The sequence below is a fragment of the Dromaius novaehollandiae genome, chromosome 20, assembly GCF_036370855.1.
Source record: "Dromaius novaehollandiae isolate bDroNov1 chromosome 20, bDroNov1.hap1, whole genome shotgun sequence".
Lineage (NCBI taxonomy): Eukaryota > Metazoa > Chordata > Aves > Casuariiformes > Dromaiidae > Dromaius > Dromaius novaehollandiae.
Window position 1 is genome coordinate 6,184,510 of NC_088117.1, and position 144,179 is coordinate 6,328,688.

Consider the following 144,179-nt stretch of genomic DNA (forward strand, 5'->3'; position numbering starts at 1 on the left):
CTTCAGAATTAAGAATATTTCTTAGTCCAGGAAGTTTAACTAGAGTATTTCCACGAGCACTGCCTGTGTCCTGAGGCTGCAGTCCATTTCAAAGGGATTGATTGGGGAAAACAGGTTTATACCCTTTGCACATCACCCAAATTCTATGCCTTACCCAAATCTCAACAGCTATCTGCTTAAATTCCACCCTTTAGCTGTTAGGCGCTACTGTGGAAATAACCTAAAGCACACAACAAAAATCTGCAGACCTAGGGAAGTTGAGCAATAAATCCAGATTCTTAGGAGGCATAAATCAGCAACATTAAAATAATTTTAATGGAGTCACACTAGTTTCATCTTGCTGCAAATATAACCTGTATGCTTGGGACAGGCCAGGTAGAAGGGGAAACTGATTTCTATCAGTCAAAAAACTAGCTTCAGAATAAGTCCTCTGTTCTGGGTCCATAAATTTGCAAGAATGTCTTGGAGGTTTTGTTCACTTTTTGCCAGGAGACTGACTTATTAAACATTTTGGGAGAAAAGTGTCAGTTATGATATGTTCTTTTTGGTTCCAGCATTGAGAGGAAAGATATCTTCCCTTTTCCAACCACTCATTCAGAAAAGCCATGTTGTTAGATCTCAGTCAGCTACAAACATTCTTGGAATTGATTTTTCTCAGGCTTTTTCCCCCTCTTTCCACACCCCCTGCAGTTTTTCATGATCACTTTTGGGGAATGCAAACAAATATCAGCATCTTCAGATGGTTTGTGGAACAGATCCTTTGCATTTGCTGATGGATATCTGGGATCAATACTTTGATCCAAACCCATCTTGATGTTTCTTCCATTAAAATGATATCTCTTTGAAAGGATATTTAAAGGTATTAAAGGTATTCCCTTTGTCTATGGCCTATCAGCTCTTCCATCTGCCTGTCTTGAAATCGGCATGTCGGTATTTTTAGACACTTCACTGAAAACTTTGCAGTGTGCTTTCAAGCTGAGAAATGATATCCTATACTGCCAGGGCTCCGTTCTTAAACAAGACATTCATGACTTTTTGTCAGGCTTTAAGATTGGTACTGCAACGAAACCCTCCCATTTGGGTTTATTTTTAACTTTTCCCTTCATGTAATCTCCAAAATCACTTTAGAAAAATACTGTATCAAAAGCTGATATTAAATTCTCAAGTGCCTGGCAAATGATTTAAAGCAACTGCTCACACTGGGGTAAACCCCAGAGATTTCTTTTGTAAAGTTCCACCTACGTAATCTCTCACAGGTAGATTTTCAGAGTTTACCATTTACTTTAGTCTGGAGACATTGGTCTGCTTTTTTGGCTCGTCTACTTTCTGTCCACCAGTTCTTTTAGACAGGAACATTATTGTTTCCCTACTGTTTAATCTCTCTTTCTCTTGTTTAACAGTTTCCTTTGGTGTCATCCCATATACAAGCAAGGCATGACCAACCCATCTGTTCTACAGCTGGCCACTGGGGTACACAAGATCATGCACACCTCATAGTGAAGAAAAGCAATGCCAGGAAAGGCAGGTTGCGTGAGTCTCGCATTGGTGCAGAACGATACCTGTAGCCCCAGAACAGTAGGCTGATATGATCCTTGGCTGCTGTAAAGTGCTAAAACATCAGTGGATTTGCCTGCTGAGATCTGAGTTCATCTCCTTTAATTAGGTATTATAATATACTGACTTTGAGAACAGCTCTGGAAGATGCTGCCCCCATGACCTGTGTCCTTCTCCCTCTTTTTCTCTCCTGCAAGTGTTGCTCCTCTCCAGAGGACCTCTCTGTCACTGGAAGTGTCAGAGGCCTGGGCTCCGGCAGTAATTCAGACGAGTGTCCTGTCCAGCCCGCAGCAAGCAGACTTTTTTATAACACATGGGATAAAGAAGGGTAAAGAAAGTGCAATGTGCAGCCACATGAAGGAGCTGCAAATTGAACATTTGGACATTTTTACAGGTAAGGACAAACACCAGGTCTGTAAGCCTCACAAACCAAAATTGCCAACACAGAGTTTTGCTCAAAGACAAACACTGTTGGAGAGTTTGGGAGGTAGTCACATCTCCACATGTAACAGAAATGCTGTGTAATATTTTCTAAAGCACTTATGTGATAGGCATAGCTAATAGCTGGATGTACACAGGGAAGTTTTACCAGTTATCTCAGTGGAGTTATACTGGGCTGAAAAGTAACAGCCCCTGCAACATTCTGACTTGAACAAGTTTTTTATTCCCTCATGCTAGCAGCATGAAAAGCTACAACGATCTCTTTCCCTCCTGCGCAAGTCCTTTCCTGACTTACACACTAACCTCCATGTCATTGCTTTAAGTTACCATTTATAATCTCCCGTTCAAGACTTCTCAGTCCTCATCAGCTCAGAACATGACTTGGATCACATTCCTCAGGAAAGAGGGAGGAGACGGAACATCTTTTCAGTTTATTCTTTGCTTTTTTTTAAGGAGAGGTTGTTTGTTTTTTCAATTTGTCTTAAACTCCTTTTCTAGTGACAAAACTCACATAAAAACAAAGGTCAACTTCCACCACAGTAAGTACCTCCCTACAGGTGTTTACACTGCTAGAAATATTCTATGTATAAAAACACTGAAAAAATCATTCCGTAGCAGGAAATTCTCATTTACTTCTAATGCCGAGTCCCCCCCCAAAAGTCTAAATTTTGAGAGCATAAAACTGAATGGATGTACAGCAATACTTGTTCCTTTTGAATCATCCTGACACGAACATCAAGAAATCCCACAGACAATTTCAAACAAAACCTTTCCTTTTCGCACTGCGTATTCTCTGGGAAATAATATCCCTTGTTTTGCCCTGCTCTGCAGAGTTACAGCAAAGCGCGCCTATGCAGAAGTGCATCTCCCTCTCGTGTGCTGTTACCCTGACAATCTCAGTTTTTCTTTCCTACTGTACAGTCTTTTCCCAGCACACCTCTGCTTTTTCACCATATCTTATTTAGTCCTTTTTTTTTCTTTTCCTTCAGAACTTTTTTGTTCTCTAAAGGAAAATTAAATATCTGTGCAAAGACGCAAACCTGTTAACGCTTCCTCTTACACAGAGACACACAGTGTAGGCACTTTCTCACTCCTCTTCCTCAATCCTTCCTCTCCCTTCTCCCCGGTCTTCCCTCCACTCGCCATTTCAAACTCCCAGACATCCCTGTGGCCCATTACAGTAATGTTATGTTCAACTAACGCTCCAGTCCCTCTTCAAGCCCGTTGCTGTTACATAAGCCTGGGTACCGGGTGCGTGAGCCCTTCCTGAGCACATAATGGACGCCGCATTTGCCTACACTTGCTCTACTCCCAGTATCTAAATCATTGCTTTGTAAAGCCCTTTGGGATACTGCGAACATGAAAGGCACTATATAAAACCCGAATCCTATTCTATTCTAGAACAGCACTTTTAAGTCCTTTCATCACAGAACGAGGCAAGCATTGAATTGTGCCCAGAAATAGCAATTTAAAGTTTTCATGAAAGAGCAGAACAGTATAGGCTTGGTATATTTTAACATAATCTGAGAACACTAAGTGCACTAAAAGCACAGCACTTCTTTGTGGGTGGGGAAGTGGAGAGGAGGGGGAGAAATGTAAGTGCTTGTTTTTCTTTGGGATTTTGTTTATTACATGATCTGACAGAGATCTATCAGGATGACAAAGAAGTGGGGTGGAGAAAAACACCCTCACAAAGGTCTCTGATTGTTTGAGCTGGGGAAAATAACAGCTTGTTTCAGTTCTTTGAGCGCGGAGAGTTATTTGGGATGTGATCTGAAGCTGGCAATGCAGCTGGAGAACAAAAGGAGAAAGCTCTAGGTTTTAATAGTGTAGATCAAAACTATAAGGTTATGAGTTAAACACAATTGCTAGAGGGAAAGCTGCAAAGAACTGGGTGTCTGCAGATGGCATGGATTTAGGCCAGAGCCTTGGGAACCCAGGGCAGGCAGTAGAAGATGGTGCTGAAACAAAAGAGGGAGCATCAGATGATTTAGGATTTAGCCCCCAAACAGTGCGTCTGACATTGCAGAGGCATCCATGAAAAACAAGGAAAGAGGATTTTGAGTGTTTGGGACTATGAGTCCCTTCTGTATCTCCTCACAGGGCATCTGTGGTGGATGCTCCATATGGAAAACAGAACATATTCCAACACGGGTGTGCAGCATCACACTGAGAGCTCACACTGCAACACTGTCTCCTGGCCCCTCAATTCCCTGTGGGCACTGTTTCCCACCATTCTGCAGGGATGGTACGTGTTTCTCCTTACTGAATATCATACGTGACTGTGTATTTTCTTAAATGGACCTAATTGTCAGGCAATCCTGATTACTGCCTGCAAGTACCTGGAAGCATCGTCATTTACCACTTTATCAAATTTTGTGGCCTTGATACATTTACAGCTGTAGTGGTTGCAGCAGTGGTTGTATATTGTATATTAATTTGGAATTCTTTGCTAGTAGTATTGAATACTACTGACCGTAGATACAATTATCTATGGAAATTCCCCTGGGAAAAAAATGCTTATGATAAAGCTCCAGTAATTACTACTTTCTGAGCTCTCCAAGTTAGTCACTTCTTAATCTATTTAGCGCATTTCCTATTAGGTTAGCTTTAACTTTTTAAATCAAAATATTGCATGATGCTAAGTCAAAGGCTTTACCAAAGTCAAGTCCATCAATGCGATTATCAGTCAAACTTGGAATCTCCTCTAATAATTAAATCAGGTTGATTTGACAAAACCTATTTTCCATAAAATCATGTTGACAATCATTAATTCTATTCCTATTCCTTAATTCTTTATTAATTGGTTCCTGTATTAGCTCTTCCATTATTTTCACTGTATTTATGTCAGGATACATTATCAATCCAGGGAAATTAGTTATCCCATATAGCATTTTGAAAGCCAATTTGACACTGTTATCGGGGCATCCTGTTACCTGGAACTCTCTTACTATTTATGACTGTTATTAGTATTTGCGGGATAGATTTCTTCTCAACCATGTCTTGATTTAGAGTATCCAGACTGGTCTGTAATAGTTGTTGTTAAATAACTTTGGCAGTGACTGGTAAACTTAAATGATCCCCTCACCTTCCTTCACATCAGTAGTTTTCTGTTACAAATTTGGGGTCACAATAAAACTTCTTGGTTATTTGTTTATGTAAATCTTGCAGTTGATTTATTCCCATGCTGTTCACATCTTCATGCCTTTTAACCACAGTCTTCTCATCTTTCCCCTCCTTTTTCTTTCCACTCTTCCTTGAAAGATTGTCTTCTTCAGTTATTACCGATTTTCTTCAGAACTGCCTTCTCTTAATCCTGTGTACCAGCAGCCTTGCCATGGCAGGGGCCCCACTGCACTGTTTTTCATCCTGTAGAACAACAGCAGTTGTATGCATTTACAGGACTGCACTTTGAGTGCTTCTAGTTTATCAGGGAGAGGTCGTGCCTTCACAGTCAGATGTGATAGTCATCCATAGAGCTCCTTCAAAAAGTCTGCCTTTTGCTTGCATTTTGACCTCTCTTGTTTTCCAGATCTGTGTTAAGGTGGACATGGATATTCTTCTTGCACTTGATTTCCTCCACACACTCTCTTCACGTTAGCTTTCTTGATTTATTTCTGAACCTAGACATATAAAACTCTGAAACCCATTCAGATGCTCTCCCTCCTGCCAAATCACTTTTTTTTTCTTTCCTGTTATGGACATTACTTTTGTCTTAGAGATAAAAGTGAAGGGGTAATAGATCTTCTCTACTATAGCATACAACCTATTGGTAAAATTCTGTAATTCCGGTAGTGAGAACTATATCATCTTCATACTTCAAATTACAAATCAAGCTGAAGCTTACTTCAGTCATCCTCTAAAATCTTTCCTCAGAGCCATCTCTTTACTCTGCAGTATATAAACTGTTATTGAATGGAATTGCCTTTTCTCCATAGTTATTAACAGTTTGTCATCTCTGCTTTATCACCAGCTGTAGCATGTTGTAATAGGCTGATAGGCTGATACCATTGTTAGGTCTTCCTTTATCCCCAAAACATACTTAAAAATCTATCTTTATTTTCTTCAGTTCTGCCAAAGATGGATTTTCCCCTGATGTTTTTTGGCAGTATTAAAACATATTCCGTTTAAATGGGCCCATAGGAAGTTAATTTTGGATGTGGATTCCTTCTCTCATAGAATAGCAATAATAATAAAAATACGGGGAAAAAAAGCACTTAAATATTTTTCTTTCCCTTGTCACTCCAGGACTGTTCTCTGTATAATACTATTCAATACTATTATCTTGGCTAACTTTAAATGTCACTGGCCCTGGAGTTTCAACCATTTCTCTCATAGATATATCCAGAGACTAACAGATTTTCCTTTTTGATTTTTTTTCTTAATCCTGACCTTCTATATTTACTCTAGAAAAGTTTCACCACATCTACTCTGTTGTAATTGAGGGCAAATTTTGGCCTTTTGACATCAAAGGAATTATAGCAGAGATGAATCTATCCAACTTAGATCATAAAATCTTTCCTTGTAAATCAATCCATCCAGTCCCTTAATCATCTCCGAAGATGTTCGTTGAATTCCCTCCAAGTTGTCAATACGTTGTTGATGCTGAGATACTCAGAACTGACTGAATGTTTGTCTCATTGAGCCTAGAGGGAAAAAAATGACCTCTCTAGACAAAAATTTATATGTATCCTAAATAACCCTCTTCTCCTGTTATTTGCTGCCATATTAACCTGATGTGCTAATGCTTGATTTATTCTTATCCTTCAGTCTTTCTGTATAATTCACTTCCTGAATAGCTGCAGTTCAGGTGGGGTTTGTTTGTTCATTTTGTTGTGTAACTGAGATGTGTTCTGGCTGTTTTTATTCCAGGTTAACCAGCTGTTTACTATTTTTGCGCTTGGGCATTTTGCTGATCTTTTGCCTTAGACAAATCACTTTCCCTTTTTGGTTTAACCTCTAAAATGAGGCTAACAATGTGGCCAGCCAGCACTTTCCAATTATGGCTACAAGCCTCATAATCTGTTCTGTTTTGAAAAGACATTTTGGCCTTCCCATGAGAAGCTTTACGCTGGTAGTTACTTCTCACTGGTCTCAGAGCCTAATTCAAAGTACATTTAAATATATAATGACACTTCCATTGATCTGATCTTTCAGTGCCTTTGGCCTGTGTATCTCTCTCCTCATGGGCATATGAGACACAGGGCCAAATCCTTTAGGTGTAAATCAGCACACTTCTGTTAACACTTGCAGAGGAACTGTCTGGCACAATGACTGATTAGCTGCAAGCTTAGTTTGAAGGATGAGACGTTTCCGTCATTTTTCTTTTATCATTTTAACATTCCCAGGATTTTTCCCTGTCTTCCATCCTACTGAGAGCCTCTCTTGGCTGTGTCCAGGCTCAGACTGCCTCTCCTAGGCTGGCTAAGTCAGACCTTTTATTTCTGCTGCTCCTGGTGTTTTTTGAAAGCTGAGTGCCAGAAAGCACTGAGGTGAACAGGGTGAATGAGCTGAAGAGAAGTGTCTCAGAAAAGGGAGTGGCAAAATAGAGGAAAATTCTGGGACCTCTGTTTGAAAGAGCGGTGATAAAGGTTAAAAATGAGCCAGCTGGCCCCTCTGGCTGGCACTGCTGATAGACAGAACCTTTATCAAGTGTCAGCAAAGGCATATGACATTTATCACTGTGGAAAGCCTGGTACTGCTGCACTGACAGAGTGTATTCAATACATGCCATCTCTACTGTACTGAGATCCCTTAATGGCATGATTTCTTGCTAAGACTGGGACAGCTCTTCCTTCTCCCTCCTCTCAGCTTCATCTCCCTCTCTTCAGCTTCTTCTTTTTGTAGCTTTCCTTCCGTAAGTTTTTCTTTCCTTTTTTCTCCATTTTTTTTCTGTTCCCCATTATTCTTCCCATCTTCCTTTCGTGTTGCTTTTTTCTTCTCCTTTCTAAAATGTTCTCTCTGCTCTGCCTTTCACTGTATCTCTCGTCATATAGCTCAGGAGAGCACCACTGAACCCTGCACCCGCAGGCAGACACGATGTAACTGCAGAGGTGTAATTGCCAGATCTGGGTTATAAAGATTTCAGATTGCTTCAGGTCACAAGAAAGGTAAACAGCCACCAATCATGAAATTCAGGCTAAAAGACTGGAATTCCTTCGTCAAAGGAGCCAAGCCCTTCCCAGGTATACTAGGACTGAGAGCTGAGCTTACAGGCACATTGCTTGCTGCACAAAGCGCTGCTCGACAAGAAGAAAAGAGATGTGAGGCACTGCAATTAAGTGATTATGCAAATCTAAACAGGGATTTTGTTTTAAAGTATTTTCCAGTATGAACATGATGTGATTGCAAGAGACGTGAGCTGCTCTCAGAGCCAAGAAACAGGGACGGCCTGTCCCTGCAGAGTACACACCTGGGAATAACTTAGCCAGTCACTGGATGTCACCATTGAGCTGCAGAAATGTTGCTGGAAGTTTATTATTTATCTGTTTTTAAAAGCACTAGTGTTTAAGGGCAACATCTGTCACTGGAAACTCTTGGGTGAGTCAGCACCTTGCCGTGAACTGGACCTTGCCATCTCCTGGGACTCTGTGCTGGTGTCCTGCCACTGTGTGGATAAAGTCAACATGCTGATCCGCACGAGGGGGCAACTCTGAAGTGGGGGAACAGTTTGGTAGAGCTTAGATAAATGTCCAGCGAATACAATGACCCAGTGTCTGGTGAATCACCGGCACCATTTCCTTTCTCTGCAGCATGTACGGGAGGTATGCTGGGGGGTGCTTCAGGAAGGCAGGTGCTCTGCTAATGAAATACCAATGTAAGTCACAGCAATATCACATGAACTTACTTCAGCTTAGCAGAAGAGCTGATACCAGTACTGCCTTGTCAGACCTTACGTAACCACTAGCACCAAAAGGACATGGTAACCTAAAACATGACTAGAATCAGATGAGAATAAGAACCCCAAACAGGAGAAAATCGTAATTTTCACAGAACTGGAAGTGTTCAATTGTTTCTAGGCTCTCAGGCTGTCATGAAGGAAATTATCTCTGATGACCCAATCAGTGGAAGGGGCTGGGGATCTACACTGGACTGAGAATGACCTCCTAGCACAGGCTGCAAGAGAATTGAATATGTCCATGAGAAACAAACAAACGAAACCACAAACAAAGAAATGAGAAAACAGCAGCCAAGGAGCAGAAAGGATCCTTTCTCAGATTCTCTGTCTCAAGAAAGGGGAAAAAGACTATTCAAGGACTGACGTGCTGAATTTGTCATTCCTGAACATGAAATGTGACAAGACTGCATAAGATTCTTCAAGTTTGTAGGCAAGAATTTGGTAACAGCAGAACGTATTACTATTAGTAACACAGCTCTACGTAACACGTCACCAGGTACAGACAACTCTGGGCACACACTCAGGTCACAAGAGGCAGCTGAAGGACAGGAGGTAACCTCCTCAGACAGCATCCCTGCTTTTCAAGAGAAGTAAGACGGAAGGCAGAAAATTCTGGAAGTTGAAACTATAGCTGAACGGTATAAGCTAAAGATGTTATTCTTTATTCTAATATTGGTCCTCCTCTTCACAGAGGATGCTGTACCATTTGGATAACATCTGTTTCAGTGGAAGAGAAGCCAGGGTAAGAGGAGAGGCTGTGTAGAGTAGACAGGGTGCAGAGGAGCATTAAGCTAATAACAAAGGGGAGGATGAAAAGAGGGGACAGGGAGCACTAATTTAGTACAAAATCAAGATGTTGAGAAGCAAATTAATTGAGGTATCAAGAGACTTGAAGGAATAGAAAATCTTTAATTGCCTGTACACCAATGTGAAGATGCTGGCTGAAGGAGGAATAAGTAAAGGAGGAATAAGAATTATTCACATATGAGCATAAATTCGACCTAGTTTGGTGTTACAGAAACCTTATGGGAAGATTTGCATGATCAGAATGCTAAAAACACTGGTTACAATCTATTTAGGAAGGATCAAACGGGCAGAAATGGAAGAAGGGCTATATTGTCATGTCAAAAACAGCACTGACTGCTTCTGAGACTCTAACACGGCTGAAGCAAATGACCTGAACTAAAGTTCACACACATAAACACCACATCAGGTCCTGGCTGCTATCCATTACAGACCAGAGAGCGTCTTGATTTCTTGTCTGGCTCTCTAAGCACCTCTCTACTGTAGGTAGGGAGAAAAAAGACTTTAATCTGAATGACACATAAAGGAGATCACATGCTGCCAGAACTAAAACATCCTTGAGTTTTTTAAAAATCGAAGATGACAATTTCCTAACTTAGTGTTTTATCCAACAGGAGGGAAAATGGTGCTAGACCCCATCATCTCAACAGGTAAAGAGAATTTAGTCACAGAATTAAAAATCAGAGAGTTGTTTAGATGCAAGTGACATACACTTGATTACAGTTTCTGTATTCAAATGGAATGAAGTCCAAACCACAGAGATACACACATACACAGGACTGATTTCACAAAGATGAAAGCTATTATGAACTCTGTCATCTAGGCAAAGGAATTTAAAGTGAAGGAAGTAAATAACGAGGAACTCTATGAGAACATTTTGTATGCTCTAAAATACTATTACCAATAGCAAGGAAAAAAGGAAAGAAAAGACCTACTAAGAAAAAAGGCTGGTCTGATATTTAGAGGCTATCTGATAACTATCAGTAGTAAACACACGCGATTAACAAATTCAAGACATTTTACGTTCAGGTTTGCTGAAGGTAAAAGTGCAAAACGTGCAGCTTTCTTGAAGCCATGTAAGCATTTCTGTACTAAGTGTTTGTGACAGTTCAGCTGAGATGTCTTCAGATCAGTGAATAAACTGTGTGTGTGGATGAGCCCTCAATCATTCAACTGCTCATTGACATTGAAATTCAAGTTTGCGTAGAGTGCCAGCCCAAGAGCTATGCACCATCTGGTTCTCATTTCTACCCTCTGTTGAGGGGACACCAGTAATTCCTTGGCTTAGCTTTGTGCTGGCAAAGGAGTGAACTCCAGAATGAAAAGGAATTCAAAGGGTGAGTGACTATTTCATATTACAAATGGAATTTATAAAAGGTGGAGCCAACCCTTAGATTGAAACCTTTGCCTGGGACCACAAATATCATTGCTGGAACTTCTGATTTCCTCCACCCTGGCACCCTACTGAAATCATTTCAGTGAGGACTTAAGTACCTAAACATATTTAATCTCTGTCTGTGTTTGCTTCTTCTTTCTCCTAGGAAAGAGATGTTAGAATGTGAAGTGTTCAGGTAGAAACTATATAGTGGAGATTAGAAACAGCATACACTGGTATTGTTCTGCCTGTGCTTTACAACACCTTAGGCTTTAATTAGGATAGCAGCTGTGCTAGAAATATTAGCTATACTTTGTGATAGGGAAAACTGGAGGGGGGACTTCTGTCCCTTGCAATTCATGTCTTCTTTTCAATGGGCTGATCTGAAATACAGTTCTCAGAGCACTCACGTGACTAACATGCCTTAAAAAAGAATCTGCTATCCATCTTCTCTATGCCAGGTTGATGGATTGTGAGTCTCTGAGTAATATCTCTTCACTGAATGAGCCATCTTAGCACCTCCATGGAGAAAAGAGATGTCACTAGGTGAAACACGATGGATTGATACACTTTTTTGCTGGTAACAAGAGAAGTTGGTTTTCAGAATTTTCAGATATTGCACAGTTACAGACTTTGGACAACACTCAGTGAGGAAAAGGACAATATAAAAAGGATAACCCCTCACAATATATGTCTTCTTACATTTCCATGAAGATCTTGGTATGAGCAAGACAAGACTATTTGCCTTCGTCATGTATTCCTTTTAGTTTTAGACATGTTCTATATCAAGCTCTAAGTGAGGAAGCGCATTGCTGGGTACAGATACTGATGAAGCTTACAAAATGAAAACTCCTTTCCCAAGCAGTGCTTAGATGTTCAAGACTGTTCTGCCTGAGTTATGCAGCAAGAATTTTCACAGTTGTGACTTGGACAGAGCCCAACTTTGAATGTGGATTATTCAACTCTGTTGCTTGTATCTGCGGGTTCATGCTCCAGCAGGCACAAAGGCTATTTCAAATAAGGACACAGATGCCTAAACCCTCTTTCAAACTCCAGGATGCAGAACTGTGAATCTGTGTTTGGAAAAATGACTTCTATTCAGGAGCAGGGGGAGATTTACAACACTGAACTTCAAGATAGCTTGTCTTTGTGGTATTCCTTGAGAGGCAAAAAAGAGAGGCTCATGCAGGGGAGGTTCAGAACAACGTCTCCTCTCTGAACTGTGTTCCAGAGTAGGCTCTTTCTTCACCGACTGTAGAACAAACCTAAAATGGCTGAGTATTCAACCTAAGTAGTCCAAGTTAGAGAGCTGAAGTTAAGTGGTATGAATCTCCTTCATGAGTCTTAAATGCTGACCCCTTGACTGATACAGTATCCAGAGGACACTGTATTATCAAAGGTAGTGCTCACCCCATAGGCTGGTGGGTCATGTCAAACCACAGCCAGTGTGCTCTCCAGCACACTCATTCAATGGTGCACTCAGCCCAAGCCAGCACCTGGCACAATGTCAATGCATAGCTGGGTACACTGTCTAGGACCCAACAGTACGCTGCCCAGGACCCTTTCCGGAGGAGCATCTGGCTACTGAATCAGAGCCTGAGGCTATCCCGCACTCCACTTGGAAATTCAGTCTTGTTTCTGGCACCCGAACAGTTAAATTCCCTTTGTTTTCTTCCATGGTGAGAGGGAGAAGTGAAATAACATGGAAATGAAAAATAGGAAAAAAGAAAAGCAGAGATATAAAGATGGGAAAAAAAATCAACTCTAAAACAAAACTCTTGAAACAGAGAAATAAATATGGTTTAATAACTGGGACACAATCTACAGTCTGCGGAATTAAATCCTTGGTTTCTCCTGGCCAGCTGCCAAAGTGAGGCACAAACAAATGCAGAGAAAAGCAGGTTAATGAGAGACTTCCACAAAAAAATAATAACAAAGAAGGGAAAGCAACAAACTCATGGAGCTGCTACTGACGAGACAAATAAGATTTGAACCAACATTATCTGATAACCTTGCTGTGCATATTTTATTTGCTAGAGCCCATCTTGTAAGTGTCTTTGGCACAGGTTTCATCCTCATCCTCTCAGCAGCCATCGCTGCATCCATCTTATCCATCCCTCAAATCGTCTGTCCCTGATCACAGTGGGATTTGGTCGCATCCAGAGCTGGTTGCTAGGACATGCATTGAGAAGGCATTTGCTACACGCTGCATTTGTCAGGAGGCTGAGGAGCCACAAGGAGTCTTGACATGATGGACCAGGTGTCAAAAGCAATAAAGAGAAATGATGGTGCGAATCCCTCATGAGGAATTCAGCTTTCTGGAACTGCTGGCCTATAGTGTCTTTGCAGAGGATATTTTTAACTTGCTTTGATTTTTTCCCTCTCCTACTAATGCCCCAGCTTGGGAGTTCTTCTGCAATTATTTCTCCCCTGCTGCATGCTTGTTTGAACTTTCAGGACTAAAGGGATGGCTTAAGGGACCAACCACAAGGTCTGCAGTTCCCACCGGGTTCCCTGAAACTGCAGGTTTGAATCCCAGCTGACCTGACTGGGGAGTTAAATTAAGCTCACTGGGGTTACAGCTAGGCTGCTGTGAATATGTCTGGAGTTGCTGAGCTCTTAAAGGGTGGAAAAAGAAACAAAAATCCAAACATGTTCCTCCATGCACACATACGTGAAAAAGAGCATGGCAGGAGCTTTGGTAATGAGGCAAAGCCAATTAGAAAGAAGTGGAGAGACTGCTATAAAAGCACTTAACAATATATTTTCTTATTCTTTTGGCTGGTCACAAGTCCTATCTTCCTTACAGAGTCACTCTGAAGAAGATGGAGTCACAATGAAGGTACGCCTGGTCCCTTTCCCAGGCGCTAGAGGAACCTTCTCTGCGCAGAAGAATGCTCTATGGCCCCTCAAAGAGTGAAATCTCACAACCTCTAAAAATCACAAGTGACTCTACAGAGCAGCTTTTGCCTCAACTTTAGTATTTTTGGTTCCACGTTCACAAGTTCCATCATTTGTTTCCTAATGAATTCTATCTACAAGGTTTTATTTAATGTCCACAGGCCTGGTGTACAAAGTTGCAGAATAAAATGTACATTCAGTAAGATGACAGATCCAAGCTAAAACACTGAGTTCAAACTCATAGTTAAAAGAGCTTTCCCAGAAAACAACCTAGAGTTTTCACTCTCCAGCCACATACATTTAATGGTATTTCTACATTAGTCAAGCTTCATCCCAGAAGAATATGCATCTTTGTCTCTGGTCTTGAAAGGGCAAACAGCCTCAGCAACACATTCATTTAGCGTGCTTAAAAGCCACTGACCACATCAGGACCTAATGCCCTGATAAATTAAAGCCTGGCTAAAGTTTTCCTAGAGAAGGGATTTTTTCCCTGAATCAGGAACTGTGTTTCACTCTCAGGTAAGATTTAACTTCCCTGATTTTAGGTGTCAGGTCTATGTTCTCTTTATATGTATAGTCAACATACAGGAGCATCCCAAGAGGACTTTTTTTTTAAAAAAAAATTATTTACAACTATTCTGATAAATATTTGCACTGGGTTGAATCATCCTCTGAAGTTCCCTATTTTTCTCTCTACTTCCTCTATAAGACTCCTAGGCTGCCAGGTTAGATAGAATGCCTGACCTTTTGCCTGCCAAAGTTAGGGGAAATAAATCCTATTTTCTTGGCCAAAATCCTTTGAAAATTCTAGGTATTTCAGAAAATAGCAAGACCCTGCTATCAACCCAACAGAACAGACTTCATTGAAGTGTTGCTGCCTTATACAGTCAAAAGATCTAGCCCTAAAAATTTAGTTATTTTACATTTGCCTCTTTGGACATAACACCATAGTGCTTGTCCACTTTCTGCGCTAATGAATCATAACAATTCCATATGCAAAAATAAGTAAAAGCATATTTTTTCCTTTCATTTTTCTTCATGTTGCATTCATTGGGGGGAAAAAAAGGTTTCTTCAAGCAATATACTTCCATTTTAGTTAAAACAGATACACATGAAAATATGCCACTGAAGAGCTGGAGGGGGATTTGAACATCTTGCTGACAGGACAGATAGCTAGCCATTGATGTGCTATTAATTAGCAGAAAGAGTAATCATAGATTGAAAAATCCTTGGGATCGCAATTACCCTTTTTGTTTAATGTTTTTGACGCCCTACTCTAGCTTTGGAGCCCTGTGTAATTTTATTAATAGTAATAATCAATAACATCAACAATAATAAGCTTTATGGTGATGCCAAAGCCTAAATTACATGTAAAGACAAATGCTTTCAGATACTGCAAAAAGATACATAAAGATGGTCCCTGCCCTCAAAATTACAATCTGAAACCCAAGAGATACCAGGGGAAAGAAGAAACAAATGAGCCCAAATCAGGAATAACAAAATATAACAGCAAATGTGGAGCACTTCATCAGTCAGAAGTCATTGCAAGTCATCCCATGTCTGACTGCAGTTTACTGAGCACTGTGGAAGAGATGAAGGGAGCACGATGTGAAGGAAGACAAACAGTGGCAGCTGATAAGAAGTTATTCTAAAACAGGATAGAAAATAAAACTTTAAAAAGATGACACTAAGTTATTTGATTCTGGGGCAAGAATATTTTTAACATGGGGGAAAAAATCATATGCTGAATGCTGAACTCAAATTTTCCACTCTCTGCACTTTGGTTACCTTGAACCACAAGACACGGAGATGCAGTGATTAGCAGAGAACTCCTATACATAGATTTGTACATAATTCATAGTTTGACTTCTCTAAGTTTGCATAATAAATAGTTTAAACACTGCAGAAAATGTCTGAGAGAGGAAATTAGAATTCTGAATGAAAAAGTTAATTATACCTCGAAGGATTTTTTTTTCAGATATATATGGGGTGGAAAAAAGCCTAGAAGTGGATAATTTAGTCTTAAAGGAGATGGAAATGCAGAAAATTATGGGAGTGGTAACAACAGGAGAGTTATCTCCTTAAATAGGATAATTAGACTAATTTAATTTTTTAAATTGTGCCATTGCATTATAGATAAACAACGCAATAAATAACATCCTGGGCACTGATTCTCCAGCTACGGATGCTTCTTGGATCTGTGGAGAATGTTGCTTTTCATTTTTAGCCTGGTTTTCTGTTGTAGCAATGCTGAATTATCATAATGGGTTGCTTCCTATAGCAAGTCAAAAAGGGCAGGGGCAGGAAATTATAGAGAGTAGAAAGGAATATTGACATCATTAAATCAATCACTGGTGATTGGATCCAGAGATTGATGAATCAGTGATTGGATCCTGGAGCTGGAAGACACTGGGGACCAGCTCTTCAAAGCTATTTAAGTGTCTGGCTTTTACTGATTAAAATGGGAGTTAGTCACCTAAATCGGAGTTAGATGACTGATATCTTGAGGAGACCAAAATATCTGAGGCCTAAATAACTGTCCTGAAGGATAGCATGTTTCTTCTAATTTCCAGCAGTTTTTTGGTGTAATTTTACCAAGCAGCATTTCCTTGAATGTTTGTGATGCCGTATCTATACCCTATGTGAGTGAGATGGAAAGACAAGAAATTAAAAAAAGAAAGAAAAGATCAAGCGTACGAAGTGAAGAGACATCAGATCCACAGAGAGAGATAAGAATGCATGATTACATCACAAAAGTTTCTCTCATTTGCTTTTCTAGTCCATGTATTGGAAAACCTCCATACACCCATTTCCTTCCAGCCACTGACAGTGATGAGATAGGACAGCCAGTAACTGGGAGTTTCTCTGATGTCAGATAACCATCTTGATGCACGTCTCAGATGCTTTTCAACGCAGGCTGCCACAGCTGTCATCCAGACGCTGCTCTGGAGGAAGATAAACTTCTGCATTCTCATGTTTCTCTTTCCCCTTTGCCGTTGTAAGTCACATTTAAGGCTTGCATTGATTCTCTACATATTGCAGAGACATGGAGCATGGATGCATCAGAGCAAGCTGCATTCAATTACACAGCAATGAACTGACACCTGCCAGGTCTCTCACACAGCATCTGATCACCAATTAAAGGGATGATTTATGGTTTAACGAGAGGATGCCCTTCCTGTCTTATGGCTTGGTTATCTGGGGAGAAGGCTGATCTACAGACAGCAACAAGAAATAGGGGTCTCTTGGCAAGCTGAGATCTTTGGAAGCTGACTTTGTTCATCAGCTCATTAGCACCAAACATGGAATAAGAAAGCTTCAAAATGTTTTATTTGCACATAATTCACCTTCTGGATGAAATGTAGATCAACACGTGCTGATGGAATGGGGAAAGCTCCTTCTGCCAGCTCCCTGACAGAAGAGCCAAAGCAGACTTGGATTTTGTATGCAGAACATCAGAGGCCTGAACAGACCACGGCAGTGCTGCATGGTGCTCTCTGAGCTCCCAAGCACAGTGAGGGAGGAATACAAACTCCTGCAGCCATACGTGCTCCAAGTGCGGAGGCTGGTGCAGAGGTCCCTGGCCTTGATCCAGCAAGCTCTTTCTTTGAGTCTTGTGATTCCCCTTTTTTTTTTTTTTTTTTTTTTTTCTTTCTCTTCCTGAGCATATTAATTGAGGAGTAGTGGGGAAAGTTTTTAAGAAACCCTAGAATTGTTACCCATATGACTGTGGGTTGTTTTAGGTGGAGTTTTGTTTTTTTTTTCCTAGTGTGATTTATGTGATTCTTAAGAAACCTACATAAAGTAATGGCCCTCAATAGGGAACGGCAACCTGTAGTCCATCCTGCTGCAGGTTCGAGTGGAGTGAAATGTCACAGATGGATGAATACAGGGAGGGACTGAATTATTCACATGCTGGGCTTGAAGAACCTAATTGTACAAGTCCTAATGTTTAAGGCATATCCAGTTAAAATCAGATCCTCAAGCCCTGATAAAGGTTAGTAGGACTCATTTGGGAAGAGGAAGATTTACAGTGCTGGTCTCTGCAATCAGTATTGTTTCTGTATTTTGCAAATGGCTATTTAATATAGTTTTACCAAGAAGTACTTGTTCTGAATCAGATGGTTGAAGTAGATAACTGAAAATGATGACCACAAACCAACCGGATTCAGAATTCAGAGAGAAGGCAGAAAAGCAGAAAAATAAGGAGAACAGAGTGGGGCAAATGCAGGAAACTACTAGATTTTCTTCACAAGAGACTGCATGGGGAAGAGATGCAGGACAGTTGGCATCTGCTAAAATGACCATGTTAAAGGCACAGAAGTAAACTACACCAGTGCAGAAAGAAAAGCAAGCAACCAATATAGATACACTGAAATATCTTCACAAATAAAAATAAAATTTTAAACAAATTTGGAAGTCATAACACATGACTTAATGAGAATGTAAGAATAGAACAAATGAGCAAGGAGAGATTCAGAGAAGTTGAGCCTCCTGATGAGCTGGACTTTACAAGGAACACAAAGGGAGAAATACAAGTTTATTAGCTGATAAGGAGCAAGAAGGAAAAAATAACAGGGATCATGTGAAGTACAAAAATTTTCCACAATAGGAGACAAATAGGTTAAAGAGCATGTAGGTGACTGTTGCATATGAGTCAGTCCAACCTGATAAAATTCTCAAGGAACCTGCCACTGCAATCTCTGCATGATTAGCAATTATCTTCAACTATTCATTGACACTGGGGAGGGCTCAGAGGACCACCGAAGGACAAACATAGCTCCTATATTTAAAAAGAGGGAAAGGCGGACCCAGGGAATTACAGACTAGTCATCTTAACCCAGAAAATAATAGAATAAATTATTAAACAACCAATTTATAAGCACCAAGAGGATAATAAAATGATAAAAACTGCAGTCAACATGGGATTGCTGAGAACCAATCCTGCCAAATCAATCTAATTTTCTTCTTTAACAGAGCACTGCCACAGTGATTAGGAAGGATGCAATCTTTGTGATGTATCTTGCTTTTAATACAGTCCCACTTTGCTTTCTTATAAACAAACTAGGAAAATAAGATCTAGAGGAAATCATCACAGGAAGGGTCCATGATTGGATGAGAAGTTAGACATGAATAGTTCTCTTTTAAACTGGAAGGTCATTAGAATTGGAGCCCCATGCTTCTTCAGTATTTTCATCATCTGTGTGGATGATGTACTAAGGTGCATATCTATCAAATCTACAAATGACACTAAGCTGGAAAGGATTGCCAGCAGTTTGGGAGATAGGAGTAGAATTTAAAATGCTTCTGATACATTGGAGGAGTGGTAGGAGATCAACAAGATGAAATTCAATAGGACAATGGGGCAGATGACTACTTAGGGAGGAGAATCACGAGCACGTCCACAAAGCAGGGAATAATTGCCTTGATGGAAGCACTGTGGAAAAGGATCAAGAGGTTATAATACTGCACAATATGAATATGAATTAACAGTAAGAAGAGGCGAATCTTGTTCTGGAAAGTAACACCAGGTAGATCATATATTCTGCTGTAGTTGGCCACTGAGGAGGCTTCAGCTGGAGCATGAGGTCCTTGGAGTCGCAGGTTTTATAATATGGACAAATTGGAGAGATTCACACAGAAACCAGCATGGAGGAGAAGAGTTTCAGAAAACAGGACCTGCGAGAAAAATTGAAGGAGTTAAGCCTTAGTAAGGAAAGAATGAAAGAGGACACAGCACAGCCTTTTAATACATAAAAGGGCATTTTAGCAGAAGACAATGATCAGTTTTTCTCTGAGGGCATAAGACAATGAGTATCAGATTTAATTTCCAGCAGAAAGATTTCTGTTAGATATGAAAAAATGCTAGTTCTTGAATCAACTAGCACAGGAAGCCATGAACTATTCTTCACTGGGAGCTTTTAAAAACAGTTTAGAGAACTTTCTTTTGATGGATGTCTAGATCAGGGATCTTCCATTTCTTTATGCTCAGGAGCTGTTTCATTTCAATTGGGATCACGGCCTCTCTCTTTGGTAATGATCGGAAAGCCATCCTAGAGATAAGAAATCTTTTTGCCAGAAGTACCACCAAAATCGATGCAACTCCAGACAAAAAATAAAATAAAATAAAACAAAACAGAACAAAACAAAACAAATTACAGCCATCTGTGCTCAGGAGAGTTGTGAGGACATAGAAGGATGTTAACCATGGGTGTCAACCCATTCCTCACAATCCAATGCTAAAATAATAGGATCAAGGGGCAAATTTTGCTACTCCTAATTCAGTTGTGAAGAAATCAGTGCCTGAAAGCTTTTCTGATTTTTTTTTCCTGAATTGTATCATTTGGAACACTAATGAGTATTACTTTTTCTCACAAGCCTTTCCTCACTTGAACCATAGTAGTTACAGTATTGTTCCTACTATTCTTACCTGCACTATGCTTCTTCCTTATAAATAAAGTCTATGGGAGTCCCATACCTTACATGTGAGAAGACCTATGAAAACATCCTGTCCTTCCCCCAGCTATTCACAGTGGTATCACCTATTACTACTAATATTAATGCAAAAAGTCATGAGTAACAATAATAATAATATACATGATTAATGAGAAATATGGTTAATGAATAATGATAAATAATGGGAAAAAATTCATGGTTCCTTGCCATACACCATGAGTCTGTTGCTACAGTAGGGCAGGAAAAGCCTAGCGTAGTGATGAAACAGCAACATTCTGTCATCACTTTCAGAAGGTTCAAGGCTCACAGTAAGAGCCAGATTTTCTAAAAAATGTTTCATTTGCTGTGTGTTGATATCTTTTGATGATATGCACCATAAAAAGAGCTGCTAGTTACAGAGAATGACCAAAGATCTACCCCTTCTTTTACGTGGTTAAATAAGATCTAAGCTCTTCTAAAAATCATGTCTGCATTTTGGGTGCTGAGTTCTTGGGAATTTGGTTTCTGTGGTTTTCTTAAAGATTGGCCCCCTCATGGCCATCTATGTAAAAATCCCAAACTGTTGTAGTGAAAGAAGGATCATGATCTGGAGGAGAAAGAAGAAAAATGAGGAAGAAAATGCTGGTTCTGATTCTGATCTTAGTGGTAATTAGTAAAAATTATGAATAATTATATTGAGTTAATTGGCATTTGCACAGGTGCAGATGTGGTGTGTGAGCACACCCTCTGTTTGCCACAGATGTTAAAACCTGATTTTAATTTCATAAAGAACTATTTTATTTTACGGACTGCAGAGGTTTGACTTAACAAAACGCTGGCACCTGGGCTGGATATAAGCCGGCATCATGCTGTTGGAATTGGTGACTTACATCAGCAGAGAATCCACCCGCTGCATCGAGGTCCTGCACTGAAACCAGAAATCACCTTCCTGATGAAGAAGCTGAGCCTGTTTCTCTCTTAGTGGTGAAAATAAGAAAAACAGTAAGGATACAAATGGGGTTTCTCTTGTTTCATATCTAGTCCAAACGAAGGCAGATTTTTGGCCTGTTATTACTAAGCCTGTGAGTGACATTTTCAGATTATATTGTGGCAGCCAAGAGACCTGTCTCTGACGATACATAGGGCACTAATAAGTGAACACTTACAATTTTATTGAGGTGAGAACAAGACTTGGAGAGTGAAACTGCGGAGGGAAGGAAAGCAAAGCACTCACATTGCAAAGAACGCACAGCACAGTGACTCTGCATATGGCCCTTGCATTCGTCTATGAGCTACAGCTCTACTAGTTTTCTCTATCTGTGCTTCACCCCATGGGCACGCTGGATGTAAGAGCACTGAGCTGCCTGACTGCTCTCGGAAATGTAATGATCCATGACTGCTGTTCAGCCACAGAATATGTACTTGCGGTGAGGTGCAAACACATTTGAGAGGTGATACAGATCTTGGAAAGCTGCTGTCAGATGAACTATTGAGGCCACCTCCCTATGTCTCCCTGTGCTTCCTAGTGGAATAATAATATCCTTGGCTTCACAGTGGTGGGAACAGAGAAGGGACCAGTCAGTTTTTCCTTTCTATCAGCTCCTGGTTGAAATCAGCACAGTGAAAGCTTGCACTGAAAAACCAATAGCAGAAAGAAGGAACTCCATAGGGATGTGGGTCTCCTTTCCATACCCTTGATAAGCATTTTAGCCGCTGTCAGTGGACTCCAGAGAAGCTGCAGGTAGAAATATTTAGACATTTAATACCTAGTATTACCAGGTCAGCATGTCCACCTTTCTTCAGGGGGCAGGTCTCACTCTTGGATTAGTTTCAGCCCTTTCTCCCTCACAACTTCTATTCTTCTGTGGTATAATTCTGCAGTTCACCAACTCTGTATCCAGAAGAGCCAGACATTGAGCCCTAAGGGAGTTTGCTTTCAAGAATCCTCAGATCACAAATAAACTGCTAATACATATCCTTCATGCTTTCAGCCACATGGACAAAGTGTATAGGCTGAAGAAGAAACTCAAAGGAGGGGAGACCCATGGACATACTCCTCTTTGCAAAGTTCACATGGAATGTCTCGTGAATTCCCCATCTCGTGGATTCCACCATGAGTAGGAAGAAGCCTTTCATGGCTTTCATAACTGTCTCTGTCAGATGAGACATTCTAACCTGACACATTTCCACTGACACATGGACTTGCTTGTCTGACTGTCTTCTCTCAGCTCTCTTTTCTTTAATCTGCTCTTCACAGCAATACCAAAAAAAAACCCGAAACAAAATCTTAGCTGCAGTTAGAGCAATTGCTGATCTTGCTATTTTTAAGTTAGCCCCACTGAGGTGAAGTTTTATCTCTTACTGTTTTACTTTTCTTCTTCAGGTCTTTAAGTGACCTCTTTACATTGTTTGGTTAACTCCATGCCTTAGGACAGGTAGCAGTGCGAAACCATACAGGGAAACCAAGACACATACCTTGTTCCTAGCAAGAGGAAACATTTTCCCTGTTTTGCAACAACATCCTTTCAGCTAAAAACCCTCTGGCTGTGAGAAAGTCACTCCTTTAAGCAAGCACCTTTGAAAATCCTAGACTCTGACTTTGAAATACACTTGGAAGCAAATGCTGAGCCTGCACAGAACAGAACATACAGGTGTTCAGCGCTCCCTCTGGTCCGTTCCAGGGAGGAATCAGGCAGTACCATTCAGTTCCTCTGCATCGCGATGATAAACATCAGCTGGTTGTTTACTGACTTCCAGATTGTACTGAGGGGAACATCTAACAGCTGGATCAGCAATTACAACTCCTTTTTTTAAGGGGTGCAGCAGAAATCTTCTGAGTACAAACAATCTAGCAAGAAATTAGTGAGAGAGTGGGTTAAGAAAAGGAGGAAGACGGCTTTAGATGACAGCAGCAAACCCTGCTGAGATCCATCTTGCTCTGATGGGATTATTTAACACATTGCACTGCAATCTTCAGCAGAAAAAGACATGGTGAAGAAAAGCATGGAACAGAGAGGCTGAGGGACACCAGGCTTTCATGGTGCTCTACTAGCAAAATCGTGACTACCAGAAAATTCCCTGAGATTCTCATGGGGACTGGCCACTTTTCAGACGGGGTGGTACAAATCCAATTGATTACCCTTTACAATACTGTTCCTCAACCTTATTTTTAACTGAACAACTGCTACATTTTTTGAAAGCAAAACAAAAGCATGCAACTCCTGTTACAGTAATTTTCATGTACAGCTACCTAAAACTGTGGCTTTTAGCACTCACCTATTAATTGCATTCCTGTCCACTTTGCTTGTTTATAGCATGTGGAAGGGCATTTTCCTTTCTTAGTTCATGTTTCTGTTGCAATCATTTCATGCAATGTGTTCAAATCATTTGCAGACCACAGACTGAAAAACAATTCTTTAGCAGTAATAATGTTTGAGAACATACATGGTAAACAGGGCTGGACAAAATCCTGAATGACCATCTTGTCAATCCTCTTGCCCCCCATCAGCATCAAAAAGAACAATGCTTTTCATGACACAACTTTATCTAGTCTGTTCTTAAAGACCTCCAGTAATGGGGACTTCATAGTCTCCCTAGACATGTTAGAAAGAGCTCTGACAGCTTAGCTACCAGGCTGAGAAATGCGAAGTTTTCCTTCCAGCCATGAAGACATAGGAAAAGCAGAAAAGAAGGAAAAGTCCGGAGAGAGCCATTAGTGACCCCTCAGGGAAGCCCGCTGCTGGCAGTAACCTCGAACTCAGCATGGTCTGGGTGGATGAACTGCAGGGACTTCTGTCCCCTTAGTCTGTGAAGTTTCCCTTTAATAAGTGCTTTAATATTTATAGGAAGCCACTCTAACATATCAAACATGTACTCATCTCTACTCCATTACTCATGAGAGAGATAACTCAATATGTCAAATATGCCCTGATCAAGGGGCAATTCCTCTTCTCCCCATGCCAAATGCAGACTGGGTGTAAATGGATGCACTTCCAAGAAAATTGCATCTTTTTTTCGCTGGCACAGAACACAGTCCTCTTGCTCATTCTGCTGGAATATTTCTCAGACACCAATGTCAGCTCCTCAGTTCAATCCAAAGTACATCATGTGGCCCTTTTCTTTAACCAGCCCTACAGAACCCTATGGAAACAACAGACTCAAATTGTACTTTCATGCCTTAGTGCTTTGTTTAAGAGCATGAAATTGTCTCTCAGTGAGAAAGATGGAGTCTTTCAAGCTAGCAAAAGAGAGACTTTGTTAAGCACCCTAACCCACTGGAATATAATAGCTGCTAAGGCTGGGATTCATCTCCCTCCTCTTTAGATGTCTAACAGTGAGAGGTCTGAGATAATCACCCCGATCTTTCTCTGTAGTCTGTGGCTGTGGGTACCTCTAGAGGCAATTCATCTGGCCCAGATTAGACACTGTTCTTGAGAAGGAAATGAGACATCTTCTGGGGGAGCCTATTTCTCCCTGCTGTCTGTAGAGGAAGCCTGGCGTGACTAGCTCAGACTTAGATGCTGAACACCTAGATGCTTAAATTAAGGAAATGAGTTTTACCCTGCTTAGCATACAAAATTTCAGCAGTTTAGCTAACCTGATGTAAATCCTCTGCATTAAGAACAGCTTATAAAACTTTACTTCAACCTTGTGCCTTGCTGACTGAAGCCATGCTCTAAGAAAAAAGTGGGGGAAAGAATATCTGTGCAGCCATTTTACTTCAACATTTAAAAACCCAAACTTAAATGCAATGTAAAATTCTGGAGAAATCCCGATTCCCACAGGTTCCTTTGAAAATCCTAGGAAGATTCCAGGCTCAAACTAGATTTGGACAAGGCATCCAGGAAAACCTTTCTGAAACACTTATTCACAGGCTACAGAGGATAAGCAAAGCAGCTTTGCAATTTTTTTTTCTTTTGAACCTCACATCTCCCATTCACACACAAAATTTCTCTAGCTTCATCATTATCTATGGTGCTTAGCTGGGCTTAGGATGAGTTCTCAATGAGGTTTTTTTTCCTTAGTATACTCCCCTCTCCCCTCCCTCCTACATCTCCAAGTAAATCCAACACAACTTTATCATTTATAGAGAAGCATAAACATCTCTGGTGCTGTACTTGACCCCAAAGTGTTCTGTCACAAAAGCTTCCATGAAATACCAACACCCACAGTACAACCACAGGGGCGAGGACAAGTTACTATGGTATTAAGGTGACAAGGTTACCACAATAAACATGCTGTGCTTTATGGGAGAGGGCTATTGTGTTTGCTTATGACATTTTCCATAAAGGGAGGACTACATTTTGTAGCCTTCTAGATAAAGTGTTTGCTGTGAGGCCTAGAGGGTGCAAAAAAGAAAGAAAAAAACAAACAAACAAAACAAACAAACAAAAACAACCTGAAACATAAGGACAGAGATAGAAGAAAAGAGGAAAGTAAGTGAGAATTCCCTTGCCTTTAGCTAGTCACAGAAAGGTTTTTCTGCAGTTATTATTTTACCACTGCCCAGTAGATGATTTTCCTGGTGAGAAACCACTCAGTGAGATGGCAGTGGTACCAGGACACTGCTGTTATGTCCACATTAGCAAGCAGAACACAACCAACAGGGATTGCAGGGTGAAACAACTGGTGCTAAGTATTCACATTTTGGGGAGGCTTACTTCAAATAAGCTTATCTTGTCCTGTGGACTGAGTGGCCACTGGTGGCTGGATTAATTTAATCTGAAATAAATCCAGTTCATCCTCCCTCTGGAGTGTGAAACCATGTTCCGTGGTGATAAGCACGTTCAGTGGGGACAAGAGGGAGATTTGCACACCTCACTGGATTACAGAGCTTGTGTGGACCCAACCCATGTCTGCGCAATTCTGATCTAGCACTGTCAGTAGTATTTTTCTCCCTCCTCATCTATGGAGGGAACTTGTCAAGTATTCCCTTTGTAGAGACAATTGATGCATTAAAGTGTCCCTCTTTGAATTGGGTGAGTAAATACAAAGTCATTAAGGAATAAAAAAGAGTATTGTTAGGCACTGATGAAGTACATTCTGTGCTATACATTCTTGGAGCAACTGAGAACTGTTTTGGCTAAAATTAGGAGACGCTTTCACAATGTGAAGAAAATGCTGGAAGTGCTACATTTAAAACAAAGAAGAAAAAAGAAAAAGGTCGGATGTACACAAATGAGATTGTTTGCATATACACAGTATCAGACATACACATGGGCACTCTGTGTTTGTAGAATAAGCATTGAAACATCTACACACACAAAATGCATTAGCCTGCATATGTGGAATATGAACCCATTTACAAATATGCACCTCCTTATCTCCACAATCCTGCATGTACACAAATACTTCTCTCTTCCTGTATGAGTGCTGTTGTATTAACACTTTTCCAGCCCAAAGGCTACTGACAGTCTCTAGTGACTGCTGACAGTTTCTAGTCACTATGCACAGACACAAATCAACTGTATGTTCTGCTCAGTGCTCCGAAGATGTAACTCTTTCACCATTCTAAGTCATCAACATGATTATCTGAATCAATACTGTGATAAACTCATTTCTGGGACAGAATAACTACTTGTCAGCAAACTACATCATAGCAGGTGTGAGAAAGAAAATAACAGACCCAGTAAGGTCTGCATGGGTAATTTTGGGATATTCTTAGACCTCTTGGATATGTGCCCATCACACCGCAATTCACATGCCTATCTGTTCTAAGTTCATATACCCTCCTTCCCCGAGGTACACACAGGAACATACCTACATCTAAACTCACAGATATCTTCACTGGCAAATTCATACCTGGATCACAGCTCCCATGTATTTACTCCCACACACGTCCCTCCATAGATATAGTTTTAAAAAAATCCACACCACCACTTTCTCTATTTCCCTGAAGTCAGAAATAAGTCCCAGGAAGCTGCCAGAGGTTTAGAAGCTAAGCCAGCCATGCACAGCTCTGGTGCTGCTGACATTACCGGATGGCATTAATTTAATTCCACTCAGTTATGCTTTTAAATTTGATTTGAAAAATGTGTCATAAAATACCATTGAGAAGTGCAGTGCAGCATTTTGAAGCAGGCTGTGATGTTCCTTGCACTGACAAATTCATGGGGAAAGGAATGTAATTTTCACAGCTAAGTACTGGGGGGCATGTTGGGAGAGATTCCCTCAGAGAATGGGTTGAGTGAATCAAGGATGAGGAATAAACATTATATACACTAAATATTTTCATGGTGTAGCAGATCCAGAGAACTCTGATTTAATGTTTTAAGGCCAAGGGTTGATGGAGAAAGAAAAGATGCAGGCTAAGCCTTCCAAGCCAGTAGGCATACCTAGAAAGGAGAAAGGGGAAGAAGGAAACTGCAAAGCATTCCCATAAATACACAGATTTGCAGAAGAAAGGTCTGGGGAACCATTAAGACTTCTGTTAATTGTGTGAAAATGCAAAATATTCACAATGAAGAAATGTTGATTTGTCCCTAACCCACTGTTAGTCACTCCAAAAAGATCTATACCTTAATACAGCTAGGGTGAGTTTGCACCTGTTTATATATGACCAATCCCTTTTATCCCTTTTTTCCTCTATTTTCTCCTGCTTGTTCCTCCCCAAACCACCTTTATCCCTCACTTTCCCTGCCATAGACATCCCATAAGAAGTTTTGTGCAATCCCAAAAGGCTCTTTCCCAGCATTCTGGGTTAGATCCCATACCCCCACACGCAGTAATACCCCTCAGTGTGAAAGGTAATCCAGAGAGCCTCTCCCTTTGACTCATCATCACAGGTTTCACCCCCAGACAACGGGGCTGATCACCCACCTTGTGACAGCCCTGGGAGAGGCCGGGTCAGATGCTGCATTTCTCTGATCAGGTTACTGGGGTTCCTCCACCTCCCACTGCCCTCTCTGCTCCTTTGTGTTTGTGGAGACAAAACTTTTATCATATAACATGCCATTGACCAGTACCAAAAAGTGTGATAATGAATATATCTTAATAGCTGTACCTTGAATTCTCATGTCAGTTTTACAAAGATGGGATGCATTGCTTTCATCCTTTTAATCTAAACCTAAACTGTGGCTTCTGGAAAGTACCCATAGCAGGGGCTCAAAGGTCTCATTCTCTAAAGAACTGCCCTTTCATGACTCTCCCTTTTTTTTCTCTAGTTCTCTTCTCTCCATTCTCATTTTCTCTTTGACCATCACTTTTGCTTCTATTCTCAAAACCTGGTAGGGGAGAGAACTGAATGAACGACCACGTGCGTCACCCCTTGCTAGAGAGACATACGTGAATGCTGAAAGACTCTCATCCTGGAAAGCACCCAAATGCTCTGTGACAGCCTTAAACACCTGAAGCACACCTTAAGAATACTAAGCAATCCACAGCTGTACAGTCCTGCATACCGACTGACGCAGGGCAGTGGTACATCCTTGGAATACCGAGCAACTCACTTTTTGCACTGGAATATTGAATGACCCACAGCCAGGGACTCTCCCTGAATACCAAGTAGCCGTGCACCTTTGGAATACCAACTGCATTTAAAGGGAAGTGGTGCGACGTGGCTCAAAACCAATCCTGCAGAAAAAAAAATGGCTTGAAAAGATACTGAGGGTCAGTCTGAAGCTGTAGAATTGAATCCTGAGATGGGATTTTTCAAAGAACATATAGAACATATGGAATATCTAAATATTACTGAAGGACCTAATGGGAGCTAAGCACCTAATTCTGTTCCTTCTGGTGCTCTTGAAAACTCCAGTCTAGGATCGAATGTGTTCGCTGGTAATTAGCAAATACAATGCTATTCCTAACAGGTCCTTGTGTCACAACAAGGTCATCTTTGCACTGGGAGAGACTAAGGCAGAAAGGCTGGAGGCCTCTCTTAAGAACTTTAAATGACCCGTACTTCTTGAAGCCAAAATACTTCCTAATCTTTTCCTTCCTAGGTTTCCTTAGACAGGAGATACACAAAAAAAGGTTATTTGGAAACTCGTTTTTCCCCTCCAGGGTATTAACACAAGCTTTACAAAGGCTTATAATCCCTTTAGACAACAGCAGCAAGAGCAGCAGCAACTACAAAGCCCTGAGCTTGGAACTCAATCCCCTGGTGATGGGCTGAACCCTCTGCTGAGGTTGCAAAGGAAAAGAGAAAGGTGTGAAGATATTTACATCAAACACATGGAACAAGAGGGGATTTTAATCAAACTTTTCTTTTTCATCTGTTCTTTCTTCTCTTGGAATCTGCTTTTTCTTTATCCTGATGAAATTCAGTGCTTGCTTTCTTCCTTTTTTTTTTTTTTTTTTTTTGTAAAAAGGAGGATTTAGAAAAATATCACAACCCCCCCCGAAAACTCTGAGTATTAAAACTCCAGGGCAATGCATCTCAAAATCTATAAGACTATAAGAAGATAAGAGACAAAAACCCACAGAAATGTTTCCTCTCTGTGTCTTTGGAAGTTGCAGACGCGTGTATAATACCCCTAAGCCGGGGTAATCTGCTTGCCTCCTCCTGCCTTTCCTGATGCACGCGGATGTACTTAGCATTAATATTCCTCACACTACAGCAAATGAACACCCAGGAGGCAGCTGACTCAATCAGTGCTTGTTTTACTTACTGTGTATCACTGAGAAAAGACCATAAACTAGAGCACGACAGATCTGTAATGCTCATTTCAATATGCTTCCCCTGTTTGTTCCAGCCCTGATGAACTTTCAAATTCAGCCAAAATAAAAGGAAAAAGAAAAAAGAAATATATTATAACAAACACATTAGCAACGTGCGGTAAATTACCACTGGAGATTCCAGTGCCTCATGGTAGAAGCACTGGTGGATAAACACATTTGTTTGCTTCATTTTCCTGCTGCCTTCTCTAGCATATGATTATTCACTCAACGATGTCACGACTCCCAAGTCTGATGTCATGGCTGTTTCCACAGCAACCAAATTGAATCAAAGACAATTTTGAAACCAGGTAGGCTAGAGTAATAATAATTCGAAAGAAAACATTTGTTCATTCTCCCCCATAAAATTGATGGGCTCCTACCACTCGCTGTTCGGAGTTCAGAATTTATTTTAATTATGATGGTGCAATCAAAAAACGCAAAGGAGCTAGTTGTTATTTTTGGAAAAGATACAGCTGCAGGGTAATTGAGAGAAAAGACTGAACAGACCATACAGATGAGCTTTTTTCATATGACCAGAATCACATTCCTCATTGGATGTGGTATGAGATATTGCCCCCCCCACACTTCCCTGATCAATTCTCGCTACAGTTAGTGGAGATCTACTAGTACAATCAGTGGGTTTGAGGATGAGAGTGTATTGGTTGGATTGCTAATGACTTAGTGGGAGCACAGACATCTCTATCTTAAAAGGAGCCACCTACATTGTATATACAAAAGTGAGGAGTGATGAATCCTACTTCTCCAGAATTACAAACCAGTTCCTTTATCACAAAGCCAGGCTTCCTATCAGCTCCTCGCATATCCACTCACTTTAAACCACAGTTTAACCCATCTTACTGCATCAGGGTCTGCATTGACTTGACCATGAGGTTCCTAGAGAGGCTTTAATTTAATTTGCAGCAGAAGGAGATCTGAAGAGACAGAAAGGGAGATGATCCTAGGGCAATGGAAAAAAGCTTCAGGAGACAATCTTCCCCTGGGAAGTAGGAGGCCATGAAAGTTCCTCTGATTCACGGAAACTAGAGATGGGCTGAGGACAGTGAAGCAAGCCATAGACCAGAAAACATCTCTACGGAGATGCAGAAAACTTTTTGTTAATTTAGAGAGGAGTTTTGAACACTGACATAAATTAAAGACACTAAAATATTTTGGTCAGTGAATTACTTAACAGATACATCGAAAAATTTTGGAGGGAAGCTAGTAAGTAAAGGACAACTCTTACTGAACAGGTGAGTCAAAAACTGGGTATGTGAGGAGATGATTAGGACAGTATGGCTGTTCAGTGATTGATTTGTATATGAGTTTTGGGAAGGTACTAGAAGGTTAGTCGATTAAAATACAGTGACAGGAGTTTTGCTGGCAGTGAGGTTCATCTTTGCTTGGGCCCCCGACTCTGAGGTAAGGGAAGCAGAGTCAGCAGTTTCATGGTCAGCAAGAGCTTCTGTAGATGGTTAGCCCACTCAGGTGCAATCAAATGGGCTTTGCTTGGCTCGCAGGCAGTAGGAGGGAATTCAGTTCAGCAGCATTTGGAAGGCGTACTTTTCATGCTTTAGTGATTCTCTGCTTACTGCATTCATTAGCTTCAAAGCCAAGGCTAGCCTGTGGGATCCCTGCCTCCTGCCTTGTGACCTGGATGCGTCTTTGCCCAGCCGCTCTGCTGCGTTGTTTTCTAACAGGCTGTTATTAGAGCAGGCTGCTATTATAACAGGGACTGGGCGGCAGGAGCCCGCACAGCGCCAAGGTATAATCCGAAGACTGTACGTGTTCTTTACGTCTGATAAACAAACAATGGGTTTGCCTCCTGCTTTTACCTGCTTTGCGTTCCAATTCTTTCAGGCTCAGAAACATGCAGAAGGGCTGAGCCGTCTCAGCAATATGTAATATGCCTGATTCACAGGAATTTGTGTCTCAGTATGGGGCACGTCATTCAAACATACCTGCTTCAGAGTTGGTGACATTTCGTTCACACTGAGTTTTCTACATAAAATAAAAACAATCACACGTTCTGGGGGGCTCAAAACAAGCTCTGTTGTGAGAATGCTGTCTTTCTTCCCTTCAGGTTTTGTTTACACTCCTCAGACTCCTTGACCAGAGAATGCAAACAGTTATAATGACAATAAGTAACCCAGGTTAATACCTCTCCCATTCATCCTCTAAGAACATACTTAATTTTTTTCAAGGAATTAGAAATGGTGCCTGAAATCTGGATGGACAGATAGATACATATGCAGACACAACGCATATGAGCCATAAAGCAATTTGCCCTCCATCATGAACCTCAGTTTTAACACTTCTAGCTGGAGACAGTTCTGACTTACCATCACGCTGAAGCACGCTCAAGTGCCACATCTAGAAACTCGATCACCTTCTCGTTGCTCCAGTCTCTGAATCCTGAATAAAAGAGAGAACATGAATGATAGCACCGTAGGATTACTTGCCCTGAGGACTAGGGGTAAGATTGTGTGTGCTAACAGACTCCTGATCACAGGGAGCCTCTCTTCCAGTCTCAACTCCTGTTTTCATGTCATATTTGGACATCTGAAATGGCAGAATCTCTGCCCACCTACAGATTATGTTTATAATGCAAATATTGGTCTCCTTCCTGTGGAAGACAGATGGAGATTTACTTAACTTGCTGTTTGCCTCAAATTAAGGAGGCCCAATGCCCTGGCTCAGTCACTGCAGGACCATGGATGGTGTAGAAAGGTCACTAGTTCAGTCCCAGCTCTCCTTGGCCTGTACAGCGGTGCTTTCACAAAGGTCCAAGACTCATTGCTGTTCCTTGCTGGAGAAGTCCCAAATTACTCACAGGAAAGGGCAGGAGGATGGGAGCTGAGCTGCAAGGAGAGGCCTGTGCCAGGAGTGTATCATTCATTCCTCTCCTCGGAGGTTTTGCATTGCCTCTCCTCAACCTCTCCCCTCACACTCCGGCTGCAGTGTTCGCTAGGATGAGAGCTCTTAACCAGCTACTGCCACTTCAGCGACATCTTCAAGACATTCACAAGTTAACCTCAGCTCGCCAGATAAATCCCTTTAACTGTGGCCCAACTCCCAAAAGCGCCGAGAATCCTCTCGCCGCTCCAATCCAGAGCCACCATGCTGACTTTGGTGTCTCACTCCCATCGCGGGATCTGGCGCACCCTTTTCAGCACTTCCATTGCAACGTCGGGGAGAAAGAAATCCAGCTCCCCCAGCCAGATTAGGATTCATGGCGCACAAAGCTGGCAGCCCTGCTCATTCGAAGGCCGGGAGTGGGCGTGCGCTTGGCCTGCTTAAAATAGAATTTTTTTTCCGTGTCAGCATCTCTTGCTCCTCTGTCCCCCGCAACATATTCTGATTACATCCGTGAAGTGTCACCTGCACATCAGGTTTTCCAGCACGGCAGCTGAGTCCCGAGCTCTGAGGGAGAGCAGGAAGGCTGAGGGAAGGAAAGCAGAGGCTGAGAGGGGGAGAAGAGGGGGTGGGGGGTGCAGTCCCCACAACACCTGCTCACAGGCAGCCCGGGAGATCTTTTGAAATACGAGTGGCCAAGCAGCTTTAAGACTGAGAGGGGCCAAATGCCCTAAATCCATCCGTCTTGCAGAGGCGGGAGGCCCATATTTGCATTATAAACATCATGGGTAGGTGGGCAGAGTCTCCGCCGTTGCAGATGCCCAGACTCCATCCCGCACAGGGCAGCCGAGGAGGAGGAGCAAGGCAGGCTAACTAGAGACCGGCACGCAGGTGTCCTAACGCTGCCTTGTGCTTGTTTAGGATCATTTTTATGTACTTAACTTTTCATTATCGTTCACCAGAAGACGGTGGAAAGGCCGTTTGTAAGGCGGGACGAGGCACGTTTCCACACCGCCTGTCAGGGCTCTGAGGGCACCAACAGGCCCTCACGGCTCCCGCCCACGCGCCGCCCTTGGCCCGGGGCCGCCATTTCAGCTCGGCCCGGGGCCGCCCGCCCCTAACGGCGCCGCGCTCTGGCTGTGCCGCTGCTCCGCACCCCGACCCGCCTGCCCGGCCCGACCTCGCGGCGTGCGCCGCGCCGCCTCCTCCCCCGCCCCGCCCCGCTGCCTCATGGCGGCGCTGGGACGGGCCCTGCCCGGCGAGGCCCGGCCCTGCCGCCCCGCAGACCCCCCCCGCCCTGAGGGAGCCGCCGCCGCCCGGACACCCCCTCCCGAGGTGAGGAGATTTTGTTAAACGCTTCAAATCACCGGCCCCTGGGATTGGAGCCTCTCTCGTGGTGTATGTGCAGCTCCCCGTACATTAGGTTGTCTTGGCCTCCTAAAAGAGTATTGAATTATGCCTTTAAAAAAAAAAAAGTCCCCACCTCCCTTTGAATGCCAAAACGTGAAAATTCTGCAGCTTTTGGGGTCCTGATACCGGTGTTCTGCCCAGATGCAAGTTGTTTACCTCAGAAGCGTTAATGGGTCATATAAAAACACACTTTTTTTTTTCCTTACAAGCATCTCGCTAATGGATGAAGTAATGTAGTGAGGCTATTGTATTTCATTCAATAGCCTATGTGTAGATTTGTTGTGAAGGATAAAATGTTCCTTCTCCAAACGCTGACAATAGGAGTGCAGCCTGCCGCTGACCTTGTACTCGGTTGCCGTGCACGGGAAACGCAGTGAGCCCAGACTATAGGCAGTATTAGCACCGAAGTGTTCAGTTTGAATAGCAGGGATGCGTTTTCTTCCATACCGCGTGTGCCAGTACTGACCTGTCTATAAGGTACAATTATTCACAGGGTTCGTTCGTAAGGTTTGAGTGGGCGCCTGTGATTTCCAACTGTCCTCAACAAGTGCTTTTTAACAATTTCTGGGATATATGGGCTTCTAATTGATTCACAGAAAGTGGCTTTGCATGCTCACCCCCCCCACCTCATATATATTTTAAAATGTTTCAAAACTAGAAGCTGGCGCTACTCTCTTGTGTGTGAGCGTATGTGCTTTCTGCAGCAACTGTGTTGTGAAGTGCATGGGCTGCCTTCTTTCCCCCGAGAAATAGTTGCATTTCTAAAGAGTTACACTAGGCATTCGCTCAGGCTTTTAGATCCAGCGTTTGCTAACTGAGAGAAGTGAGTTCTGTTGATAACCTGTAACACGTTTTATTTTAAAAACTTACGAGATGCAAAAAGATTACCTGAACTTATGATAGCGTTATTCCACACTGTCAATATACTAATAATAGATAGCTAATGGAGAGGTTTTCTGGTATCAGTAGGATGGGATCCACCTCAATTCATTAACCGTCAGAGAGTTAAATGTCTAGGCTGGCTGTTCAGGCTCTTTCTAAAGTCTAAGCATAATATTACAGATTTCAGAGAATGATTATTCCCATACTAACCTAGGTATCCAGCTAGATGGGTTAAGTAATCTGTCTTCTACAGATACTAGTACCTCTCTGGGTACACCTTCAGGGAATGGTGAGGCTAAACACCTAACTTCTAGTTTGCTAAATGTAGCTCAGAAGACATATAGACTCCAATTAATTAACAAGTTAATGTGTCAATAGTCTAGATATCAAAGACAGGTGATATATGAGGCATGTCTTTAGTACTTCGTAGAACATGAATGCTTCCTGACTAGACAGCAGTTCTTCTTGTCCTTGTACATTCTCCTAAAAACTAGAGCCCTCAGTAAGGGGCTGCCTGACAGTTTCAAAGTTTCTGCTTTGTTTTCAATGCAAAACAAAGGAGGTTCCATCCAAAATAAACACGGAAGGCTCCAGGCATGATACTGTGGTCAAATTACTACTGATACCAATAATCAGGACTTCCTTTTTGTTCTTATTCATTGGAAATATATTCACAGATACTTCATGCTGGGGCATATGACTATCAGATGTAAGTGTAAGGTATGAGCAAAATCAGGCAGAATTTCTCACAAATTGCAATACACAAAGAATTGCAGTACATTTTAGTGTGAGAATAAAGTGTCTGTTTGTGAATTTTCCTTGTGTTGTAGCTGCCACCTCCTCATCAAGGCCCATCAAATGATATTGTGTCAGAACTTAGTCCCTGTTTCCTCTTTCTTTTTCCTAAGTGTCTCTGACTTTCACTTGCATCTCCCTTCCATGAGATTCACTGACTCAAGTGAGGTGATAAAGTTATAGCAATAATTGTATGCCTTCAGGCTCTTCTTGGACCCTAGGTAATGTCCAACTATAAGTCATTAATTACAGCACTGGAACCCTGCTGCTATTCTTATGTGTGGGTTTGCAGGTGATAGTCCTATAAAGATACTTGCTGTCTATTTTCAGACATCGGACTGAGGTGTCAAAGATAAGTGTCAAGAACCTCTAAAGCTCCTTGTGCAATCAGTGGAGAAAGACTTGAAAAGGTGGTGGTTCATGTAGGAATTTAACTTAGCCATTCTGAATGTGGAAGTGCTAATCCTCCTTCACTGGCTACAGAAGGAGTCTAGGAATACTACCTACTTACCTTGGATGCCTGGGATGTCTTGTATTAATCAGTGTGAATAAGAGATGATGCATTAAGACTTTATTAGTATTTGACAGCCTTTTGGTCATGGCACAGAGTAGTTCCAAGTGGAGATTTGAGGGTGGGACAGGTGCCAGGCTGACTCTGGATTTGTTCCAGAACATGTCAGCTTGTGGCTATCCTGCAGCCACCTCTCCATAGATCTCTCTTCCTCCTTTAATTGACAGACACAACTCCAAAAGTAGTAAAACAATGCATCCCTTTTGCTGGAGTTTACCTAAGTTCTCTCAAAGTAAACAGTTTCTTTTTTTTGTCATTGCCAACATAAAACCCTTTCTTATTTGGATACCAGCCTACTGCTTTTGTCTCCATTTCTCCCTGAGCAGCAGAACTCTACTAGGCCTCATGGGAGAGAGTTTCCTCCAAGTCTGTTGCTGTCTGCAATCTCCAGACTCAAAACCCTCTTCTCTTGGAACAGTCTCTCTTTGGACCTGTGCTGGAACCTGGCCAGCCTCTACAGCCCCTGTCCAGCTGAGGCCATCCAACAGTCTTCCCTCAACTCATACACAATTTTTGACAGAGTTCAGGGTAATTCTTTCTGTCCCAACCAGCTGAGTTCTGTGACTTTAGCCTCAGGCCCACAGCAGTCTAAAATTTTCCTGGATAACCTCTTGTAAGAGGCTGTCCTTGCTTTGAGTAGGCACTGATAACTGCTTGCTGTGCTCCATCACCTTGATGAGTAACACCACCCTTTCTAACAATTGATAAGCATCAGGATCTTGTGCTGGCTCCTGTTACTTGTCCTGTGGAAGTTTTCTTCTGTGTAGAACAGGAGGGAGCCTTGGAGGGGCATGATAGGAAAAGCATCCAGAAAACCTCCAGAAGTGTGTTTTAGGGGGGTGGTGTTCCTGCAACAAGCACTGTTTGACTGGTGGAAAATATCTTCTTCATTGATAGCAGCTAATGCAAAGCACACTGCCTGCAGCTTTTTATTTTAATGTAGACATCTGAAAGTGACTGTATGATGGAGGGAGAAAGAGAAAGGTTATGTGTCTTCGCGGGCCCAAAATGGCAGTATAATGAATATAAAAGCTATCCTCTCCTCCTCTAATATATTCACTCCCCATTCCACCCTCTTTTCTAGTGACTGTAAACAACATTTGTCATCAGCAATGGGCTACTTTTCATTATAAAACTGATCTGGAAACTACATTTTTATTTCACGTACATCAGCGGCAATGGGGGAAGAAACAGGCAAGGGGAAAATATATGTCGCTAGCAGGAGAGGGACCTGGGACAAGTGTTGCTTGTGCAATTCTGGGGATCATTCATAAGTCTGGCCTCCAAGACAGAAGATAGTCTAATGCCTCATTAAATCCTACTGAGCCAACGATGATGTATCATACCCTTTCAATCTTCAACTAAGTAATGCAGTAAAAAAAAACTAATTTGCACATGTTTAATGCATTCATTAAGCTATTAGTCTTTCAACAAGAGATTTAATAGCAAATTAACAGTTTTTATGAAAGAAAAAACAACAACAAAACTCCCCACTTAGTAGAATTACTTTTGTGTCAGAGCACAATACAGGGTAATGGGCAATTAGGGGTTTCAGAGAGGAGGATGGGAAGATGGGTTTAATTTGTGTTTGGTTTATAATTAGCTGGTGCATGGTGCTCAGAATGAAATGAAGTGGATCCCCTTGGTGGGTAAGACTGAGTAGGGCAGAAAGCACAGGGGATAATAATGAAGGGGATGATAATGGAGGTAGGAGCTAAAATAAGTCACAGGTCCATACCTGAAAGCTGTTCTCATGTGTGTCTTCACATGCTCCTGTGAAACTTTCTGGAGGTCGAGCACTGAAGGCTGAGTTTGTTGTGACATGGCACTGGTGGAGGTCTTGCTGGCATCCGCAGGAGCTCTGCCACCAGCTAGCAGGGCAACCCGCTTTGGAGTACAAGCATTTGCTTACTGGAACGTTTAGAACTCGGCGAAGTTACAGCCCTTATTTTATGCCTAGCCTCACTTAGGCAAACATGTGCTGTGCAGATGGCTGTCACAGAGGCTATTTTATAACTTAAGGTTTGTGTCAGTCGCTTGAAGGGGGGGGGGGGGGGGAAATCCAGGGAGAGCTTTGAGGGAATGAAGAAGTATAAACTAGAATTGTTATCTGACCTCATTGAAAATAAATATAATCCTTTACTTGAAAAAGGAAAGAGGTGGAGTGAGCTGTCTGTCTTTGTTTATTTTAAAATGCTATGCCTAAGTTCCCTATTGCTTTGGAAAAGCAGTTGACAGAATACTGAACACCAAATCCACAGGATCCTCGGGATTTCTTTTTTCTCCCCCCCCCCCCACCCCCAAACTTTAGGAAAAATTCCCCCCTCCATGAGAAATTCTTAAAGGGATCCTAGACTGAGCTTTGATTTTCAGCTGGAGTGAGACAGAGGGAGAGAGAATAGTCTAAAATCAATTTCTTAAAGGTCTGAGGAATCATAAATATAGTTTGAATCAATATCCTGTGTATGAGAATGTGTGTGTGTGTATGTGTGTCTTCCCTCACACACATCTGTTCAAACAATTGCTTTCCCGTAGCAGAGATTCACATCCATAGGGATAATAAATTGGCTTTCCAAAGTGGAACATTAGTGTGAGACAACAGATCCTTTCCATCTTCTTTTCCAAAACTTTTTCCCCTGTAGAGGTTTCTCTTCTCTCATCGGTATTGATTTTATGTAGCTGTAACTGCATTGACATTCATGACAGGAAAACACTCGCCGCAGAAGCGCTTCTGTGCAAACTTTCTGGGCTTTAAGCATCAGCCTAAAATTAAGCAGGGGCTTAAGCCCTGTCCTGAGTAGGTAGTGCAGCCACATCTGTGTCCTTGAACCTCAGTAGATGAGGCCAAGTTAATGCCTACTATCACCATTGACTTTAGCAGTAGTTTTCCTAGGTAAAAATTCAGTAGTATCCTTAGGATTTGCGATTGAATGTTTGCATCTCGGTGCATTGTGTTGTGAATTTTGTTGCTCCGATATTTACCCAGCGTAATAGACAGCGATAACAAGACTCTGCGCTTGGGGAGCATATGCTTGGACAGAACAAACTGCACAAGCGGCTTGGTGGGGGGAGGCTGCTGGCAGCTGCTGGCAGTAGGTACTGTGGGTTGGTTATTCGTGGGTGTTTGAGTTGGATTCCTGCCTGCTGTTTGGTAATAAAACAGAGATGATAAGCACATGTCTCAGCAGAAGTTTCTGGATCCTGGAATATGGCTGGGCTGTTACAGATAGCTGGATGGTTTACTGCTGTAATACACTGCAAGTTGTGGCATGTGGTGCTGAGCCATCACAGACACTCTGGATATATATCTCAATGCTAGAGGTTCCTCACTTCTTGGCCCCGTGGTAGCAGAAGTAATGGACAGGCTTGTGCAGTGAATGCCGTCAGCTCCTTCTCTTTACAACCTGGAAGCCAAATGCTCTTTTCCCATTTGTCCCCCTTGCCCGTATTCCCCCGTGGAACCATTTCAATTTAGTGAAGTGGAGAAGGGCTCAGCAGCCTGCAGCCTGTGTTATGAATGCGGCGCTTTAAATGGGAGAGTCAATGACATGAGACGCAGTGCCTCATTACTCCCCGGCTCACCCAGACTCAGCGGCTTCCCAGGCCCGGGCTGTAGCTCTCTGCCAGAAAGATGCATCTGAATTTCATCATGTCAGGCTTTTCTTTTCAAGCAGCTTGGTGTGTGGGCTGCTGCCTGCTCTGTAAAAGCTTCTAAGATATTTGTAGCGGCTCTGCTTGTTCTGATTTTGTTGGAACAAAAATAATTACTCAGAGGACAGGGGAAAAAAAAAAGTATGTATGCGTACATATGTATATGTGTATTCAGAAAAGAAAAAAGATTATTGAAGTGTGCCATAGAATTGTACTGTGTTTTCAAGAAATGTGTTAAGGGAGACAGTTCTGTTCTTGTTGCACAGCAAAGGTCCTGAATTATGAAAGTACCATGAAAGAGTTTGCAAATTTTGGAAGCTTCGCCAGAATCACTGCTCTGTCCTGACATTTCATATGCAATCTTACATGCTCTGGCATGCAGCGGTAGCAGAGTAAGCCTCTGAATGCTTTGAGCTGGGTTTAAGGATGAAATTAGCCTAATGTATGCCCTCAAAACCAAGCTCAGGTGGGACTGAAATGAAGCTTCGGGTTTTGCAATGGGTCATAACACATGAGTTTTAATTCCCCCAGTCTTGAGTGAACCTACCTATCACCTTGCCTCTGAGAGATCAGCAGCAAAAGTGATTGCATACACATGCCTAGAAAATCCATCTACCTGTTATCCCTCTCCCTCTGAAGCACACCAAAAAGATGGGGCTAGCGCAGCCAGTCTGTTGTAATTGAATTTCCCTGCCTTGTGTTATATTTTATCAGGCTGGGCTCTTTTGGCTTGCAGTGATGACTTGAAGGTATTTGCATTGCACGGAGCTGCTAAGGAGAGTAGTTGAAAAATGTTCTGAAAAAGCTGATAAATAGTTCCAAATGAAAGCAATTTTAGCAAGAGAGCCCGTAGGCAGCCTAAGTCTCCTTTTTGGTGACTATAACACTCCAAAGATAGAGCTTGCAGCAGTAACAGGCATACAGAAACAGAGCTGTGTTACAGAGCACCTAAGGCTGCAAGTGCTGAAGATTGGCTTTTCTTTGCCTTACTATTGCTTGAATCCAGCTGCATCAACTTATTGGTCAGATTAAAGCCCCAAATGCTCTGTTGCCTACCCACTCATGACTTTCTTCCCTGTGAATGGAAAACAGGTGAATGCCTTTTGAGCTGACTGTCCTGGAGGACACAGCTTTTGCACGTTGCTTGTCTATCAATTAAACTAAAAGCAAAAGAAATGGCAGCCTCTTGGAGGTATATCTGAGTGCTGGCTTGTGAGGTACACACACTTAAATATATTGAGGGTCAGCTAATACCCAGGTGTGTTCAGACCCTGGCCTACTTAGCTATGCCTGAAGACCAGCAGTGCAGCTCTTTCTGAGCCCAGAATAAGGAATATGCCATAAGGGATACATGAGAGCTTTGGCTAAAGCATTGCCACGTCAAGCAGTCACTAGCTGATGAAAACCAAACTTGTTTCTCAGTTGTTGTTTGACAGTAAGATTCAAACCAATTTTAAGGTTATTTTGAGATGTATTTAATGCAAAAAAGGCTTTTTTTTTTTAGGCTTGCACTAATGGAAGTGAGAGATGGAAATCTGAAGCTAGAAGTACTTTTTTGCTACCTCCAAGTACATATGGAAATAGCTCACTCCAGCCCCTTGTACTTAAGCATCCATTTGTGCTGCTGCCTCAGCTCCTCCTGTGGAAGGCGGTGAGTTGAAAGAGTGGTTTAGACACTGTTAACACAAACGAGAGGAGACAGGCCAGTACTTAGCACGACAAGCTCTTCAGAAAGTTTAGACAGGAAGAAGCTGTTTCTCTTCTCTCTGTCATTTCCCCTTTGCAGCCTGCAGAGGAGAATTTCATAGTAGAATAATTCAAGGAGAAGGAACCCCTAGGTAATTTGGCTCCAGTTATCTGACAGCCCTTAAACTATCCAATCTTCATGGAACAGCTATGCATGTACAAGCAGATGCTGTGTATTAGTACATGTAATAGGGAATTGCACAAAATGAGTGATAATGCATCTTTTAAATATCTAGTAAAAGCATTCAAAAGAGTAATTCAGAAAACACACAAATGAAAGGGGCTGAATAGTGATGTTCCTGCTCCATTCATTTCATATTTTAGAATGCTTGATCCCAAGTTAGTGGATTTGATGGAGTAACTGGAGGATAAAGTAAAATGGCTTATGCAGGCAGCAAGCTGACTGACCACTGAATGATCTGGCTTTAAAATATATTCACATTAAAATGTGTAAAAGCAAACGGGAATTCAAATCCAGAAGGCCTGAATTAAAGACAAATGCCGATCTCAGATTTTTTTCCATTGACAACTGCAGTTAAATCCAGTTTTCAGATATTCAATTTAGTGGAAGATCATGAGGCAAGAAGTGGCTTTATTTACCAAAATGAAAGTCATCTTTTTGCAGAACGCTAGAAAAAAGAACAATTCTCTACTTAAATGCTCAAAATACATTTTGGTTAAACTTACATAATTTATGGACAAAAGTCTTTTTAATGGCTTCCCTTTACAGGAATGAATCTGACCTCAATATTCAAAACCACTTTTTTTCCTCCTAGATAAACTTGACCTGAGCTACAGTGTCCATCCTTTGGGTGTGCTGGAGAAATCACTCTGGCCTTGTTCAATACCCTGAACAGCACTTGGACTTCTAATTAGAGTGAGTAACTTTTGCTTTGCTGGGAGTTCTGAGGCATAGGTTCATTTTTCTAATTCTAGAAATAACTCTATTAATTTTTTTGAATGTAACTGACTGCATTATCACAAGAAAAATGGCTGGAGATTCTAGGATAAAAGGCTATCTATTGCCTGAATCTCCAGATTAAAACAATCAGACATCTAGGTGGATTCAGAATGTCAAAGGGGTAAGTGTCCTATGACAATAGAAAAATCAAAGGTTTTCAGATACCCACTTGGGTTACGAGCAGATTTATAAATAAAGGGACTGATCAGCTATGAGAACAACATCTCAGATGAGCTGTGGGGATAAAGCGAGAGTTGTAAAATGTCAAGGTTTTAATTTCCTCTGCAAAGGAAACTCTTTGCAGAGGAAATTAAAACAAATAGTAGAAATTCTTTAACCATAGAAATAGAGAAAATGAGAGAAAAAATATCGTCACCGTGCAGAAAGAAGAATGGGGCCAAGTTTAAAAGTAATCTGCATTTGTCCTCAAAACAAAATGAATAATTTTCTTGCAATTTTGGTAAGGATGTTGGTAATGACCATAGCATAAATGCAGGACAATGAATGGGAAGGGGTGTATGGACATTTAAATTATTATAGCAGAGGCAGAAGTAGAATTCGAACTAGCTGATATAATGATAATGAGAGGAACAAATTGTCTTCATTTCTGATATCTGAAAGAGCAGTTATACAGAGTGCTTGTTCAGTAGCATTTTATGACTGAAGAATTGTAAGCATAGTACATGTATTTTAGGGGGGAAAAAAGTGATCAAGGCATTTACAAGTCTGTTAGTCTGACCTCTGTAGTCTGCAAAAACAACTTTGAAGGGCAGAATAATTAAAATGGTGTAAGATATATCACAATTTTTTTCCCCCAGAAAAAGGCCATGAAAGAATAGTGTGGTATCTTGCTTTGAGACGGTAACTAATTTTCTAGCTAGTTGAAGTACTACAGGTCTGTGTCCAAATAAACTAGAAACATTTGATATCTACGATATGAGCAACATCCATTAAGGCAGAGGTAGATAAAATGAAGTTAAATCAGATCAGAACAGTATTACAAGGAGAGTGATAACTTCCCCCAAAGGGAAGTATTTCTGTGAGAAAGGTTAGTAATAGAATTCTTCAAGAACTCATTGTGGCTGATCCAATTTCATATTTTCATTAATAATGGAAATCATATCAGAAAAAGCTGATATGAACTTAGTGGAATTTGTTTGTGTCATAGTGCTGATGAACATTGGACAAGTGAGCTGAGAAGTCTGTGTAGGAAAAACAGTGTTTATTAGATGGAGAACTTGGAGAAGTACCTGGGTAAGTTAGACAACCTTAGAGACCTCTGGGTCATCAGTATGTGATAGAACTGTGGAAAAGGCAAATTCTGAAATGAGTCAGGCAGCATATTTCCAATAAAGCTGGAGAAATGGGAATATCTCTCTGTAAGTGCCTGGTACACCTTCATCTCTAACACTACGTACAGTTTTAGACATCCATGTCCAATGCAGACTAATTCAGGTAAGAGCAGGTAGAGAGAAAGACTGATGGGATAATCAAGGGGCTAGAGAGTAAAAAGCTTGGACCCTAGCAATAATTGTTTAGCTGTCTTAGAGTGCTGAGGAGTGTGTAGAGGAGAAGAGGAGCAGAAGGATTCAAAGCAACAAGGAAGGAGATCTGTTAGACTTGAGGATAGCATTGATAGGAGAACAAACAAATATCAACTAGCCATGATTAAATTTAAGCTGAAAAATGGAAGCAGGCTTCTAACAGTTGGAAGAAAGCTTCTGGAAAGCTTTTCAACAGCAGAGAAACTGATATTAATCCCACCTAACTTTAGACACATAATCAAGGTCCTTACCTTAAGAATTTAGTCATACTAGACTCCTCTATAATTAATGTAAAGAGCCTCCTCCAGAGTGTGACCTTAGGTGTATTGAATCAGCTTGGAGATGCCTCTCCTTGCACTGACCTGAGGTCTAAGGTAACTAGTACCTAATGCTGATACCGCAGCTAAGTCCCTAAAATATCGTGGGTGAATCCATGGAAATTCCATTGGAAAATGGAGAGGACCAACTAATATTACAGGGAATGATAATTTTAAGGAGATTATATGGAGTGACTACCTGCAGTAGCAAAGACCTAGATTTAAACACCCAATTCTGTTTTAGATCTGTCTGTTTCATAGTTCTTACATCCTGATACCAGTTTAGATAATGTTGCAGCCTGTGTTTGCTTATGTTTCAGGCCCCAGAATAACTCAAAAGGAGAGTTAGGCTGTCAAGCTGTGCTTGGTTTTATCTTCAGAACCATGTGCAACCACTTGATTCTGCACAGCGTCATGAGAGGGTTTCAGGTCTCACTGAAAATAATGAGAAGCTTAATTTTGGGGGGGAAAATGTGGGTTGTTCATAGTGCCTGTGGGCAGTGGGTTTTCACTGTTGGAGAGGGGGCAGAATTCTTTACTTCCAGTCCCTTGAAATGGAGTCTAGCTTCATTAAAACAAATGCCCTTAATTTTGAATAAACTGCAGAGTTGTTTTATAACATGGTTAGGACCACCCAGATCTCCAGAGATTCTCATCCTGTACCCTCTCTATTTCACGTTGTATGGTAGCCTTCTTTTTGAGATGTAACATTGTGACTAAATGAGCAGCTCTCCTGATGTACACCAATCGTCTCATGCTGATTTTGGAGAAATTGCTTCTCATTCTCACTAGCATAAGAAAATCTCCAACTGTTTTTCAAAGTGCGACATTTATGTGCCCCTTTCCAGGCCTTTCACTGATCTCTTCCTCCATTTTGTAGAGTGGTACTAATTTGAAGTCCTTTTAAAGTACTCAAGAAAGAACACTGAAAGTGGAGGCTTGAAGGTGACTAGGCCTCCAGTGAGGGCGAGGAGGAGGAGAGGGGAGCTAGATAATGCTGCCCTTCCAGGGACTCTGCCATTAACTGATGCATTATTTTTCTAAGCTCATTAAATAACCCTTAGAACTGTGAAAAGGTCAAGAGAGGAGAAGGAGCTGAAGCTGCCTGTGGATTTCGGTAGTATAGCAATTTCCCAGACGGTGCTCCAGCAAGCAGAGGAAGGAAGGGCAGGGGGGTGAAGAGGCAAGGAAGGAGGGAAGTGGAAAAGAAGTGTGTTTTCTTCCTGTTGATCCTTCAGCTTACTAACAGCATTTCCCCCTTCTCCCTCTGAAGACAGTAATAGGATCTGCCTGAGATGCTGAAGGCTACAGATGGGGCTTCCAGCAAATTTTGTCCTTTTGCTCTTGCTCTGTCTCTTTCAGATTCGCTTCCTCTTTCTCCCCACAGGTGCATTTCACAGGCTTGCCTCTGTGCTGGGGAGAAAGCAGGTCATGTGGAAAGAAGGCAGCCAAGTGCAGAGACCCAAAGAGAGAAATGATCACGGGGAAAATTACCGGTTGTTTCCTCACTGTTCACCTGCCTTGAGTGGTTCACTTAATTAACAATGCAAGTGTGAGCTGACAGATTTGGCAGGGAACAATAATGCAGTGGGAGTTGATGGAAAGTAGTCTTGCTGGGAAAGTTGTTCCTGATTTATAAATACACCTGATTATTACAGAGTCGCCCATTAGCAACACTGTAGTTTATAGCAACACTTCCTGCTCCCAACCCTCGTTTTCATGGGGTTAGGCAAAGGTGACAGGATTTTTCTCTGGGAGCTGAAATTCATCTTGCAAAACAGCTTTGTTTTCATCCACTGAACATTTGAAAATAAAAGCAGAAAAACTGCCTGGTTTCCTAAGCACAGGGGAGTCAGTTAAAGGTAGATTTTTGGCTTCAAATACAGGAGCTGTCTCAGTTTCATTCCTGGACCTGAAGATGAGTCCCAGGAGCTATTGGGCTCTGCTTCTTGGCATGTCAGACTGGCAAAGCCAGCGTACCATCCTGCTGAAAAGAGGCCTGATCCTGAGCTCCTTTGTTCTGACAAAGATCGCATGCTACTCTACCATGTCAGGAAAACACACTGGTAGAATAAAACCAGCAGGAAATCAGATGAGAAATCAGCCAAGCAGTTGAAAACTAGGACATTTAAACTAAAGTGTATGTTATTTTCCCATAAAATTAAAGGCATTATAGATGGAAACATAACCCACCATCTAAATATTAATGCTTTGTAAAGTTTGGATGTAAACTGTGTAATTTGGGCCAATCTCTAACAGGGAAAGGAATTGAGCTGGCTTTGCTGAGCCAAGGGAGAAACCACATGCAATCAGGCAAAGCAGACTAATGATCTACAGCTTTCTCTAGCTCTCTACCGAAGCTGCTTTTTTTTAATTTCATGGCTGGTAGGGATTTTTGGCAGTCCTTGTCATAGACGGCAGGAAATTTTGCCCTGGGAAAGTCCTCTTAGTTGGATCAGACTCTGTGCCGAGTCCCTCATTCAGATCGGCTCCCGGATTTGTTTCAGCTGGCACCGTCAGGAGGCCCTGCAGAAGTAAAAGTTTATTCTCTGAGTTTTCCCTGTATGAGTTATCTGTCCAAATCCCAGTCAAATTTCTTATCTGTAGTAGTTGCTCTCTGGCAGAGGCACCTGCTGTTCTTTATAGCAGCAAACAACAAATTGCAGTTGTCTTTGAACCAGTTCAGTGATGTGGCTGATGTCTTGGTGGAGGTAGAGTTGTCTTCATCTGTTAGCAGCTGTTCTGCATGTGCGGAGGAGGGAATAATATGTCTCTTGTTCTGTTTGCTCTAGAAAGGCCATTGTTAGAAACGCTGCATACAGGAAGGCCTGCAGTACAAAGACAGTTTGTTACTTTAATTGGTTTGTAGTTTAACAAATGTTACAGGACATAGATTTATCTTTGCAAGTCATAAGCCTTACAAAGTGATACCAAGGAAGAATTTCAAGCAAGCACGGAGACACAAAGCCTCCCAACCCCACAGATGCTATGGGAAACCTGGCACACCAAAACCAGTTACCTGTTCACAGATCTCTCCTTTAGCTACTGTGGTCAGTTTCCCTTCAACAACAACAACAATTTCCTTTTAATTGCTTGTTGTTTCTTAACTTGTGAAAGATAACATCCAAAAGCAAAACAGAAGCAAAAACAAGACAAGGTTCTAAGCTGAACTGATAGAAAAATCAAGGGTAATACTCCCTGAACTCTTAATTGTGGTGAAGTTCACCCCTTTGCAGAAAAGTGGAAGATATTGTAGGTACTGTTTATGATGACAATGTGAAACTAGGGTGAAATGTGAGTCTGGTAAGTCAGGTAGGCAAGTGGTAGAAGTACCATAGGTCTGTGACACATCAGTAAGCAAAGAACATTATAGGGGACCATCACTCAAACTCCCGTACAAAGTCCACGTTCCAGTCACTGAGTAGCCTTTCGCTTTGTGTTACGTGGTGTGGCTGTCTCTCATGTAAACTATTGCCCCAAGCACAGCATGTGTCATGGGATTTGACACAAAGTTGTCCCTTGACTTGGAAAAGAAGTTAATCAAAAATTATGCCTAAATAAGAATCCAGTGAATTTGGTTCTGTATGAACAGTTATATACCTGTGTGACATTTAAAATCTTTCTTGTTTTTTCCAGCTTTCCCGAATCAATGAATATAAAGCACAAATTTCTGCCCTTTGCCTTTAGAAAGCTGAGAGAGTTTGTATATATTTATCTCAATGCAGAAATTGTGTGAAAGCTTCATCTATGTGAGTCAGAAGTGGACCAAGATTGTTCTGTCAGGTCAAGGCTATCCCCACCTAGGACTGGGTTTTAGTAACTGGGTTTAGTAACTGTTTTAGTGCATTAAAGTGAATTCACAATATTGCTGATGGGGTCTTAGCACTCTGAAGGCTAGCAGTCCTTTTATCTGGACGTCATAGCATTCTGGTTTACTTTGGGTTTTGGTAAGATTGTTAATATTGTTATTTTACTGCTGGGATTTGCATTTTCAGGGTCCAAATGCTATGCAGATTTATAGTTTGCAGCTTCATTTGACTCCATGAAATGCTTCTGCATCTGGTAGCCTATGAGTCTGAGCTGCATGATATGGGAGTGTTGCCCTCATGCTGTCTGTGTCCAGGTATTTGTCTTCACTGTTTCTCAGCCCTGAACTGGGGAAACTGAAGCAAGCAAGCCAGAAAGGAGCTGCTGCACTCTGTGGCCAGGTCCTAATCCAAGATGGCTGTAGGGCCAAGACCCTCAAATGTTAATCTTCTGAATCGTACTCACAGCAGGAGTAAACGGAGATAACCCAGGAAAGACATATCACTTGACACTAACAGAAAATTTAGCTCTGTCTACAGGAGTCCCAGAAAAAGTGGCTAACCTGAACTTATACACACAAGCTAGCACTGCATTTTATTAGGGCTGCAGATTATGTCCAGGATTGTAAGGCTGGAGAGCAGAGAAAAGGTGCTTGATTCTTATGAATAATTGAGGTTAAGGTCAATGGGATTAGGATGCTCAACTTTACTAGGCACAGCTGAAAATCCCAGTTTGGACTGTTTGCTGAGTTCACAAAGAGCGGAAGAGTGATGTCTCAATGTTAGGACATGTATTCCCCCAGCTACAAGTGTGCAAGGACACACATAGTCAAGCAGCACATCTGTAAAGCGGAGGAAGTATTTGGCATGCATTTCCCCTGGGATTAGCACTTCAGCAAAGTACTGTGTTGAGCCAGAGTAACACATCTTTATTTACCGAACAGATTTTGCATGTTCGGTTGTGTGAGTAAGTACAAGACAGAGATGAGCTTTTCTGGAACTGGAACAGTTTCTTTGTCAGCACTATGGCTCCTCCATTTAATTCCACAAATCTGCTGTAATCAGAGTGGCTTCAGCCATCAGCTCAGCTGAGAGAGAGAGAGTGCATGAGGAAGAGGAAGTATCTCTTACTTTCCAGCTCTCTGCATTCTCAGGCATTGCATCAAAGTGGCATGGAGCCTCCTGGGAAAGGGATTTGCTATAACTCATGTCAGTCCCAGCCACATTATGTTTATGGATATGATAGACTGAACACTGAAATTACCATTTGCACAAATGATCACACAATTCCTTCAGGCCTACTGTGTCCCGTTAATAGTCCAATCTTTCAATAATGAAGTGGAGATCAGTCAGGACTCTCTGGAAATCCCATCTTTTTATTTCCTTTTTCTTTTTTTCTCCTATTTTTTCTCGCATCTTTTTATTGCACACATTATTTTTACCTTTTCTCTGAGCCAGATCCATTTACCTAGAGGTTTTAAGGGTGATCAAAAAATGAGATTCTCAATATTCTGTTAATACCCCAGAGCCAGCAACCAGGCAGAGGCAATTCATTGCTGCCTGGGGCAATGAGTCACGCAAAACTCAAAGAGAAGTACACATGGGGGAGAGGGATGCCGTTCATGGGGCTTTATATCTCCACACAATCCAGGAAAGATACCTCAGAGAGCAAGCTTTCCATCCCAAGTTAATACTGCTTCTTGCATACCCTGCTCCAGCTCCTTTTATTTTCTACTCAGCTGCAAGATACTTCTTGAGCCTAATATGTAGGGCCGAACAGTTGACTGGTAGTGGTAAAGCAAAAAAGTGTATGTATTGCATGGATCAAATTAAGACTTGGACAAAGCCTTAAAATTGAGGAGAGTTTGATCCTCTCAATTTTATCTTTGCTCTGCTAGTTTTATTTGACCCTTCCTCACAGGGGGAAATAAACATCACTGTGACGAGATTAGGACTTTTACCTAAGTAAGTTTTTAAGGATTCAGCCATAGATAAATGGTGTAACGGAGAGTTTGCGCTAAAAAAAAATGAGCATAGCTGAGTAAATCTGCTCCTTCGGGATGCGCACTGAAGAACCGGGAATAATATCTGATACAGCGTGTGGTATGGAGAGGTGACGTGACTGGGAATGTTGCTGACGATAACAGAGTTTCCTGCCAGTTATGTTTAGCTAATAGTCTGGGGAATTGGGAGCAATAAAGAGATTGTACCCTAAGAAGGAATGATGCTATGTATCCTTGTCTGGACTGCAGCCAGATGCAGCTCCTGAGCCAGATGCTGAGGTGGTGTAAGTCCATAAAGCTCCATGAAAGTCAGTGGACTGGCCTCTCAGGTGACATAAATCAGTAGGTTTTGAGAAACCAATGAGAAACATGGATCTTGCTTTCTTGCTTTGTATTTGTGCTTTTGTTGTTTTCTCCATCTCTCTCCTTAGCATCTCATTCTGTCACCCCACCTCTTCATTTTTTGCTTCCTTTCTTCTCCTTCTGTAGTCCTTTTCTCTCTCTTTCTCTCTTCTCCAGTCTTCCTTTCTTTTCTTTAACATACATTTTTCTTCTTTCTCTTTGTTTTCTGCTTAGCTCCCTGCTCATTAGCTTGCAACTAAAACTGGATTAGTATTCTCAACTAATACATATATCTGGTCATGCTGAAGTGAGGTTATGCCCTGGGCACCAAACCCACCAAAGAGCAGTCAAAGCCATTGAAAAGATTTCAGCGTGAACACAGTCTCGCCCCCACTTCAGTAATAGCGTTGTGTTCAGGAGCAGATTTTGTTGTGAAATCCGTTCGCTGAGTCCTGCTCCACAAGGCTCTGCAGAGTGTAAGACGCCGCCACCGCAATTGCCGAGGTGTGCTCAGAATTTCAGCCGTCTCTCGGTGGGGGATTCCACTCCTGTGCTGGAGGCCCCCATCTCCCATCTACCTTTCCAGTGGTGGGAAGCTGCCGATGTATTTGCTTTTAATTATTTCCCCTGTTTCATTCACTCTGTTTTCTTGCTTACGTTAACACGGCTCTTCTTCCTGCATGCACTCAGCTGCCTATTTGTCATTTCTGCTGTTTGACGTGTCATGGTAATCTATGTGCACCCAGCCTGCTGTGCATCGATATTTACTAATGGAGCTTCTTGTATGCAGAGGCTGTTTGCAATAAAAAGATAATGAAGAAAACTCCTTGACCCTGGCCAAGCAGTTAGCAGAAATCACAGCTATTGACAGTGGTATATCCACCATCTGCCCATACCATGGGGAGAAAAGAGCTTATAGAGGAAGGGGGGGGGGAGGGAATTTGAAAGAGGGAGAACAGGGTCTTGGAGAGAATTGGAGGAAAGGAAAAGGAAAAATGCAAGAGAAGCAGGAGAGTAGGAGGGAGGTATGAGAGAAAGAAATCTTTACAAGGAAAAGGAGATAGGCAAATAGAGAACAAAGTATTGTGGGAAAAGAGCTCGAAAGCCCAGAGAGAGACTAGGAAACAGTGTAAATACAGAGAAAGATGAGTGTAGGGAGGGGCAGGAGAAAAGACAGAAACAAAGCAAGAAGCACAAATGCTGTAGATAACAGAGAGCAAGATCTGGATTGTCCATGGAGTAGATGAGCATTGCTCTGTCAAGAATCAGTAGAGGATTCACACTGAGGATCCAGTTCACCGACGTGAGTGGAGCCAGGCTCCTCTACACCACCTCTGCATTCAATCTGTTAATTTCCAAAGAGTGTCGGTGATTTATAACAGCTGAAGATTTGGCTCTGTAACTGCAAGTTTCCATCCCATAAAGAATAAACAGCATCACTCCTCCTTAGAGCATAGCCTCCTTGCTACGTCCAAATCCTGAGGCTGCCAAAAACTGTAGTTTCTCTACAGGTGGAAACTCACGTTAATCTCTGTCCCTTCATTGTCGCAGTGCCTCTTCAGGCTATGACATGAGCGTGGTTGAGCTGTGTGAGGCTTCCCAGCCAAAAATTTGTAAAATTACTTTTGGAGACAAAAGCCAGTGTGTGTGTGAGAGCACCGACCTCAGTGCTCAGCTCTCCCATGGGAGCTTTCAGAATGATGGAAGTTATTTTCCCAGACCTATCTCAAAGCCTTGATGGGAAAGTCTGACCTGTTCTCCATGAAATCAGCTTATCAGGGAGAAATCACTAGTGTACAAAGGTGGTTTCTGTTTCAAGAAACTTGCTCAGGCTTGCTCCAGTAAGGAGGGCCCCTTTCTGTCCTGAAGACCAGAACCACTGTACATGATGCATCTTGCAGTAAAATCCATATGGATTTTCCTATGCTTTTGCAGTATGAAGCAACACTGGGATCAGTAAATGTCCTTATACTTGAAAATGACTGAAAGAAGACATTAAGGGAGATTTTTAAAATTGTAAATTAATCCAGGTGTGGGAAAGAAGCAATGAGCTTCTCTCACAGATGAATGTAGAAGGCCGGGGTGAATGCCAAGCACATAGTCTGTGATGGGATCTGAGTGTTTAGTGCTCTGTCCAGGAAGTTTCGACTCGCTAAGCTCACTCTGGCAAACAGGCCAGTTTTAATTGCAGCCAAAAGCCCATTACAAAGCTGCTCGTGATTCCCTGAGGCAGAGGGAACCAAGGCATCTGTAGGGAGAAACACCCTCCAAGAATGCATAGATGTGAGGAGCAGAGGCACCAGCAGCAATCGAGAAACACTGACTCTCAACACGGGAGCAGGGAGATACTTGTCCAGGGGGTGCAGGATCACTGATTCTCAGGACGCAGCACCCTGTCCTGTCTGGCTGCTCCTTGCAGTGCACAGAGAGGGAAACGCAAATACAAACTGAAATTATTGGTGTCCGTGGTCATCTACAAGGCAGCAACCTGCCTCCCAGGACTGCCAAGTAATAGTTGGAGCTGAGCACATCTCACCTCTCAGTTGTTCCTCCTAAGACTGTGAGCTGAAAAGAGATCTGCAGGATTTCACCGCTCCTTCCCGCAGGCAACACCCTGCAATGAATTAAAACGTGAGTTGTTCAATGCAGCAAATGAAGTGAAACAGGCTGGATTCAGTGCAGAAGATCTTTATTACATCCCAGAAGTAACGGGGCTGCCTGGGCCTCCCTGCTGGCAGTGGTGGTGCGTGCCCAGCCCTTGCCGTGCCGCGGTGCCGTTCTGCGGTGCCACGGGGCTGGGAGTTTCTGAGGATCCTCTCTAAACGCAGGCAGCAGCTGAAGGCTCTGCTTATGTCAAACAGTGCCGTTTCACCTGGAGCTTTGGTGACGGCAAAAATCAGAGCAGAACTTTAGCAAGGGGGTTGGTTGAGATTTGTGAGTGCAACCACACAGGGCAGAGACACACTGCCTTCTCCTGGGCAGAGGCATAAATGCATAAGGAACGCCATGGTAAATTGTACAACAAAAATTAAATTTGACTGCCTAAAGCAAAGCACTTAAATCCATACTTAATGGCCTGATTCCCAGAAGGACTCAGTCCTTGGACCCAAAAGACTTCTTACTCCAGCACATGACTGTGGCCTTTGGTGTATTTTTGTGCGTTTTAAGATGAAATGTTTTAACATAAAGTTTCCCAGTGGCTTGCTAATTTAATTTATACAGAAGGCGGACACATGGATCTGTGAACTCACTGGAAGTCAACTGCACTTTAGAGTTGGTGAACCTGGCTGTTAATTACCATGAAGCGAAATAGCAGCCAGATCTTCCCCTGTCCTCCTGGAAGGGAGCTGTAGCATGGGTCGCTCACAGAGAGTCACTGCAGAAAGACATCCCAAAATAAAGGAAAGGTGCTTTCCTTTTCGTTTGTAACTTAGCAGTGCGAGCTAGTATGTGATGCCATCTGAGGACTGCATTTTGTTGGCATTTGGTAATCCTTCTGGAGGATTTCACAAAAGCAGGAGGAACAGGGCTGAGCTGCAGAGGATTAGCAGGAGTAATTTACAGGCTGGGATTTTATTCAAAGATTCCTGACACAGGCGAGGCCACCTTGATCTGCAGGTTTCAAAGAGTCTCCAATACAAAAGCAATTATCAAGGAGCCAGTCCAGACCAAGGAAAGTCCAATCTCTACTCCCTTTTACTTGTGTTTGGAAAACAAGGGTGTGGGGTTTCTCTTTTTCTTTCTTTTTTTTTTTTTAACTTTTTTTTTTACTTTTTTTAACTTTTTTTTTTACTTTTTTTAACTTCTTTTTTTACTTTTTTTTTTTTTTACTTTTTTTTTTTTCTTACCTGAGCTGTTGGAAGCTAAAGTTTTGTTACCAGATTTTGCAGTAACATGTCAGTGGCAATGCAGTGTTTAATGGAGAGTAGTTAAAATGAATTGTTTTGACTTCTTATTTCATTTTGGTAATGACAAAATGTTTTGTTTTGAGCAGGGAGAAGCACCTGGCTTCCACTTTTTTTCCAATCTAATTTGTGTGGATTTTGTATTACATTAGGATTTTGTATTACATTAAAGCATTAATTTTAAATAGCTTGTAATTGCATAGAATCCACATTATGGCATTTTGATGTCTCCATATGATCTTTTTTTCCCCACAATTTCTGTTCTGTTGGAAGTTTGAGAACCTAGGCTGCTGCTTCCAATTCAGAAGAGGAATTTCCTGTAGAAATGAAAGTACCCTTTTCTAACTGCAGTTACTGTACCAGCTACTTACTCCTCCCATTCTCAAAATATTCACCATCCGTATTCTGTCCGCCTCCACCACTCCTTCCTCATTCTTCTTTTCTTCTTCCTGTCCTCAGTATATTCAGGGAAAATCTCCTGTACTTCAAGAGAAATGGTAAAGCATAGAAATAGCCCATGCTGTAGCAAGGAGGGATGAGGCAGGTCTGTGGTCACATCGAAGCTGGAGTTTGTTTCACTGGAATAATCTCCTCTCATCCCCATAGTCCAAATTTATACATATATATGTATATATATAATATATATGGTCACGTATATATAAAAACATCCAGTCATGTCTGTGATATCCTACTTCTGTTATCACTGTTTAGCCCTGGGATCCTGTCTCCCACAACAGAGAATGGACTAAAGTGTAAAATACAAGCAACAGAAGAGAGAGAGAGCAGCTAAGCGGTAAAAAGGAAATTGAAAGGACAAAAGACAGGTTTTCTTCCTGGAAGAGTTGAGAGTAGCGGAGGAGATGTGTGTACAGAGTGGGGGAACAGAGATGCAGACTCTGCAAACGATGCTGCTGGTGGTGACGAAGGAGTTATGGTCATGGGTTTGTTTTTTTTCCCTTCTAACCCCCCCAGTGGACTTGATGACAGTCTCATTTCAGTTGAATTCTCCTGTGTCGTACATCTCTGTTTTTCAGTCTCATTTTCTCTCACCTCTTTTGTTTCCATTCCATTCGGCACCACCAGCCTCTCTGGCTCTGCGAGGTCCCTCCCCACCCTCTTGACCGCTCCGTTTTCTCCCTGGCCACCAAGCCGTGCTCACACGGTGCAGGCACCCTTGCACCCCTTATCCTCTCTCTGTTGGACAGCTCATAGCTCCCTAGCTGCCCTCTCAAACAGTTAGAGAGATCAAACAGGTCCAGGGAAAAAAGGAATAGGATAAGGGGGAAATGCGTATGTTAAGAAGGAAACCACTTATGAGAGATGTTAGACATATTGCTTAAGTAGTGTTGAAAGATGCTTAAATATAAGGACAATGAAAACCTAGGAAGACTAGACTAGATTAGACTAGACTAGCCTAGAAGGGAGGCAATATGGGAAAGGCAGACAAAGAAAAGACATGGATGGAGAAGGAGTAACAGGGGAAAAGAATGGCCCATACTTCAGTACAAGGAAGGTCTTTGCAGTCAGGCCCATTGCAGCGGCCCCCTTGCAGCCTGATACGCTATTTCTGGGCCCAGCAGAAGCCTTTGGCAGAGGCGGGGGGAGATTGTTTTAAACAAAAAACGTTCCTCGTGATGAGACTTATAGATTTCACAGGGTCATTACGTTTTGCAGGGTTGTCTTTTGCAAGCCAACAGGGAAAAAAACCCTCCTGAAATGCGGTAATCTTTCCATTCCTTACGACCCACATTAAATGTCAGTAGACAGAACACCTGGAACACTTCTGTAGCTGTCTGGCAAAAAAAGACTGAAACAAACTCTTGTTTGGCCCAAAATGGATTTTGTTTGGACTTTACTGTCTTCACAAATATATGCGATAGCTATATGAGATTAGCAAAATTCAAATTAAAAAAAACACATACCACACATACGTATGCATTATATTATATATATATTTACTGTGTATTTGTTCAAACTTAACTTCTGTGTTTGTTAGCTTCCAGTGAATTCATTACTTGCACAGATGCAGCTGGGAGCCCTATAACCTGGCACAGCTCATAAAACTTCCTCTAGGAGAACCTCCCCCTGCCAGTAAGCTGGGAGCTGATGATACGTTATATAATTCACATGGCTTAGGTCCGTTTCATTCCGCAACTCTGGACACTTTAGGCCTGGTGAAAGGGCCAAATACCTTTGGCTATGCAAAACCCATCCCAAAGACCTTGTGAGTGTCTCCTATCCTTCACTAGCAACTGTGGCGGTTGGGCGGCCGCGCTTCATTTCCTGCAGAATTTCATCTGCTTTGGTATTTATCAAGAGCATCTGTTAAACAATCTGGAGGGGAGCAGTAATGGTGCCATTAGTGCGTGCGTGAGGAGGGAGGTTCTCAGCAGCACCGAGACCAGAGGAGATGAGTCTGTGTGTTGTGCATTTGGGGGTGTCGTGACCTTGACTTCTAGTTGATGAGTGATGGTGTGTGTCTTGGAGCAGAAATGAGGGTGGTGATGTTGCTCTGAATAGATGTACTCTGGTCATCAGGGCTGGAGAGAGATGCAGAGCCTGGATCATAGGGAAAATCAGCATCCCAGCACTTAGATCCTGCAGAGGTACTGTCCCTGAGGGTGTGGAAGAAACACGAGTAAAACCATGCAAGGGGGTGTATTTCCCATCCCCTAAAGGTCATCCTTGATATGGGGCCTTCTTTGTCCTCACTGACCTGTTGTTGGTACTCTTAGGCTCCATAAAGGGTGGGCAATAACGTACATAAGAAACAAATCTTTTGAGATGATCAGTAGCATGCACAACAGGTAAATTCTAATGCGAAAATCCCTCTGTAAATTAAACAGCTCATCTGGACCTGCAGTGCCCTGGGGATCCCCTGCTGGGCCCTGACCCTACCTTTAAGTTTACAGCCCAGCCCCCTAACTCCGGAATTTCTGATAATTTCCTGCAACACAGTGGGTGTCCTGCTGTGTTGGGGACCTGGAAGCAGGACTTGCCTGGACTCTGGAGACTGCTTCTGACTGCAGTTCAAGGGCCACGGCAGCTCCCTGAGTGTGGTAGCCCTTCTTCCCCTCAAATTGCAAGGGCTTACCAGTGCACTTTAACAGTGGAAGCAATCCCATTACTTCTCGTACTCATGACTTGGACGCTCACCTCTTCCTGCACGTGATTTAGGCAAATGGTGCAAAGACCTGCAAAATGACTACTTAGGAACAGATCATAGAAGTTTCAGTTGAGCATGGCATGATATGAAGAAACTTCCCCTGTAGCTTCATCTTGGCCTTTGCGCCTGTGTCACCCTGCATCCACACTGCTAAATCCATCTCTTTCTGGGAATGTAGCATTGCCTTCTGAATTTTCAGCAGCTGCTGCTGTATTAGTGGTGGTATCAGTAACACTGAGGATAGCAAAGGATTATGCAAATACTGGTCTCTGCCTCACAAAATTTGACCATGAAGGTATATGCCATCTTAGTATGTACATGGCAGCTATTTTGGCAGGAAAGAGAAAGTAATTTGGGATTGGTGTCCCTTGGGCTTTCTGTCATTTTGCACTGTGAATATGCATGCATCTATTGCACACTTTCACCCCTCACATACAGCAGCTATCACTCCCCAGCATACCTTTTACTTGCTCTTTGTCCCACTACTGTCTACTTCTATTAGTGTTTCATGTAGAAACATGTCTCCACAGGATGCATGGGGTAGAAGTAAAACTTATAATCATGCACTGCTTCTCCCAATTTCATTAAAAACAGGTTACATTCTGGGCCCAAAAAAAAATATTAAGAAGTGAGATTTTTTATTCCTCCATGAAAATCTCGACTGGCAAGAAAAAAAAATCCAATGCCTCTTGCTTTGGGTTTGGCCTGATATACTCTGCAAGCAAGATGTATTGTGACACAGTGGTTGTTATGCTGGAAGCATCTTTGCCCAACAGTCACTACACAAAAATACTAAATGGAGCAAATTCCCTTTCTTTACTTAGAAAGGCAGCCCTGATGGGAACATACGGTGCATATTGATTTTTGAATGGTGTCCAGAGTCCACTAACAACAGTTCCACTCCCTGGTTGAGATGGAAGTTGGTTCTAACAATAGTCAAAGCTTTGTCTCTGACAGATTTTCTTTCTTTTTGATTTATGCATCTGTACACTTACACAGTCCAATTCATTTCTTCAATGGCCCTTCAGCTGTTATACTTCTGCTTGTCAGGGTGCTTTTTAATTTTTTCCCCTTATAAAAATATAAAAACATTTAATGAAGAAATAATGATATTTTCTCATGTCACTGACTGTTTCTCCTGTCATCTCTGATGTGCTTATAATGTGGGCGGACAGATTATTTATGACCAGGGAAATTAAATATTATTTCACTTTTTTTTCTAATGCAATCTGTGTCATCTCCCAGTTCCCAATTTCTTTCCATTAAAGTTATTGTCTTTGCTGTTCCACTCGACCGTTTGCTGTTGGTTTTGTAACAGCGCTGCCAGAAGATGCAGAAAAACATAATGGAGAAAAGAAATGGCATAATTTGCAGGAGATACTTTTCTCATCTCATTTAAATGAAGACAGTTTGTTCCTGAGTGTCAAAAACATCAAGAGCAACAGAAATATGGAAATTGGTAATTTCTTGCACTAGGAATGTTTCCAATGGTTTGGAGATTCTGTTTGATTCTAGCAGCTACTAAAGATGTGTCCAAGCCAAACTTCCAGCATAAAATATCTTAAAGGCTCAAATGCTTGAGATCTGGGCCTGAATTTTTGAAGTCTTTGGCCCCAAACGCTTCCCTCATCTGCTGCCAAAAAATCTGCAAAACTGGATCAGGAATCACGATCCCTACAAACTTCTTTATCATGTAAGTGTTACAGAGTTGAATAATGCTAGGCAAGGTGGATTTGTGGATGCCGCTGTTCACATTCGATCTCTGCTTTTGCACTCTCTGGCCCTGCCATAACTGATGACATGAGACGAGGCTGTGGAGCAGAAGCCTGTGTGCTTCCAGCATCTGTCTTAGCCAGAGGGACTCAGTGTAGAGTCTTGGGTGGGATTCTTCTCCTTTGGATGGGATTCTCCTCACTCTGTTAGGAGATTAGCCTTTATTCCAGATTCATCACCTGGCGCATTCCTTCTTTAATCAGTGAACACAGATGAGCACCGCTGGAGCCAATTCATCTCTCCCCTCTGCATTAGTCACCCCTTTTAAGATGGGTTGAATTGCCTTTCACAGGTGGTGATTTCTCTGTGGATTACAGAGAAAATTAGCTGAATCTTGTCAATCAACTTTAAGGTGTCTGGACTAATGGGAGAGAAATCCTGTCCATTATTTCCAACTGTCCCATTCCAGAAGTATTAAAATAACTTACGCTTTTATTTTCAGCCACATCAGCTATGATTTTAGTCTCCCACAGATACCAGAGTTAAAGGCTGATGACCTTGAATGTTGGAGAAATAAAGATCTCCTTGACTGGTTTTATCCCAGAATACTCTTGCCCCCATAGTGTGCGTCTTTTCATATTTCCTCCCGGTTGCTCCTTATGCTGCCAGTGCATTCAGTAGCGTATTCTGCACAGGATATTTTTTTCCTGCGTTCTTTTCAGTGTCATGGCTTTGTTTCTTGACTCTTAGCTCCTTGTATCGAAATCAAACCCAAATAGTCTTATATTACCTTTCTTCTCTTTTTCCCTTCAGGGTTTTTTTTTTTCCACATCTCAGCAAGGCTGCGTGCTAATCTCTACTTTTGCTAAGATTAGAAACCTAGTTTTTCTCTGACCTTTCTGAACAATCAGGATCTTGGAGTCCCCAAGATGGGTCCCCATTATCTCATCTTTTGGGCTGCTGACAATGATTAGGCAGGACAAAGGATTTGCTCGGAGCTGTGGAGTTTCAGTCTGTCCTTAGGGACTACCTGGGAATAAAAGCAGGCAGAAGGGGAAAGCTCCAGCAAAAAGAAAAGTTCGACCTTTAGAAAACATCCTTGGCTGGTGCTTTCTCCCCTTTCCAAATATATGTAATGAAGATTGCAAATACAGGTCTCTGAGTCCGCACAGCTGCATGTAGACTAGCTCCCCAAAGGACTGCTCCCCCAGCACGCTCCACTGAAATGAATGCTCAGGACTTTTGAAAAGGAGGTCAAAAACAAAAGTATGATTTTAAATTATTATTTTTGTATATGTTATATCTAGCCATCTAGCCATTTATCTTTATGCTATGATGTTTACAAGTTTTTCTTCAAGTGCAGGTTACCCCTTTACAACAGCTCGGAGCAAGGGATGACTAATACTTCTACCACTCATGATCAATCTCAGAACAGAACTGTAGCTCTTCACGGTGCAATTTCATCACCTTCTGTTTCCAGCAGTTGATCATCCACTGCTTGCCTTTTCCAGGGATAAAGAACAACTGTTGCCCATGCAGGGCCAGGTGAATTACCAGAAACTGCAAAGCTTTCGCCCTCCATGCCAAGTATTCGTAGAGCAGTGGTTTGCTTCTGTGGGTTCAAATGAGCAGTGGACGTGCAAGAACCTCACAAAGAACTGGTGTATAATAAGCTACAATCCTCCATTATCCCAACTCGTCACATCCACTGAACAGAGGAGGAAACAAAGTGCAGACAAGTGACATGACAAGACCATAACCATATGACACCTTAAACAGATCAGAATGTAGAGGGATGTGTACATAGAAAGCTGGTTACATACGTACTTAGATTCATACACGTGCACACTTAGATGTCCGTGTGAACAGAAAGAGAGTTTTAGGCTTCTTACACAAGTATAGTTTGTTCTGTTTTCTATTTCTTTAGAGCTCCTCTGCCAACTTGCTGCAAGGGAAGCTAAGGCAAAGAGAGGAGTCATTAAGAGAAAGTTAAGAAAAGGAAAAAAGATTTAAAAAATTGGCTAAAGTATGAAGAATGGCCTTTGTGAACAATTCAGTCATTTATCATTATTTCATTGGCATTGTATAAATTATAAATTCTAGATTATAATGGAGTAATATCTCATCTCCTTCCCCCCCTCACTGGGCACCGGATAAATGGCCAGGTGAGCTGCACTTGGCCCAACAGTCTCCAGAAGAGTCACTGTTTTCCTCAAACAATGTTCTTGAGTATCTTTTCAGTAAATTGATCTTTTAATAAATTGATCTTCCCTCAGTCTGTTCCAGATGTTGAAACAAATGAGAATTTAGAATGCAGCTTTTTTTGAAGAAAGCTTATTTTGTTAAATATATATTTTTCTTTTCTTTCTTTCTGTCCGGAAAAAAAAAAAAAAAAAGAAAGGATGAGGGATAAGAGAAGCATAGAAAAGGAAAGCTGAAGCCAAGCAGTACTGCTCTGCAATTTCTCCAGGGACTGAGGGCTAAGTGTCGGCACAAACTTTGTTATGGCAGCTCAGCTGGTGGATAGTAGCATATTGAACTGACAAAACTCACATTCACTTGGGTGTTTCAATACTTGCATAGAGCCACAAAGCTATCTATAAAAGAAGAATGGGATCAAAGCCAGGAGATAAGTGGGATTTGCCCCCTTCAAAGATGGTATTTCAGTTCAGAGAACTCTAAACCCCCACTTCAGCCAAAGACATTATTTCTTCCTCACATTGGAGCATTTGTGTTGTGCCCATATGCAAGAGGTTGAAGGAACTGTGAAATACGGTTCATTTTATTCCCAAACATTTCTGACAGTTGTCTTTTGCCTTAGAGGAGATATACTTCTAGGGGAGAGAATTTTCTATGGGAAAAAAACTCTCTTGTGGTTTGAAGAAAACTGCAGCATTGAGACATTTCCCTCCAGCAGGGTCAAATGCTGAGGCTGAATGGGCAAAGACTGATATTGCTGATTAACTCTATTATCTTGGTCATAGTCTCATGGCACTTTCCCGTTTCATCTGATCCCTTTCCTATTTCCCTACTTTCAGTGCCCTCCACAGTGACATCCCCTCCTGTGTTTGGGAGGTCACCCTTTCTGTCATGCAGCCTGTTAGCTCTGCCAAGGCTTAGACAATCTGATGTGACAGCTGCCATCCAGTTGGGTAACCCAGATGCTTGCACATCTTCCCATGTAGGTCTGTTTTGTTTTTGACTTGATGGAACATGTGCACATAAGCCAAAAAATTCCTCTCTTCTCTTTTCAGTCCCTGTTTAGGACACATTTTTCATGGCATCTCTCCACAGCAGCCACCTTTCTAACCTGGTATTTAACTTAGTTTTTGTCTCACTGATTTTTTTTTTTATGTGCATTAGCATCAGTGATACTGTATGATACCATATGATAGATGCATGAATGAAATTGCCTAGATACTTGAAAAACTGAATCCTTATTCATGTTGTTGCGGTTGTGGGATTTGCCTGACTGAAATACCTGAAACTTTGCTGGAGTTCAAAGGTATGTCACGCTTTTTCTTGGTACATCTGTTTTTTCACAGTAACAAAATGGGAAGTGTAAGAAATGTCTCACGGACAGTCTTATTTAAGATAATATTAAAACATTATTTATATATCTTGCTATCTGTAACAGGTAGACAGTGTGGTGTTTACTTAGCAGACTATCAGGATCGATCAGAAACTATCTATCTATAAACATCAATGGACCAGCTTCCATGCATTTTAATTTCCTGCTATATCTCATTCATTTGATTTCCAGTTATACCACAATCCTGCCTGTGTCACAACCAAATTAACAGGTCCTAAATAGATTAGGCATTATCCAGATATTATAAATTTAGTGGAAGCTTTTTTCTGTTTTCTTTGTTACATGCTCATTTCCATCCCCCTTCTCTGCTCGCACAAAGGTGTTCCTCCCTCTTCCATAGCAGTTTACCTCCTGTTCCCACCTGACCTGCTGGGGACATGGAGCCCTCATGGGACCAACAGAGGTCTCTGAAGCAGAGTGTGTTAAAAGGAATATCCTGTTTTGAGAGGAAAATTGCACAGTGTACCAGTAGGAATTGCTGTAGGATTATTTTTTCCTTTGGGAAATACATTGGGCCTGATTCTCAGTTACTTCATCCTTTTGCTTGGAGCAAAAACCAGGTGGATAGAGGGGGAAAGCAGGCGAAGAGCCTTAACCCAGCTTCATGATCCTTGTATCCCAAGGCTTTGAAGAAGTCTGACATCCACATTTGAAGAGGTTGTTCTGCTCCGCCTTCATTTCTCAAGTGTGTTGCATTTACCCAGGGCTCCACAGAGGTCCAGGCTCCACAGAGGTCCAGAGCTAATCCAGACAGACACTGATAAAAGTCTAGCAGCAATGGAGGTGTTATTTTCTTTGGATATGAAGTTTTCAAACAAATACTCCTCAATCCAGATCCTGTACTTTCATACATCAAAGAGTTAAAACTTTTCTTCGAGGCAAGGTGTTCTCCGAGCAATCTGCAATGAGGGGGCTCCAAAGCAAGAAAACGTTGTTAGACCCAGACATCACCAACTTCTTTGCTTCTGAAAAGTTCTGGCTGTCCATAAACCTTTGTCTTTTTTCTTTGATTAGTTTTACCCTGGCTATAAATCCTATTTCTCCTGTGCTGGGATCTGGCCAAGGAAGGATTCCTATTAACCGGGAACAGCTGGGGAGTAGCTGGCTCTTACTCTGCGGGGCTTGCAGGACTGCGTATCCTGTAACACTGATGTGGTGTTACGCTCTTGAAGACGAAGTCTAAAATGAAGGAGAGCCATGTTCCTTCTGTGGTTATTTTGCTAGCCTGGAAGTTGGCAGCAGCTTGTGGGGGGGACTGTCACTATGGCAGTCATTAGGATTTTAGCCCTAAATCTGCTGTCTGCACAGTTTCCATGTCTGTCTTTTTTGCTGTGAGCCTTAATTTATCCATTTGTAGAATGGGACATACTACTGCTACTTTCCTTACCCAGTTGGTTTTAATTAAAAAATCTGTAAAACCTCCTGTCTTTGAGAGCTTTAAGATTGGTATCCTAATGTCAGGGGCCCTCGTGACTGAAGGGAATGTCATTCAATTGTAAGAGCATTAATTTCCACGTGCTAAGATTCGATGGGCTATGCTGCATTAGCACGCAACACTCTCATTCGCATTCAGCTGGAGACACGCGTGAGTCTCTGGATCTTCTGCATGTCCTCATCCTCAAGGAGGAAAGAGCATACTTTTCCTCCCTGATGCTTTCTGCTCAGTTATGGCATTTATTCGGAGCCTTCCCTCCCTGAGGCTGTGGAGACTTGCTAAGCGCTCTAGCCTCATTACCAGAGCGCCACGGTGAAAATTCGCTCTCCATCTCTGCCTTTTGCCCAGGGTCTGTGACATCCTTCCATATCAAACAGGTGTAAAATGGGTACCAAATATGCGCAGTGAATGTTAAAAATCCTTGTCCCCAAAGGCAAACTCTGTAGTCACTAATCCCTGGGAGACTTCTGGGTTTTAAAATTGATATATATATTTCTTTTATTTTCTGTTATCCCTACTCCTTCTGAGCGTTTTGCCATGTATTTACTATCCATTCCCCCCCTTTCCCCTCTGCTTTCTCCCACCTCTGCACAGCCAGTGCCCTCAGCCGGCACCACTTTATCTGCTACCAGTGTAGTGCGTCCTGGAAAGAATTATAGCCCTGCCTTTCTCTCGACAGCCAGGTCATCTCTCAGTAACGTACAATAAGCTGTACTTGGGCCAAAGGAAATGGGTTTAGCCTGGCGGGTAATTAATTTTCTCAGGGTTCAGTTTCCCACACTGAAATTGGTCTCCGTCTGATCAATTAGAAGAACATTTTGCAAACGAAACTGATTATGAATCATGGGTTTCAGTTCAGTTGTGGAAAACCTGATACATGGGTGTTGGAGCAAAACATAGAGGAAAGCTTCAGCCCATTTGTCGCAGCCGGCGCTGAGAAGTGAAAGCAGTTCACACACGCAGATGCGTACACACACACAAACATATGCATACACAAATATCCTCACTCCCTCAAGGAGAAAAGGGTGCTGAGATTGATCCAGGTCACAGCAAAGTTCTGAAAAAGGCCCTCAGATCTCCTGGTCAGCTTCTTCACAGGCCTAATGGTGTCCCGGAGGGAGCCGCCCCCACTCCTCTGAGCCCTGGCATAACTGAGCTCTGTCAGACCCTCTTCCCTTTTTTCCCTCAAGCCATGCAAAGCAAAAGAAGAGTTTTAGGACTGGGATCATTCCAAGATGCCCCTAACTCAGGTGTAATGGTTTTGGACAACCAATGGATGGTCCTTTAACAGCAGCATCACAGGAATAGCCTCAGAAAGCTGAGTGCCTCTAGGAGAGGTCTCTGTATCACAGTCAGCTTCTCCTTCCTGTTTTTTCTCTGCAGATAATAGTCACAGGAATTCTGACAGCCTTTTAAAACTGCAGTTTAGCTTTTAAGAGAACCACAGCATTTTTGTGTCATCCAAGAGCAAGCATACAGGATACACCTCACATTACAGAGGAGTAGGTACCAACTGCCCAGCCTAGGGAGGGAGAACGCTCTCCATCCTTCCTGCCATTCTCTGCCCCAAACACCCAGGCAGGGCTGTGTTTACTGCTGTTACTTGGTTCAGACAGAGGCCAGTTTAAAAAGAACTGTTGCTACTGTTTCTTTAAAATATGCCCAACACTATTTAAAATGAAATAAATAACTTGCAGTTTTCAACTGTAATTTTGCTGAGAACCTTTTTTTTTCTCCTGAAAAAGCTGTGACACTAAACTTTGCAGTCATCTCAAGCCTTGAACAGTTTTTCATTTGTGTCAGATTAACCAAGTTAAAATTCCCTCTCACGGACTTGGCATTTAGAGGTATTATACTAGAAGTAGCTTAATAACTTAAAAAAATGGCATTCCTCAGCACCATGCAAAGTAAACAAAGAAACACAGTTTCTCAAAGCAGAGCCCACTAAAGGGGACATGCTGCAGCTGGAGAGGGGGAGCAAGGCTGGGCCTTGCTGTAAACCAGCCTGCATATGAAAAATTCATTGCCTACGAGCGCGGGCAGTGATCTCGTCTGTTATTACATGCTAAACTGGGTCAAGCCCAGTTAGTGCTTGGACAAGACACTTTCTAGAAAAAGTAAATAAATAAAAAGAGGTGCTGCAGAAAATGGTACTCAGAGGATGAGAGTGTAGGATTTTATATAGTTCCCGTACTGGCATAGCCCAAAACCTTCCTGGGAAGCACGAAATGATGTGGCAACGATATAGCAGGTACTCCTTTTTTTTTCTTCCGTCTCCCCAACGTAGCCCGTTCACAGAGGGAGAACTGTTTTTGCACAGAAATGTCTTATTTTGTAGCTGAAATATATTTACTGTCTCCTAGACTGACCTTTATTCATGCGTAAGAGTGCACTTGGAAGGGAGAGAAGGGAGGTTTGTGATGCTTAACAGTTTCTGTAGGAGGAAACATCTCAACGCTGGGTCACACCTGAGACAGCTGTGTCACCAGCAGGTTTTATTCTTAATGAATGGAGTCTCATTGTGCCAGAGAAGCGGAACTGTTGATTGTGGCTTCTGGTAAGAAGTGTAATACTATTGTGTACCTTCAAACTGAGGATCAAGACCTAGAACCTGATGAAACACAAACCTGAGTAGTATGTTACTGGAAGCAAGTGCAGAGAATGGAGGACTGCTGCTTTTGCAGTAACCCCTGCTTCTGAGGAAACATATAAAAGATGCTGCTAAGGAAAGGGTGAAGATGAAGTTTCCTAACTGAGGAATCAAACCTGAAATAGTATTCTGGCACCAGGCTCTCAGATGTGTTGCTTTTAAGATGCAGTGGAAAACTGATGTCCTGACCTCTTGTGGTCACTAGATATACACTGCCAGATTTTCCAAGCGTGTGACTGTTTTCTACATACCATCTCCTTCCTAAATTTTGATTTGTTTTACTGAATAATGTCATCTCTAGAATTCCCTTCACAATTTCACCAGGGCAGGAACTTACTCTGTGTTCCTAATTCTTTTGTAGAAGGTACAATGTGACATCGTTGGAGTTTCCACCCCCTGACAAATGCCAGAGTACTGTGCAATATTGGCCATAGACAATGAAATATCACAAAATCTGTTGTTCTGCATAGCTACTTTCAAGCACACCTTGGAAGCAGGATTGCTAGGCTATGTGAAGTGATCCCTGAATGTAATTTGACAATCAATGTTCACAAGTAACAACAAGATCTTTTAGAATGACAAGATGCAGGGTAACTGTAAGAGTTTATTTTTATCATTGCCTTGAAATGTTTCAGGACATATTCAGCAAAGAAATCGTCCTTGAAGAGCTAACATAAGTAGTAGGGCGAAGTATCTTTTGCATGGGTGTTGGCGGTCTAAATTATGCAAGATTCAAGTATCTAACATTTCTTATGGTTACTGTCTGTGTCTAGTGAGTTTTGCTGTAAAGAAATGATGGGTTTTGAGCCAACCATCTGGCATGACCACATGGGAAACCAGACTATGAATCACACCTCTGCAGGCTGGAGTCTGATGCTGAGAACATTAAGGACCTGACTGTAGGGCTGAAAAAACATCATTCTTTTCTATCTTTGCTGGTGCTGTTGAGGAACTACAGATATGAATATGGTCCAGTATGATGACCACTGACATTTAAGAAGAGGCTGAGAGCTTTGGTGAGGAATAGTTTGTATTGCCGGAAGGGTTTTAAAGACCGGGGGGGAGGCACGGTCTTTCGGATTGGCTTCTGGTTCTTATCTGAAATCGTATCTCCTGTGGACAACTTGATCAGCAAGGTTAGATGAGATTTTCTTGATTCCATAGAACTATAGGATTAACTTTGTGTGAAGACATGAGCTAGGGAGAATGAGTGCATTCATGTGGGTGTTTACTTGGTATTCTTTTTTCCGTAAAACCAAAAACTTGGTGTTTTCTATGACCATGATACAGTCTGGATACAACTCAAGCTTCTTTCCTTCATCCTGCTCTGATAATGCCCCCTCTCTCATGACCGTTGGCATAAGCTGTGATTCCAGTCCTGTGCTCCTTAGGCCTTTCAAATTCAGAGAATGAATGGGATGCTTCAGAAGATGTCAGCTATTTGAGTAAGATACTTGTCTGGATGAGACTGCTGAATGACTTAGCTAATGCAGCTTGGGTTGAGAGGTCATTGGTAACTAAGAATCCACTCAGCAGTTTATAGGCAGCTAAGTGGGGAAATGCGAGGCAGAGTGAAGCAATCACACTGGTTCCAACCAGTGAACACATTTCCTGCTGTGTACTGAACTAACTGAAGCCGATGGCATTTCACTTCGGGAAGGCCAGCTAAGAGAGAGAATGATAGTAATGGAGTTTCGTGGTCATAAAGGTCCATGTTGCTGCTGTGAGGTCATCACGGTATGAGGCACAAACGCTGTAAATGAGGGAAGAAGAGACAATTTCATACCATAGTGCATTATGCACAAACAGTAAACAGATACTTACCCTCTGAATGTTTTTGTCTGAGATGGGGAATAAAGCAAAAATAGTGTGCAAGACAGGAGCAGAAGCCTGTCTCTCCTTTAACAATGTGCACTGGACCATGTTCAAAATGGCCACTTGGCAACAATTTTCTTAGAGGGAAAATGATGTGGAGTGCAGAAAATAAGGGCCCAATCGTGACAGAGGAGGCAGAGTTGAGCCAGCATGTTGTTTTTGTTCAGTTCTGTTCCCGAAGTCGATCCAGGCTGGTTTTGCTGCAAGCCAGTCATGCTTGGATAGTCCAGTTTGCTTTGAGAACCTAACGTTTTACAAATGGCAAAGGGTCGCATGGTAGGGACAGGCCTGCAGCGCACAACAGCCGTCAGGGACGGACCTTAACCCCCATCTCCTCCTTCCCTGCTAGAGGGTTGGACACTGGTTTTGTTCCTAGGGAAGAACTGCAACTCCTTTCCAGGAGGTCAAAGTCTGCTAAGTGGCCTGATGAGTTAGAGGCCTGGTGCAATGTCCATGCTGTGCTGAGGAAGTAAGGAAAAGTCCAAGTCTTTTAGTCCTCCAAACAAGAAACAAAAGGACAGTAAAATGTCCACAAAACAAGGAACTGTCCTAGACATATGGCTTCCATGTAATCTAGTCAAGGTATCCCTTGCTTATTTGGCTTCTAGTATTTCTCCAGGTTAGAGACTGACACAAGCTGTATACAAATTGACTTCCATGCTATGGCTGGAAACTCTCAGGAAGTTTTTGCAGCTTTTCCATCACATGGGCAGCATTTAAATTCAGTAGGTGGAATTCAGGGTTGTGTAAAGCTTTCTCTCGTCTCATGTTTTTCCATAAGCACTTGCACTGCAAACCAGCCGAGGTAGGAACTGTCTTATTGTCGTATGGTTTTATTAGCTGCAGATTTGATGGTAAAGTTTACAGAGGGTAGAGGGGGAAATACAAAAGAAACCCATTTCAGTTGCCAGGACACCATGGTGATTTGGCATCCTCCTCATCATGTGACACGATGCAGGAACAAATGAGATGAGGTTGGGAATGCAATCCATTAATGCCCCTCACCCGCCAGTAAATCCACACCAGCTTCTGTGGTTCTTGCACAGTGGGGAGTGACTCCTGACCAGGGCCTCTGGGTGATATATCAATGCAGGAATGGAATAATTTCCAGAATGGTTACCTCTTTTCCAATCTGTGGTCAGATAACATCCCTGTGGCAACTATTGCAATTGCCTATGTGGAAAAGTAATGTTCAGAAAGTAATTTAATGTAATGGATTGTTTAGCTTCCTTTTAATTAAATGTAGCAGCTGGAAACAAGGAGAAGACAGCTTTGTATCACCAACCAGTTCTCTAATTGCAGGCATTCTCCACAGACCCGACTTCGTGTACTGCACTTTCAGCCCAAGTTTAAAACCTGTTAGTATTGCTCAAACACCCCAAAACAGCGGTATTTTTTTTCTACCTTTCATGAAATACTGACAGGGTTGGTTTTTTTTCTCCTTTGTTCTTCTATTTATCTCTCTCCCCAAAATTCAAACTGTTGATGAGAAATCTATGTCAAATTATCTCAAGCAGCTCTAGAAGTCCTGTGGCTGAGAAGTCCTGTGGGCACGTTAGGGAGGACAGTGCTAAAGTTCCTTGGGAGACTGTCCTTTTCAAATGACTAAATGAAGAGTTTCAACTGTCTGTTCCCACCAAATGATTCCGGCTTTCTGAAGATGACTGAACACATTGACGGGCCTTTCAGCAGAGCCCCTTTCACGTTAGCACAAAAGACTCCTTGTAGGTCGTATCAATACAATTGTGACTCAGATGGCCATTGCAGTGATAATGTTGTCGGGCACGGGCACATATCTGAGAGTAATAGTGACTTCAAAGCAAGAGCATTTAATGTCATCATTTGCTCCATAATTTTGAAATGGAGGGGGGTGGCAAAGGTATCAGCTGAAACAACTGGGCGGGGGGGGGGGGTTCAGTGTGAAAGGGTCAGAATTCAGCCGGATTATAAGGGCAGGATAACTAGGATGTTGAATGTGCTTATTCTCCCTGTTGTGTATAGAGTGACTAGCCCAGGGTGGCTAGCTCAGATGTAGGCATCCACATGGCAGATGTCTAAAGGAAGGTGACATAAATCCACCCTATGTGAGCCAGCTTCCTCTGCAATGAATTGCCTGGCTTTATTGATTTCCTTTTTACTATTTGCTCTCCCTTCTTTCCTTTCCATTTCAGAAAGGCTTTTTGTGTACATGTATAGGGAATAGTTTTTGTGATATTTCTCTCAAAAAGCTTGATACAAGGGGACCGCTGGAGGGAGGAGATATCCTCTTGGTTTGCCCCTGTAACTGGCTAGTTGCCCAGTGGCCATGGCCAGGGGCCCAGTAGGTCAGATTAGACCCTAGCACAAGTGTGCCTGCGGCCATGGAGAGCAGCTCACACTTCTGTTCCTGTCTGGATCCCCATGAATTTACTGCTGGCTTCGCACAAGGCTAAAGACAGGTTTGGAAGCAACATCTGTATTTAATGGGAAGCTGGGCCAAGATGCTGAGAGTTTGCCAAACAGCCCTTTGGCCGGTGCGTAAATCTATACCTCTTGCAAAGTGAAAAAAGCAATAAGGAAGAGACAATGCTGACTTGCAGATTTATAAAAAAGGCTTTTAAGATCTCTAGCGGGGTAACTTTCAACTGCTAAATATACTCAAGGAGAAATACAGAGCCAGATCATTTCTTTCTTCAGTCTCACTGTGGTGCTTTATATTTTTCCTCCTGAGAGGAGAAGGGAGTGTTGGAATTGGCAGGAGAAGACTGGGGAGAACAGTGGGCTTAGTCTATTTGTTGCTGCCTTCACCAGGTGCCTCATCAAGGCTTTTTCCAGTTCTTTTATCCTGATCTCCAGGGAAAAAGAATGGGCATGAGAAGATGAGAAGGGAAAGCGAGAGCTTTCGGTGTGTGGAGAGGATGGGTGATGGTGGCTAGGGAAAAGGGGGAACAGGCAAGTAGTAAATGAGTTTGTGTTCCTGGCTGCTGAGTAGCCCCAGGGGGTTCCCAGCAAGTCTGCCGCTTTTTTATTGGAGTTTTGTGCCAGAGTTATAAACCCTTTAAATGAGTCTAGATCATTAGGGAAGCTTGGCTGATCACTGATGAAAAAATATAACAATTAAAACAAAGGGCTGGAAGAGGGAAGCAGGGGGAGAGGGAGCTGGGGGTGAGCGATTTTAATACTTAATAACAAATACTAATAATGGTGCTGAGTCGGGGACTAATTAAAAGTTTCTAAAAAGAGAGAGAGGAAGAAAGCGGAATTTATCTGGAGGGTTTTGTCTGGCAGCTTCCATGAGTGCCTGAATAAAACACCCAGGCTAGAAGCATGGGACAACATGTTGGGAGCTGAGCAAAGCTCTGGAGATAAATGGATGTGAGCCGTGGTGGAGGAGGGCTCGGCAGAGCAGCCTGGCTCCTCTCCACAGCTGCGTGTTTTAATGCCTGCCCCACTGTCTGGAGCTACAGCTGTTCTGCTCTGTGGAGAGAAGGGGCTGGGGGGCAGCAGGGGAAGGAGTTTAAAGCGCAGAGAGAGCAAAATCCTACTCTAAAAATGGGGCTGTTGGGGGGGGAAGATCTGAATGTCTATAACCTAGGTCTGGAAACAGTCCATGCAATGACTCCTCAGTGACAGAGTCATGGCAGAAGGATCCACCAAGGACTGCCAAGTGCAAAGGGACTCAGGGAGTCACTGCCCCACGATTTTCCAGAGGCTGGAAGATTGTTCGGGGGAAGAATCGCTATATACTTGCTTTTCTCCTGTATTCTTATTAACTATTGGCTGGTGACAGAATATTAGGTGAGGTGGATTCCTATGGCTGTTCCTGTGACAGCTGGGCCTCCTGTCAGTGCTGCCTTCAGGCACGCTTCTTCCCCTGCAAGCAGAAATGTCCACAAAAGCAGTAGTCTCACAGGTCTAAGCTCCAGCTGTGTCCTGGGGGTTGGGAGAGAGAAAAGCAGAGATCACCGAAGAAGTAACTATCATGTTTCACTAACTAGTGCAGCAGCTGCAGGAGGGAGTGTTCAGACTGGAGCAGGTATCATGTCAGGTCGTTTGCGTGCGGTTTCAGCTAAGCCATTAGCTAAGAACCACCCCTGCCATCTTGCTAGTTACATCCCTCTGGATAAAAAAAACTGCCTGTGAGCGAATACCAGCTTCAAACACGAGGCCCCTTCCAGCACCGAGCTCCTTTCAGTTTCTCATCTGTGCAGGCAGCTCTTAAGTTTTAATTATGGTTGCTTTTTTGCTGTTCTTTATCTTAATTAAGTCTAACTTGCTGACTATTTCAAGGGAGCTTATGTCCTGGAAATGCCTTCCTGACCCAGGTTCTGAATTGTACAGGGAGAGAGATGAAAGCCGTCGTCCCTGGATGTGCCAAGCAGCTTAGTCCTTCAGGCAGCAGAAACACAAAAAACAATCGCAGTAGGGGACTGGATGTGCAGTGGGACCAGGGAAAGGCTTAGCCGAAACGGGACCATCCACCTGTAAAGAGCACAGAGCAAGAAAGCCAAGGGCTGGGTACCTGGCAGGTAGAGCAGATTTCCTGGAAAACTCACCTGTGTTATGCTGTTTGGGGGTCTGACTTTTTTCCTTTCTTCCGTAATGCAGTACCAGACAAATTCAGACATACAACGCAAACACCAGCAGAGCCCCCCGGGTCCCTGGACATGCAGCCTGCAAAACCCACAGTCAGCACAGGTAGCTTTGTCCCTGACATTGCCTGCTGGGCTGCAGGCGTTATTCTCCCTTGCGGGGACATTTGGATGGCCCTCCTGGCTTGAGTGGACATCTTAGCTTGTCTTTTAATCTCTGCTGTTCTTCTGTACATAGCAGCTTTGCTACAGCTCTCTGCTTTGTTTTATTTTAGCCCCATGGAAGAGGAGCTAAGATGGCTTGCAGAGGGCCTACGTGCTATATTGCTTGAGAACTCTATCTTGGCCTGATATAGCTCTATAACGGCCAGCAGCAAGTTTTGTTATTCTACGCCAGGGTTGTATCTGTCTATAAATACTTCTATTTCAGCAGTCTCTCTCCAACGTGACAGATTTGCTATGAGGAACCTGGCAGCAAAGATTTTTTTTCTCTCTCTCTGACAAATGTATAAAATGTATTAGGTTTTCATGTTCTAATTTATGATATAATAAACTCCTCTGTGCCCTGGCCTCTTACAGAGATTGAAAGTGAAGTGCTCCACTTGCCTGCTTCCGTTAAACCCTACCAAACTGCTGTTGCTGGGAAGAAGGGGTTGGAAAGACGTGGAATTGGAGGAGGAAAGGCGAAAGGGGAAGTAGCGGAAGAGAGACAGTTGGGGCAGAAGGGGAACCTGGATAATATTCTGTGATTTAGTTTCTTAGTTCACTGGGCATCATATGTCTGCCCCTGGTATTTACGCTGCTCTGCTGTTGCTTTATTGCTCCTGGTGCTTCATACTTTGTGGAAGAGCTTCTCCAGGTGACTGAGCAGTGCCCACGCTTAGACCCTTGAGGAAAGAGTAACATAAAATGCAAGAAGGAAGTGGGGTTGGACATCTTCATTCAGAATGAAGGGAAAGGAGGGCAGGAGGTAGAATATGGGAAGAAACAAGAATTAGGTTTCACATGCAGTGATGAATTTATTTGACAAAATCACTTAAAGAAAAAGAAAAATTCAATCCTCTGTCCAGAGGACCAGCCTCAGCATTTGTGTACACACTTGGCACCATTGCTACTCTGAGTGCAACTGTGATCCCCAAACTGAAGCTAGCAGTCAGACCTGCTTATTCTCGAACCACAACTCTGCTTTTCTTCCTAACCATTTCCTCCTGTTTGCTTTAAACTTCATCTGAAATACAGGGCAGGGCCCTTTTCTTTTTTTATCAGGCTGCAAGTTCTTAAAAAAATTTGTTCATTTAACCAAATGGGTATTGCTGTTTTTTCCCCTTCCTTCTGAATAAATGATTGGCCTGCATGCAATTTTTTTCCGAAGTAAACATATTTGGTTCTAATATTTCATTATTTTTATTGGCAAGAGTGGGTTATGGTTTTATAGATGACCTATGAATCCATGATGTGCATGTATTCTCATACCATAGAAGGCTTCTGTATGGTGTACATCTGATGTCCTCATGAGGCTGAGAAGTCAGATAAAAATTTGAGAGAAACTGGAGCCTTCCAAGGACATAAACAGCAAACCAAAATGGGAAAGGAAATTCAGTGATATATATATGTATTTCCTGTATATGATTCCTGTAATCTCCCTCACACCACCACCACTACCTGCCAAGCCGCACCGTGATGTGTTCCTCCTCTGCGACTCTGATGAGAGTCAGAGCTCACAAGAGGCAATTTCATTCTCCAGCCTGACATGTGAATCCACTGGGAGCTTTATGACCCATAATAGCAACACTGGTGAAGTAGCTTTCTGAAATCCCAGCCTGGATGAGGATCCTGTCCCATTCAAAACTGCCCCACGGTTACTGCAGTGCAGAAACTGAGTGCAAATAGCAGGACAGTCAAAGTTGTGATACTCATTTGCTAAGTGAAACTGCACCCCCCTAAGGCGATCGTATTATTTTCTAATGCTGCACAGGTGCTTAAAACTATGCCCTGCTCTTTTTCCATCATATGAACAAACAACAAGGCGTAGTTGTCATCACCAGGCCTCATGGGGACAGGGGGCTGTCAGTCCCTGGGACAGATTTGCTGTAGGATTATCTCAGGTAAAGGACACAGTAAATGTGTCTGTAATGCTTTGGGATGGATTTGCTGCAGGATTTGCGCAGGCAGGTGATACGGGTTCATATGTGTAGGGTCCCAGTGATTGATTTGCTATAGGATTTGCCTGGAGGTGACGTGAAGTGGAGCCTGTCAGGATATTTCTTACAAGACGTGACGCTGATTCAGTTTCTGAGGCCTGGGGAGCAGTCTCGTTGTAGGATTTGCTTGGGTGGGACAACGGTGCATCTAAAACTATGTAAGCCCACAAATACAAGCCTGAGGCTAATGATTGGTGTAGGAGTTTTCTAGGAGAGAAATTAAGGCTCACAGAGCAAAACCAGCAAGTGTGGTATGCGTTACCCCAGCACGTGTTCTTGAATCAAGATGACTTGTTGCTTATAGAGTTTCTTGTGATCATCAAGGCAGCTGAAAGTCTGGCTTGAGTAATTAAAATGCTAATTGGAAATTCACCATTCATCAGAGGAAATAGCAATGAGTTTCTTTCCTTCTTTCTTTTTTCTTTCTTTTTTTTTTTTCCTCCAGCATTTTCTGTCTTGTGGTGGCAGATGTTGGGGTTGTGAATTCATTGTCTGCCAGAGACACAGCAAAATCCTCTTTCCAAACTAGTTTTCTGTATTTTTGTTGATTGTCTGCTTAAATTAACCTTCTCTAATGAGATGAAAATACGCAGGGTATGTCTGTAATTTACTGTCTGTGAAATTAGTTAGTACGGTTATAATACATTCTGGTGGGTGACAGGGATTAGAGAGCTCTGTGAGTACCCAGGTAGAAGAGGAGGTGATGTGTATCTTTAATACATGGTTCTTAATGATGTGGGGGATTATCCTGTCTGCATATGTGCACACAAACACACATACACATACTTACTTACACTTACAGGACCGTTAGAAGACGCTGTGCCTGAGCTTGCACTGTCTTCTGAGCTGGCATTTACACCAGTGCAAAGTGAGTATAATATGGATGTAAAGTGGTGCCTCATCACCCAGTTTATATCCATCCTTCAGAGATGTAAGTGATCAAAGAAGCATCAGGGAATCGGCATATGCCAAAGTGATGCTTGCATGTTTAACATACAACATCTTGGCTTGCTGCCAAGGCACCTTCCAAACAAAAGCAAAATGTCTTTGGGATGAAGGACTCAAGGAGATGCATTGGGTCTTTGAGTAGCTGCCCCTTCAGTGTCCCCCTTGCTTAGTGTTATTGGGGAACGAGACTACATTTCTCTGGCAAGAAATGGCTTTTGCAGTAAGGTTTTCTGTTGCTGTACTGAATTTGGCTGTGGGCATGCCTGTCACTGTCCTCTGCTGCAGCACATGAGACTCATAAAAATTGTACTGATTGCCTTAAAGCCTTGCAGACTTCCAAAGAAGGTGTCTGGTCAAAAGGATTTGTCTGAAATTTCTCAGTTGTCCCACAAAAGAGCATTTGGCTGAAATCCTCAAAGAAAGGCTGATGACTTCTAATAAAAAAGTTTAAGCTTCAGTTTTGGATTTTTCTTCCCCTCTATCTTGCCTCTCCCCTATGTCTCCAAGGCTCACACTTCAAATATTTGGATCGAAACTTCAGATTTCAATTCTCTGGCTCGGTAAGATTGTGATGTTTGAGTTATCTCTGGCTCAGGTACAAATCAATGTGCAAACAAACAAACAAAAGCTCCCTCTTGAGACGCCACACTAAGACTTTACCTAGCGCAAAATGACGCAGTCCCCTGGGGAGCATAAAATGGCCACGCAGTTGTGCTGCTTTGCTTGGTTTCTAAACTGAGTGAGTGAGATCAGATAATTGCAGGGCTGCCAACCTACTGTATTTTAGGGCTAATTTATGGTAATAGGTGTTCGAAACACCCTCAACCCCCAAGACGTTCGTACACCTCCATTTTCTTTAAAAAAAAACTTCCTGTGTTTTCATGCTGAGCAGATAATCTGGATATTGTGTCTCAGATTCAACTTGGAGGCCGTAACAGAAAGATGAATAAAAACCTTCCCCTCCTCCTGACAACTTCTCCCGGGTTTGGGGGATGTTGTGAGAATGGATTTGTGCCTGTGGAACCCGCTGGGGACTCGGCGCCCGCGCGTTCGTGGACATGCCGAGCATGTTGCGGTTATAATGATGTGAGTCCCAAAGAAAATGAGAGTGTGCTAAGTTCTTTCTAACAATATCCGTTGCTTTAATAGAAGATATTATCACTGCTTGTGAGTCCCATCACATGTTAGACCTCGAGTCAGATGTGTTTACAACCCTGCACTTTGAAAAGGTGGAGGAGGGGCACTGTTCATTTGGGTTATTTGTGCTTTTTTTTTCCTAGCACAGTTATTACAAGGAAAAAAAGCCATTTACTCAGGATCAAGTTCAGATAGGTCCTGGATCAGAAGACTAAGCTTATATCCTGATATTTGGGAAGATTCATATCTAGGTCTGTATTTATTAGCGCAAATGAAACAAAACATATAAAAAGGTGAACAAACAAAAACAAACCAAACTGAAGCCAGAGCCCTGGATCCGCTCCTGAATTTGGAATGAGTTCAGACCTAGGTACAAACTTCTAATCCACTTTCTCATTCCTCCTAATTGTGATTTCGGTTGGACGTGTATCTAACATATGCCAATTATTTGCTTTTTTATAAACACAGCCCTTGCCCAAAGGTAAACAAGACAGAATAAACACAAGGCGAAGGGTGGCTCTGCATTACAATTTCTCTGACAGCAGAGACCGCTTAAGAGGATGCAGCCTTTCTCCAGCCGATCGGTCCTTTCCCCATGCTGCAGGTTGCTCCCCCCTCAGATATATCAGTGCAACTGTATGTAAGGGCTCAGGTAGATCAGTTTTATAGGATGTAGTTTTAAATGTGGCCCAGTGTCAGTACAGTCCTCAGGCAATTGCCTCGGTATACCTGGCGCAGTAAATTGAGTTGCAGTGTGGGAAGGAGCAGCCAGGGTGGGAAACCTTTTTTTAAAAAATTGGTTTTGCCCCTGAGAAATTACAGTGTGGTAGTGTGCGCTGAGCTGGTACGGCGTTCGTCTGCGCTCAGGCAGCCCTGGCGATGGGTTTTTCAGCCCTGGAGGAGACGGGTGGGGTGTGGAGCCCTTGGGGAGATGGGAAAGGTTGCTGGAAGAGTGGGAGGTCACAGGGAAACCCTGGCAGAAGGTTTTAAGGAGGAAAGGGGAGGCTTTAGGAAGAAACAAGGGATTGCCCAGTACTGCCAGGTAAAAATAGAGCTGGGTTAAGGGCACAGGTCCCTTTTTGCATGTAATGCTCTATTTTATCGGCGTGCTGCTGGATCTCAGAGATGGGGCCAACCTGCAGCTCTTCTGCAAAGCTGGAGATGCAGTTGCGGGGGAAGTCCAGAGAGCACAGTCACAACCCAAAGGAGGAGCTGAGGGGGTGTGTGTGGGTGGGTGTGTGTGTGGGCAAGCAATGGTACAGGAGGAATGGCTCCTCTTTGCAGGGAGGGACAAGCTCTCTGTGCTCCTGCAGCATCTAGGAGTCTCAGAAGGAGCGGGCAGGTCCCCGGGCAGCAGCCATGTCTAAAGTGATCTCTTTGTCTGACCCATTGTTCCTAAGCCATTTTGCAGGCTGGGCACCATTACTAGGGAAGTCAGTGGGGAGCAGGTTTCTTTTAACCTTGTGAGCTGTAAACTAGAGGGGATCTGTAGGAGAGAGGAGTGAGAGAGGAGTGAGCAGCCCACGGAAGTGAAATGGGCTGCCAGGCAGCTCCAGCCGCACGTGAAGAGGTACTTCCTAACCTAGGGCCCAGGTCACTTTTTCTTCCCACTTTGCAAATTGGCAGCAGTCCTCTCCCCATTCTGCTGCCGACCCAGACACAGTTTGTCTGAGACTGGGCTCTGCTTTCTCTTGTTCCTCTGGCAGAAACTGGCTTCCTCTCTCTTCTTCCCTCACCTGACAAGGATGCTGTTTTCCCTCATGTAACTGCATGACTCAAGTGCCACTATTTGCCTTTCAGTGCTATCAGCAGAAGTGATGTCAGTAGCTATTTTGGTAACCCTGAGGAGACCTCGCATGACCCACACCCATCAGCTACCGAGGCAGCGACAGTCTGAGCTTCCCCACCACTTTCTTCATCGTACTCAGCCCTGAGCATTGCTAGTCACAAGCAGGTTTGAGGGAGGCTGCCACCAGTGTAGTCAATTAATTCTGTTTGCCACTGTGGCTTTTGGGACCTGGCCTATGAAGAACAGGGTTTGCCAAGCTGTAAATCATCCTCTCTGTTCTGCATTTCTGATACAAAGGAGAATCTGGATTAGACAGGATGCAGGTTAACTTCTACAGCATCATGAATGACATAAAGGACATCCACTCTTTTCAGCTATGATCTCACCAGTTTTTTTAAACCAATATAGGTGCTAGTGCAGTGCTTATCTTATGAGGGGAAAAAAAAGGAATAAGCTCTTGTTCAGCGCCTACATTCATGCCAGAAATCTTGAAGGGGAAGGCGGGGGGTCAGGTATTACTGCAAAATAATCATTTCCCTCAGCTGGTGCAAACTAGTTTAGTTCTGACAATGCCAAAGTAATTGGCATAAGCTGTGAATCAGGTCTCATTCAGCCTAAGAATGATATCAGTGAAAATCTTCTAGTAGAAGGTGAACATCAAAGAGAAAAAGGGAATCAGAGGAAGGTGCTAACTAGAGTTACATTACCCATAACATCAGCGTTCATGTCCTGCAAAATTACTGCAAGAAATAGCGTGATATAGAGCTGCATGAAACAGGTCTCCTTGTCCCAAGGAAAATGAAGTTTTGACATTTTTCTCCATCTCAAACCAGGACGAAAACATAAAAATCTTGGAAAACTTTTGCAAAGCTACGTTCTTAAAAGAACTCTGCTTAGGCCGGTGAAAACATTTTTGTGTGTTTTTCTTTTCTGTTCTCTGGTCATGTTGGTGTTTTGGTTGAGTTTTTAATTAGTTGAAATGTTGTAAGAAAAATCATTTCAGGGGGAGGAGGGAACCCTAAAAATGTTAGCAAATGCCTGAAACTTCACTTTTTAGAAAAGAGGATTTATCAAAACTGACCCTTTCTTGCAAACAGTTCTGATTTCAAAGAACTGGAAATTCTAAAGAAAAATAGGCTTATTGAAAAGTTCCCGGGCAGCTCTTCTGCTGTCGCAGAGCCAGGCTGAAATTGCACCTCTTTTTTCAAGGCAGTGCACCTTTTTGAAGAGCTGTGCCGTCTGTAGAGACAAGTACCCACTCTGGGCTCAGTCCAGCACCAGCCTTGAGAGTCAATGCAGACATTGTGTGGATCCTCTTTCACAAAGGTCTGCCTCTATTCTTGCCTTGGTCTTTCATTCTCCTAGTGCAATGTAAAGGTCAGTCTTCATGAAAGTAGATATTTGCTCTTTGTGTTCAGGGGAAAAAATGTATAACCCTTGCATATTATAAAGGGCTTAGGAGACGTTAGTGGACTTTCTTTGTAAAGTTTCATGGACATGAATTCCTCCTCTATTACTGCCAAAACATGGTCAGAAGTGTTCCCACCTCCCTGCAGGTGGGGATGATACAAAAAGGTCGTTTTCTGGCAAGAATCCTGTCATTCTTACCTTGTTCCTGCGCTTGAGGCCGGGGCTTCTGCTGCAAAGCTTCAGCTTTCATTAGTGCACTTTATGCTTTCACAGAAAAGTTTATAGAAGGTCCTTGCCTTGGTCCCACATTAAATTCCCTCTTGAGCCCCCTGAGTTCAGGTTGTATTACATGGCTATTGTAAATTGGATAACAGCTGATCAATACACACTTGTCCTGAAGATGAATGACCCTGTATCAGATACAGGGCCTCTTCCGAGAGGAAGTGAGAGGTGAATTTGGGGCATAAAATGATGTGACATAAATAAGGATGGCCAGTTTGGGTTGGTAGTGTATGGTGTTGCAGGTACTCTTGAGCCCTGCTTTGCTGACTGGCTGTAGGGCTGCTAGCACTGACCATGGATTGGCAGAGATAGCGGGCTTGGGAAGAAGGGGCAGAGTGCCTGGAAAACATGCTTATTTGGATGGAGAAAATGGAAAAATGCATGCCGGGAGCTTGAGACTTGGGTCAAGCTTACCTTGATGAATACACCCTGGATGTTGGACGCTGCACAACTTGAGCTGAGAGAGGAAGGACTGATCGCCTTTAGAAAGATCACTCTGGTAGTGGGGGCAAAGTATTTAAAACGCAAACCCCAAGACCAGGTCTCTACCATTTAGAGTACAGGACTTATTCAGTTAGTTAGTAGCTACAGAAGGATTTTAATTCCTATGTGGGTCGGCCACTTAGGAATATTTTCAAGGACTTGCTTGTCAATGCAAGAAATTATGAATATAGTAGACAAAGTTTCCACCCAATCTGAGCAGTCTTGAGTTTAAATAATAACATTTCATCTTATTTAATGAACTGCCAGCCATCTCCTGAGGAAGACACTTTAATGAGTGGAGAACCATGTCCAATGCTTATTTATCTAAGTCAGGAGCACAGCTCTGATAACGATCTCTCTTTTCATCTGTGTGTCTGATTCGTGTATCTGTCAGGCCACTTCCTGATCCGCACAGAGGTAATTTGCATAAGAAAGGAGGAACATGTTTAATGGTCACTAGGTTTCATTCTTCACAGCTGAGGGAACTTCAGCTCCTTACCAAAGTAGACTGAATGTCAATGCAAAGTGTGCTTAAAGGAAGAAGAAAGTGGAGGAGGTGGAAGCGGGGAGAGGCCAGGGTTGATGCTCCAATTCACGTTCATTGGGAAGCACTCCTATTGACTGCATAGTGCAACTGGTTCAGTCTGGAGTAACTACCAAAACAGGGGGAACCCAGTATGGTAAAGACTACTCAGAATTGATTCATTATTTGTCTAGCTCCCTATGCTGGTTAAGAAACAAGAATTGGAAATTCTGTCAGAGAGAAGAAATTTCTTCTAACTGGCATGCCTGAAGTCCAGTCGATGAACTGCATAATATAAGAAAAATACACAGGTAAAAGTTGGGGAGGTGAAACTGGACACAGGCTTTAGTGTAGTTGATAACACAGAATCTAGGCTTCTGGCATGCACTTAGATCAGGGGGAAACATTGAAACTGCCAAACTTTAGATACTAATAAAACATCTAATTAAAGCAATTAGTCTCCCCTGGAACCATGCATAGGCAGTGACAAGTCAATGCTTCTCTCCGTTGCCTGTAAAGGGAGCTAGGACAGACTGGCTTTTAACTAAGGCAACAAAATTAGTGCATAGATTTTGGTAGAGTATCACTACCCCCTCAGGTAGTAACTGAGCCCGGATGAAGCATGGAAGTGATCTTCAGCAAACCTCAGATACAGTCCAGAGAGGAGAAAGATTTCTCCATAAGCAGTTTTTCACATGTAGTCTAAACTCTGTTAATATGTGTGGAGAGAGGCATAAGATATCTTCCTTTATGAAGCCTATCTCTGTGAAAATGTTAGAATAACTTTAAAAAATGCAGTTTCCCAATATCCTCTGTCATGTGTGACACTTCCTGTAACTCTTCTGCACAAGTAACTATTTTGTGGGATAAAGATAAATTACTCACTAGACTGGAAGCTGATACTTGCTTAAGCAGTGTTCATTGAGTCATAGAAAAAAGAATTGGAAGGGACATCGAGAGGTTAGCTAGTCTACCTCTGTGCCCTGAGGCAGGACCTATTTTACATGTCGTTCCCAAGGCAGTAAAATCTTACATCTGTCTTCTGGTGTGCGGGTTAACCATCCCACTGCTCTCAGCCTTTCCTGGTTTTGAGACTGTCGCACTGTTAGACTCTTCCGTTTGTCCATGTATCTCTGACCTTGGAGGTTTACAAGACTTGACTGGACAAAGTCCTGAGCAGCCTGGGCTGAACTCAGTGTTGCCTCCACCTTGAGAAGGAGATACTGGATTAAATGACTTCCTGGTCCCTTCCAAACCGAATGATTCGATGACTCTACAGTTTTTGTCAGGGGATGCCCAAAACCCACGCTCAGGTGGAAGCCAGAGTGCTACGCTGAGCTGAGTGGAGGAATCACAATACGTGTTGTGGAATTAAGCTATCCCAGTTTGACACCTGCCTTCTTCCAAAGGCATGATATTATGGCCTCAAATTCAGATTCTGCATTCCAACTCCCAAATTCTTTTGCACAGGAATTACTTCTCTACCTCTTATACTTAAAAAGGATTATGTTTTAAGAGCTTTCTAGAAAATTTTATCTAGTCTTACCAGATGTTTGCATAGTTGAGAAAGATTCAATATGGGCAAACAGTGAATAGTCGTAACCAGTAATAAGTACGTTTGCTGTCTCCAAAGCATTAATTTTCAAAAGTTGAGAGAAATTACAAGCAGAATTGATTAGAAGAGAAACTGCAGGCAGAGAAAATGCTGATTGCAATTGGGGATTCTACAAGAGGAGTTTATTAGATAGCCAAAACATTACAATTTCATATGAAGTAAGAAGACAACTTTGGCTGTAAGCCAACCCTTGATCTGTTGCAAAGGAAGACAGCGATGAGAAATCTGTATCAATACATAAAAATTACCTATGGAAATTCAAGATGAGAAGTGGAAGATGATCAGTGCAAATAAGGAGTTAAGAAGTGCAGTGAGCTGATAAGGGAGGCTGAAGACTTCAAAAAACAAGCCTGATTAGGAGGGCAAAGAAAATTAGTGGGGGTAGAAATATTTTGCCTGTGGAGATCAAAAGAAGTCCTAGCAAAGCACTCCTGAATGGATATGGCAAAATTATTAATAATGAGAAGTAGATACATTCACAAAAGCAACAATTCTGGTACTGAGAAAGTAGCAGGCGTACTACATTATATGATAATGATGAAGTACTTTATAGTACTTTAGTAACTAAGATATTAAACATCTACTGATGGAAATAACAGTTTAAAATCAGCAGATACAGATAGCTTGCACCAAGACCCTTTGAAGAATTAGAGGAACTTCCTTTTGGTTTGCTGACTTTAACTTTTAGTAAACCTTGCACCATGATAATTCCTGAAGAATGGTGACCAGAACTACATGACAATTTTGTACCAGTATTAAAAAAAACTCCAGCCAGCATCAATATCCTGAGGCGAGGAGGCAGAGGGAGGGGAGGAGGAAATGAAGAGGAGAGGTGACTTAGGGTTAGGGTTAGGGTTAGGGTCTAAAAGGTTCGTTAGGTAGTTATATGCTAGATAGTGTGGCATCAGTCTTAGGCAAAGGAATGGGAACACATAAGCAGATGCCAATTAATAAGAATCAAAAGGTAGAAAGAAAATCAGCATGATTTTGTGGAATCAGATCTTTTCAAACAGTTTTATTCTTTGATATTATAGTTTTGATTGATAAGAGTATATGTGTACAAACATAATGGATTGACTTCTGTCAGCTTTTGTTTAAGTAACTCCTGGCCCTCTGATACTTTTGGGTACTACTTTCATTATAGGTGAAGAACATTTACAAATGCTAAAAGCAGGATAACTACCAGTCTCAAAAGATTATTGGATAATCTGCAAGAAAAGCAAGAACACTTCTAAGGGTCTACATAGAGATCAGTACCAGAACTGCTGCTTTTCAGTGTTTATCATCAATGATTTGTAAAGTAAATCAGGGAAGGAAAGGTGACTTAGAAACCCTTGAAGCTCTTTACAGAGACCTGCATGGGGACAAAGTACCAGCTACTAAAGGACTCTTCAATCTGGAAAAGGCATAAGGAGAATCAGTGTCTGGAAGCTGAAGACAGACAAATTCAATTTAGAAACCAGGATATTTCCTTTTTTGAGTTACTTATTCATTTATTTGTTACTTAAATAGTGAGGATGATTAGCCATTAATGCAAACTGTTGCAGGAAGATGTAGGATCTCAACCACATTTGAAGGAGGGTGAAGTTTGCAGAGGCCCAAAGCTAATCGCCACAGCCTCCTCTGCTAGTCAGTGAGGGGAAGCAGACTCCTCCAGCTTACATATGGCAAATTCTTGCTTCAAATAATCCTGTGGATAGGTCCTTTTCTCCCCATTGAGTATAAAGAGAGCTCCACTCAGCTGAGTGTAAGCTGTTGTGAACACTCCTCTCCCCCTCCCTGGTGTCCTTGGGTCAAGATTGGGTGTCCTCGCCTGTGACACTTCAGAGTGCACTGGCTGCTGCAGTGGTGAGCATGCTGGAGGCTCATGTGCCATGCTGTTGTCTTCTTGTTAGTCTGTATGTGTGTTTAATATAAGTAAGAATGAAGTGGAATAGAGAAGTGGAGTCAGCAGCTCTCTGCCAGCCTCTGCCTGAGCCTTCCTGCCTTCATTAAGGCTCTGTGTGTTTTCTATTCCTCCTATACAGGGAAAGGCAGGTAGGAAGGGTTGTCATGTTTTAGGGGTATCTATTCTTATCCTTTCTCTCTTCTTGCCAAGCTATCCCCTTTCTCCTGCGCCTCTCAGGTTATGGCAATGCAGTGCCAGGAGAAGGTGACCCACTGTTGGGATTGTGTGGGCCACTGAGGTGAAGAAAATTGCAGGGAATGGGTTTGTCACTAGTGCCACTTGCAGGGGACCTGCTGGAAATGGCAAAGAAAGAGTTGAAGGGAGAGAAAGAGGGAAGAGGAGGGAGAGCGAGAACATACAGCTGTTAAAAATTCAAAAGACAGGAAATAAATCTGACCTCCCTTGAGACCAATCTGAAGCCCGAATTGTGTATTCCACGCTGCCATCAGGACAGGCTTGGGAAGGTCATTTCGTCTTTTATACCTGGGCCCAAGGCAATATGGTTTGGGTACAGCTGAAATTAAAATAAGAGACAGAGAGAAACTTCAGCTCCCTCTTGGGCCTAAAAAGTTTGCATCCAGCACAAGGCAGAGTTGGAAGAATTGTGTCCATCCTGTGCCTGCTGCCTCTTTTGGGCAAATGCTAATGACTGGCTGATGGGAATGTGCCTGTCTCCTCTTCCCCTGGCTGCGCTCGCTGCCTGCCCCACAGAATGGCATTAATCATGTCAGCTCCCCTTTCTACAAGAGTGGCTGCTTTAATGGGAAACTCCAGCCAGCCTCAGTATCCTGAGGGGAGGAGGCCGAGGGAGGGGAGGAGGAAATGAAGAGGAGAGGAAAGCGTGTAGCGAAGAGGTAGCTAATGATGAAAGCTGTCACAGGCTGCTCCAGAGCGAGGATTTGCTGCAGATAAGTCAGAGAGAGGAGACTGGGTTTGTTTTGAATGGCCAGTGGCAATAGGGGTGTTTAGTTGGATCTGCAGTGGTGGAGCTGGGAGAGGTCTCAGCAAAGCAGAGAGGATGGGGAGTGATGTGGCATGGCTGAGCTACAGTCGCACTTGCCAGAGAAGGTGGAGGGAAAACCAGACCAAAGATGAAGTATTTGGACCTGGAGTGCAGGCTGGGGAGAGCCAAATAGAGAGAAAGCTGCTATAGGGATGCAGTGCTGCTGGACGGGGGTCAGATCGGAGTGGGTGGGGGTGGAGTGGAGGAGAGGGAACCAGCCGGAGAAGATCTGAAGGAAGGACTCTGCTCGGTGGCATCTGCCCTGCTGGTCGTCGTGGTGTTCCCTTCACATGGGATAGCTGAGGCAGAGTGCTGGCTTGGTTTCTAGGTCCCCCCAGGCTTTTCCGTGCCTGCGTGCATTCTGGCAAGGAGTTGTTTCTGTCTAGAGCAGCAGGGCTCCACCATCCAGTGTTCCTGCCTTTCCGCTGAGATGCATCGGAGTGCGGTCCAGCGGGAGGGATCTCCGTGGTTTGGAGGCACCTGCCTGTTCCTGTTTGGATTTGTGCCCATGGGTGTGCAGGTAACTCTGGGAAGGCAAGGGAGAGATGTTTAGTGCAAGGTTCACCAGTGACTAGGCACACCTGTTCTTATGTTTCTTTTCCCTCTCCTCCTCCTCTTTCTCCCACTCATCTGTTTCCCTGACTGTTCCCCTGCTCCCTTGACAGCTTGTTATTAGAAACATTTCTGCATATTAGTTGAAATTAAGTTAAACAGTGCCTTGTAAACCAGCGTGTGACTGACAGGTTTCTCAATGTACCTGAACAGATGAGATGCATCTTTTCTCCGTAGCTTGCATAGTGCTGTTGTATTCTACCTTGGGTTTGAGCTTCTGCACCTCTTTTTTCCCCATTTCCCAGGTTAGATGAACAGCATGTTCACTGGCCAATATATACAGAGAATGAGTTCCCTGGAGTCCCATCCTGTCCCCTGCCCTGGGCTGTTTGCCCTTCATTTTTTAGCAGTAATTCCCAGGGGACAGATGGAAGCCATCAAAGGCCTCTGATATTTTGTGCATCTCAGCACCTGAGCTGAAACCCATGAAAATCGGTGCGAAGGAAGAATCAGCCGATGTAAGAATTACTGCCTCCCTCGCTCAAGAGCCTAGACATTCTTTAACTGTATGAAGTAAGGCAGGACTGGCTCTGCCCCAGGATTGCTTCCATTTCTCAAGAACTGAGAGCCTGGAAGAGGATAAATCAAGTGCGGGTGTACACGAAGTGCTAGAGAAAAGCTGTCTTGGTATTATAGGTCCTTCCCCACAGAAGGATGTGCCTACAAGCCCCAGGCTGTACAGTCAGAAAAGGATGATAAGGCTCTGTGAAGAATGTGTCCTAAAATAGTCCCCCAGACCCCCCAGCCTGTGCTCAGGCCTTTTTTCTTGGGTCTCTATCTGCCCAGGATTCCAGTTACTTAATGCTGCTTAGACACCCAGGTTGTCTCGCAGAGGATGAAGCATCTTGTCCCACGAAGGCTGTAGCCTATGGCCGTGGTAGTATTAGGTCACATGAAGTACGTAATGATGGGTGGTAATACAGAGAAGGCGATTATCGTAGCCCCTAAAAATACGCTCATCCTGGGGAATCCAGCCCTGAAGACCTGGCAGCCTGTCACACAGTGGAAGGAAGCGAGGGCAACAGAGTACAGGTAGCATAAGCAGCGTGGGAAAACCCTCCATGTATGTGGTAAATTGAACCTGTGGAATTTATTGTCACAGGATATTACTGAAATGAATAATTTAGGAAGAATCAAAGAGTTTGCAACCTCATTGAGAGCTGTGTCCAGACAAAACATGGTACAGGTTGAAAATTATAATGACTAAATCTTTACAGCATAATCTAATTATCAGCCAGGGTTAGGCAAAAATGACCTCCCCTGGGAAGAAATGCACAATTAGATGTGTTAGATCTGAGTTGATGAGCAGGTATGTTAAACCTTCTTCTGAATCACCCAGTAGTGAAATTTTTATCAGACTGCAGTAGCAGATCAGACAACTCTTTGCTTCTCTTCTTGCCATTATCTTGTTAGCTCTTGAGACAAAATATTTTATTCCCTTTCACATGGAAATGTTTTCAAACAATATGTCAGAGGTCTCAAATATGATTTCACACTCACTTGTGAAAGTGTAGCCTCGAACAGGCTCTCTGTCTGACACTTTCTAGGTGGCTGGTCAGCCTGGTATGTCATTGCTTGGTTAAATCTTGGCTTCCAAGAAATTCATTTCCCAGTATAAATTTTGTGGGGATCGTTTATTGGACTTTGGCATACACAGTCTTTTTCAGAGCCCACTGGAGGTGGAAGAAGTTTCCTATTGACTTTGGATATCTCTGTCACATCTTTTCTTCTGAAGGTCTCAAATTGTTTTGGAAGTATAAAGACGTGGTGATGTTCTGTGCATGGTTCAAGGCTGGATAACACATCGGAAATGCAAGAGGTAGACACAGCTCCCATGGGACACACACAGTCCTGATGCCGTCAGGGCATTTGGCAGCAGAGCTGTGGGATCATCTTCTTCCCACCACAATCAGATTATGTGACTGTGAAACAGGTCTCACATCAGGTGACCTGATGGGGTCAAGCTGCAGATGAAGAATAGTATTTGCTCCCTGTCTGCGTGTTTGCACCTATTCTGTTTTGGGAATGTTACACTCGCCGCCACTGTGATGGAGAAGGCTGTTGTGAAGAATAAGCCTCTGAGGTCTCTCTTTCTCTCTCAACCCCCACAAACACTAAATCTTTGCCTAATTCTGAAGCTTTTCCTAGAAGAGTTGTTCTCAAGTTGCTTCCCACCTCTCTGAGTCCTGGCATGTGCCAAATAGAGCACGACAATGCAGAAAGAGTTGTAACGCAGCCTTACTGGAAGCAGCCATGAGCGTTGTGACCCCAAGTTTAGCAATCAGTGGTCTAAGGTATCAACCAAATACACAGCACATGTAACACCTCTCCCTGGGGATTAGAGATGAATCCCGTCCTGTCTATGCACCAGCATAGCGTCTGTTGTTGTTGCTTAGCTGTTCATATTATGCTACTTTCATGGGAGCCACATTCAGAAGACACCAAAAATGCCCTGCCAATTAAGAAAAGACCTCATTTTCCTGGACATGTTTTCCATGCTAGTGGGCTCAGTGCATTAGCATTACATTCCTTTTCTGGGTCTGCGTGTGGTTACGATCGAAGCAAAGATCCGCATCAGACTGACAATGTGTCGACTAGAGCGGCAGGGGAACGTGCTCCGTCGGAGATACTCTCCATGTCTGCAATCGGCGTCAGAACCGGAGGGCCTCAGGCTGACCCTCCGCCTGCTCCCTTGTGCTCAGAGCATTTTCACAAACGCTGCTGATTGCAAACTGTGGCTGTTCTCTCCAGCAGCGGAGGGCCCAGGTGTTGTTTTATTTTTGGGTGTATTCTGGAATCCACTGCAGGCTGTGAACTGGCATCTGCAGAAGGATTGAAAAGCAATGAAGTGCTCCTCTTCACTTACAGATGTCATTTTCCTCCACATAACCTGGCTTTCAAGGATCCTGGGCTGTGAGGTCCTGGTTGGTCAATACGTGCAGAGCTAGCTGCAGCAGTGATATGTGAGAGGAAGAGGGAGGTGTTCATCCATCTATCCAGCATCCCCAGTCTGCTGATTTCATGAGAGCCACGCTGCTATGGGTGGTTATAGAGGAAAGGGGATCATCACAGCCACTTTCTGCACTCTCCTCCCAGGAAATTCCTCTCTGAAGACTTGCTTCTCACCTCCAGTGCTTGAGTTTGCACAGATGGGAAGTGTCGGGGTATTTTGTGAGAAATGGGGTGCAGGAGCCACAAACAAGGGACATAAAACCCTCAGTGAGGCTGGTGCCCTTCCAGCAGCCTAGTTCCACCATCTCGCTCCCACTCTGTGACCTCGCAGGAGCTCAGTTAACACATCTCAGAACAGACACATCTGGGATATGGTGTCCCCAAGTGGGAGAGAGGTAAGAGGGATGTTCTGCAAATGTGCGAGGTGCAGAGCCAGCTCTGAGTCTCACCTCCCATGTGCAAGGCTTGACCATCTGCCCCTGAAGTAGAGGTTAGCAAAGCAAAACTAAGTCTGTCAGAACTGCTAAAAGTCATGCGTGGCTTTGGGAGTCACGGAGTGGATGTGGCTTGCAGATTTAATTTCCCAGCAGAGCCAGCTCTAGGTGTAAGCAAGGCAGGTAGCTGCTTGTGACAGCAGACTGCTTGCAGCAGTAAAATGTCCGTGGCTCTGCTGAGTGCTTTGCCTGTGCCAAAGCCATGGCAAGCCAGGTTGGTTGTTGCTGGTGAGGGGGTGTTTGGGCATTAGCCAGTGGAATTGCTACATCAGGGAAAAGGCTGGGTCCTTACACGGAGCACTCCTCTCTCCCACCATTCCTCCCTCATGTGCAGCAAAAACGGATTCAGTCTGGCCTTTTCTAATTCTGATCTCAGGTATGTTTGCTGGATATCAAAAAACTTTTTGGCACTGGCTCTTTTCCTAATTTATTCTACAAGAGCTGCATCAGTGCTGCTAAGATTTTTAGCTTGATTATTGCAGAGATGCATGTAGGTACACTGCATCTTTCCAGAAGGGTGTTAATAATAGCTCTGAGTGATGAGAAGCAACACAAAACATCATTGCTGCAAAGTCTGAGAAATGGGAGAAGAGACCACCCCAAAACCCAAGAAGTCTGAGACAAGACTGGGCCTTGCTGCCATTCCTGGTGCTATAAACACACCTACAGCTCACAGTGTCAGGCCTACTGCTATGTATGTAGGCAAATAATGAGAAAATGATGGAAGTGAAGAGTCTTGTTCAACTTTGCAGGAGTTAGGAGCAGACACATTTCCCACTGCTCTGGAATGGACAGTACTCTGACTTAATCTCAAAATCATTTAGCTCATACCTAGTGATTTCCATTTGTAATCTGAAAGCATTTTACACTGGAGGTCAGTGGTATTGTCCATATGTTGCAGGTGGGGAAACTGAGGCACAGTGAGCTAAGAGCAGCCTGCAAAACCTGACTTGACCTCTTAACAACAGAGCTGAACATCCAAATCATGTCTCCAGAAGCCTCGTGCAGTGAGCTGCTGACCAGACTGCCTTCTGCTTTCTCAGCAGTCCTGTAACTTGTTCTTTCTGCTGGCTGGACAGTGATTTGAAGGACCACCAGGATAACAGGCTGTTGTAAAGACTGGATCTTGCTGGTTTTAAAGTAGAGAGGAACATGCCAGGACATAAATAAGCAGAGGGTTTTACTGGATACATAACCTCTTGTTTTCTGAAAGCTGGGATATATGCGCTTGTCTCTGGCCCATCATTCAGAGTATCTGAATGAGTGGCCCTTAACACCTTCTTTCAGTTATCTTCAGTTGCTTTCCACAAAAAGCTTTTCCCACATCTGCTATGTGAAGGGTAGCCGTTCAGTTCTAAAGCTGTTTTGTTTCTTCAGGGAAAGGTCCCCAGGATCTTATCTGTTCTACATCAGTCAAAGAGCCTTCCTTTCAGCAAGTAATAACGAAGATAGTATTGCAGTACCCTAGATGAATGCCATGGCACTCTTTTGGTCTTTCTCAGAGTTGAACCTAGCAGGGAGGCAACCTTGTATTTGTCAGGCTGCCTTGCTCCCTGGATAGAAAACAGCAAACTTTTGATCTCCTTTTAGGGGGGTTAATTTTTTTCCACTGCTTCCCTCATATTTGCTCATTTGGATCTGGGAGAAGTTCAGAGGAGACGTTTAGACAGAAAGTGCGGACATCTGTGTATATAGAACATCTTCAGGTAGTGAAAATCACAGGGCTGTCAGCAGTGCTGCTGCTGTGTTAGACCTTCACCAGAGCTACTACCATGCAAAGGACAGGGTAAAGGAATGAGTACAGATGTTAGGGAGCAAGATAGAGAAAAAGATGGGCTCAGAGCAGTGAAGAGGAGATTAAAACATGTCTTTCTGCAGTAATATCTTGCTGGATGCTGTCCTGTTCGCCTCTTATCTATAACCTTCATTCTTAACACCATTATTTCAAACTTTAAAGCTCCGTTGCTCTTGATATTATTTTTAATGACCAAGTGAAACAACATTCATGATGGTGACAACCCCTATGTTTCAAGCTATCTCAAAAGTCATCTACTTTCAGTGTTTTCCAAACAAAACATTTTGATTTTTTGAAAACTTGCTTTAGTGAAGTTGTTCTGTGAAGAGTTTCAAAAATTTGGCTTTTCTTCATGAATCAGATTTTTTTTAGAAGAATTTTAAGATTTCTGTTAGAAATAAAATTCTGACTCTTATCCAAATCTAATTCTACCTGTGTGTGTAAAAGGGAAACCAGTGGAATGGCTCAAAGAGAGGAATTCCTTCATGAAGATCAATGCAAAATCTTTCCCAAGTGAGATTGAGGAGGAATGGAAAGAAAGCTTGGAAGAAATACTGTAAATCTTTGAGGGTATATTGCAACAACCACAAAAACAGCAGCGGTATGCTGTCTGTGGAAGTCTTATTTTTTAATAAAGATCCAAAAAGAGAGGGAATAATAAAGGAGCATGGGAATTAACTTACTATTAAAAGTCGAGGAATGCAAATATTGCAAATTAGATGATGTTATTACTTACCAAAAATGTAGAGAGTATAATATAAAAAGCAGTAGAAAAAGATGTGAAAAGATCGTGTAAGGACCTGATCCTGGCTATGAAAAAGCTAATATTGATACCCTAAGTATCAGGGCTGGAAAGAGCGGAAGAGCAGGAATTGCAACCCACGGGCCTTAGAAAGGACACACAGCTAACGCCTATAAGCCCTGTAGAAAGAAAGGCAACAGCTTACTGAAGGTGAAGCTACAAAAGAGAAAACCTGTGTCAGATAAAGAACAAGCTGGAAGTTGGTGTAAGAGGAAAGACTATCAAAATATAGAGCCTCAAATACTCAGAAAATGGTCAGAGCAATGCTTGAGTGAAAAACAAAAACACTCAATAAAGAAAGGCTGCAAACTTACAGCAGTGGCCAATAATGTGTGCACAAATAGCCTCTGAGTGAAAATTAGGGAAGTCTGCAAGTATTAAACCAAATCAGACCTTAGAGGAAAGCCTAAAATTTTAGGAAGACAAAGGCAGAGCTGAAATTCTCACTAAAAGAATCAATCTAGGTAGACAGAAAAGGTGAGCCTAAATAAGAGACTTTGGTACCAGCCATTCTTGCAGAAAGCCCCAGTGCACAGGCTTATAAAATATACTGTGTTTTAGTCTAGTCAGTTTGGCAGGCATGAGTCAGGGCAGCAGTCCAGCTGACAACTCCGATCAGCCCCCAGCAGCGTCTTATGGAAAGGGTGTTCCACCCTGACATACAAGGTAAAGGTGGGCAAAGGTAGAGAAGCTGTTTCATGCCACCAGAAATGTCTAAGGCATCTGGGAAGAGCAGAGGTGAGATGATTTATTTGAAGAAAGGTGACATTCTGCATTGAGGACTCTTGGAGCTAGATTCACTCTTTAGGAATGACAGGGTTAAAGGGGAAAGTGCTGAATTCCCCTCAGTGCCCAAAGAGCAGAGTATTTCCTGCAATGGTATGACAGTAAGAGAGAGCTGTTGGATTTGGGAAGACTGGCATCAGGGATGGCCCCACCAAAGGTAGTTGCTCTCCGTACAAATCCTTTGAAAGGGTGCCAGGGACTCTCCCCATCCTTTGAATCAAGCTGAATGGTCCACACTGGAAAACCCATAAAGGCCTAAAGAGTAGGAGAAGAAATGTATGCCCTGGTAGAAAACCCATGCTAAATCCATTTGCACACAGTGAACCTGATTTTTGCTAGGGTCTTTGCTGCATGGGTCCAATGGTATTCTGCCGTTTTTCAGAGGTTACTGCCGTGTTGCAGGACAGAGTGGGCCATGGCTGCCCTCAGCCTCTGCAAGACTGCTGGGTCAGACTAAAATCGATGTCTGTGTTAACACAGCAGGCTGTGACCTGCAGTAGCTGAGGGGTGGACACATCACCCCTTCCGCCCCCACTGTGACAGGCCGCACACGCTGGCCAGGGGAGCGAGCAAGGCAGCGGGCAGCAACCTCCCCAGTCGCCCCAGCATGAATTTCAGTTCAGCAGCTTCCTCTGGACCACATGGTGTTAGGCAAGCTGTGGAGGCCCATCTGAGTAACACTTCATGGAAATTAGCTTATTGTTAGTCCATCAAGAGGGAATCAGCAAAGACAAAGTTATTTGTGCTAAACGGTAGTGTGTGTTAATAGCGAAGACCAGAAGGGAGCCGGTGCTGGTTCCTAGCCTTCCTGAGGCCACCAGCTTGTTGTACTTTCTGTCTTGAACTTCCTCATTGTCCTGAAGCTTCTTAATTGTTTCTACCCTTAGCTCCCAGCAGGGGCTGATCTGGGAGGTGACAGGAGAGGCCTGGTTAGGAGAGGTTTACAAACCAGCTGTCCTTGCTCCTTGCAAGAGCCTGGGGAGAGGTGGTGTCAGGGCACAACTGTGGGAGAAATGAGGAGCCTGCTTGTTCCTGCTGGTCCATTATGATTTCAGCAGGAGGGCTGGGACCTTAGGGGTTTTGCTAGGTTGAAGACATGGCAGGGGAGTTACCTATTGAACCCGGGGAAGACCTTAAGAGTTAGGGAAGTGGCAGTTCAGGAATTGTTGCCCAAGTTGTCTTAGGGAGCTTTAAAATAGAACATATCGGAAAAAAAAGGATGGGACGTGGAAAGTTATTTTCCTTCTCTTTTTCTTTTCCTATCCCGAGGCTCCCCACTAAGTGATGACTTCGTGTAATTAAAATGAACAAAGTAAATGGCAGCAATCCATCTTCACAATCACAGCGTTTTCTCCTTCCCTTTGTTGAAGTGCTTTGTTCATCTCAAATTGGTTAAAAAAAAAGTAAAAGTTAAAAAAAAAAAAATACAGAAATTGAAGTTGAATAGGTGCCTGCAGGGGCTGTATTTTTAGCAGCTCATCAGTTTGTGGAGAAGCTCAGAGGTTGCATATTCTAATTGCCAACCTGGACGTGGAAAGCAGGACAACTGAAAGAGTGTATGTGTTGGGGGGGGAGGGGGGGAGTGAAAAAGTCAAAGCAGGGAAGGAAGAGATAATTGGCACCTTTGCTACTTACAGAACTTGGTGGGACACCGTGTGGTGAGGCCATCTGCCTAGTGTTCATGGCACAAGCGCCCGGTGAAGGACTCTTGTGGAATCCATCTGCAGGAGGGATTCTGCCTCTTCCCTGGCTGGAGCTGTGAATGTTTATGCCTCCACTCTGGAGAGGCTGGATCAGGATATTTGCAGATGGGGCATGTCAGATCCAACTGAGATACTGGCTGGGAGAAGGAAGTGCGCAAAGGGAAAATGACAAAACAGATCTAACAAGAAGGTAGAACTGAGGGCCGTCTCTGAGCTCAGATCTGGGAGCCTGGCTTCTAAGAATGATTGAGGTGCAAAGTCTGTACAGCCTTAAAACATTAATCAGGCTCCATTCAGCCCTGGATCTACGCCCAGGAAAGTCCATATGCAGGAGGTTGCTGTGATAGGGGGTTGTTGACTTCCTCTGTTGGTGTCTTTTCAGAGCAGAAACAGGACTCCATCATGGGAAGCAGTCTTGGCCGGGACAGAGGAGGAGGTGCTTAGTCTATCCTTGCACCATCTGAAATGGGCATGGTCCCCCCCCCCTCCTTCTGGCTTTCATGCTCTGCAACTCTGGGTCTTGAAATGGGGCTCCCAGAACTGCTGGCTGTGTACTGACATCTCAGCTGATGGCCTGTGGGATGCTGGAGCCCATGGGGTTGGAGGAAGAGAGAAGGCTGTCGTGCCTTTTTCTTGGTATTCTGGCAGGTTTTTGGCTTGCTTTCCTGATAGACTATTTTCATCTCCCCTGTCTTCCTTCCTTCCACACAGACCTCATTTTTCCCCAGGGACTATAGCTAAACTCGCTCTTGTCTGTAATCCCAATTGGTTCATCAGCTCTTTGGAGCATTTCCAAGCAGACAGAAAAAGATGGTCACATGCGTAGACCATCTGATGCTATATATGTAAAAAATATGCTATGTGCAGACTGGACCACAGTGAACGGGCCTCGCTATGGCTGCCGTTACAGTGTCTGGACTTTGTTAGCACCCTTGTTACAGGCAGACAAACAGCATCACAAAACTCATCTCTCTGCATGAAAGGCCCAGACCCAACACAAACAGAGCAAGCGATACCTAGCAGGAAAGGCATTGGGGGTAACTGCTAATTTGCTGAGATAATGGGTAATGTGGATGGAAGTAGGGCAGATAAACCAAAAAACAGGGGTACTAACATATGTAAACAGTGCTGTAAGGACAGCACTTGAGGGTGAAATGGAGAAAAGTATGGCCATGGCTGACTGCAAATCGTATCTGATTTGCAGAACGAATACTGAGTGGAGCTGCTAAGGTCATCCTTCCATATTTATGAGCTTGCTAATGTCCTTGCAGTCTGGTTACTCCCCAACTGGATACTTAAGAGCTAAGTTTCCCTGAACCTTAGACCCCAGTATAAAAGGAGGAGTTAAGACGCAGCTTCTGCTGCTCAGCCGTGTGGGGAGGCACACTTGATCCGCAGGAGGGCATTTTAATGTAAGCTCCTGCCCGCACTTAGCACCCCCGTTCTCCCAGCGAAGTTGGCTGTATGAGCACAACCTTGATACTGGCCTTTGGGATGCTCCCGACTGACAGATTAGTCACGCTGCCGTGGTTCGGTTGCTTTCGGCTGCCTGCAGGGCTGTCACTTCCTCAGTCTTCAAGGAAGAGCCAGTGGGCTGAGGAGGCTCCGGTCCCATCTGCTAGCAAAACCGGTAGCAGGGAAAGAGCAGCAGCTAGGGGGGAGGTGCTGGAAGGGGGGAGCATTGGATTCCCGTGATAATTAGGATGGCTGCATCATCACTTATGCAAATAGGGGAAAGCAAGAGGCTTTCTGTAGCAGAGCAGTGCCTGAGTGGAGGAGAGAACGGAAAGACAGAGCTGTTCTCTGTCAAGGAAAGAAGCTGGACTGTGCAAAGGAAATGCCGTCATTTAGGACACTTACTTTCTCTGTCCAGAAAAGGCATGAACAGGAGCCCTTCAGGCCAGAGGTTCCTGGTCAGAGCTGTCTATAGTCCTATATATCCATGCAACCCAAAGCAAGGTGGCTCAGGCAAATGCAAGCCAACTCTATGACTGGTCATTCCTCAACCCCTCCTGTCCCTCCTCATGTCCCAGGTCTGTTTCACTGCCCCTGTGACACAGCAGCGTTGCAACACACATGGTCTCTCAACTTCCACGTTTGCTCAGAGGGGTTCTAAGCTGGTGGTAAAGCAGGTGCAGTGTAAGGCCTGTTACATATAACTGAGCTGTTCTGGCACCTACCAGCCTGAGCTATCCCCCCAGCCGCAGGGTGATTTTTCTTCCTTCCTCACTATTGATCCCTGAAGGACGTAGCTCTGTTACTCTCAGTGGGAAGGTTTGAGTGATACAGTGGTGTTACAACACCAGCCTCTTCCAGTGTCTGATACCATTACAGATGTATTTGTGCTCATTTTCTTCCACTTGTACTTTCAGCTTGGCAAGATATCTGCCTGCCTGCTACAGAGGAGGAATTCAAAGGAATGCTGCTCAGCAACCAGCTGTGGCTACCCTCTCCCCCTCTTCTGCTTGGACTACCAAGCAAGATCGCAGCTGATTCTTTCACATAACACTCAGCTTATGGATTTGAAACGTAGGATTCATGACCTCTGTGCCTCCAAGGTGGAACTGGATAGACCTTGAAGAAGTCAATGACATGAAAGCAGCAGAAGACTTCCTGTCATCTTCTGTCCATCTCCCTGCTGCTTAGCAGGCAGAGACCTCAGCGGAAGGGTCCAGCAAAATCCTTTGATGCCAGGGAAAGCACGTGGAACAACAGTGAGGAAAGTCAGACAGCGCAGCAGCTCTGTCTCAACTTCATATTTCCCAAGCTTCACAGAAGAAGTCCGTCTTGCCTGCCAATGTCTGAGTTTGGGTTGTCAGCAGTTTTTCTAAAGGAATGAACAAAGCCACTGTACTCCCAAAATGCTGATAAACAAATCACAAAAAACAACATGTGATCCTTGCTACCTTGGGACTGCTTTCTGTAAATATGCAGGATGTGAGGTTAAGAATGGACTTGAACACAAGATCCATGGCTTTTGCACTTTCCACTCGCACTGGAGCAGCTAGCTCCTCCAGAAAGCTCCAGAGCTCTTCCTAACTGAGCCTGCATGAACTCTATGGATGGTGCAGAAGTCTACACTTGAGAAGAGGCTCAAGGCAGCATTGACCTGATATTGTGGACATCCTCAAGCAATTCAGAAAGCCCCATTCCTAACAATGTATCTCGACGGTATCCTAATGGGATCACGCACCTTCTTTCTGCTTCACTGGAGGTGTGAATTCTCCCAGCCACCTTCTTTGCAGCCCTGGTTCACTGTCAGTTGAGCAGCCTAATCAAAAAACATTGTGTTGTTTGCAGGCTTGACAGGTTTTAATGCAGGGCAAAGACAAACAAACAAGTGAAAGAGGAAGGCACAGCAAAATCAGCGCTGCCGATTACCTAACTGGGGCTCTCATCAGAATTCATATATCTCCAGCGATTTCTCAATCTCATTGGAGTGCTGCCTGCTGAATGCGGAGTCTCTCCTCAGCCCAGATCAATTAAGGTACACCAAATCACAAAATTTATTTATTTATTCATGGTTTATTCTCCCCCGCCCCAGGCACAGATGGGTGGATGTGTTCACAGTCTCTTCTCCTTCTTCCCTTTCTTGCTGGCAAAGAAGGATCAGCTCTCTCTCGTTGCTTCCAAAAGTGGAACTTGATTTGATTAGTGTGAGGGATCACTAAGCTAATTTGACTATGAGTAGACCTTTATAGATAGTTCTTTGCTGATAGACATTGATAATATCTTTTGCAGCTCCTCTGTTAACAGCACTTGTTTTAGCTGCTGTGGGATACTCTGCTGCCGTGGTCCCACAGTGAAATCTGACGAGTCCAGTTAGAAAGCGTGAATAATGTCACACCAGTAATTGAGATTCAACCTTCATTTGCCGCCAAATGGCATAGCTGAACCAGGAAACCTGGCACTGGTGCAGCTTGAGTTACTTTAAGGTAACTCCTTTAAGTTTCCAGGCATAAAATCAACTGTGTGCAAGTAAGAGTGTCTCTTAGCCACATGTTGAGGTTGCAGTGGTTCAGCTGTTCTTGGTCTGTGTCAGCCAGTGGCTGATTTAGGCTTGTGCCAGCCATAGACAAGTTAAAGTGTGCAGCTGTGCAGAGCAGGGAGCTACGTCTTAGCAGGAAAACAGTTCCTCTGGCAACAGGCTCTTAAACATTTCACAACTTAATGTTTATCCTTTTGTCTTTAGCGTCGTATAACAAAGGCACATTAAGGCCGGATGTATTCTGTTGACACCAGGAACTTTTCCTACAAATGAGGAATTCACAGGAGGGCGATGGATGTGACAAATGAGTCTTTGCATGGTGCTTTGTGGCTCTTGTCCCCCATCAGAGTAAAGGTAGAGCTGGGAAAGTGGTGAAGAATCCCATCAGAGCATTCTGCTTCCTGCTGAGAGCCACATCTGGGGGAAGAGGAGGTTGGCGGTTGCCTTGACTTCCGTGACTTGGGAAGACCTGTTATTTGAAAACACCACAGAAAAGGTGCATTTATGTAAACATTAAAAAGTGAAGTCTGCGGAGTCCACAGCAATCCATCTTTTAAATCTTGTTTTTATAGCATTATTATGTGAGACAGTCTCATAAAAAGCTCTCTGTAGATGTTATTACATTGCATTGTGGCTTTGGAGAGTGAGCTGAAGAAGCTGCGAGTTTGTGCAACAGCACATGTTAGCGTGAGTTATAGTATGTCAGGGGCCCCGTGTTAACGATCAGAGAACCTATTCAGCTCCTTTAAGGTTAATCAACTCGGCATTTGTGTCAGGTGTAATGTCTAATTAAAATGATGGAAGGGGTGTGAATGCCTCCTGGCAGAGGAGGGAAATGGCACAAAGAGGCAGCGTCAATGCCATATTGGTTTGGAAAATCAATAAGAGGAGCTCATTTTATCCCCCTGTATCTCTGTATTTGCCACTCAGTGGCTCATTTGAAAAGGTGCCAACTGGCTGCCTGGGAAATGCATTATTTGGAAACACTTAAAGACGATGCTGGTGGGGAAAGGGTGAGGCACTGCGACCACCGACCACCGCTGCCTGGGAGGGGAACTGCGTTCTCCTACCCTGCGAGGTGAGGGAGGGCTGGGCCAAGGGTGACTGTGGATAAACACACTGGTGGAAAAGGAAGGGATGGGAAAAGAACAGGAACTACTAAAAGGGAAGGGAAACCAAGGTGGCTGGGCTACAGAAAATAGGCCTGCTGACAGAGAGGTGCACGGAGTCCAACCTGAAAGCGTGGAGGAGAGATCGTCTCTGGCATCTTTCAGCATTCCCGCAAGCTCTTGCTAGTAAATGTAAGTACTGGTACAAGTGAATAAATAACCCAAGAATTGGAAAAAATGCATAAACTCAAAAAATTGGAAAGCCTTTCTTAATTGGCCAGTGTTTTTGGTGATGAAAAACAACTTTTAGGAAAACTAAAATGCTATGCAGAAGAGTTCGTGGAGTACTTGTTCTGCATTTCATGGTGTTTGAAAACTCAGGGCTGGGAGTAAATGACATAGGTGGCATCTTCAATTTTGCATCTCTTAAAAGAATAACAGTGTAGGACACTGCAGAAATAGTTCAAGTTTCCTCAGGAAAATAACTTTTAATGAGTTGTACCCGTTTTTCAGGGGGTGATGATTCTTGCTTTGTTACCTGGGCAGCCAGCTGGACAGGCGTCCGTCCAAATAGTTGCATAAAAAGTGTTAAAGCTGCGGATAGATCAATAATTTTCCATCTATGCAGTTACACTTCTCTGCAAATATAAACATTTGCTCATTATCACCACACAGAGTTTCATCTCCACTGAATTTTTAATGAGCCAGAATGATAATTTATTCACTAGCATTTTTTTTAGAAAATCATATCTTTTTTTAATGATTTTAGTCCTTCTGGTTTAGTTAGAGCTTGCTGCCTTCCTCTAGCCTATATCTTCGGTACAGCATGCAGGAGTTCAGAAACACCCTGCCAGCATTTGAACACCTGGAAACCACCTCATTTGAGAATAGCGGTCGGCCTCAGAGAGGCAGTGAAGAAAGCCCAGGCTTCCCTAGATGGCAGTTTAGGTCTTAAGAGGGCTGAACTGTCCTCTGGAGAGTCTGCTCTCTCCATTTTCTGTGGAGACAGACTACAGCAGTCCACTCTGAGCTGTGGTGGTTGACAGAGGAGGGATAAGTGCAGGCCTGAGGGGGGGATTTAAGAAGCAGCACATAAGTGACTTGGTAGCACAGCTTCCATCATGCTGTTGGAGGTCTCGCACTAAGAGTTAAACTTTCTTCCTTCTCTCCCATGCCCCAATGAAAGGACTGTCACATTGCTTGGATAACTTGTATTTACAAGCAGTAAATTTGTGCTAGTAAATAGTTAATAGTTCAAAGAGTTAATAAATTTGTGCCATTAAAGAGTTGTGTCAGGAAGCTTTTACTGGTAAGAGTGATTGGATGTTTAGCCTGCAGAAAAGCACAGTTCACTGCAGCTCCCCTCACACTGGGATTTGCTCACATGCCTGGGGATCACAGAGCTGTTCTCTGCCATCTAACAGGAGGACAAGGGCAGGCTGTAGTGGTACACCTGCTGCGCATCCATTTGGGTAGTATGGTCAATAATTAGCTTCTGGAGTGATGCTAGTCTGCTTTTGATCCATCAAGCATTAATGAGGCTTCTGCAGTTTCACCTGGAACATTGGTCCAGAGTCACAGAGTGCTCCTTCTTCAGCAGAGGACCTGGCTTACCCGCTCACCACCCAGCTCCACAGGCTGGAGAAGAGACACACGCTTCTGCACTCACTCCTGTGTGTGTCCCTCATCTTCAGTCCAGGCTGCATCGGTGGCTGGGTGGGCTGTCAGTTAGCTCCTTCTTGTCCACGACAGCATCTGTCATAGCTGCATGCTGGTGTAAGAAAGCAGTCAACATGGCAGGACACTGTCGCCAGGTGACTTGGGCCAAAAACATAGAGATAACAAAATACTAAATGCCATTTGTAGCTGTGAAATCTCGGACTGGGAAGGAAATGTTTTGGGATTATCCTGACTTACGACCTTTAAGTGCTTTAGGCAATGACAGAATCTCTCCCAGAAAGCTCTTTAAGCTGAAATTAATTTATGCCTGACAGTGATTAAAGAAGAAAGCGAGAGGAGATGGAAATTAGCAAATCCATCTCTATTGCTGAGATCCCATTATGATTATAAGGAGAGGGGAAAATCAGCATTATGGGTGTCAGCTGCAATCTGGTGCTTTCATTTAGCAGCCCATCCTACCTGGGAAATGTCCTTGAACAGGTGGATACACCTGTCACACTGGTTTGGCCTGAGATGAATCAATTGTCTAGATGGTGGAATAGAGATGGGAGCCATTTGGTATGGTGTTAACCCCCATTTTGAGTTTAGTGCAAGAACCTCAGGCAGGGTCCACCATATCAAGGCAGATGGAAAAACTGACCTGATAGATTTCTTGCACAGAGATGTTGGTGGTGACATGCTCACAGAAATGGAGCTGTGTAACAATAACCAGGCAAAAGGATGTCCATGGGACGATGTTGGTTTTGAGACATGGATCAGACCTTGAAAATGTAGCCTGCTCTTCCTTTGACACGTTTCTCGACATTTCACCAATGGATTATGGTTAGAATATAAGTAAGCAAATGGTTAGTAAATTTGCTTACAAAGAAAAGCTGGGGAAAACTTCCTCAGAAGTTTAAATACTTGAAACTTCCAACCTAGCTTGTAATGCAGACGATGTCTCATCAAAGCTATCTCTAGAACAAAGGAAAAGAGAAAATGATTTTGACCTCACAGTCAAGAAAATGATAAGAAAATATCCATTACAGGAGACATTTCAGTGCTGATGCAAATGTGATCTTGGCTCTTTTCTCTGAGGCTGGTGGTTACTGGAACCATCTTGTTTGAAATAGTTTCAGTAATTCCCTCTGATAATCAAAGAAGCAGTATTGCTGGCTGTAAGAAGGGTATTTATAAAATCATAGCTTTGACCACTAGGCAAGATCATTACATGCATCAAATGCAATTGAGAAATGAAAAGAAAAACTTATCCACAAACACCTGGATTGCACCACTGGTGCTTAGGGACACTCACATGCCTTAATGTTATGGCTGACCTCTGTTAGAAGAATTATCTCTTAATGATAAAGAGATTTCAGGAAGACAGGAAGCCCCAGGGCTGCTAGAAGGAGGGCAAGCCAAAGGATTGTGTGATTTCCTCTCTAAAATCCTGCCTGGAAAACATCTGACCGCAACCCCCAGTACTAATTTAGGAACACTTTTTTCAAAGCACTGAATTGATCTGAAAAACAGCCATGATTCTTCCTCATTCTTTTTAAATGGAAAAAAAATCTTTTTTTGTGGCTAAACTTAGTTTTGCATGATAAAGAGATACTCAAAAACTTTGGTGAAAGGCAGAACATGGTATCTGATGAAAGTGGATTTTGTATTTAGTTGGAGGCTTTTTTTTTTTTGTCTGATACCGTGCTGAAGAGGAAAAAAAACAAATACAGTGACCCAAAGTATAGACTTTTTCTTCTTATTTTGCCTGTTCATCCACAGCACATCAGTTATTTCCACAGCACATCAGTTATTTTCACAGCATTTTCCTTGCAGAAAAGCTTGCAGAGCTCAGGTTGTGAAAGACCTAGAAAGCCCAAAGAAAAGCCGTTTGGGAAGGGGCACAGGAAGCCTTCACTTGTTCAGCATCTGCTTGCCACGACTTTGAGGCCACTGTTGTGGCTGTTCATTTGTACCTTACTGTGGTCTCTGATTCCCAGTTGTGAGCCAAAGTCTGATTAGAAAAGGACTAGTTAATAAAATAATGAAGGTCTCTGACCTCTTCAGTAGTTTCATACATCTGTAAATACTCCCATCTCCAGAAGGAAAAATAAAACCTATCCTAGTTAATGCAGTGTAATATACTTCAATGGATATCATACTTCAAACATTCAAAGTCCAGTTCCTGATTCATGCTCAGGTGCCAAAATGCCCGATTTAAAACATTTTCTTCCATTCCTTCTTAAGATGCACAGTTTGGAAAGATGCCTCAGCACATCTCTAGGAAAGATTTATCCTCCTGCTCTATTCAAGGAAACAAAGTGACTTCAGCTTTCTTGTTTAACAAAATAAAATAAAATCAGACACAAACCCAACCTGGCAGGATAAAAAATATATGTACATATAAAGAGAGAGGTTCTTCTGCTTTAGAGCTGGAATATGAAATTATGTTGTAAATTAAATTATAGAAAGGGAGAATAATATGAACTGAGAAAAAAGATTAGTTGCATGGCTGAGTTTCAATCACTGGCTTTCCTGGATTTTAGTAGGCCCCCGAGTTAGGCTGAACTGCCCTCAGACTGACACGGGCCTGGTTAATTAATCTCTCCCTTCTTGTATAATGAATAGGGCCAACAAAGAGGAGCAAGAAAACAAAGGGGGGGGGGAAAGGAAATTTTCTGCAAATTGAAGCCTAAAAGAGCACAGGAGCAATTACCAGAGGCACCAATTACAGGGGGGGTGCGATGGGACAGCCCAGAGAGGGGCTTAAAAGCTGCCTTGCTGGGAAGGGGATGCTGAAGGGTTGGAGGGTTTTACTGTGCTTGGGAGGAGGACAGGGACAATATTAACTCCCTAAGCAGGGTGATTAGTGGGGAATTGATAGGGAAAGGAGCTGATCAAATTAATAGTCTCTGTGGAGAGCGATTAGCCAAATGCAGTGGTAGAGGAAGGGCTGGGTTAGAAGGCAGGTGTGGAGATGCTACGTGGAGGGGCCAAGGCTGGTCTTCTGTGGCTTTCTGCTCAAGGCACTGCTGTGTGGGGAGGGGGCAAGGAGATGGCTGAAAAACTCCTGGGTAGGAATGAAGGCTCAATTTTCATAAGGTGTGGGGTTTTTTTTTTGATTGAGACTGATTAAATAGGACTTGAATTTGGCTACAGAACAAAGGGACTCCTATGAATGCATCTGGCAGAGGGGTTTGGGGTCTCAGACAGAAATATCTGATTTTCAAGGAAGCTGAGCACCTCAGCTGAAATCTGCAGAGTTTTAGCTCCTACTATGTTCTAGAAATCAGGCCAAGCTCTTTCCTAGTGGGCTGCCGGAATGGAAGAAGGAGGAAAAAAGTGGATAGTATTTGACTAAATTCATAAGGGCATATTCATCTCCTAGAAAGGGACAGGCTGACTTCTAGTGCTGACTTCACTCTTCCAGGCAGTTCCCAGGGTTTATTTCAAGGTACACGTGGGCCAGGATGCTGGTCTGAGTCACAGTGAAGATTCGGGCTGTGAAAACGTGAGGACTCTGTTTAGGGTTGTTGCTCCAGAGAGGAAGAAAATGTACTCTGTTTTTTTCTATGGTGCTGGAGAGCATCCTGTATTTGTTCTGCAGACCCAAAAAACCTGGTCAGTTTTTTTCTTATGGGATGCACGTGGGAGAGGAGAGGTTCATTCCAGGTGGATGGCTGCTTGGAAACCAGCGTTGGTTCCATTCCATCCCTCTGCTAGCAGAGCAGATGGGGAATCCTTTCCACAGCCTTGATCAGAAAAAAAAAAAAAATTGCCACCCCTAGTCCTGGTTTGTACCCCTCATTCGTTGTTTCAGTCCTTGGTGAAAGCCGCTATCTGCCCAGGAACCGAATCGTGCTGTCCCCTGTGGTTACCTTTGTGCTACCTGATTAGAGGCACAGCAGTGGTACCTCAGGCTTAGGGGATTGCTGAAGAGCCCAAGGGATGGCAATAAGACAGGAGACAACTTCTTCCCCGGGGATGAGTCAGGGAAAGGGGCTGGCACTGTAACTTCATCCAGAAGAATGAAATGAAGGAAATAAATAAAGGAGGCACAGCGCGTCCTACAAACAAGAACATGTGTCTGCATTTATTAACATTTCCAACGTGGATTTAATTCTCAGCAAAGTGCCGCTGCCTACACGAAGCCCAGGCGTGTTGCAGGAAACCTCTCGTTAAGTTCCATACAAGCCATCTTTTTTTGTGCGTTCTCCAGGGGAATCTTCAAACAGATTCTATAATTTCACTGATAAATGGCTCTTTTGCAAAACACTATTTACATTCCAGCGTCAGAAAGGCTGGCGACTTCTCTTTCCCCCACCCCTTTCAACTGTCTCCTCCCAGTGCCTTCAGGGAAGGATCTCTCGCCCACTCCAGGGAGGTAATAAACCCTTCACAGGTTCCTTGACAAAGGAGAAAGCTCATGTGCTGGATTTCTTTAGGAAGAAAAACAACTGTTGGGAAGCAGTGGCAGTGTGTTATCTGGGATCTCTCTGGATTCTACGGGAAATAGGGAGACTCATCAGTCTTGGAGATGAATCTTTGCATTAGGATTCCGACATTGTGTTTCGTTTTTTGTTTTCTTTCTTTCCTCGCTTAGTATTGCCACAGGTTTTCTGGGTGGCCTCAGGCAGACCACTTAATCTCTCCGGGGTCCCGTTTCCATTGGTACACGTGGGATGAAGACAGCGACTTTATTCCCTTCCTTTGTCCTGCCTATTTTGATTACAGATCCCTGGGGGCAAGGATTGTCTCTCATTAAACAGAGAAGCCTGTACACGGGGATCCCAGCTTTGGTACGGCTCCTAGGCATACAGAACAACAAAACAACATCTGACAACAGTCTAGACAGGAAAATAACGTGCCAGAGAAACACAATTTGGTCACTACTACCCTTTTTCTTTATCGCTAAGCTATTCTGGGGCTTTTTACTTTTACTGGTCACTTACGCTATTGCTGATAACGAGCATTTAGGAGGGACAGAGCTCAGGATTTTTTCAATCTTTGTCCACCTGCCTGAAGAAAGGGAATAAAAAATGGTCCTGACAGTTCTTCATGTCCGTTCATTTCCCTGAACCACTTGCTTGTGCAAGAGTGTAAGGGGCACCCTCGGTCCCCCTTGGGTGCGTTAGATGAGCTGTGACTGAGCCCTCAACAAAAGGGAACATAATGAACACAGTAGAAAAACAGAGACCTTTGTATATTAGTTTTCATGAGGCACCTCTAAGCTTCCTTGCCAACATTAATTCTTTCCGTACTCCTGTAATGTCCTATGGGCAGCATAGCATCCATATGTCCGATTTACAGATAGATAAATTATGCAATCCAAAGATGTCTTGGGATCCTAGTTGCTGACGGTTTGGAGAGCTGGCTGCGTGCCTGCATTGCCTCCTTCCTGGCTGCTCCTCAGGACAGGCGCACTTCAGGAATTGACAATAAGCAACATCTTCCCACAAAGCCTTTTAGTTTAAGTTTCAAATTTGCATTTACAGCCACCTGAAATGAGTTCCATTTACCAGCTAATGCTCTGAAATGAAAGTGAATCAGTGCACCAGAAGAAACTTGTTTGGTTCTTGCATTCTCTTTTTCCAGAAATAAAGGCCGGGACTTCAACTGGTATAAATCAGGCTCTGTGGATTTCAGCACAGATTTTTATCAGTTGATCCGATATGAGAACATCTCAACCGTTGCATATTAGCAAATTCTCTCCTTCAGATGGTTACTGCTTTTAAAGCATGTGGGGACAGCACATCTTCCCCATACCAAAGGAAAAGCTGCTGCTACAGAAATAGAAAGCGCTGGACTCTTGAGGATGGCATCACATCCCTGGCAGAAAATTGGTTTATTTTTAAACTGGTTCCTAAGGAAACCAAGTATTCACAGTCATGTTCTCTGTCTATCCGTCTGTCAGTCCTTCCCAAGTAACTTTTACATAAGGTAGCCAGTTTCAACCAAATTTTATGTAATAGGAGAGGAAGCAATTATGAAATTCCAGCCTGCTTCGTGAAGCTGGCAGCAGAGGAAGACTGAAACGAAGACTGAAACGAGTGCCGCTCCTGACTGCCGTGCCAGTTCAGCAGTTACCAGTTCTGTCCAGCTGCCATTTGGCTAATGAAGCCTGCTGCCTCATGCCCCATCAATGCTTAAAAGTCAAGAGGAATTAGGGTCATTATCAGTCACTGGTGGGGAACTGAGGTTACCGGGTTATCGGAAGAAGAGAAAACTTGGCTTCCTTCCCATTGCTGCTGGAAAAACCTATTTATTTGATGGATCACAAAGGCACTTAAAATCCTGACCGAGATTTGTGCTCAGATATGATAGCTACTGCCTTTTTCCTGAGTGCTCAGCACCCAAATGGGAGCTCAGCATGTGCGTTTAATCTTTCTCATGAGAAGATCCTGGTATGCCAAGGCATCACAGCATGTGCAGTTCTGACAGCTTCCAAGAGAAGGATAGCTGAAGGTCTTTATGAGGCTAGCAGATCACTCCTAACAGGAGACAAAACAACTGAAAAAGACAACTCAACCCACTTCATGCAAAACAAGAGCTTTCAGCCCAGTTCTGTTTTGTGAAATATGATGAAAATGTTAAGCTTTAGTTCCAGTGCAAAAAACCACCACTTGTTTGACACCCTGAAAGAAGCTGTGAAATTGAATTCTTGTACTCTGGGCCTCCTTACTACACAGAATGAAGTGGAAGAAAGCAAGCAGGACTTCGGGCTACTGCTGGTGAGAGCTGTGATCTGAAGGGGAAAGGATGGTGTTGTGCAACTGCATCCACAGCTATGTGCACCGCTTGGCCCAGGCCAGCCCTGTCGCAGAGGCTGCTCTGATACCAGGGCGAGTTACAGGCCTCATTTGACTCTGCTAAATCAATGCTTGCTCTGGATGGATTCTTCCTCCACCATCACAGTCAGCAGCCGGTTTGAGAAACCATCTTTTTCCCTGCTATTAGTCTCAGTGTGTTGCTTCCCCAGCCAAACTGGAAGGAGACCGTTAACCCTGAATGAACTCTAGACAGCTGTGTTTTTTTTCCTTTCAGGTCAACTGCTTGTCCCCTTGGGGGAAGAGAAGCAGGGGGGTCATACTGGCAGGAGACAGAGCCTGATCATTATCCGTTAATGGGGAAGTCAATTAAAAGGCTGCCATTGCAGAACGCTTTCTGATGACTCTAATTATGCAATAATTGTGTTATCTCATCCAGCGGTGCGGCACGGCACAAGGCCCCGCAAAACGATGCGGGTGCCTGAGTCCTAGGCAGACGATGCGGCGTTCCCTACCGCTGCTGACGGGTCTCTGCGTGGCCCAGCAAGGCTGAGCGGGGATGGGGAGCCCTTCACGCCAAGCAGAGGACGCGGCGGTGGGCAGTGGTGATTTCTGGTGGTGGAAATTCATCCCTCCCTCCAAAAGCCACAGACCAGTGCAAGGCCTCGGAGGGGCCGGAGTGGTTGCGGCTGTCGTTGCTGCTTTTATGTGAACTGTAAAACTGCAGCCTGAACCCTGCCTTCGCTATGAATGTTTTATATGGTGTCTTTAGGCTTATTCCTCCAGATGGGTGGCAACAGTAGCAGGAGACAATTTAAGAGCCTCTGTCCTGCCCCACCATGTGTGACCAAGACAAAAATTATGACCTCCAAAGCCTCTTTCCTGCTGCCTGTGCTGTTGGTCACACACATCTTCAGTGGGAAAGACCCCCTGGCATGCACAGGGTCGTGTCCCGGGATTCCTCGTCCTCAGCAGTGCGGGGCCTGGGCTCCTACCTCACGCCTAGTAAAGCCAAGCTCTGCTGGCTCTCATGAAGTGAGCAGATCCCTTCTAAGCATTCTAGGAAGGCCTAAGCCATTAGACCTACTTTACACTTTTTATGCTCTAACCAGAATTGTGGCCAAGGAGAAAGACAGTTTTACCCCCTCCTTTTTAGCCAGTTGTTCAACAGCTGGAGCATCTTCCTGGTGTGTGGAAGACAGGGTTCAGTTCCTACCTTTTTTTGCCAGAAATCAGATACATTTCCTTCAACTCCTAGGATATTGTCCTACCTGGCAAAGGCCAAGAGAAGGTTTTGCTTGCTCCTTTAAGGAAAGAAAGAAGAGGTCCAGTTCACAAGCCTGGTTGACCTCAGAGTCCCGTTGCACTAAATTTTGCAAGTCTCCCTGAGACCTGTGTTCAGTAACAGCATGCCAATAAAAGAAAAAGGGCATAGGCTATATGTCTGTACAGCCGTCCCCTTGAGTCTGGTTTATTTTGAGGCAGTTTCACTCTGTACAGCACATCTATATATTCATTAGTCCAGAGAAAGGAGGACTGAGTGGGCATGACTTTCTAGCCTACTGGTTAGAGCATCTATGTATGAGAGAGAAGATGCAGATTCCAGTTCCTGCTGCAAGATTTCTTTTTCCTTTTGGTATTAAACACTCAGTAAAGAAAATATATACTCCCTCTGAGTATATATGGAGACGGGGTGTACCACTTAGGACTCCGTTTCCAGTGCTCTGAAAGAAAGGAGTGACTCCTCCCCAGGCTTTCTCTGAGGAAGGCAGGTACCTAAATCCAGCCAAGGCTTCCAGGCTCTAAACCATGGAGGGAGGGAGGTGTTTCCTTGCAGCTCGCACTAAAGCTCTAGAGGTTTGGGATTTAAAATCCGCCTCCACAGCAGTTATTCCTTCCTAGATAATACAGCTCTTAGCAGAGCGCTGCCCATTCTGAATCCCCTTCCTGGCAGCTAATTCTTCCCAGACATTGTGCGGGAAACCTACCCAGCTACTGGAGTGGCCTGGATTGCACCAGCTCGCTGAAGCCCCTTTGTCAGAGCAGAGCCATTAACTGGGAACAGAACACAGCTGGAATCTACCCATGGCAGTGATAATAATCATAATAATAACAATAATGCGACCACTTTGATCTCCTATGGTGACTTTTTGTGGATAATTTTGAAACCTTCAATAAGTATTAACAAGTTCTTACAACACACGGTGGGACTGGTAGGAATGATCCTCCTTCTGCAGGTGGAAGAGTGGCGGAAAGAAGCTGAAATGAGAAGCAGGGTTATAGGGCAGGAGGTAGGATGCAGGAGGTTTGGTTTTCTAAAGCGTTGCTTTTTCCCTTATTGTGTCTCTCGTACGTTGCTGGCATCAGATTTGCCATGTTCTGCATGATAGAGATTTATGCCATTAACCTCTAGTCCAAGATGGTAAAAGCACTGGGATTCCTGAGGAGGATTTTCCTGCGTGGATGCACATCCTGCGGTATGCACGTGCTCGCAGACATATTGCGAGGGAGTGTAGCTCAGCTGCGGTGCAGCGTCAGGGTGCAGAAAGGGCAAGCCGCGCGGACGAAACAGAAATAACCTTGGCCACAGCACCGTGCCGTTACCCCTCCTCACTACCCATCTCTTCCCCAATAACCTTACGGCACATTTCCCATCCAGTGGCCATGTCAACCCTAACTTTGTATCTGTTAAACCTCAGGTAATTGCTTTTAGATGGGTGTAATTAAGAAGCCATTAGTGTAAAGTTTCATTTCAGTTTATGCTTTGGTCTCCATTTGAGCAGAGAAATATGAAATTAAGGTATTAGCTCCTTTCAGAGAGATGAGTCATGAGCTAATAAGTTTCAAGAGCTGCTTCTCAGCTGTAATGATTCTGCTCTTTTCTTTCCAAATCTTCTTCTCCTCCTAAATTCTTGCTTCTGGAGAATTCCTTTCTAAAAAAGAAAAGAATAAAAAGGGGAGGGAGGCTGAATCAGAGCGAGGGATTACTAATAGCCCGGCAGCCGGAGAGAGGCCAGCGCTGTGGCGTGGCGGGCGTTTCCCCGGCGCAGGAGGGACGCGCGTGGCGCGCGGCGGCGTGAGGGCAGCGCGTGACGCACCCGGCACACGGGGCACACGGGGCACCACACGCAGGATCGACCTGGGCTTTTGGCCGGGAAGGAGGAAAGGATTTAGTTGCCAAAATGTCCAGAGAGAGAACAGTGGACGTGTGTACAAGGTGTCCTAAGCCCTGGAGAGCAAGGCTGCGAGTTTGTCCCTGGAACCTCAAGGTCTCCAGTGAGGAAAAGTCCAGCCAAGGCCGGCGTGTGACAGCGTCCGGGGAGCGTCACCCCCCAGCGCAGCCAGCAGGGAAGGGCACAGTGGGGTGACACCGGCCTCCTCCAGGATGCTGAGCCCGGGAGAGCTTCTCCCATCGCTGCCTTCCCAGCCGGCGCCGGCAGACGGCAGCCAGCCGCGGCCGCCCCGCAGCGCTGTCGCTTGCAGCCCGCCTCTCCCAGCCGTTTCAGGCCTGCACCAGCTGCATATTTATTCCCTTCCACCTCCCGGCAGCCTCCGCTCGCTCGCCTTTGCGGCGTGCCTCGTCCCTGTCTCCCCGGGGGAACGTCGGCCGGGTGCGTCGCTTCGGCGAGCGGCTCCGGCTCCGCCGCGGCACCTGCCAGACGGGCTCTGCGGCAGATGCGCCCTGGCAAGCGTCGGCAGCAGCCGCGGCACCGCAGAGCGAGCCTCCCCGAGCAGCGCCCCGTCGCTGGCGCCAGGCACTCGCCTCGCAGCAACGGAGTTACCACCACTAAACCAGTGACAGAATTGCACCCACAGTTAATCAAGGCTTAATTAAACTGTTCAGTCTCTGAGCGGAGGGTGCTGCCGATGAGGAGGGGGGAAGAGGTGTCCTCAGTTTGAGACTGTGAAATGCTGCTGATCATCAATAATGCATCGTAGTAATGTTCCTGTATGAACTGGAAAAGCCAGGCAATCAAAGGCCATATGTATTTAGCTTAGATCCACATGATGTCCATGTATTTTTAATAGTGTGGCATCTTTGCAGTGTGTTTGTGGAGCACAGCGCTCCGCTCTGTAGCTGCGGAGGGAAGAGATTGCCCCCGGCTGGCAGGCGCGCTCTTCCTCCCCTGCCGGCTGCGGGGAGGATGACTACGCACCTCTCTCCTGGCAAGACGAGTGGAGGGAGGCACGGGCAAAACTCAGCCCCAGCCAGGGACGTTTCTGCTTTGTGTCTAGCTTGATAAAAGCAGGTGTAAAATCCATAGTCTAGTGGGGAGAAATGGATGATTTTGTGAACTAATCTATTCTCTGTATTAATCTAATCTAATCTAACCTCTGTCGCCTGTTGGTGTATGATTTCCAGCACATCTTTCGGCTGGGTTTTGTACACCCATTTTCCAGCTGGAAGGGAAATGGGAGACTGGGGATCGGAATACGAAGCCAGGGGCATTCATCTCCCGATGAAATCTCGGGCTGGTAGCTGAAGTTACACAAACTGAAACTGAAAAGAGGAGGAAAAAAGAAAAAGAAAATGAAGAAACAAGCCACATGCTTGGTTAGCAGGGCTCTTAAAACATTAGGATGGCGAACGAGGGCAGTGGTGGACCGCCCGAGTCTTCAAATCAAGGCTCGGGCCTTTTTTAAAGGGTGTATTCTTGTTCAGCTGCGAGTTTGTGCAGTATTGCCAGCTCATGTCTTCAAAATGAAGAACCAACTGCTTCAAGCTTCTGTGGAAGCTGGGAAGTTTGGGGTGAAACTGAAGTTCACATGATTCCTGCAGCAGGGTTTTTTCTCGTTGTTGGCAATGGTCTGTCAGGTTTTGGCTTGCTGTAGGCATTGCTGGGGAAAACCCTAGCATTCCTTAAGAGACATTCATGCATTGTACTGGGACCTTTTAAAATCTGTCGGTGTGTCTGAGAGTTTTTCTGTCCTGGGTCTAAATTGCAGGGAGCGTGCAGAGACTTCCGCCCGGCTCGGGGGTCCCCAACCCAGCTCCGCTGCTCTCTGTGGCATCTGGTGGGTCTGGCAGAAATTTGGGCTGTGTCAAAGTTAGAAGAGATCCTGAAAAGTGCAAATCCCTAATTCCAGCAGAGGTTTTTGAGAAAGCTGGAAAAAAAATGACCTTGCCGTTGTAAAGCAGTGGTAAGGACAGTGTTCTTTCACCTTGATTGAGAAACTGGGGAGACCTCCCTGTTTTCTTCCAGCCGCATTAGGCCACAGCTTCGTGTCTTGCCTGGCCTTTTCCAGGGGGACAGAAAGGCTCTTCCACAGCCAGGCTTCAGGGCCCAGCAAAAATAACGGGAGGCGACAGAGGAGGGTGGGGAGAGAGGAAAGAAGGCGTGTTAATACAAAACTAATCCTCCCATTTTAGGTTGTGAACCTGCTAAATTGCCTGTTGGGTTATGTAAGAGAAGTCGTTGTGTTTGTGTGCAAAGGGCAGCCTTGTATGGAGAGCTGGCGACGCCGTCTGAATTACAAGTGGCCGGGCCGCGCGGGGGGATGGAGTGAGCAGGCCCCGGTCCAAACTGATTAGTTCTCCTGCCTTCTCATTAGTGTTGCGTGTGAGGTTTGGCGTGTGAGCCAGGTCCGTCCACGTATGGGCCTGTGTCGGCCTGGCCAAGGCTGCTGCGCACTTTTATTCCCCTTCCCCTCCTCCTCCTTTCTCTCCTATCCCTTCCCCTTGCCTCCGAATCACAAACACCCGTGCTGCTGGCACTACAGGAAAATTAACAAACAGCCTATAAATTTTACATGAGTTCCTGTACCAGAGAGAAATTAATTTGATGTTGTCTTTTGATAAAGATGTAGCCCCCTTTCTTTGACTTCAGTTTGTTGTCTCCCCCCACTCCCACCCTTCACAAACATGTTTTCTTGAAGGTTGCAGATTGGTTCTTGTGATAATAGAAGTACAGAAATAAATAAATAACCCACTTCAAATAACCCTTAGCTTGTATACAGGAACAGATAGAAGAACACCACCCACAGAGGAACAACAAAAATCAAATCAAGTGCAATCACAGGCTCGTTGCCTGTGGTTCAGACTAGCTGGGCATATTCTGAGCACAAGCTTTGTCCGCTCCCATGGCCGGTCGTGATGGGCCTCAGTCTCTTGGGCAGAGCGTAGAGGGTCTGAAGGATGGAGCAAAGTCAGTAACCTCTGGCAGAGTTGCCACTGAAGAACTGAGTATATTGGCAGATGGATTTGGAAGGAAGAGCCTCGGCTGCAGAAGGGGAAATCTGAGGACATCAACAGGTTGTCGTCTCGTGTGCAAAAACGCTAACTAAGGCTTCACTCCTTTACTAAAGAATAGGTCCGTGGTATTTAGATCTGAGCTGGCATTCATGAGATTGGGAGGGAGGATGTGCGCTCTGAGCTGCAGTGCTCCGGTGAAAGCTCACATGAGGGTTTATGCCTGGCCTTATCCAGTCCTTTTGGCCATTTTATTAGCCCTCGTGTCTTATTGAAGCCCTTTCAAGTATTGTACAAACAATAGTACGTACTGTATATTTTGCCAGGAGCCATCAGTGATTAGAGCTAAGTTGAGAGCAGATCTTTTAGATTTGAAGAAGAAACTAAAAAAGTGTTAAAGGGCAAAACCCACTTCAAATCAAATAAAAGAGAGTTTGAAAATATATTTCAGTGGAGAGTGGCAGGAAAGGAAACAATTCAAACAAAACCCCAAACCCATATTTAATCTGGAGCATTGCACTGAATTAAAAAATAAAAGGTTTCTTCTCAAAGTTATTTAACCTCTACACATTTTCCTTTAAGTTGATTTTTGAAATGAAAAGGCTGTTGTGAAACAAAAAAACTTAGTAAAAAAAACTTTAGAAAATCTTTTAACAAAGTTTTGAAAGATTTTTTTAGGTCTTTTTTGAAAGATCTTTTTAAAGATTTTCAAAATCCCTTCTGCTTCCATTTTTGTTCAGAACTGCTCAGCGATTCCAGTGTGCCCAGTTCATCCCTAGGCCTTGTATGGCAGAGAATCAGCTATATTCTGCCTCTGCACTTTAAGCATACACCTACCTTCCACCAACAGGTTTGCTTCTTCTTTTCATCCCCTTGTTTCTACATGTTGCTTATCCAATTGTTTTGTTACGTAGAGGGTGCCATGTCTTCTTTCTTTGCGTTCCTCCTTTCTTTTCTTCCGTGGTGCCAGGATCATCTGTTTAGAGTACCAGACTAAGCCCGTAGTTTCAGCATTAATGGACTTAATCGTGGAGGTTGGGTATGATGGTAGACCTTGCCATCTCTGAGGATTTCTTCCAGCTTTACCTACTGGGATGGAAGAGGTTCCCAATCCAGAAGCTGACTCTCCAAACTGCTCTTTATTTATCTTTTCTCTATAAATAGCCATGTAACCACTATAACTTAGTTTTTATATATATTTTTAGGAGCCCAGCAGAATTTAAAGGCTACTTTGCAAGGCAAAAAAGAGCACATAACAGAAATGTGTGACATCCTGGCTCTCTCTTGGAGATTTTACTTTGATATTTCTTGAATTGTTTTTTGTCTGAAATTTTAATATGAAGAGTTAGGCAGCTCGTCACTCTTTATGTATGGAAAACATAATGCTCTTTGATGTTCTCAGTTACTGTGTCATGTTTATGTGCTCTGACAGACTTTGAACCGCAGCTCACTGCAGACGATGGGAAGGGTTTCACAGAGGGTCGGAGCAGACCTCGAAAGAGCCCCTATTTTCTGCTCCAGAAAGGGCAGCATTTCACCAGCACCCACACTAGTGTCCAGTGCCTTCAAAACACTCAAAATTCAGACTGACAAAGCTGTACAGCCGAGCCCAAGGTGTGTAATATCGCTCTGTGCTATGTCAAACCTTAAGGCATTTTAATGTGCATTGGAGCTGTTCAGAAACTTCCAACAGTCTAATGAAAGAGAAGGGGTAAAATTCCAGAGCTTTGCAAAATTATTGCTAATTATTTAAAAATAAAATAAAATTCAATGAAATTAAAATCAGGGCTTCACCCAAGCACTGATGATAATGAAATAAGCCCCTGGTAAAAGAAACACATCCTTTTTGGAAGTTATTCTGTAGCTCTCGAAGAACTCAAGCGACAGGCAGCTCTTGCAAGGAAACTAGGTATGGACATGCCCCGATCTTCTCCAGCTGAATACTAAATAAACACCTGAGATCCCTGATGATGCTGCCCAGAAGCTGCCCTCTTTGCTCCTGCTCAGCACCATGACACTTAAAAAGAAAAATCACAGTGCTGTGTTGTGTAGATCACTTTGCATGGCTTAGCGCATTATTTAATGAGCTTCAGGGCACAATGCAAAGTGTATTAGTTCACACAGGTCTTTCATTAAAAACTACAGCCAGACCTTTTATTTAGCCATTTAAATGGGCTGCTTCTCTTCAGAGATTCTTTTCAGGTTTGTTTTAAAGCTGCCCAGATTCAGCTGTAAAGCAAATGCATCAAAAAGCACATTACGTTGTTATTTCAGTAACAGTAGCAAGTAGAGGACCTCTGCCAGCACAGTCAGGGCCCTGTCATGCTGGAAGCAGTAAATGTGGAGCAGCAAAAGGCACAGAAAATGCCGCTTTGCATGCACAGGCAGCTGACATGCAGTTGCCTGGGATATGCAGCACATTGGAGGCAAATGCACCAGCAGATCCGCCGGCCCTGACGTGCTGCTCAGCAGTGCTCGAGTCCTTCGGCACGGCAGCAAGGCACGCTTACGTGGCCGTGCCTGCACACATGAACACACATGTACTGAGTCTGTCTTTTCCTTCCCCTTATTGTGCGTTTAGGATTCTGCAAATACCCAGGGTCATTTCCCCTTAGGGAGCAGTGAGCAGCCCTCAGAGCATCCCTGAGCTCTTTGGGAGAAAAAGGCAGCTGGAATTTCTTCTGATCCCCGGCATGGCCAGCAGCTTTGCCTTCTTCTTCAGCCCCGTCCTTGCCATCTCTCCAGGGGTAACATACTCTACCATGGCATGAGAGAGAGCCTCCCAGATGCTGTTTGACAGTCAGTTTAGAAACCTGGCAGGGGGACTACAGTCAATTCCAGTTTCTTCTCCTTCTTCTTCTGAGAGAGAAGCCTAACAGACCCCTGCAGAAAAGACTCTCTGTCACAGGAAGGGGCTCCTTTGTATGCGAGTTGCGGCGTCTATTTTTCAAGATAACCTTTATTTCATGTACTGAGTGTTAGCTTTGCTGAAAAAGAGAAAAGCCGAGATAACTCCTTCACCTGTGGAACGTTATTACGCTTTCTGGAAAAAAGAAGAGTGAGTTGTTCTGGTGCATGATAATGGAGGTGGAACGAATCAGGCAGAAGCAAGTGCAGGATTGCACCTCTCTCTCTTTCCCCCCAACTGTCTGTCTCTGCAATCTCCCTCTGTCTCCCCGTCTTCCCGTCTCCAGCGCTGCCTGATTTTTCGTTCCCTTCTCTCATTATCTAACAATTCTCCATTCTTCTTATGCACAATATAATCTGCTCTGGGACTCATCAGCAGAAACCCTGACTGACAGCTCTATTATTTATGCTCTCTGTCAAGGTGATTCCTGGAGTCGTGCCCTGCTGTGCTAGGTGCTGTACAACCGAAGCACAAAGTACTGATTTCTGCAGTGGAGAATTTGCAGTCTAAAAATTTTGGGGATTGCAGCTGGCTGCAAATTCGCCCATGGGAACATTTTCCCACTGGGAAAAGGTTGTTCTTTTGGTAATAGGTAAAATGTGAATGCTTCATTGGAGTTTGCAAATTCCAAAGACATTTCAAGGCGAAATATTGAATCAATTTGGAATCGAAATGGATTTTAAAATTTTTATTATTTTGGCTGTTTTGTGCTGCATTTCCCACTTGTTTTCACTTTTATATTAGAATCTTAATTTTATTCTGTAGCATATCTATATAGCATCCAGTATTACAGTACTAAACTGTGTTTCAATAATAACAAAATGAAGCATTTCAGTAGGTGGTGGCATTACTTCTGAAGAGAAATATTTGAAAAACGTATTTTCTGGTTTTGTCCTATCTGAGACATAAGCAAGTGTTTAGTTGCTAGATTTCTCCGGAGAGAGAAAGCCTGTTTTCTCATCAACTTTAATGATGAGCCCTCAGAAAACCTGAGTTTGATCAGATAGCACAAGACACATTCAAACATATCTTCTGAATACGATGCTGAAGTTGCTGGGTGACAATGATGTATGGAAGAGATTCCCCCTGTCCCTGCAGGGGTTCTTGCGTATAGTGTATCCCATCCTCCTGTGAAAGTGAGAACCGTGCCTCCTCTGTCTCTTCTCCATATAACTAGCACCTCACTGGACAAATTATTTCAATAGGGGAGGGAGGTTGGTCCTGGGGCTGCCAAATGCAGATCTTTACTTATCCTTGTTGTCACAGTTCTAACAGGCAGCAAACCAGACCAGACACCGGCCTTTTCGTACACCCAAATCTCAGTTATCCTTAATGGAAAGATGTCAATCCACAGGAACAAAGAGGTGGCATGGGCTGCTGCATCCACCTTGAGGGAAGGGAGGACATCCCACCTGGGATCAGGACTTTAAATGAAAAACAGATATAAAATTAATGATCTGGTAAGAGCATCTTAGCAGTCATTTATCCTATTGCTCTGGAGCAGGGCCGCTGCGAGGTGTGGAAGCCCGGCTGGCTTTATGCTGTAATCACGGCAACGGGTGTTTGCAGAGTTGGCGATTTCACACTGGCTGGATCCTACTGGCAGGGGAAAAGTTCTGCAGCGCATGCATCAGCGAGCGCTTTGCAGATATAACAGCTCGGAAAGTTGCTACACAGAGTCTGTGCTGCACCATAAATTACAGGGTAGTTATTTCTTAGTTATTTAGCAGTTACAGTGTAATTAGTTCCACTTAATGTCAACTTTTGTCAATACGTCTTCCATTAGCCAGAAAATTATAGCTGGATTTTAAAGTGATGGCGATACATGAGCTGCTCTGAGCTTGAAGTCAGAGAGGGGAGGAGAAGATACGATGTCGGGAGAGGACAGGGCTGTTATGTGAATGCCAAGCCAATCTCATCTCTTCTGAATTCTCATAAGCTTACACACATACACAAAACACACAGCTATTCGCCAGGATCAATAATCCTGCCCACACTGCAGAGAAGAATCATACAGGTCCCTGGAGAAGTTCGCTCTGGCTGTTCAGAAACAAACAAACAAACAAGCAAATAAAACCCAAGAGCTGCCTTAAGATAGGACTTATAGCTTATATTTTACAGGAGAGACTAATTAAGAAGTATGCTTTAGATTTTGGGGAACCTAGCATCCATTCAAAGAGGGCTTGATTTGCAGTCTGTGGCTGCTTTATTCTTGGTCATCTCAGGAAGGCCCTCTGCTCCCTCCCCCAGAAATTAAAAAAAAAAGAAAATTTGCTGACTCCTTTTTCTTCTTTTGAAACTGTAGACATCATTGGGGATTGACATTTCTGGGAGTTTCGGCATTGCTTTGAACAGGCCTGGGATTTTAGTCCCTAGGTGCAGTGGAGGTGAAAACCGAGAGACGAGGCATTAGAAGAAGCGCAGAGAACTGTTCTCCTGTCTCCTGATTCTCCGAGGGGACAGGGTAAATCAAGCTGGCTTTAAGGTTGCCCTCCTTCTAAAATGCCTCCTAGTTTAGGGTATCACCAACCTTTGGGAGCATTTTTAGCGTGAAAGAGTCTTTTCCTGTTTCAGATTTCGAAACCGTGTGGAAGCAGATTGCACAATCTTCCTATTGACTGGAGTTCTAACGATGGAATGATTAGGAAATTGCAAAACAAATTCTATTACGATTACTTTGTAATGAAGCTGATCCAACTAATTCTCCCTTTGCTTGCGCCACTAAACCAGGTCTCCTGGTAGATGCCTAGAAGTAGAAAAGAGTCAGCATGGCTCCAAATTTTTTTTTATAGCTTTCATAATTCCAGCCTCCCATACTCCCCGCCATATAATTTTCCTCTGTGAATACGCTGTGTTGATCTCACACAGGGCCCTGCATATGCTAAAGCTGGTCCTTGAAGAAGAATTAAGTATTCGGTTCAGGAAAAAATATCAGGCGGAAAGAATGTAACAGCAATGTTAGTATTAATACATGCTCCAACCATGTAATGAAGTTCCTTCGGCTGCCTTGCACCCCTCCGTGTTCCCCCAGAGGCCGGGGACAATGGGGCCCCTCCTGCTGTTATAAAATAAACACAAATAACAACAACAGCAGTAAACATTTGCACCACAAACTTTTTCCAGTCCAACATGAATTTCAAAATTAGCGTGCCTGGCTATTCAGTAGTGACTGCCACTTCCTCCTATTACCAATAATAAAACCGGTGGCATATTACTTAACTAGCCCATTGCATTGAAGCACTGAGACCAACTAAAACCTCTTCTGTAAAATCACTGGAGATTTTATATATATATATATATGCACACAAAGAGAGAAGAACCCAAATATGTTTGAATAATCAAGTACATTAAGAAAAAATCATGATCTGAGAAATTCTGTAATAAAAATAGAAGATAAATTCCTCTGATAATGCATTTTGAACTACTCTCAGCTGAGTCCGTTCTTCCTTGCACAGGTCTACATCCATATGGAGTATTCCTTCTCTCCATGGGCAAACTCATCCCAAATACACCAGTGGAGATACATGCAGAGATTTGTGTCTTTTTCTCTTGAATATTTCAGATTATGTTAGACAATTCTGCCCCACGAAATTCCCTTGCTTAAGCAATCCAGGAAAAAATAATTGGCTGTGTTAGTGCTTGGATGCATCATATCCTAAAATGCTCTAGAAACCGTAGGGATTGGAACCTGTGTGTTTTGAGTTACTGGTCAGACATCAGTAGGAAAACACTCTGGAGGTTAGGTGAGTCTCAGTCCACATGGGGATAAAAGTACCTTGAGTACAGAGACGAAGTAAAAGGACTAGTGCCTTGGTTTGGTCTAGGTTCGTGTCTCGTCGCTCTTGCAGAAGTCAGGCCTCCCCTCCCATCATCCCCATGGCAGCGTGATTTCATTACCTCCTCCTCCCGCACGGGATGAGAGGGCAGGTTGGGAGCAGGGGGAGCAGTGAGTGTCTGCAGAGAAATGTGAGATCCTGAGGGCCCCAGGACATGTGTAGAGCAACTATTAGAGCAAAGGGGCTGGGTTCTGCTCTCATGGTGCTAATTAAGATTGACTCCGCGGAATTTGGCAAAGCGAAAAGAGAGGAGAATAAAACCCCAGAGGCCTGAACTCAGCTTACGTTCCAGTGCTTAACCAAGCTAGCACCAAGACCCAGCTAAATGCCTTTCAGAGCATGTACCTTGCTGTAACTGGCCTGGAGCAACTATCCCCTCTAGAAAATAGGGACAGAGGTGATAGGAGCCTGGAGAACAAGCAGGAGGAAATTATTTCCTCTTGGGTGAGAAAACTGATTGAGTAGACCTAGCTGAAGGTCACTGCTGAATCGTTTGGCTCGTTTTAGGTTCCAGACGGCAGGTATGTGGATGGTGCATCGTGCTCCCAGGAGCACACGCTCCTTCAGCTCCTGTTTGGCATGTGAGCTCTGCTCTCTATTCTAGCACGTAGCATTCTCTGTTTGGTCTTTCCCATGGACCACCTGGGGTCCTCCCTTGCAAGACACCTGTCGTGGCATTGAATAAGGTCAGTCCAAGCGTAAAAGGCCCTTCTTTCTAAGCGGACGTTGAACACACGTCAGGCAGCTGCTCAGCCTGGGATCTGTTGCCTGTTGTAAAGGGATGTCAAGTCGTTTCCACTGTTGAGAGGTGGGAGTATATTCAGCCAGGCCAGGGAACCCACAAAACTAGTTTCCCTTTTATACTGCTTAACCCAAAGAGCTTTCCACATAACTGGACAACACAAGCAGAAAACGACAGGAAAGCGAATGAGTGCACACTGCCACCAGAGCAGCCAGCTCCTCCCAGCACCAAGCTCTCTCCGCTTCATCCTGTGTGCCCTGAGGATGGGCAGGGATTCCCTCTGCACCTGCGAGTTTCATGGCTAGGTTACAGTAACCTCCTTTGCTCTTGGGTGCATCCCATCTTCCTCCCTATGGCATTTACATCCTTCCCCTTCCCTCCGTTGGTGGTGGCTCTCTGCAGCCGTGCTTCCACTTCAGAGTATGTGCCTTGGATGCGCACTCGGGGCGTGGAGTGTCCCTCTCTTCAGGCCGAGTTTCTGCACAGATCACATGTTCTTTGCTCCCGGATCTCTGTGTCCCTCTTGCTCCATTCCTCTGAAAGACTTCCCAATTCCACTCTCATTTCTCTGGGTAACTATATTTATTGCCTGTGTGGGAGATGATTATTATGGGATACCACCATTTCCTCTGCAGAGAAACCTGCGGCCTACACTTGTTCCTCTTACTCACTTGTGCTTTATTAATTTTTCCCAGAGTGGGACCTGTCTGTCAGCACTGCCCCAGCCTCCTGCCACCCCAGCTGCAGCAGACAGAGATTTCTGCCAACCCAGCAGCAGGAGAGAGGAGGAGGATTAAGGGAGCCGGGAAGTGAAGATTAGCACTCGACAAGTGTTAGCGCAGCAGGGAAGAACTGTAACAAAATCCAGTGGGCCCAGGATAATTTGTGCTCTGGGAAGAGGCTGGAAGGTCCTCAGTGGCATCAGCAGAGAATTTCTAGTGGCATCAAGTGTTTGTCATCTCTTTTTGCCTTCCTACACATGCCCATGTCTACCGACATTGAACCTACACCCCAGCTTTGCTGTTTCAAATCTGGAAGATGCTGGCTGAGTCACGATCTCCATGCTGCATCTTCAACTTGCAGAGCTCAAAGATGGAAATGGAAAAAGGCCACCACCCACAAAAGCTGTGTGACAGATACTGTGGAGTTGTAGCCCAGGCCCGTCTGTGAGGTTGGTGGGGTGTGAACCACCTCACAGCCCCCCCATTCATGGGAGCTGCAGTTTGAACGTGAGGGACTGGAAGTTCACGCAGTGGAAATGGGGATGTCTCATTTGGTTGGTAGGGAAGTCATTGGGATAGGTCTCCCAGGGTTACTCAAAAACACGTTTTTGCTTCCTCCACATACATGGCCCCAGCAAACTCAGTGGCTGCTGCTTTGCCAAACATGCAGCTGAATAAGTTTTTCAGGCTGGACAAATAGGAACTGTGGTAATGCAGGTCTCTACTGTGGCCATAATTTGAGACTCTGGGAAACAGAGAAGAGCTACTGCCTCTGATCATATCAGAGGAATAGACTAAGAGAGAGAGGAAGAGGGGAGTAGGTATGGAGAGAGCAAGATGGAACAGAGGAGATCAGCAAAAGGGGGAGTGGAGACTGTGTGTTCTTAGAGAATCAACAATACTCATAGAAAAGGGAATTACCCAGGGGAGCGGAGTGTGTGTGCAGAGCTGTGAGAAATGTTATGGAAGAAAGATATTAAGGCGAAGCAACTGATATTTGAAATGTTATTTGCAGAGAAGTTTTAATCTGATAGGGTGCAGACAGAGAATTAATGGATTTTCAATGAGCTGCATAGCGCTTCGGGACAGTGCTGGGAACAAAGCGAAAGTTCGGCTGCTGGAGGTCAACACCACATCCCTGGCACAGAGCAAGCAGCCAGAAAAGATATCAAAAAAGCAATTGAGAAATAAAGTCTACTAAATTCTGCAGAGATGAGGGAGAGTTTAAAAAAAAAAAAAACCCAAACTACCCTATCTGCTTTTCTTTTAATTACCCAAGAATTCAGTCTGGATGGCTAGAATCAGGGATGGCCATGTAAGCAAAGAAAAATAGGTAACTCTGAAGCATCATTCATGTCCTTCAGAATATGAAAGGTGACAGATTGGCTGTGCACGGCAGAGACCTACATTTCTATATACACGTGTGTGGGAGGGGTGTTGCCAGGAGGAGCAGGACATTCTGGGAAAAGCTAATGCAGAGCCTGCTTGGCAAGGTTGGTCTTCAACCCCTGGATCTCCCTTTCACCTCCAGTAGTCTGCAAGACTCAGTAGTCTCTCTGGAGGACAGAATACAAAATCACTATATTTCAAAGACAAAATATACTGTATGCCTATTGAAGAACAATGAGTGGAAGAGTGAAGGAGGGAATGGTGACAGGGAAAGGGCAGGAGGGAAAAATGTGCTCTTGCAATGGGAAATGTAGATGAGATCATCCTTATGCAGAACAGGAAGATCCTGATTCCAGTAAATGCCAAAGTCTTGGGGACGAATAGAACTCCCTGAGCCGTCTGGAAATCTTGCAATCAGCTTTGAAGCTCTTCCTTTTTTGCTCATCTCCTTTACTACCTTGTTCCTTCCTCACTTCTGTTTTTCTTGTTTTACCCCTTTAAATGATCAGAGGCTACAGGTCTGTTGTAGGTATCCCAGGGTCCCCGTTACGGTCTTGTTGACATCTGGAAGGTGGAAAGTGGCAGGGGCCATGAGGGCAGTGAAGCAGTGAGTTGAATCATTCTCATTATTTAAATCTTTTGGGGAAATGCAGATCATTATTGTTTAGATTTCTGTTTTTTGTCCTCAGAGTTTTTACCCTAGAAATTTCCCTTTACCTAAGGAAATACAGCTTGTGTGACAGCACTCACAAGATAGTGATCAGTTTTTTCCTTCTGGCTTTTGGAATCAGACAGCTGGATAGACTCAAGACACTCTGTAGAGTTCATGGTGAAAAGGGAAGCTGCAGCATGTGGTCCAAGACTCTTAGAAAAGAAAAAACCTACAGGGAAAGAGAGATTTGAGGAAAGCCCCAACCACAAGATCTTCATCTGTTTTTTGTAATCAGCCATGAGTCACAAATTCATCCAAAAAACAGGCTTCCTAATGTCTTAATTTTTATTTCATATATTGATGCAATCAGGAGAGTATACTGTTTATAACCAATTAGAAGGAGAGATGTCTCTCTGCGGCAGATGATTGAATTCTTCAATACATCAGTTTTGGTACCAAACCGTCTCAAGAGTTCTTCTGAGTCTGCATTTCTCCCAATATATTACAAAGTTGGAATACCATTTTTAATCAGTAGGGACATCTCTAGTTAGTCTGCAGACTTAAAAATTTCCTCTATTCAAGATGCTGTGTTGTTATGCAACTGAAACGTGAGATGAAACTCCGGCTGATATGATTTCAGGACTTGGCACATAATGCATTTCTAAAGCTTGGGACTGAGTAATACATTCCCTTTGCATTTTGACATTTTACCCGTTTTCTTATCAACAGAACTTCACCTCTCCACACTTAACAAATTGAAACCAGTTACGTTTGGAAAAGGATGACATTCGGACTGAAACACTCTATTGGGATGCTGGAGTGGGGACGTCCTGGCTCCTCTGCAGTCTCTGTTGGGATCAGTCCTGCAGAGGATATTCAGTCACTTTTTCTGGGTCCAGAATCAGGAAGGTATGTTCCACAGAAAGTCAATGAAGTGTCCAGGTTGAAATTTAGAGTTACAAGTCAGTGTCCCGTCCTTGAGTGCTGAAATGTCAGGGGGAGGATCACAGGCTCTCAGCTTTGACTTGCCCCATGAGACTATGCCTAATTCAAGTTTGTCATTTAGGCCTGTGAATTGGATACCTAAAATGGTGGAAAGTAGACAGTGGGGAATATCCAGTGATCCAATCATTGGCACTCAAAGTAGCCATCTAAGATAGCTAGACTGTCTCTCACAGCATCCATCATACTCAATGAAAAACAGGCCCCACCAGTGGACAACTCAGAAGTCAAAGAATTCCTGTCTTTATTAAGTTGGATGAGATGAGCACCATCCCTGGCATGCCTCTGTGGTCCTCCGCTCCTCCTGTGCAGAAACAATCTTCCTTTTCTTCTACCTTTTCTAATCAGAATATATGTTCTTTCAGGACAGGAACCTCATCTTTCATTTTGCCTATGTGCAGCATCTTAACATATTTGCATCATAACTGGGCCCAAAATACAGTCTCCTGATATAAATGACTGATACCGATGAGCTCTTATCACATTATGGTAATGCAGAGGAAAAGATGGAGCTTCAGTATAGTTGCAAATCTCTGTCCCATCCAAACAAACCACCTAGATTTCATGATGTAGAGCATGAAAGTGGAGCATACACAACATCCCACTGGGAAAAGCTTCAGTCCCTTCCCCTGAAGGGACTGAGTTTAAGTCACAGAGGAAGATGGGTCTGTTTTGCAGTGTAAAGCCGCTAAGAATGTGTAAACCCAAAAAATAGGTAACAATATTAACTCCCATCCCTGAATCTTTTCAGAAGAACATTTACAAGTAGCTTTTTTGGAGCAGTAAAGATTTTTCTCTTTTTATTCCTTTTCTTTTTTTTACTACAGTGAAATCTTTAACAAATAATCATTTTACACTGTACAGTTCATCAATAAAAGCAATAACACCAGGTTATGTAATAAATTAAATATGATGTGCAGTTGAAAGTAATCGTGCTTTCAGGCATCAGCTTCTTGTCACATTAAGGGCTCTGGCAAACAGGTTTAATATTCGTGGAATGAACAGAATTATTGACAAGCAGAGAAGAAACTAGACAGCAAGTGAGCATCATATTAATTTTTCAGAGGCCAATATTGCTTTTCCTGCTGACATCGCAACAAACTTTCAGCACTGGCTTTTGCTGGGGAGGATTTTGGTAGTGGCAGCGGTGACTTGGTTTTTCGTGATCTTTTTTTCTGCCATCCTGTAAAAGTTCATGCCTGTTTGGAAGGGGGAAAGGAAAGAAGGAGAAAAACAGTGATTGCTCACGGAGTTTAAGGGCAGCTTTGCCATTGGGTTTATTCTCCTAGGATGACAACAGACTACTTGATTCAAGGTTAACTCTGGTTAACTCCAGTTCTGCCCTTTCCCTATACCAGTGGGCATCTTCCACGTTTCCTAAGAGTGGTCTGTAATTCCCATCACAAGTGCAAGGATTTGGGACTCACCACTGTCTCTTGGCTTAGACAGGCTGTCTGATGGTTGAGATATTAGAGATCCTTTAGGACAAGAGTTCCACAGTACAGGCAAACAAACCGAGGTCAGAACTCCCAAGAGAAGGCTGACGGGGGAATCCGAGCTTTCGGATATACAGAATGGGGGGTCACACTGGGAGCCGGTGGCAATGAACTGAAGTCAAAAAGCCAAACTTCCTGAGAGCCAACCAATCCAGTTTCCCAGGCATGAGTGTAGAAAGTGGTGACAATTCACCTTTTTACCTTAGCATCTCCAGAATGCTACAAACACAGCTGGGGAAAAAAAAAAAAAAAAAAAAAAGGAGTGTAAATGGCAGCTCTTGGGCATGTGTTTTGTCTAAGGCAGAGGTAAAAACAGCCATTGACATTTTTCTTGTCTCAGATTTGAGCTTTAACCACCACATCCTTCCTCTGTGTGCCTCATGTAATTTGTCACCCAAGAAAGATGAAAAAAGGTGCTAAATAAAATGACTGGTGTGTCTGTCTGTTGATAGGATACGGAGAGGCAGGGAGGAGGGTTTTTGTGGTGTGGTGGTCAGTGACTACTCAGATCAGAGGAGTCTGACATAAGTTGTCGTCAGAGATCCTCACCAAGAGCATCTCTCCAGGGATTTCTGCATCCCTGGAAGAAACACGACCCAAAGCAATTCCACGGACTGCCTTTTACATTGTGGGCAGGCCAGACTTGTGCTTGTCTTCAGTATTTTTAAAACATCGGGTGAGATATCCAGTTGTGTATGCAATTAAATGGGAGAATCCTTGTAAGAGGCAGTTTGGGAATATTCCTCCTCTTCTCCCTCAAGGAGGCCACCCCCTTGCTTTTGAGCCTTTGTCACAGTCCCAGGAACATAGGGAGGAGAAAAAGGGAAGCAGGCGAGGGCGAGAGGCAGAGCTGGGCTGGTCAGTTGTGCTTTTGTGGGTTCTGCTCAACCTTTTCTCCCTGCTCACTTACCGCTATCCAAAACTCTGAGGTTGTTAATACTGCTGGCAAGGCAGGCAATCCTGCAATGAGCTGGGCAGGCTTTTGAGCTTGGCAGCACAGCCACTTGATTGGCCTGCAGTCAGTTATTTTAGAAGGGGGATTGTTTTGCAAGCCCCATCAAATAACACTCAGGTCAGCTTTGTTCGTCACAGTGAGCTTTCATAAGCTGACCTTGGCGTATGTGGCCAAATTTTCGGTAGTGACCTTGGGTCTCTGCGAGAATCCATCACAACTGGAGATGACCCCTGCCATTGCATCCTTTCAGCCGTGAAATGTGCCGGCCACCTCATTCCAAAATACCCCACAATGACCTCATTTCTCCAAATAAATGTCACAGAGTGAGGGAGCCAGAGAGGACCGGGGAGAGAGAGGAGCTGTTCATCTTAATCATAATCAGACCCAGTCTCCCTACTCACTCCAAGAAGCGAAATCAAATCAAAACCCTAATAAGAGCAGGATTTTCTTATGCAGTGAAAGATGATGGAAAGCGTGGGCTCCAGTTCTCATCTCTTTTACCAGAAAGCTGGTAAACTGTTGAATGTTGTTAGCATTCAGATTTACCTGTGTGGTCCCTTACTGCTGTCCTGGAGATGCACTATAGCCAGCCTGAAGACCTCTGTGAACCTAGACTGGACCTCTTGGCAGCCTTTTCTTAGTGGTAACCTGTGTTTCTGCAGCACCTAGCACAGGCCCTGACTCCAAGCTCCAGGGAGGAGGCCCAGCTTGGTGGGGTTAGGAAGTCATTCACCCCACAGCAGGGAGGAGAGGAAGGCCGAGGTCTTAGCCTCTGCCCAGGTAGCCTGCAGCATAAGGAAGTAGATGTGGTTGCTGGGCAATGGGTGCTGGTGTAGGGAGAGAGCAAATAGCCCAGGGACTCTCTCTGGCAATGAGCCTGTGACTCGGTGCTTCACCACGTGGTGGTCAGGCAGAGAGGGAGCAGCAGGCTGCCTTCAGTGCAGCACCGCTGCATGTTCTTCCACACATGAGCTCCCCAAAGCTGTACCCTCTTCGCTCTTCAGCCCCCTAAGAAGCTGCTCCCTGGCAGGACCTGGGGTGACAAGCACCATTCCCATGGGTGAGGAACACTCGCGATGGGATTGCAGGCCTCACGTGGCGATGAAGGGTTTAGTCCAGGCCAAACAGTATAAAAAAGCAGGAAGGGAAGTAAGAAGGACTTGTCAGACAGTTCAGTTAAGAGATAAACAGAGTGAGATGGCCTCAAGAGCGCTGGACACAAGATGCCTCACTGGTTATGAACAATTTCTGCTGTCCTCCACCTCGCCCCATGTGGGAAAGAAACCAGGAGTGAGGGATGTTAAACCACCAAAAAGGTGTCAAGATACCTGGTATCAAGATACCTGGAGTTCTGGCATGAAAGTGTCAGAAAGAGACAAAGCTGCAAGAGAAATGTCAGTGCAGGAGCACCCTTACAGTAATGAGCTGTTCTACAAAATGTGGAAAATGTTAGAATTTGGAGCATCAGCTGCATGTCCAAATGGTGTATTAGCCACTTAATATACCTTGGAAAAGTGTTGCTAGGGGCAAGCAACAGAACAAGTATAGGAGGAGCCTGAAGCCATTCTCACCTGAGGCAGAACCTACCTGCAAAGAGCTAGAGGTTTGAAAAGGGATCCAGGCAAGGGCTGCAGCAGCCAGGACATGGACCATGTGCCCACATACAGGCCACTTCCTAAGGGAGGGTGGGAAGGACATTTTCTCTCCATACAGTGACAGAAAGCAGGGAGCGAGCTGATTTATGTATTGACCCTACGGGACTATTGCAGCAGAGCAAAGGACAGTAGTTTCAAAAGAACTCTGCACTATTCAGAATGAGGGGAAAGAGTCAAAAAAGAGCTGCAGGCAGTGTCTTTAAAATGCAATCTCAAATATTAATAATGAGAATTGCAATGAGGTCTTTGAATTACTTTGGACACTCCGTTCCAGGAGGCACCTGTCTCCCTCCCTGCAATGAGTGCCAGTGGGAAGAAGTCAAAAGCCTGGATTTTAGTGAGTGAAAAGTGGAGAGAAAATATATTTTTCTGTTACCAAGCTTTCTCAAAGTTGGTGACTACACTTGTCTTTAAATCTTCTCTGATTTCCAGTAATACTTAGCAGTATCTAAGTATTTCACTGTCTTTTTCATGGGAGATGAGGAAATCCTGCTATCCCCATTGTACAGATAGGGACCTGGGGTGCAGAGAGAGAAATACATCCAAAGAAATGCGTGTACGGCAGTCAGGCTCTGAAATACATCTGAGAATCCTGCTAAGTACCTAACTACCTGTAAAAAGCTGAGACCTTTTGATTCCCCTAGAAGCCAATGGAAGATCAAGAACTTGCATGTGGGTTCCTGGTATCACTGGGCATCCTCTTATCTAGGATGTCTTTTCTCTAACTGCTGAACAGAAAGGAGCTGCAGTATTTCTCTTAGAGTGATCAAATGCAACAGATTTGTTAAAACAAGCAAGCAAACAAACAAAGCACACTCCTTTGTGTTCAGTCTCGCACAAGAAACGCTCCTGAGTTTCTTCTATATTTAGATACATTATTGTTAAAATAAAGCAATATTTATTTTTATCCTCACATTTTACCTTTTCTGCTTAACCAGGTTGCTATTTTAGAGTTGAAAGCATGCACACAAAAAATGCAAATCCCAAATTTCAAAGGCACCTTCCACTTGGAATTGGATCTATTTTTGTCCCTGTGACTGTCTTGCACAGCTCTAATTGTCATGCCCCGCTCTGAAATCCGCGGCGCATTCCTCCCGCCAGCATATTTCTGGATTATTGCTCATTGTGATCAGCCCATTGTGCTCCTTTTGATAGGGGCCAAATTTTGACATGAGGTGCTGAGTCATCCATAATGTGGATCTTATTTGTGTCTCAAATAAACCTTCCTTTCTCTATTCCCCATGTACCTAGGCCAACACCTGGCGCAGTCTCCCATTTCCCAGATAGGCAAGGAAAAAAGCACCCGAAATACAACAAAGAGCTGAGCAGCTCAAAAAAAATCATTTAATTATTATTAGAAAATGTCATAGGAACTGCCAGTTTTGTATTGTAGTTTTCTTCTTCATTTGTTTTGTCAAAAAAATGAACACTGAAAGAAAGTCCTAAATAAGAAAGCAAAAAAAAAAAAAAAAGTCTTCTTTTGAAACTGAGGTCTATGGACTTGGGGGTGAAATATTTAATTTTTGGAAACCAGAAATGCAGTCAAACCTGAGGTGGGGTTCAATGAAAAAAATGCTGAAGGATAATGACTGGTTTTCTGAAGTACGTGCTAAAAGCAGTTTTAAGGAGGGATGGAGAGGGAGAAGGGCACTTCTTGTATGGGGTGGCAAATCCAAATAATCCCTTGTCTGTCCTGTAGGCTTCTGTGTTTTCCAGGGTCCTTCCCCCAGACCCCATCCTGCAGCGTGGCCCTAGCTCTGGTGTGACCGGCCGCCCTCACACTGACGTTGCGTGACTGGTGTGGGACAGGCTTCCATGCAGTGGGGGCCCCTGCCACGGCGGCTGCCAACGCTGGTCGAGAAGCCACAGAGCTTAGGTGTAAATGGACCCTTTAAGTAGCTGGGATGATTTTGGGGATCAACCTTTTCCCTTCTCTCTGTTCCTTACCTGGTGCACAGTCAATATATGTGAGTACCATTTAATATGTCCACAAGAAGAGGGATGAATTCTTACTGGGTAATGCAGAGGAAAGAGGCAATATTGCAGGCAAAATCTGCAATGATCTATTCAATGGCATTCCTTTCTCTTAATAGGCTTCTGGGTATGGCTGTTCTAGTCTTGAATTTTGGGGTGTCAAACGCAAAGTGTGTGATACCAGTGCTGCTGCTTTATGCTCCAACTCCCCCCACAAAAATTTCCCTGACCTTCATGCTTAGGTGTGTTGAGATGTGTGAACAAAGCAGGGGCTCCAGCTTTACCTGCACTGTGCCCCCGCAAGCCAGGCTGCCCAGTGAATTCATGCAGAACAAGCTCCAATGGATTTTTGTTTGCTATTTGTGCTGACCAGCTGCTTCACAAACTGTTGGGTTATTTTAGTTTTGTTGCCATAATCATTTGGCTCCCCTGGTGCTATCCATCACCTGCAGATGAAAATGAAAAGCCTTGAAAATCAGGTGACAGCAATCCAACATGTCCAGGAGTGTGTGTATGTGTCTGTGCATGTGTGAGCCCACAGAGCGAAGCAGGCTGCTCCAAGTAAATTGTAAGCACCCTAGAAACGGAGTGCTTGGCACTGGAGGGAGAGAGCGTGTGTGTGAGTGGCCCTCACACAGCCCAGTGTTCTTCTTTATAAAACCTTCCACTCGAGATTGCATGCCCTTGAAGGTTAAAGTTAAATTCTTCAGCGACTAGGGCTCAAGGGACACTGATTCTGTTTCAATTACTCCTGCATCACGCATGGGTCTTCAAAGATGCGTTATTGGGCTAAAGAGAAAGGTAATTTGACTGCAGTTCTGGGCCTTGTTATGAAAATCCTCAAAGCTGTGGGTGAGGGGCATGTTGATGAAAAAGTCCCCAGCTGAAGTCAAACCAGCTTGTGCTGTGTCTCAGGCCATGGCACTATCAGAGCTCCCTTGGTAGTTTCTTCCAAGTTTCTCATCATCTAATGATGAGAAACTGGAGCATTTGCCTAGTCACATTGCTGTCAGCTACCCATGGAGAAGGTGATTCCATCCATCTTTCCCCATTTCCATGTTTTCTCCACGTGCAGAAGAAACAACCTGTGCAGAAGCTGGCAGTGTAGACCTAGGGCTCAACAGAGGTGTCGCAGTGATTTTATATCAGCGCAGCTCCGGGGCCTCTGGCAGTTACTCTTGGCCTCCATCGGTGTACATGAGAGGAGAAGCAGGACTGTTGCAGGAGGTCTGTGGAGGGGGAACCAGGTAGGGGTAAATCCCCGTATTTCCATCAAGTTGACTGTCTGCGTGTTTGGTTGCCTCACTGGCTGACCTTAATGGAGTTAACCTTGATTTATACTGGAAAAGGAAAGGGGAGAATTGAGCACAACAAGCCGAATCCCAGAATAGAAAAAGGCCACTAGAGAGGGAGACAGAGTGCAAGGAGGAAAAGTTAACGTCATGGCCTGTACAATTCCATCTTTGCAGGTCCCTCAGGCACCATAACCATAAACAGTCTCTTCAAAAAATGTGAATATTATGCTCCTTTCTGACAGTTTTTTTCCCAATTTCCTTCTGTCTTTACAAGTAGCTGAAGAAAATAAATATTTAATGACCTATTTCAATATTTTAATGTAGGTTTCTTGGTTAAAACACCACAAATCTCTCCATGAAAGAGAGACAATATAATTACTAAAGTAATGAGTGTTGCAGCAAATAGGAAGTGGCCTGGAAGGGAGAGAGGAAGGGAAAGAAATGAGGCACAGCTGCAGAACAGAGGGTCCTATCTTCTTCTGTTGGAAATCACTGGGGCCCATTGATTTCAACACTGACCCATTTCAGATGTTACTTTCTGGAGCTTACTGGGGAGGAAAGACTCAGCTATTTCCCTGTTTTACCCATCACCAGGCCTTTGCATAAAAGCACAGCAGAGTTTCCCTCCACATCTCTGGCCGGGCCATGTTACTTCTGATCCTGAGCCCTGTGCTCACCTTTCCAGCTCCCCGGGGACAAGAATCCCCTCATTGCTCCAGACACAAGGAGAGCACTAAGGGAACCTCCCTTGCCCTCCCACTGGTGCTGCCTGCGGTGATCTCTCCTCACTGTCAGTATATGATGGGGCAGTTGTAGACCTGCCCAGCCCCTGTGCCTCTTTTCCAGCTGCGGCGTGGCCTCGTGCTACCCCAAGACGTTGCTCCATCTGCTCCTCTCTGTGTAACTCTTCCTACCAAGCTGGGACATTTTTGTTCTTTGAGACACTCATGCTTTTATGTGGCACTTCCATGAAGGCCACGTTCTCCTCTTGCTCATCCTGATCGACATTTGAAGTCGTCGTCTTGTGCAGGAGAGGAAGAAGGTACAGTGCACCCAGCGTAGTACCTTGCTGTCACCCATAGGAAGAGAGAACCGAAAACCTGGCTCCCTTGCACTTGCTTGCAACCACATCCTTGCGCTGCTCTGAAGCTCAGCCTGTCCTGGGTGTCCTAGCACAGCGATTGCAACAAATAACACACATTCCTGGGGCTGAGCCAATGCTACTTCATTAAATAACACTCATCATGCAGACGGGGTGCATGCAGAGAGTGGCAGCACTGTTCTTATGAGACAGAGGTGGGCTGCAGCCCAGGAAATGTGGCAGCAAGTATTCTCTATGCGGTGACAACCTGGGAGTGAAATCTTGCACTGGTAGCTGCAGTGAATATTTTATACTCTTCTCTCTCTCTCTCCTTCCTTCATCTGATCTCGGCAGCAGTCTCTAGCCAACATAATTCTTTGTGAGTTACTTTCGTTAGCAAAACCTTTCACCCTATGAAGATGTTCTACTTAATTAGTAAAAGTTCAATTTTTTTGTCACCGACAGAGCCCCATACATCACCATGTCTGGAGAGTCATTAGCTGTAAAATTAATCAGGGTGGATAACGGTTGAATAGAGTCAGAGCCCTTTGTGTTCCTTCCCACATCTCTGCCTCTGACGTGAGAACCTTTTCAGGGAGGGGAAACCAAAAAGCATCTCTGAATATCCAGGAGACCAGTTTCTAGGGTAGCACTGAAGTGGGGGGTATTTCTGACCGTGAAGTGGAACGGTGATGAGGCAAAGCAGGGGATAAGAAGGCAAAAGGCTGTCAACCATGTTCCCCCTCTGTCAGACCTCCTGCTAAGGAGGTACCTCCAGCAGAGGTGCTCTGGAAGGATGCTGGAGGGATGAGATCTTCCCTTTTCCCAGCCTCTGGGAGCACATCAGGCATTTTCCTGTTCACTTCTTCATGGGCTAGTTTGGATGTGGCTGGAAAGGGGCCAGGTTAGATAGAAGAGTGAGCCATACACAGTAGTCCGAGGCAGTTTGAGGAGCCTGTGCTACAAGGGGGTGTCTTGAGGAAATCCAGCCCTGTGAGAGAGTTTCAAACAAGCAGAGGGCTGGGTTTATAACGCAGGCTGTTTCTGTGCTGCACCAAAGGAGCTGTGGCACAGCGCTCTGCTTCCTGGCAGATGGTCTGTCTGGGCGTCTCTGGCAGCACACTAACCCCTCGGGCTTGCTTCTGGGCTTGCTGGCTCCGGAAAGGCCTTGAGAAGAACCTGAGGACAGCCGTCAGCAGGGGTGGCAGGGATAAAACCAAGGTGTCTTTGCTCCCTGCACTGCACTGGCATGTGCATTGTACAGCAGTGATGCCTTCGTAATGGTTTTCTCCAACCCGCTATAGGTCAACTTTGGACCCGTTAGCAGATGGAGGAGGAGGAGAGTTGTTTGTGTAGTTATTTCTGCTCAGAAGGCCTCTTCTTAAAGGCAGCTACTGCAGTTTCACGTAAGATCTCTTTATTTCCAGATGGGTCGACTGACACAAGAAGGCCAAATGACGTGCTTGGGTTCACAGAGTGGCTCAGCGCAGATTTGTACATCAGCTTTTTCCTGGCTGTTCCATATCTTTTCACCAATTTGGTCCCCAGGAATGGAGTGAGGGCTTTTCTCCTGGCAGATAGAGCCCATCTGTGACTGCATGCAGGTGGGGAAGGTTGCATGAAGTTGTGCTGAGGATGCTGGATGCTTTGCAGGAATCTTTGGAAAGGTACGTTAGCTTAGGACACTTCTCATAAAAATAATATCTTGTGCTGTTCCTGTCTCCTCAGCATGGGACATTGTACATGTCAGTGTGACATCACCTCTTCCTACTCTGTTGCTTCTTAAATTAGCAGGAAGGTAGTAGTAGCTAGTTGTGATGAAGAACATCCACATCCTTTATTTATTAGTATTATTAAGGGAGGTCTTACTGGTTGATTGATAGTAAATGAAATAATTACAGATAATGCAGCTGGATGCAAGTAAGTTGTTATCATTTACAATTTTGTATAATTGATGATGTGAACTCCTTGAAAGTGAATTCCTCCTTCTCATGGTACACTTCATTTTGGTACAGAACAAGACCAGACAGAGGGAGGAAAGAAATATTTTGCCTGCACAAAATTATGTCTTCCCACTTTGTATTTTTCCTCCTCAAAAAGCCTCTGAAAAGCAGACATCCTTGGAGTGACTTGCCTAGGCTGCCACACTCCCTCCAGGACTTGCCACTTCTCTGCTGCCTCTGCTGATGCTCATAACACTGTAGCATTTTGGAGTCTTCTTTGACTAACAAGTGGCTCAAGGCCTCTAGCTCTGTCCTCACACTCCTGTCAGTACAGTTAAGTAAGCGTCTTAACAAATGGAAAGTGATTTCTCGGCCACATCCCTTCTGGGTATGAGTCCCACCCAGCTCGAATCACAAGCGCTGAGGCCTTGTCCCTAAGAATGAAGCATGTGTGTCTTGGTAAACAATTTTGTCCTTGGCATCTGATAGATTTAAAAAGCTTGTTTCCAGTGTGCTTGTGAAAGGATAAAGCAGAAGAATCGGAGCCGCTTGCCTCAGAACTCGACAGGACTCCTCGCAGCGGGACGTGCCCTTACGCGGTGGTGTCTCTCCGCAAAGCTGCAGAGCTTTACGAGAAGCTTCCCCGGGGCAAACCGAGGGGGAAAACAACTGTTTTGGATTCACCCAGACCAGTGTGGATCATGCAGGCTTTTTTCTGTCTGCCTTTTTTCGTGAAAATAGAAGGGAAGGAGAATTTCTCTGAAGCTCAATTGAGAAGTTTTGTTTTCCATGAAACATAAAAGTTCTTTTCATCTTTGGGAATCTTTAAGCCTAAAGAAAGTACAATTTGGGTAATAGAAAAACTTGTTTTTCATTTGAAAGGAATCTTTATTTCTAAAATGCCAGTGTGGTATATTAGCTTTTTTATTTGCCTTTGTTTTCGGAGTAGCTATTTGACGGAGTCAAAACAAGTTTGTGAAGAGCTTCACGTGTCCTGAAATTACTTTTTCAGCAAACAAAAAAAGGACCTGTAACATATCCAGTTATTATACCTAACTGCAGTTACTGACCTCTGTTTCAGGCTTTTCCTAAGTGTCTTTTTCTGTTGATCTTTTATTAGCAGAGATTGAAAAGCTCAGGGATGCACTTCCGAGCCATGTGGACTTTCAGGCCACACTATGGCTTGACGGTGCCCCTGGTGTGCAGGACCCTGCTGCCTGGGCTGTCGGCGTATTCCTCACGGTTCACACCCAGGCCTCGAGATGCCCCGTCCCACGTGAGGATCCCATCTTAAAAGCACCTAACAGGTGGAGCATTAGCACTGTAACTGGTAGCGCTGCCAGATCAGCACTGCTGATTTGGATAGAAGGATGAAATGGTATTGATTCAGGAGTATGGCCAGGTAAAGACACCGTCCCGCTGTTTGTTTTGTCTTTGATGCTGCGTAAATGAACTAATTTATAGATGGGATTAGTGTGATCTGTAGAACAGAGGTCAGGAATAGAAAGCAGTCCCCTGAACTGCATGAACCAGAGACTGGATTAGGATTTAGGAGAAGGGGGGGGAAAAAAAAAAGGAAATATAGGTACGCTAAGTGAGAGAATTAATCCGAACCGGCCTGAATGCTATCGTAGTGTACTTACACTGCTTTGCACTTAATTCTCTTGAGTTTAAATACACTGTCTCATGCTGCCAATTTGGAATCGGATAGATGGAGAGAAGACTCAGTTACAGAGTTGCAGTTTGCTCCCCCTCTGCTTTCATGAGTTATCCCCAAACACCCTTAGTGTGCATGTCTCGCTCATCTAGAACATGAACTACAGTAGCTTTCTCCCAGCCGTGCCCTGGGGGGGACATCTGGCACTTGAGGTAGTCACGAATTTTCTCCCCTATGAACTGAAATTTGGTAATTTGTTTGATATTTACCTGGGGAGATGATGAGAACATTTTGAAGATGTCTGCATCTCAGTGGAAAACAAGATGTGTGTGTATGTGTGTATATATATATGCATATATGTGTATCTCAGTAAAACAATTTACAGATTCTCTTGCTTTCTCGCACCCTTTGCAGTCAGTACCTGGTTTTTGGCAGGGGAAACTGCAGTGCATTCTTATAGTCAGATCTTGTCAGCCCAAGTGACAGTGGTCTCCAGGACTTAAAAATCAGCCTGTCCCTCAGGAGACGTTTAACCCTGCTGTGATGCCAGCAGGTGTGACTTTAGGGGAACCTTTCCTCTGCTGCTCTTGGCTTTTTGGTTCCCATTTTGCCTTTTCCCTGATGAAACGGTAAGCTTTTTCGGACAGGGACCATCTCTTAGGTCCACAGATCCACAATGCTAAGCATAAAGCGGCTTTGATCTCAAGAGAGGTTTGAGGGCTTTAATATAACACAGATAAGGGAAGCAGTGGCTCTCCCTTCCCCTCCTCTTGTTGTCTGAAGCTGAGAGAGTAGTAAGTTGGTGTCTTTAGGAGGCTTGAAAACAAATCACACTTAGCTAGTATTTGTTAAGTGCTGAACTTCTCACTGCATAATAGGCAGGCAAATATAAGAACCTGCTCTGCTAATTCAGATCCAGAGGGGAAAGCGCAATGGTGCTAGTGAAACTTCCCCAGCAAAGCTAGAGTGACTCCAACAGCTCAATTAAGCAAAAGAAATGTGGGCAAAGGATGACTCCTGGAGGAAAAATCTCCCTTCCCTCCACCTCGTGACCCAGCATCGTGCAGATAGCTTAGAGAGGGGATCAGTTTCATCGTGGCACCTGCTCCAGGCACAGATTGCCCGGACGATTTGGTCCGATCTGTTATCAGGATGCATCAAATTTCCCCATGGTCTCTTTACTCTCCCAGGTTCGAGGATGTAAAACCTTTAAGTGCAATACTAGAGCAAAAATGGCTCCAAGGCACCCAGGCTAGGATGGATGTGCTTTAAAAGCATCTGTTAACTCTACATCTCTTTTCAGCAATAAAAATTACTTCACACCCTATCTGCAATCCCCAGTTTTAGGGGCTTTGGTATTTTGGTAGATGGAAAGGCTGGGCCTTTGGATTTCAAAGTGTCACCAAATCGCTGCCTGCTCGTGAAATATAGACTGGGACTGTTTTCTCCCTTCCCCTTTGTAATGCAAGACCAGAAATAAATAAATAAAAGCCATCTGAATTATCCACAAGCACATGAGCAGCGCAGAGGAGCCATTAACATAACTGGCAAAAAGCGCTAATTCTAGCAGTCTTTCCCAGGGCCATCTGTGGCAGGTCCCGCTCTAAGAGCCATTCCCGCGGGGCGCTTGGCCGTGGAGCCACTTCTCCCCACTGTCGTCCCGGCACCCCTGCTCGCCCCTGCCACCAGTCGCCTCCTCCTGCTTCTCCCCAGCCCCTGTAGTGCAGATCCATGGGTGCCCATGGGTGCTCACAAACTCACGGGGCACCCACGGGAGGATGGGGCACGGGGGGGCGAGCAGGCAGCCCCTACTAGCTGGAGGTGGCCCAAGCAAGCCGGGTGCGGGGGCTTGGACTGATGCCTGTGGAGATGGTGACAGATGCTTCTGGGTAGAGGCTGCACTGGCTAATTCAGGGCTTTGTGGTTTGAGGCAGAATCCCAATTATTGCCAATTAGGAGATCGTAGCAGCAGCTGCTCTGAATAGGGCCTTGACTCCCGCCGGAGAAACCTACCACTGCTTTTAGCCGGGCTGGGATACCTGTGTTTCTCGCGCAGGGCTCCCAGCGTGTCTGTGTTCCCTCCACCCTGTACAAAGCCGTTCTTCCTTTCTCGCACACAAAGCCATCTCTCCTGAGGAATCTGGCAGTGGAGTCCTCCTTATCTCTCCCCCACCCAAATCCTTCCGTTCTAGCTTCTCCATACGCAGTATTTAATACTCCTGCAGTGCTGTCCAGCTCCCCCCGTTCCCAGTTCCCCCATCACCTCTGCCTGCCTCATGATGTATGGGTCCCATCAGGCAGTGTTGGCCTGACCCAGCCTGCCAAAATCACAGGAAGATCTGGTTTTATTCTCCTTAGGGGAAATTCATCACAGAAGGTGTCTCATTTAGGGAAATCAGTGATGAAGGAAAGGGGAACCAGAAATTTATTCTGGTTTAGCGTTAAAAATATAGCTATCTGCAGCTGTGTTAAGGGCTGAAATATTCTCTCCACTTTTCTTTCTCTTTCTCTTGTCTCACCATATCACATAGTCCAGAGACACAGTTCAAAAGGGCATCGGGCCCGTTGCTGGCCTGAAAATGCTGGCTGTGGCAGAGGAACGAATAGGACAAGTGGGAGATGCTGATCAACGAGACATGTCTTTCTCCATTTTGTCTCATAACTACTCATCAGTGGCAAATCTAATCCTAAAAATACAAACCAGACAAATCCTTTGGAAGGAGAAAGGGGAATTTGCAGATGCTGGCTTTATTTATGATTTAGCTAAATCCCTGTTTGTTTGGATATTGAGTCTGTTGAATCACAGCAGAGCTAAGCAACCCGGGAGAAAACCCTGAAGTGCGCAGCGCAGAGTCCTGGAGAACTGCTTCAAGTGCAGCGGTTTGAGCCTCCTCTTTCTGCACTCCCTGAGCAGAGTGAAGGGGATCTTTCCCTCTCTCCCCGATCCCCCTTTTCTGTCTCCTTGTACAAGACGCAAGGACAAGCTCATGGTAAGCCACGTGGCTTACTCAAGGAGTCATTTTCATGTGACCCGGCAACTGTGGAGGTACTTTCCCTTTCAGGGGAAGGTGATGCTGCTGTTGGGCTTGACCAAATCCATCTCAGTGTTGTGCTGTGAATTCCGGGCAGCTTTTGGGCAGCTTTAGGACGGGTTTGCAATCGAGACTTCTTTCTCCACTATAGCAAACCCACTGTTGGAGGAACCCCAGAGCCTCTCTCAAGACACGGCCCCAGTTGTCCTGCAAATAGTCATGCACCCAGATGAGACATCACCAAAGAGCTGGGGACACCACCCATGCAGAGAAGGTGATACCAAGGGGAGCCCAGGTCATATCTTAACACAGGTGTCATAAACAGTGCTGCTGTGCACAAACCTCTGCTGTACTAGCCCACGTATAGACACCTTAAAAATCTCTGCTGGTGTCAAGTCTGCTGATGTCAACAAGAATTTTGCCATCAGAGGTTGGCCCATAGTGTTTTTCTTGATGCCCACAGGGCTGTGGTCTTCATCGTGCCTTCCATTCTAAACGAGATCCAAGAGGAAGATTTTTTCCTGTGAGCTTTTTTAGTGGTTTAGTGTTGTCAGTGTCTAATTTTCAGCTCCTAGTGAAAGACACACAGCTTGTTAATCGAAGGGTAAGGCCAGGAAGGCCTGATAACACATCAGACCACTCAGCTTTCTGCCCTGGACTGCCTGCAAACCTGTGAGGATGCAAAACTACTGAAACAATGCTATGTTTGGATAACAGTGTTGTCTATTAATCCATATGGAGCACTTAGACACTACTGAAGGGAAGTGCCTTGTAAATACAGATAAATAGATTAGATTAGACCTTGACAGTGGTTCATGCAAAAGGCATTTTTATGTGCAAAAATAGTAACATTGTAGAAAAGTAGCTATTATTTGAAACCTTGGGCTAGAGCTTCCATAATTGATATTGTTGGAGGGAAGAGGAAGCTAATAGAGAAGAGCTGCCGAGACTGCCCTTTTGTCATTGACTAATTCTTCCAGCAACCAAAGCGGCATTACCCAGCTCCCGTTTAGGCCTCAAAGTGAGTGGCCACATTTTTCAAGAGAACGCAGCCTGATGAGTACTGAGTCCTTTTGAAACTCTCCTTGTGGGCACTGTAATGGAGGGAGGGAGGGAGGGAGCGAGGAGGAAGAGTGCTTTTGAAAATGTGTCCTCTCTTTTACATCCTGACTGCTTGGAAATTTGGACTGCTGTGTAGTTCTGAGGGCAGCCCAGAGACCTGTCACCACCTGACTATCTGGACTTGTAGACTGTTCCTGATGGAGATTTCTTCTCAGTAATTTCAGTTACAGTGGGAGGAAAAGGATGTGGGGTTCCAGTTATTATGAGCTCAGCTGATCACAATTTAGGATAGCTTTAGGGTAGTTTAACAAATTGGTAGCTATTCCAGCCCATTCAGGTATAAACTTCCAGCACAAGGGAGGTTGCTCCAGTGATGTAGATTAGCATCTTTCTAGGCTGCATAGATCTGGTCTACTGCAAATGAAGACAGGCCCTTGATCTTAATTTATCCACACAAAATAAAAGATTGAAAAGCAGAAAATAAACATCTGAGTGATCTGGGAAATCCCAAAACAAACAGCAGTTTTGTTCCTCAAACAAGTTACAATTAAGTAACAGCACTACTTCCCAAATGCCACCCGCTACGCAAGTGCTTGAAAGCCAGGGATGAATAATTAAGAACATCATACATCTTTTATTGCCTACATAGAACATGTAAAGGGTGACATCCTGACCCAGCTGAAGTCAATGTCAAAGTTCTCCCTGACTTTAAATGAACTTGGATTTCAG

General features: G+C 43.9%; 1 long non-coding RNA gene across 1 annotated transcript; it reads left to right on the top strand.

Annotated features, from left to right (window-relative positions):
- The first annotated feature begins 34,136 nt into the window (after positions 1-34,136).
- On the top strand, positions 34,137-100,018 carry LOC112991336 (uncharacterized). Its single transcript, XR_010392451.1, has 4 exons — positions 34,137-34,253; positions 41,732-41,878; positions 42,750-42,850; positions 98,709-100,018. It is a non-coding gene; the product is annotated as an uncharacterized LOC112991336 (long non-coding RNA).
- Positions 100,019-144,179: the final 44,161 nt, after the last annotated feature.